Here is a 144179-nt window from a genome sequence, read left to right on the forward strand (position 1 = left end):
CCAAAGCAGGAGTCTCAGTGTGGAACCTCACTGTGAAAGCACTGGAGCTGAAGAGTAGAATGAGGAGGTAGACTCAGTTCTACACCATTCGATAACACAGCGCACCTGTGGGCACAGCGCACAGACACAGCACCCCAGGTTAAGTACAGAGACAGGAACTGGGAACTGGTTTCTGCTCCTATATCCTCGTTTTATGACTGTACACTGCAAACCCACATTCATGGAAAAGAGTTGGGGTTCCTGTTGTCCCAGGGTTTGCAAATTCTTTCTTCTTTCTTTTGTAAAAGAAAAAAAATGATGGAAATTTTTAAACTGTTCACGAGTGGGATTCATAAAGGGCAAAGTGGTGTGGCACACTCTGGTGGCCCCCAGCCGCCTCCCAAGAAGCTGCAGAGCAGAGCCGGGTTCCTAGACTCTGCTCTGCTGATTCAAAACTCCCACAGGGTCATCCTGGTGCTGTGCCCTGGCCTCACCAATGCAAAGCATTGTGTTTCCCCTCTGAGATCTCCTGTTTCATTGTTATGGAGGGAGCTTCCCAACATGGTAGGGGAACTGCTTCACCTGCTCAGCCCAATCCAGAACCCTCTACAAACAGCCTCTCCAGGGTCTTGGGGTGCCAGGTCCCAGGCAGAGTGAAGCCCACATTTTATTCGACCTCTCATGAGGGAGCATGTCCAGGGCAGAGGGAGGGTGAGGGCCCCATGGAGCGGGGCCCATCCTGTTGGCAGTGGGCAGGGGGTTGGCCTCGCTCCAGCCCAGCCGCTGCCCAGTGCCGCTGCTTATATCTGGGTGTTTTCCCTGTCACTTGCTAAGCCACCACAGAAGATGAAAAACTAGTACTGGTGGTGCATAAGTGATTGGTCAGAGGCCAAGCCTGCGGCCAGCGGGCTGCCATGCAAAACCCACCACAGATTCTGCCTTTATTTGGTACCAGAAGAAGGAACAGGAGCAGGGAGGAAGAATGGAAGCAAGGACATTCTTCTCCATGAAAAACCCAAGTTTCCCTTTGGACTTGAGGACCCAGGGACTTGTCCTAAAGATCTGGTGCAGGGGAAAGAGAGTGCCGTGAGCTCCGGGCTTCCTGGCCCTTGCACAGGCTCAACAGATGTCTCGCATTACGAGCAGAGTGCCGTAGCATGAGGTTTGTCTAATCGGCATTCATTAAACATGGACATATAAGGGAGCCAGATCCTCGGCAGCCCGTCCCTTCTATCGCCACAGACACTAGTGGTGATTTACACTTGGGGTGTGTCAAGCAAGCAGGAGTCCTGACTCTGCGGTGTGGCTGCTCGCTCGCCTTATACAGGTGGGCAGAAGCCAGGGCTTGGTAATTCCTGCTTCTTGAAACAGCCTCTGCCTCTTGGTTGACTCTAGATCCTACAGACTTCTGGCTGTTGCTCTGCTCTGAAGACAAAATTAAAATCAGGTTTCTCAATCTTTTTTCATCTTTTTATCACGATTACGAACATGACTTGAATTTGAGTCTGTGCATTAGCAAGCTTGAAGGCTGGCCTCTATGAAACAAAGCAGCAAGTCGTGAGGCAGGGAGACTTGAACACTACAGGGCAACACCCTAAAAACATCGCTTCACAAAAAGAGGAAGACTTTTTGTCAATGACAGACAAGTCATTGAGGAGCTGAGGAGGGTTTAGGGCAACCTCTCTGGCGCAGCAACCTCTTCACAGCGGTTCTCACTTAAGACCAAAATGCAGTGGAGACATCCAGAGGTTGCTGAGATGCTGGGTGGGGCCAGGGAGGATCATCAGGCAGCAGAGACAGCAGGGACCACAGGAGCTTGGGGCAGTACCCAGAGCATAATGGAAGCAGTCACAGCGCTCCCCCTTCCCGCCTGTGTCCTTATGTCCTCACACAGACCTTGGGTGGCCCAGCCTAAGCTGCCACAGAACCCCGCCACGGGCTAGCGGGAAAGGGCTCTGGCTTTGTTCTATTGCAGTGAGTGCACTCACGAGACTCCACCCTGGACTCTGGTGGGGGTCGCAGCTCTGACCACATGGCATAAGCTCAGGCGAGCAGAGAATCATGGTTGCCACACTTCCAAGTGTGCACGGAACATGTGGGAGCCTGAGAGAGCCTGGATTTCACATTGAGAGCAGGGGCCACAGCACGGATTGTTGCCCGGGGCAGAGGCCAGCCCATGCCCAGTGTGACTGGTACAGAGCCCCAGCTGAGGATCCCTGGTCTCCAGCTCCACTCCCACCCTGGGTTCGTGTCCCAGTGCATTCTCAACTGACGACTCGGCTGAGCACATGTATGTCCTTATTCAGGGATTTAAACCAAGCTTTCTTCCCTGGTTCCAGCCATGCTGACCTTGAAAGGTGGTTTAGGAGCAGCCACAATTTCCTCATCCATCCATGTTTCCTATGATGCTTTCAGACCCAGGTGGGGCAGAAGGAAGTGACCCACCCAGCAACCCCCTATTGCTGTCCTGTAATACCTCATTACTGGTGAGTAAAAAATTGCATTTGAACTCTATTGGATAACATTACAGGAAAACACCCAGGTACCGAGGCTAAGCCTTGTTCAGTATTGGTGTGAGCAATGCTGTCTGGTCCTTCCTACAGATATAAGAGTCATTTGGAACTTGCTAGTGGCCCCATCAAAAACCTTGCTCCTGGGAACAGCAGGTGTTTTCATCTGACTGGTCTTCAGAATGACCATTGCACATTGTCCAGCAGTTTTACTGTGGGTCAGAGCTGCACCCCAAATTGAGCAGTCCTGGTCTTTTCCCCCGGACCTGTCTGCAGTCTGCACTCTGGCTGGACAGTGAGGCACTGATCCACTGACTCTGGAACCCCTGTTGATGCCCACTAGGTGTGATCATTCAACTATTGGAGAGGTCTGCTAAGGGCAGCACAGGTCTGCCCCTGTCTCATGATGCTTACGATCTGGAAGGAAGCTGGCGGCCTTGATGGTCGAGCTTATCACAGGCAGCTCAGCGTGCACCCAGGCCTGCTGCACCCTGCCAACCCAGCAGCACAACCTTGTGGAGCATCATGGGGGTGTGTTGGATCACACTCTGCATGGACCCACACCCCAGGTGCCCATCCAGGTGCTGAGCAGCAGCAGCACTGCCCAGTAGCCTCTGCCATGCAGGTCACCCCTGCATGAACTTCCTGTTGCAGTGAATCATAAGATTCACTGTAGAAAGCACTAGATGTCCTCAATTTTATGTGCAAAAACTAATAACATATCATTATTCCTTGATTCTCCTCTCCTCACTTCAGACACATTCTGTTCATAAAACCCAAGGGGCAAATCAAGTGAGTGTTAAGTGAATGAACTTAGCAACAAGTGAGGAACTAAGCAACACCTCTGCAGGACACAGGGAGCAATTTGGAGGGAGCAGTCCCTGCACCAGCAAAACATCCCCTCTCAAGGAGATTCTGCCAGGATGGTAGGAGAGGCAGAGGAGACCAGCCACAGCAGTGTGCGGCCTGCCCGGTGAATCCTGGGCTGCAAAAGCCTCAATCAATGTATTTTCAATTTGGGAACAGAACCTCCTGAAGGTAGTAAATAGAGATGGCCTCCCCCTTGCCAGCAGGAGGCTGAGCCTCTGGACACCCCTCCCAGGAGAAGCTGTTGTTGCCAGAGATTTCAGGGGAGAAACAGGTTCAATCCTGCCCTGAAGACCAGAGGAATAGCAGCTCCCACGGCAGGGGAAGCCAGATCCCTTCCCTCAACTCCATCACCTTGGTCTTGCTGGCCTTTGTGATGTTTGTGTTTTCTTTAGATTCACTTGGGACAGGACAGCTATGCATCTCTGAACTGCACCAAGTGCTGCCTTTCCGCAGCTACGCTCCCTGGCTGACATTTCCAGCACTGAACACAGCCCTCAGTGTGCACTGCCCTCCTGCAGCCTCTTCTTTCCATCCCAATTGAGCTCGACATTCACAAGCACGAGATCTGAGTTGTGTTCTTGTGGGAGTGCAGTGTGGCTGGCAGTGTGGAAGTCCACACAGGAGCTGGGTCACCTGCTCAGTCAGGTAGCCGGGAGCAGGACCATCCACGAGACTCTGGTGAGCCCTGGGCTGGCTTCCTTCCGAAGCCAGCTGCAAGTGCTGGGACACCTGTCTTGCCACGCCATTGCCTGTGAGTCTTCCCCCACAATGCATCACAAGTCTTTTTTGTGCCTATTCCTGGATGTTGAGTTCTTGGACTGGCAGGATTCGAATCCAGACCAGCCACTGCTCCCTGTGCACATGGGGCTGCAGAAGGCTGCTTGCCCTGGTGTGCAGGGACCTCAAAGGGCCCTGAGAGGAGCTGCCCAGCTGTGCATCCCCGTGTTTCTCCCAGCCCACACATGTCAAGGTATGCACACCTACACAGAGTCCAACACACTCACGTGGTCCCAAGAGTCCTATGGACTCATCAAAGCGACTTGCTTAGGTGGGACTCTGAACTTGGCTCTGATGTCTCTCCTGCTTGAGCTGACCTTGGTGTTGCTTTGCACTGAGAGGGTCATCCTGAAGACTAGCATTGGCTCTTTCTAATTCACTTTAGGGAAAACTCCCATTCTCTCCTTACCTTTGTGGGGGCTCATGTGTTGCTGAGAGCAGAATGCCTTCAGTCCTGGAACAGGGGTCCTGTCCTAGCCCCTGAGCAGTGACATGCCTCTAAGGGTTTGATCCTGCATCAAGCCCACAGACTACAGCAAGGCAGTCTTAGAGTAGTTGATTCACTTCCATTTACTATTTCAAAAGAGAGGGTCAGCCTCTGGAGGAGGAAGCCTTCACTCACCACAGTGGTGTGCAACTCGGCTAAGTGGCCGGCCTCAGGCTGCATCAGGCTCCCAGCAAAACCTCCAAGAGGAAGCACCAATCTCAGATGAGCAAAGAATGTTCAGCAGAAATCCTCAGGCAAAATAGGTGAGTTTGTCTCTGTCAGCAAAGTATGAGGTGGAGGCTGGGGAGGGAGAGGGGCAGAAAGACTGGAGCTGTCTGCACCTGTCTATACCAAGTGGGAAAGGGGAGAAACGAGCTTCCAGGGATGCACTCCCGACCCCACAGAATGGGCGCCCGACCTCTCCTGCGGAAAGCCAGTGGTGTGAACTCTAGCTGCAGTGTCGTCTCCGTTTCCTGGTGTCAATCCACAGAATACAGAAAGAAGCACTGTATTGCACTGTGTTCCCTCAGATGCTTCTTGGTTAAGTTAGCCATTGACATGGCGCAACCAATAACTGTATAGACTGCAAAGTGAGGGGGAAAGGACCAGAAGAGGAATATGAAGCAGAAGAGCTGGCTACAGAATGCCCAGATCCAAGTCTTGTGGTCAGTCGAACAACCAGATTCTAACTGGAATGAAAGTGTCCTTTAACAGAAGCATGAGTGAGTGGGGTGGCTGTTGCAGCAAGGCCAGCAGGTGAGAGCCTTGCAGAGTGTCAGTTCCTGAGTCTGTGACACACTCTCACCTACAGCCTGTTATCCTCTCTCAGAAAGTCTTAGTCTTATTGGAAGCATTTGCACAAATTGTATTAAGAAATAAACTGACAGAGAACATGCAACACACGGATGTGTTGCCATGCTCTGCAAACTCACCATGACAGGTCCTCAGGTGCACCAGCTCTGCTCCTGCCCCGACCCCTGACCTGTCCCAAGGGAGGTCACCCTGTAGACATCCGCCTTTGCCCTCCTGACAGTAGGCACCCTTGACCTTGTGTGCATGAGGAACTAGTCAGGAGGCAAGAGCACAGAGCCCTCCAGAGCTGGCCTTGGCCTCGGCTCTGATAACTGTGATTTCAGGGTTTGGATTCTCCAAGGGCTGAGAACAGGTAAATAATTTTAACATGTTTCTGGGCAATAAAATGCATATCATTTTCCCCAAGTGTGACAATAGGCAGGCCCTGCTGATGGGAGACAGTTTCCTAAATCAGGCGAGGTCAGGGTCTCATGCCAGGCCGTTCAGACTCCTGCTGAGGCTTGGTTTACTACCTCAGTCCCAGGGTGGCTCTCTTGATCATGCCAACTAACAAGACAGCAAGAGAAACCAATGCAGACTTCACGCAGAGACTGTCAAGCATGAAAACACCCCACTGCCTGTAAGACAGAGCAGCTCTGCTGCCTGGAGGACTAGAGGAAAGGGTCCAGCTGCACAGCAGTGGCCTAGCCACACCTGCAGGCAGCCTGGGTCACAGCCGATGGGCAGCAGGCAGTTCACTGACAGGGAAAGTAGTGCACTGGGGTCAAGTTGATAATAGGTACCAAGAAACCCCCTTGCTGTGACTTGACCAACCAGACAACTAACTTTCTCAGGAGGCGAGATCTGCATGGCTAGCAACCAGCCCTGAAGCAGGGGCCACGTACCCTTGGAGTCCCACACTTGCTGATTCATGGTTTAGTTTTTGTCTTCATGGTTTTGAGGGGGCTTTTGCTTGGACGTTGTGTGAGGCTGGCCAAGGCTCCCACCTACTCTTGACTGGGTTTCCATCAGTGAGAAGAGGAAAGAGCCCGTGACGGGCAGCAAGCCCAGCTACCTTCACCTTGATTGGCAGGCGGCCACCCTTTCTGCTCCCTGCATCCAGTCTCCTAAGAGCTCCTGAGTGACAAGGGAGAGAAGCATGCTGCTCTGTCCCTATCCCCTGCCTGGAGAGCCGGAGATGCATGTCCTTCCACCAGAGGTCATCTCTTCTGCACTGCCCTTCCCTGGGAGTGGGGGACACTTCCAGGGCAGTTGCAGTTGTCCTGGGGCTTCCTGGGTCCATTCCCAGCCATCAGCAGTCTCTCCTGATCATTCCAATGACCAAGCAGAGCATCACTATCCCTAGCTGACCAGGCAACACCCATACATGTTTCTTCTCTACCCTCACACAGCCCCGCCCACATGCTCCTCCCATCCAGAACCCAGGGCTCAGGCCATGGGAAGTGGTCCCATGAGAACTCTGTGTGGTTCCTCCAGGCCAAGCCTAAATGCTGCCCGTCAGCAGGACCGATATGCCTGGCAGAGAAGGCACAGGGGTGGGTTAGGGCAGCAGCAAGTCTGCAGTCAGGAAGAGTAGGGGCCCTCGGTGGACCCCGAGGCAGCTGCTGCTAGAGAACCGTGAAGGTGGGAGGGACAGACCCTTAGCCTGTGGCCCAGATGTGTCTCCCAGGATGACAGGCAGCTCCAGCACCTCCACCGCCTGTCCACAGTGTGCTCTTTACATGTAATTGTAAGCCATTTCTGAGTCACTGCTCAGTCATTCATTTTCAGCATTTGCATTGATTGTCCTGAGCTGGAGGCTTATTTGCGGTTTGGATATGACATATGCATTGTCGACCCTCAGAACAAAAACATAATCCTAGAAGCAGAGAGTGAGAGAGGAGAGGGGCACGGAGAGCAGAAGGACAGGTGGCGTCATCTAACATGCATGAGGATTTGCCAGACGTGAGTGGGGAGAGGAGAGAGTGGGTATGAGGAGCTGCCTCTCCTCACACACAGGAGTTGGCAGTTTTCAAACAGACTGGCCTACTCACAATGACCTGCGTTTGTGCTTCTCACCTTCAGTGTGGACACTGGGCACCTGGGGACTTACTGAGAGGCAGACCGGGTTCCCTGAGCCAGGTTGAGTGGGTACACTTGGACCCCTGAGCACATCCCAGCAGCACTGCCAGTGCTGGCCTCCAGGTACTCACTGAAGGCCAAGGAAGGTTGAAGACGGAGGTGCAGGGTGAGATCTGGGCAAGCTCCTGCCTGAACTGACCACTGTATGCACATGCCCCGGAAGAGCAGTGCACACCCCCTGAGAGGGCGACTGTGCGTATGGGGTGGTCTCAGAGAAAACAGCAATGGTGGGAGAGGAAGAAGACGCAGCGTTCGGGATAGCAGAAGCGGGTGGTATGTGCTCCCCAGTCACCTTGAGCTCAGCTGGAGCCTGGCACTGCTGAGGCCTGGGGAAGCACTTCCACAGCACCAGCAGCAAGTCTGTTCTCTGCGGCCAGAAAGTCTTACATATTGATATTAAAATAATCATGGTGAATAAGTGGACAGAAATAATCAAAATAATTCTAAAGCATTCACACATTATTTTAAAGATTCATTTCTACATAGTGGCATAAATTTAGACTGACCAAAAAAAACAATAATAATGGACAGTGATTTTCCTTACGAAGTGCTTATTTGCTTCAAAAACAAATTATTCCACAGGTTCTTCAAATACCTAACCTCATTAGCACATTTAAGATTTATTTCAACTTAAGTTTCACCAACATCCTCAGGATATATGTAAGTCAGTAATCAGAAGAACACACTTGGGCCAGCTCAGCAAGGTGGCTTGCAGGGAGCTGTGCCTTCTGCAGAGGGAGTCCTGGAATGCGGGCAGCAGGGCCGTGGGTTCCATGTCTCGCTCTACATCCTTTTGTTCTTGCATGTTGTAAAGTAGACGTTGACATACAGCAGTTTCTCAACACTGAACACATTTTAAAAGATGGAGGAAATTATAATTACCAAACCCCTACATATGGGACTATTCTTTCACAAATCTACTAATCATAAAAGTTCAAATAAAAGTCAAAGCTGTAGAGACTTTCACTTCTTGTACATATCAGAGAAAACCTGGGCCCATTGAAAGTTATGACTTGAAGTTGACATAAATTTGCTTTCAGTGTTTTCTGTCGCTATGATTTCAACCTGCTGACAGTAAAATTGGAATTTATTCATACTGTGGTATGTACATGAAGTCAGTCATTAGGAATACTCATCAAAGTCTGGACAAGCACACAATCATAGGCAGGGAGAACTGTTAACTACATGCAGCCAAAAAAAGCCCCTCTAAACTGCCCACTGCCAACGCTCACCAGCTGGGCCTGCCAGGGGCAGGAGTAGGCAGACCTCTCAGCCCATCTGCACAGGAGGCACATCCATGAGCATCACAGTCACTGGGGTACCAGCCGGGTCTGTCAAACAAGCCAGCCTCCAAGGCTTTGAACCTGGCGGGTGGCACTTACCTTCTGCCCTTACATCCATTGTTGTTTTGAAACATAAATGCAACAAAGGGTCAGTTATTAAAATGTGTAAGGCAATTACACTATATTTGGTCTTATAAAGTTATTACTATGTAAAGATACAGACTTTAAAATAAAACGTCCCTCTTAAAGAGTGGATCCCTTCTCATATTCAAATGTTCCCACATGGGGAAACAATAATTTACCCATTACCATCTGTCAAAACCTCACTTGTGCAAGGTACTGTTCAAACTTTAAACATAGAACTGTTAGAATTGACCATTATTATACCTAGCCTGAGTGTTTTCCTTTTTTAATTTTTTAAATTTTATTTGTTCTAATTAGTTGCACATGACAGTAGAATGCATTTGTAGATTTTCAAAGATCACATAAATGGAGTGTAATCTCTCATTTTTCTGATTATACATATTGCAGGATCATATCAGTCATACAGTCATATACGTATGTGAGGTAATAATGTCTGTTTCACTCTACTATCATTCCTTTCCCCATGTCCCCTTCCCCTCTCTTCACTCCCCTCTACCTAATATAAAGTAACTCTATTCTTCCCTACCCCCACCTTTATTGTGAATTAGCTTCTGCAAATCAGAGAAAACATTTGGCCTTTGTTTTTTTGGGTTTGGCTTATTTCACTTAGCATGATATTTTCTAACCTGATTGTTTTCTAAAGTTCATTTTTTAAAATATGTAGTAATGATTATATTTGAAATAAAAACAACACTGTACATCAAGACTCATAGTTACAAAATTTAGCTTTACAGCACAGCTCAGTAATCAGGGGGGTTACCGAGGGAGCTCTTAGCCAACCCCAGGCCCAGCCTCGTGTGCAGAGAGCAAGCTGACAGGCTTCTGAGAGCTCCTAAAGGCCTGTGCACAGGACCAAGTGCGGACATGGTAACGACCTGTGACTGTGGTCCTCTGTCCACAGACAGGACAACAGGGAGGGTTCCACATGGACCTCTCCTGAACACTGCAGATCCGCTAAGGGGGGCCTCAGTCCAGCCAGTGACAAGGCATGAATCCACGTGCCAGTGAGGACAGCACACAATCGAAAGTCAGGCTTTTGAGTTCATAAGTACATCAGAGACTGGCGTCTCAAGCTGTGATGAAAAACACGGTGCTCTTCAACTTGTGCACGAAGAGAGGAAAATGATCCAAAACACACCTGAGGCACTTGGTTGATTTTTGACCATGCAGCAGTGGAAACCAGGAGCCTAGCAGACCTGGGCCTGGGAAAGGCGGGCCCCACACACTGGACACGGAACACAGCCCCTCCACTCACTGACTTGAGCACAGCACACTGACTTGGGGGAACCTGCAGCACTCAGGATGTCTTGCCTCCACTTTAAGACCGCCATCTAGGAACAGTCCCCAGAATGAAGCACAGAAAGGAAGGCCAGGTGCATTTGTTCAAAGTCATGAACAGCATGCAAAACAATACTGCCTGCTGCAGAGTTTACAAAGAACATTAAACCCTCTTTAAAATACCCTACATTCTACAAAGGAATGGGTGCACCTCCCCTGGACACATAAGGGAATTGAAACAGGAGCTGATGGGCCTGGTCCTGGGCACAGTGACAGTGCAGGGTGGACCCCATTGCCCATCGGCTCCTCTGACTCAAGCTTCTCCCTGTCTTCAGAAGTTAACTTGTTCCTTCTTCAGGAGCTTCACCCTCAATCCAGGCATACAGGAACAAAGAGAAAACCTCAGAGATATGTCTAGGAAAGTCTAAATTAAAGACGAATTAAAGAAAGGATTTTCCATGTAAAGTGTGGCAGGGAGGTGCATGGTCCACAGAGAGACACGCCTGAAGAGTCTAAGGAGCTCTGCTCCAACACTGACAGAAGCCAAGGAAGGCGGCAGACCACATGCAGGATCACCCCAAGGTCAGCACCAAAGAACAAGCAGCATGCTCTCGGCAACGGCACCACAAGACTACTCGAAGGCAAGAACACAGAGCTTGTGGACATGGGGTCTTTCCCATGGCCCAGACCTCTGTATGATGCCCAGAGTTGTCCCGATCCCAGTGCCTGTCCATGTGTGCACAGTTGTGAACACACTGGTCCTCAGCACTGGTCCCCTCTGAGAAGACCAGTGCCATCCACCCGTGCATCCATCCATCGCAGTAAGATACCCTGACTGAAGAGTTGTCATCCTCATTCCTCAGTACCCAGACAAAGCAGAATTAGGTGCTCTGCTCTTATTAGAGTTTACTTTTGTATTGCATTTCTTGTTATAAATTTCCTATTTATTTTTCTAAGTAGGTTTGAGTTCCATATTTAAAAGGCCAAGTAATGGGAACTGTGTTTGTTCACTGCAGTGTGGCTAAACTACCAGGACTGTGCTGCCCGTGGTGGTCCAGGACAGTATCTTCTGACTGAACAAATGGCTACTTTGTGGTGGTTATAAACAGTTCCCACTTCGAATTTGCATTCCTTTTCCCACTATACTATTTTTAAATTTTTCTTGTAGTTGTAGATGATCACAATACCTTTTTTTGTTGTTTATTTTTTATGTGGTGCTGAGGATTGAACTCAGTGCCTCATGTGTTCTAGGCAAGTGCTCTGCCACTGAGCTATAACCCCAGCCCATCCCACTATAGTTTTAAGTGAACTTTGGGAAGTGTACATCTCTGGGAATGCCATTGTTAGGATGAAACAATATATAGAGAGGTGATCTTCCTAGGAAGCCAAGATTTTCTCTGCTCTTCATCCTCATCTCCACACCTGGTTCTGTGCTCCCTCTTATATCTATAGTAACTCATATGGCACTTTATCTGTTGAATGACAGAAGAATCAGATGTGTGAATAGTGAATGGATAGGTAGATGAGTGAATGGTTGGATGATGCAGGATGGATGGATGGGTGAGTGAATGGACAGATGGATGGTTGGATAGATAGATGATTGAATGGATGAATGGGTGGATGGTGGAGGATGGTTGAATGGATGGTGGAAAATGGATGGGGTGGTGGGTGAATGGGTGGATGGATGATGGATGATGGACCAATGGGTGAGTGAATGATGAATGGATGGGTAGATAATGGATAGATGGATAAATGGTGGAGGATGGATGGATGGGTGGAAGGTGACTCACTGACCTAACTGCCATAACTCTCCATAAGTCCTTTTGATACTTTCTCCATATCTACCCCAAAGAACAGATCTGATCATGTTAACCCCCTGCTCAAACTTCACCATGTGTAAGGGTCAAAGAACTTAAAATGGCATTTAGAATGACTTCTCCTCACTCATTTCCTCCATCACACTCTGCTCCAGAAAGGAACTCTGTAAGTTGGAGTTTCCAAACAAGCCATGATCTTTTGTACTTCAATACTCTTTACACATAAATTTCCTTCCTCCTTCTCCACAAACCAAGCCTCAAAACACATGCCTCATGTTCTGTCTAGTGTTTTTGAACACACAACTAACTTGAGGGTAGAAATACTCACCAATGAGCACTTGAGGACTCAGCAATGGCAATGGGGTAAAAAGTGATATCCTCAGCATGGATTTGCCCTCCAGTGGAGGTGTAGATCTGCTTCTGTCCAACTTCTGTTTAAAGCCTGAGGTCTACCAGGATGGGAAATCAGACCTAGTGACTGGTGCTGCTAGTCTAAGTCTTGTGTCTCCCCAAATGCACATGTTGAAACCTAATCAACAATGTGAAGATATTAGGAGATGGGGCCTTTGGGGTAGAGTCTCATGATGAGATCAGTGTCATTCTGGATGAGCCACTACTCCGAGCCCTCACCCACTGGCCTGAACCCTGAGTCGCTGGCCTGGACCCTCAGCAACTACTCTGAGTCCTCACTCACTGGCCTGGACCCTGAGTCGCTAGCTTGGCCCCGTGCTCACTGTCCTGAGTCCCCATTGACTGATCTAAGCCCTCAGTCACCATCCTGATTGCTGACTGGTCACATGAAAAAGTACTAATTCAGGATATTTCAGTCCACTTGCTAACTATAGTTTCAATGCAGCTGCAAGCACGTCACAGATTCTGATGCCCCAGACACTCCATAGGATTTGGAAGATGCTGTCTTTCAGGATTCATTGTTAGAAATGACATCGGGGGAGGGAGAAATACACCATGAGACAGTACACACTGAAAGACTTGGCTACTGTTACTGCTGATTAACTGGTTTTTAAACCTTTTGGACACTGCACTAAGAAGTTACCAAATTTCAATGTTCACAAAACCTCTGAGGCAGTAGGTGCTCATGTTGTTTCCCTGCTAGATGTACAGAAAGAGGCTCCAAGAGGGAATGCCACCCAGCCGGGGCCAGGGGCAGAATGTAGCAGCTCTGGGCTTCTTCCCTCATCCACACTGCACTCTGGAGAGCTGCCCAGCACTGCCCCCAAGTTGCGCTGCCCCCAAGCCTGTTGCTGCAGCTGGACTCCTGGGTCCCAGTACCCCTTGGGAGCATGCCTAATCACTTCTCTCTGCCAGCATGCACAGTCCCCAGACCAACATAAGCAATTCCTCATCTAGGGCATTTCAAATGCCCATTTCTACAAGGTCTTCCAAGGTAGCTCCAGAAGGGAGCCTCATGTGATTGACAGTATGGTGGTCAGATCCTTCCTGAATGACCAGATCCTCTAAAGAGATGTCCAAATTCTCCTTATATTTCTATAAACTGGTTTTCATAGCATAGATTTCTGTAATGGTTGATTTTGGCATCAACTTGGCCGAGATGAAGGATGCCTAGAAAGTTGGTACCAAGGAGGAGATTGTTGCTGTAATTGCACCTGTGCTGTGGACAAGCCTTTGGAATTGGTTTATAGGAGGAATCTGGGAAAACTTGGAATGCCATAGCAGAGCCTAACAGGCAAATCTGGTGGAGTCTCTGAAGACCAGTGCCAGTAGGAATGTGAATAGCAAAGGTGATCCTGCTGAGGTTTCCAAGGGAAAGTAAACGGGAGACTGGACTAGGGGCCACCTTGTTAGGCCTTGGCAAAGAATCTGGTTGCATTTTTTTCTGTGACCTGGGACTTTGTGGGAGTTCAGGCTTAAAGGTGATGGACTAATTTGTCTGGAAGAGGATATTTCCAGGCAGTACAGCACTTGGACTGTGGTATGTGTATTACTGGCTACTTTTAACCAAATTTACAATGATAGAAGCAAAGAAGAGCAGAAAAGAAAGATTTGGGGGAAAAAATCACAGAGTAGGGAGAAAAGGAGTTTTAAAGGTATGACCAAAGAGGGTTTGTAATGACTGCCAAGAACAACAAGCCAAGTGCTTTGCACCAGGACAAGAGGAAAGATGCCTTGAGGAGGAGGCCAGACCAGACTCCACAGCTCAGAAATGCAAAAATGCAGAATTATGTCCAGGGCAGAGTCTTTTGAGAAGAGAGCCCGGGGTACCCTGCCCCGCAAAAAAATGTGTGCCTAAGGCTCTGCTTCCCCAGGTGCTGCCATCCAGGCACTGGGGCATGGCTGCAGCGGTCGTCCAGGGGACCCCGGCCCAGTCCACCGGGCAGCTGACCTTGGCATCATGAACTGCATGCTTGTTTTGCAGACGTGCAGAATGCCAGAGATTTGAGGCCACAGAGGCTTCCACAAGGTCTCACAGGGAATCCTGGGAGACCAGTTAGTGGAGCCCCTGCTGGGGGGTGGGGCTGTGAGCATGTCACAGACCTTGGGAAGTTGGAGATGCCGGAGAGTAGAACCAATGAGGCGAGCGTGGCAGTGAGCACAGCCAGTCAGTGGGCTGCAGATGGCACGCCTGCCCCTCTGAAAACCCACTCAGCCCTCTTCACTTCCACTCAGGCCCCCGTCCAGGTCCCAGAAAGGGAGGCGCCTGACCCGAGAGAGCAGGGCCAGAGGGCAGAGGCACACCTGGGCCTCGGCTCCTATCTGACATTTCATCTCCTGCAAAACCATAAGGATGCAGTATTTGGGAGTCTTTCCTGAGTACATGAGGACTCTACTTTGTTCAGATATTCCCATGAACCAGTTTGACTGTTGACAGCTCTTCATACCAAATGGGGGGTCTTCTTTTATTTTAACTATTGAGGATGGGTGTGCATGTTCAAATTTATTCTCACTGCAGCTGTCAAAACATGCCAGGGGCAGGTGTGGGGGCTCACACTTATAATCCCAGTGACTTGGGAGGATGAGGAAGGAGGATAGCAAGTTAGAGGCCAGCCTCAGCAAATTAGAGAGAACCTGTCTTAAATTAAAAAAAAAAATTCAAACAGAGAAACAACATGTATCCCATTTGTTTACAATAAAAAAAAATACTTCACTTCTAAAAAAAAAAAAATTAAAAAGGGCTGGAGATGTAGCTCAGTGGTCAAGCACCCCTGGGTTCAATCCATGGTAAAAACAAACAAACAAAAAAACGTGCTATATTGGAGCTTCCAAAAGTCCAAAGCACCAAGGTGTTTCAAGACTTCTCTAGCTGGAACTTCTAACAAAACAAAAATCGGCACTCCCCTCAGGCCTTTCCCATGTGAAAGTACTCTTCATCTCCCCTGCAGGAGGAAAAATCTGAATAAAGCCATCATACTGTCAGGTATCCTAACCCTTCATGCAAAATGCATAGCCCATACCTCTTCTGAGCTACATCATGCAGTGTTGCAGATGCAGAAGTTAAACCACAGAATGTGAGAGGCTCAAGGCCAGAGGTCCTTAGGATAGGAGGGAAAGAGGCAGGCAGGAGGCTCCTCCCGGACACAGACGAAGCTGCTGCTTGTGAGGCCATGCTCCTGCGCTTTCTGGAGAGACAGTCCTATGAGCAGACTTGGCTTTCTAAAAGCTTTGGTTGTACCTAGCACACTGATGGTCACTGACAGTAAAGACCGAAGAACTGGTAAAGGCCAAATATTAAGCAAGATTCATCATAGCACATTATGCTATCTTTTATGAAATATGATTGTTTTTCTTTCTAGTAAGAGATATTAGGTTGTTAAATGAGTGACATAATAGTCTTAAAAGCTGTTAATACATATCTATGTCAAGAAGTCTTTGTAGATGCTTAATAGTCATCTGAAATTAAATAAATACCTCTTAAGACAAAGATGACTGCACTGGGATGCTGCAGCTTTCTTCACACTGTTGAAAACTGAACAGTGACATTCATCTCATGCCAAACATCTTGAATAAAGGGTTGGGTGCTCACAAAAATTAAGTCAATTCTAGCAAACAAATTTTTCCAGTAATTTTAGAATATAGTTTGTTGCTAGTTTTCTCTCCTACCCTTCGGCTTTTTGGACCCTTGACAGTAGAGTTGTTCACTTACTAAAGGAGGGAATTATGTTATTTAATATGAGTACATTGCCTCTTTTTGCCTGAAAATAAATGGATAAGCTCATAATGATGACTTCAAGTGAATTCCTTCAGTTTTTGGTTTGTTTGTTGGTTGGTTGGTTGGTTGGTTTGGGTTTTTTTTTTTTTTTTAATTTGAGGGAAACACTGCATTTTTTTCCCCACATAGTTTTGGTAACAATCAGAAAATTACATAGTTTTACACTAGGGACAACATCCAGTCTCCTTGTTTTACACAAAAAGAAGTGGAGAGATCGAGTGCCTTGTGGACTTGACTTCCAGTCTCTAGTGAGCTAGTCCACGCCTGCCTTCCTCTAGCCTCACAGCAGATCAGACTGCACAATACACATACTTCTGGAAACTGGAGAACTCCACAGCAACACTGTGAACTGAAAACTCCAGGGAAGACTAATAACTCAGTATACTCTTCTAATCATGTTTTAAAGTCTGTGAATCTGTTCATCTGAAATGAGGGGCACCTTGAGTGCCTTTAGCACAGAACTTCGCACAAATGAGTTAAAGAACACATGAACTTTCTGATCCCTGTCAGGTTTCATGGATCCAAGTGCCAACCAGGTGCTGGCTCTGTTCCATGCAGGTAGTGAATGGGGCTGGAGCAGTGGCCATACAACAGCCATTCAAGGAATCCACATGTCCCACTAAAAACTGCAAAAGAAGGACAACATTCATTGACACTTCCTTGTTGGTAGAACTCATGGGGAGTGGATCCCACTGGGGATCTTTTCAGAAGTGTAGCTTTTCATCCTGTGTAATACTATTTTAAAATACTATTTAGGTAAGTCTGAAATAGCACATGCTTAGGCTGGAGTCACAGCACCAACAAACAAGCTTCATAAGCTCCCACTATTTTGCTTACCAGCTGTGTGCACACCCTGCAGCCAACAGACAACTACCCTGGACGATCACCCGGCCAGCAGGGGAAAGCACTGGGCGGCAGGCGTCGCTCTTGCCAGAGGAACTTAAGTTAAATTTCTCCCTATTCACGGAAAGGGGAAAGGGAGAAAGGAAAAATATCTCATTTCATCTGCCTAATATATTTGACATGAAACTTTACTTTTTTCCTGAGTGTACTTCAGCAGAAACGTTAACATGTCAGTCATTTTGCTTGCAAACCCAAAACAAAACAACAAAACCCTTCCTGGAAAACCAAATCGTTTGCTTTTAGAGAGCAAATAGACAGACATGCCCAAGGATCCCACTTTAGTGTCTCCCACCTCTACCCCACCCCCACTGTGACACACACTTTCTCTTCTTCGACAGACCTAGCGAAAGCACGCTGGTGACAGAGAGGCAGAGCTGAGCCATTCTCCGCGATCACTGGGGGACAGTGACATCAGCCTCCTGCCGAGGCGCGAGTCTGTACGCACGAGCGCACCTGCACCCTGGCAGCATCTTCGCGCCACGACGCGTGCAGCTGCCAGTTAATGGTGGAGGCTTTTAATCCTCGCCCACTCTCTTCCTTTCTGGGACTGTATTAGAACACCTTTCCCAATCAGATCGCCGACTTGGAAGACGTCCAGCTCTTGCCCAGAAAGCACCAATAAAATGGGAAAGTGCGCGATTGATTGATAATACATTTTACAAGAAAAAAAAATGCAGGGAGTAAACTGTTGAAGCGAACCCTCACAATGTGCCTGGCTAGATCCAAAGAATCAAACTTTCTTAGAGACGAAGCCCTGGAGGAAGTGCCTCTGGGCAAGCTACCGCGGCCCAGGGTCCAGCTTCGGGGCGCAGTCGGCGGGGCCCGGCTCCGTGGCCCGGGAAGGGCGCGGGGTCCTATAGTTCGGAGCGGACCGGGGGGGCACGCGCGTCGCCCGGAGCATCGCCTTCTTCAGCCCGGGGACCCAACGCGGGCGGTGTAGACCTTTAGGGTCCCGAAAGCGGCTCTGGTCACGCCGGCAGATTCCTTCAAAACGGACAGACTAATGGACTATTAAACAGCGAGGCCGTCAGGCAGCTCCTGTTTCAATAGCCAGATCTGCATTTAGACAAAAACAGATCCGAGTTCCTGGTAAAGGCGTTTCTTCCCATCCTGTCACGAGTGACAGGAACGGGGGAAACAGACTGCGGGAGAGGGGACCGGGAGGCGGGAGCCGGGGAGCGCAGAGGAGAGGACGCGCGCGGAGACCGGGGAGGAAGGGGCGGGGAGACGCGGGGGAGGGGCGGGGGCGGGGGCGCGCGGGCCGGGGGCCGGCGGAGATCCGCGCCGGCTGGGAGCGCTCGCGGCCCTAATTAAAGCCGCGCTCGGGCCCTGGGGACCCGCCTGACGTCGGCGGCCGCGGGGATAAGAAGCGCGGCGGCCGAAGGGCTCGGCGCGGGCACCCGGCGGCCGCGGTCCCCTCGGAGCGGCGGTCCGCGTCCCCTGCGCTCGGACTCCTCGGGCCATGGAGTAGCGGCGCGGCCCGGCAACGACGCGGGCAGACGCGGGACAGACGCCCACGACGCGGGCGACCGCGGGCGCAGGGTACCCGGCCGGGCGCAGCAGGCGGCGGGCGGCGCGGGCAGGTGCGGGCCGGGCCTCCGGTGGCTGAGGGCTCTCGGCGCGGTCCCGGGAGCGTGGGACGCCGGGCCACCCGAAGCCGGGCTGCCGCTGTGGGCGGCGGCTTCCTCGCGGAGGTGGCGAGACGCCCGGAGGCTGAAGAAAGTTGTGCGGGCTCCGGGCCCTGTGCGGACACCGCGTGCAGGGAAAGTTGAGGGCGCGCGGCTTCGAGGCGCAGGCACCCGCCGCGGTCGCCCCCTGGGCGGGTCCGGGTGATCTGCGGACTCTCCCTCCCACGCCCGCCCTCGGTCCCGCCGCCGCCACAACCCTGCGACCCGGGACGATGCGCGCGCCCGGGCGGCCCCTGCTCCTGGGGCTGCTGCTGGTGCTGGGCGCGGCGGGGCCCGGCCGGGGGCGCGTGCAGCCCCGGGGGCCCACGGACCGGCAGACGATGCTACGGCTCCTCGTGGAGCTGGTCCAGGAGCTGAAGAAATACCACTCGGGGGAGTCCAAGAGGCTGCAGGTCCTCAGTGAGCCGGACTTCTCCCTGGGACGCAGGGAGGCCGCGGACTACGGGACTGACTCCGAGGAGCAGAGAGTGGGTGAGTGCCCTGGCTTTGTGGACCCCAAGGAGTCGAGAGGGGCGAGGGTCCTGGCTGTGTGGATCTGAGGGACAGAGGTGGGTGAGTGCCCTAGGCAGGCAGTGGGCACAGAGAGGGGCAGTGTGGACTGGAGGCTGCGCCCAACTGTCTAGCTTCCATGTCTGACACACTGGATTCATATTTGCTTGGAAATAGAACCAAGGAGCACATTTTCAAAGATAAATCAAGTTGACTGTTTTTTAAAACGAAGGGGTAGTTTTTTAAAAAAGAAAACAGGAAGTCTGTGCCTGAGGCTTGCAGATAACTGCCCCAAGTTTGCTTATAAGACGTGGAGCTGTTGCCTAGGTCAGGAATGTGCACAGAACTGGCATCTGTTATTCTAAGTATTCTAAGCACAGCATTTCAGCTTAGAAGAAATGGTCCAGAGCTTTTCCCTATGCATTGGCCTTCAGAGCCCTGCCCCACGGGGAATTTCCCAGGAAAGCATGCAAGCTTTTAATGCTTTCATGACACAATTAGGTCAAATATGATAAGTTCAGTTTTATGTGGACTGACTCAGGTGAGGAGTAGATGAAGACTGACACTAGGGAGATGTCTCCCCCTTGCATGGGGAAGGCTCCAGTGCAGCTGTCCCTCTGCAAGGAGCACATCAGTGCTTCTGGTGCAGCATCACATACATTGGAGCAAAGTTTCTACCTGCATCAGGGGATGGACAGTGACCAGGACTGTTAGAAAGCAAAAGCTGGCATCAAAGAATGTCAGGGAAACAGTTCTGGAAGCAGGTGCCAGTGCATAGCAGAGTGTGGAGCTGGCTTGGGAGCCTTCTCCTGGGCATCCTGTGCTCTCTTACAGGCCAGGCTGTCTTCCTGACAGGTGGTCTAGGCATTTAACCTTTTTTTCTAAATATATGTTGAGAAGAAAGTAACATTCTGTCACTCAACTTTTATTTGAAGGATCAGGTTTTCTTTCTAGCACTTTGAAATGTGGGATTTGATTTAAAAAGAAGCAGTTTAAAAGTGATTTATTCCTAGCAGCTAACCATTTAGAAAACAGGAGTTTTCTTCACTCTGCAACTCTGTGGTCCCTGTTTCTATACTGGTTGTAGAGCGTAGACAGATATCACTGGAACTTTATGAGTAGGTAACACTATTCCAAGAAAAATGTGCCTTGAAGTAGTCTTCATTTCATTGTACATGAGGATCCAGGGTGCTCCCATGCATGGAGACGGGGCTGATTCAGGTCCATGTTTTTCTCAACATTAACTGGGGATCACATCAACATGCTCCCTTCAGGCAGTATGACATTTTCTCCTTACACAGAAATCGTCCCTCGAGACCTGAGGATGAAAGACAAGTTCCTGAAGCACCTCACAGGTGAGGTCCCTACTCTGCTGCCCTCCCTGCTCCTCTGTGTTCTGTGTCTTCATGGCCTTCTTCTTCTCTGTTCCAGGTCCTCTTTATTTCAGTCCGAAGTGCAGCAAACACTTCCACAGACTTTACCACAATACCCGAGACTGCACCATCCCTGCGTGTAAGTGATCAGCCTGCCTTCTGAAATGCACAGGGGCTGTCTTCCCTAGCTATGAGGTGGGCCACCATTCCCAGAGATCGGAAGAGATAGCTAACCTCTGCGTCAGGCTGTGCCACACTAAACAGAATTTACGTAGTCTCTGGAATTAATGATAATGCACTGGAATTAGTCCATGCCTGGAGTAGGCTGAATGCTTTGATTCCTTTCTCATTTTGTTTATGAATTCTGGTGTGGCATATGTATTTGTTCTGCTTAAATGTGACCATCAGACAGGTTAAGCACCAGTTGCTGAAATGCCAGCTGCCCATGCAGAGGTCTAGGATTTACATTCAGGTTAGCATGGAACCTTCAGATTACATTTCTTGATGTTGTCCACCACTGTGACCAGAGATTCTTTTTTTACTTTAGTGATAACCTCATCACCCAAGAATCTTTTAGTTGTTTCAGAATTCTGCACTTTGGACTGCCTTCTTCTCCAGCAGAGAAATGTAGTTTGCACTCATCTCTCCAGTTCTCAGTCACAGCTATCCCCTGGGGGTTCTTTCCTTTCTCTTTGGCATGCTTCCGGCTGTTTGGCCATAACAAAACATATTTTATTTCCCCAAAAGTGGCTCCTTGTGTTCTTCATCAAGCTGTGTTTTAACTGGGACCACAACTTTCAGTTCATTCAAGGCTGACAGGAGAAAACCATGCAGACTACTCCCAGACACCACCAGAGACCAGCAGCCTGTCAGACTAGGGCGACTGTCCTGCCTTCCAAACAGCTAGGTCACATGAGGTTGTTTTTCCTTGTGGGGCAGCAGAGTTGCTCTGGTGGTAAAGCTCATTGTTTAAGGAGCTGCCTCCTGCACCAAGAACATCACACCCATGGGGCTCAGCCAGCAAGGTGGCCTCCCTAGCACCTTTCATGGTGCACACAGTTCCTAAGTTCACAGGGTGCATTTCTTGAGTACTGAGTCACAGCTTCATCTCAGCTCATGGCAGGTGGACCGGGCACCTTTATTTCCACTCCAGCCCTGCTTTCTTGTTTCAAAATCACTTACATGCTTCCTGGGGTCACAGAAGTTTTTTATTGTTTAATGTGTATATATTTTAAGTTCGGTATTGTCTTACAAGAGTAGGATCATGAATTCTAAATGTGGAAGTGACCTTGGAGCCACTGTGCTAATCCTTTCATTTACAGATGGAGAAAGTTTTAAATTGCTTATGTGCCGTCAATAGGTATCAGCAAGACTAGGGCTCAGGTATCATTTGTCACTCTCTGCAAAGCCTTTTCCAGGATGCCTTGCTATGCCCATGTTTGCCACCTCCATTTGGTTGCAAGTTACCAAAATTCCTGATCACAGTTCACCCTGAACCCCCAAAGGTGGAAGGCAACAGGTGTGTGCACTGAGATGTGTGGCTGCCTTCACCTCTTCTCAGCCTGTAAAGAGTTAGAGAGCTAAGGTGATCACTTCTAGGCTGCTTTTAGGCTGTATAAAAACCTGTCCCTGAAATCCTGGCATGCTGGAAGTGAAAGGGGTCTCAGAGCCCTCTTACTCAGTGTGGTCCATGAAAGCCTGGTAGAATGCAGAACCAAGTCCCTCCCAGACCTAAGGAATGGAATCAACATTTAACTAGATCCCTAGGTGAGCCCTGTACATTACAGTCTGAGGGACAGGACATGACACATCTGGATTGAGCAGCATAGGCACCAACTGGGATCTCCAGACAAATTACAAATGGAAGTATTAAGTTTGTCAATTAGACCATCCTTGAATCCACCTTAGAATCCACCCTATGGTACCTACTCTGCTTATGGAAAGCAGATTCCAAAAGGTGTGGAAGGAAAATGAGGAAGCAGGGATGCTGCTGACCAGCTGCCTGTGGGTAGCTTCCCCACTTGGAGCATGAAGGGTATGAGCTCTGAATATTTAGAAGGTATATTCTTAGAGGTAGAGTAAGTACCTTGTCTGACATACCATGCAGACCCATTATTATCAGTTTACCCATTCATTCTTTCTTACTTCAGTATAAACATGTCCCTTTTTAAGTTGGACATGGTTGCTTCTGAGAAAGAAATGTTAGCAATTTATAAACTACTGTAGCTTTCCACAGAATTTATCCTGAGGAAATTCTCTTATGGCTGTGGTCACAGAAACTTTCCATGGATTCTCTGAGATATCACCTGGTAGAATAGAGGAATGGGGAACACCAGTCTGCACTCAAGAACTCAGAAATAGTTTAATTCAATCTCCAGCACCCCTCCTCAAAAAAACAAAAAAAGGAAAATTAGCTTATTGGGTTTTTTTTTTTTTTTCCTGTCCAATACAAGTCTGTGTTCTGCTACATTGACCCACTTTCTTCAGGACATTAACATACAAGTCTTTGTAACATGGTCAGCTCAGGTGGGACTCAGTGTGCAAATGACCTAAAAGTTTAGTCACACAAGAGCATACTGAGATTGTTCTCTTTGTAAGCAACACTACAGGCATCTTAATGAGCACTGACTTCTGCTTGGATGCTAACATCCTTGAAGAACCATGAATTATTAAGTCAACAACTTAGCCATGATTGTCGATGACAGTCTGTTGTTTCTAGGGAATTCAAAATATTTAAGAAATGGTTATAGCAGTTTATATATTTCCAAGAGTTGAAAAATCTACTGTTTCTTTTAGTGTTGTTCAGATAACTGACAAGGGTCTGTGGTTTATTTTTGCTGCAGACTATAAAAGATGTGCTAGGCTTCTCACCCGGCTTGCCGTCAGCCCAGTGTGTATGGAGGGATAAGGTAAGCTCCCCACAGCTGCATTGCTGGTCCCTGAGGGTCAGAATCCCATTTGGGACGTGAGGGACTTATAGGCTTAGAAACACTCATCCTTTGGTGGAGTTAGCCCTCCTGAGAGAACTTCACAGAGTAGCTCAGAAGGCTACCATGGGGAGCAGGTGCCCCCTGCTGGCCATCCAAGCAGCCAGCACCGATCCTTCCTGAACTTGAAACAGCAAGGAGCAGGCTGGTGGCTGACTTAGAGTAGCTAAGACTTGAACTAGGGCACTCACTTAGAACCATGCCTATTTCCTTTCAGGCTTCAACTCATTCACTGGCACAGAAAAATGAGTACCAGTGCTACTCAACTTACAACAGGTTACATCCCAACAAATTCATCATCAGTCAAACATGCATTTAGTACATGCAACCTAGACAGTGTGCTGGAAGCTGTGGCTAGAGGCTCCTGCTGCCTCACAAAGAAATTGTGTGGCACATTGACCCAGGCAGAGATCAGAAATCAAAACCTGAAGTATGATCTGTACCTCACTGTTGTACCAGGGTAAAGTTAAGACATTGTGAGTCAGACCATCCCAAGCAGAGGCACGTCCATATGTGATCAGGTGTACATGTGAATTTTATGTTGCATCTGGTAAAGGTTGGGAGTCTTTTTGTACCAAGAGGCTTCAGTAGAATAGCTATCCTCTTTAAATGTTCTCATAATGTTTTTCATAAGCTGTAGTAGCAGACATGTAAATGCATTCTCAGAATTTAATGTTACATTGTCCTCTCGAGGGATGCTGTGTAACAAGTAGCACCAGCTGTTGGCCAGGAAGCCATCAGTGGCTGGGAGGTACGGCTTTACTTTCCTGAAACAGATGCCACAGGACCATCACTAATCTTGTACCAGCATAGGTGGCTGTAGCAGTAGTAGTAGCGCGGTGCACCAGCTGGTCTCAGCAGTGTGTAAGTGCAGTGCTTTCACACATGCTCAGTGTACTAAGGCAGCACAGCAGACTCTGGGCTCTGCCAAGTATGGTGAGCCATCTTCACATCCTCTTGTCCCCGTCAGGACCAAGTACCCCTGGAAAGAAGAGCAGTACTGGGGACAGGGTGCAGAGGGTTGCAGAGGCTTGCTATTTGGAGGAGGTAGAGGTGTTTTGAAGCCAGTCAAAGCCAGGAAGTGCAGCTCCACGCTTCCCTCTGCATCCTAAGCCCACCAGCTGCCTTTGTGGCAGGCAGAATACTTACTTTCAACCCGTGAACAGATGCATAGCCTACAGTCTCCCATGGGAACGTGTGGGGAAGACAGGGCCTTTAGCCTGCCATCACTGTTGAAGTTAGCCAGCCAAACTTGGAAGCTGCCATTCACTTACAAGCAGAGAGGGCAAAGGTGCCTTTGCACATCCACAGAGCTCCAGCTACACGCTGCTGCCTCCTCAGCTGACTGCAGGTGGACATTTCCCAACCCCATCAGCGCCACTAGGCTTGTGTGGCTCAGCTGTGGACTACAGTGGGGTCAGATCATAGGAAAGCAGCTAGGGGAAATCATCCTGCATGCTGAGTGACATGGCCCTGGCATGGCCTGCTGTCCCTGGGTCACTTCCCCACCTGTACCACCAGTTGCAGGACGAAGGCACGTGCTCACACGCTTCCAGACCTAAGGCCACCTGCACGCTGCACAGTCAGAGTTGTCACAAATGGCCGGGAAATGGGCAGTTTAAAACAATGGTATTCCTGTTGACTGTGATGATGTCATGACTTTGTTTTAAAGATTAAATTCTACTTCCAAAAGTTTTAAATTGCAACAGCCGACTCCTAACTGGCTGGGTCACTGGTGTAGACACAGGCTGGTCTCTCCATAGCTTGGGTTGGGACGTCAGTGAGACCCTCAGGGCACAGCACTTGTCCCGTGACACCCCTCGTGGAGATGACATGCTGGGAACCCTAATCACGTCTGCCAAGTGGCCATGCCATGTCCCTCCGCTGTGCCCAGTGGCCTCACCTCCACCCACACAGACTACAGGGTAAGATACCACTCCCAGCTTCAGCCCAGAGTCCAGGCGGGCAGGTCTCTATAGCAGCCAGGGGCAAACACTGGGCGCCTTCTCTGGAGCTCAGACCAAGAGAAACTACATTCCCCACATCAAACACTCCTCGTTATTGGACTTACTGGTAGTTAAATGCAATGTCAGAGCTCATGGCTATCTTCAAAAAAGTGTGGTTCTGAGCAGTGTGTAGATACCTGCTTTAGCCTGCAGACTACAGCCTCCTAACCTTGCAGGTGTCCCCCCTTTTAAAATTAAGGGTAATCAGTATCCTAACGTGGAGTAGCAGAAACAGCAGCATTTTAATAGTTACCTGAATAAGTTACCTTTGCTAACCTGTGAACACAGGTATAAAGCTGGCCAACCATCTCCCAGAGCTGCCACCAGTCACAGACCCCATGGAAAGAGCACGAGACTGTGACCATACACACAGGGCCAGGCAGCTCAGCACTCCTGTGCTAAAGCCCAAGTGCTCCCATGTGCACACCACAGATGGTTTTCATCCTTTGGTGCAGTGAGCACATGGTAACTGCAGAACTGAGTTATTTTCCAGAATAAATGAGACTGCTGTTTGGAACACAGAGATACACACACACCCAGAAACTCCATGATTGTAAGTATGCTGTTACACAGCTGAAGTGTGAGGTTCACACTGAATGAGGTTCTCCTGCATTGATAATGAAACGTGTGCAAGCCATGTGACACCAGATGCATTTGCTTTCAGCGGGAAGAAGCCATGCAGCAGGACCCTGAGCAGTGCCTTGGAGACCAGCCCGACAGCTCTCCACATCCACTCCCTGTGGACAGAGGTTTATTTTTGCAGACAGACTCTTCCAAAATTCCTTTGCATTTTGTAAGCTGTTGACACTGTTTACAGATACGTATTCAGTAAATCAGTGTACCTGACAGATCCTTGCCACTATATCTTAAAAAACAAGAGAACACCTCATATTTGATGTATAGTGCTATGAGAATATTTCATTTTCCAGATTAGATGAAATCACAAAAAAATTACTTTAGAAACATAAGTAGAATCTTAAACTATATTTTCATATAGCATATGGTATGATTTGATATTTTATATTACTTTTACAATTAAACTCCCTGAATATTATTTGGACCTGCATGAAAAATCTTTAAAAAAAAAAGTAAATAAAAAACTTCATTCATGTTTTGAAGACAGTGGAGTATAAATTTGTGAATATATCCAGTCCAATTCCATTTGTCCTTATATAATAAATGTAAAACAGCACACTTACTATTGTGCAATATGTAAATAAACAAATAATAAATGAACTGTTGTTATAATGAACAGTTTTCAGAGTGGCCCTTGACCTCTCTTGGGTTCATCACTGGGAATTTGTGGCTTACACACCTGTCAAGAGATCCATACACTGCCAGGCCACAGAACTTAAAAGGCAGAAGTGAATGGCACTGAACAGCTAAGGATCCCTGTAAGGGGCAATGAAATTAGCATTTTCTAACAGCAGAGGTTACTATGCATCAATGATGTGATCTCTGGAGATAGCTTGGTCTCTTTGCTAGTTAAGTATTCCAAATAAATATCCACTGTTTCTCAGGTAAAGGAACCTTAAGACTTGTGAGCAGTTGGGTTTGGATATATTTTGAACAGAACTGGATCTAATGAAAAAGTTAGGTTGAATTCACAAAGCAACAAGATTCCTTAGTCACACTGCAAGCAGATGTCGTCTGGGGCAGCTGTAAGGACACAGCATCATTCTACAGTTGGAAAGTCTCTAAGATGCATGTGTGAGCATCAGAAAAAAAACTTGTAGTTTTTTTTAATTTACAGGGATGGAAAGGAGTAAGAAATACTCCTGACAATGGGATTACAAAGAAATTAATGACAACAGGGAACAACTGAGTGCTTGCTTAATCCTATTTCCCAAATGTGGGTAACCACTTAACCTTTTCTTCCCAGTTCTTTAGCTTGGGGACACCATGATCATATCCCTAACCTAACCTCTGGAGTTTTCTATATGTCCCAGTAGTTCTACCAGGAGCCTCCTCAGGTGTCTCTCCCCCAACTCTCCCTGTGCTCAGGTTGGTGTTCTGCTCAGCCTTTCAATGAGGACAGATTTTTTGACTGAAAGTCCTCCACAGGTTAGAGGCCACCAGCTGCAAATGCAGGATCAGGACAGGATAACTGCCACTCATCTGCTGAGCCCCACCCCAGGCACCTCCCCCACAAGAACAGCCTGAGGTGAGGATGCTTCCACCACAGGACCCTGGAAGTCTTCCATACCTAAATGCCAGTGTACGTGGAGCACTGAACGTGTGTTCTTATCATTTTACTTCCTGGTACTGAGGGTAAATGTGCACATGCATACCATAGACCATCTGAAAGAGACAAGACAGGCAGTTTCTCAAACTTTCCTCATTGGTCAATAAAAAAGCAGGCAAGACACCAAACTTATCTGTTGCATTTTTATAACTCCCCAATTTATTTTGAAAACAATCTTTTCTGACATATAGCCATGTGAATTTGAGATTGTACTGAAATTACCTGTATTTACCTGTAGCTTTATTAAACACTCATGAAACACTTAACATATCAATACTTAAGGACACAACATAACTGCGTATTTTTTTCACACCTAAGCCAATTTACATTTGACATCTGGGTTACCTGTGCATATAAAACAAACACACCCCTCAACCATCTGTCCTTTCCGGATATAATTAAATTTTTGGATACGAAGTGGCTCAAATGGGAGCAAATAAGCTGACCTCATGAAATAAACCAGACAAAAACCAACAAGTACTAAAGGTGCTAAAGATTAATCCTCCCAGTCTGTCTCCTATTGTGTGCGCTGTGCGTGTGGGAGCTAAAGACTCACTGCAGCCATGGAGAGCTGCTATGGACGGAGGGAGTCACTGTGACTCTATGCACAGGTGTCCTGCCTGCACTGGCCAGCCACACACAAGCACTGCAGGAAGAACAGGCCATCCAACCTCCCTGGGCTCAGATGCTGACCTGGGCTTTCAGGTTGTGTGTACTTTGCAGTGGGTGCTGTTGCTCTCTACCTGCTTGCTCCACTACCCTGTAATCAGGGCAAAGTGGAGGCTCTGCTAGTCTAAGAACTCTCACTACACCCCACAAACTGTCAAGTCCAACATTTTTATTGATTCTTCTGCAGACACAGCTGGTTTCCAGCTATAGTGATCTGTCAAGTCAGAGACAACAGGTCAGCTGAAGGGGCAGGTGGGTCCTCGGGCAGAGGAGTGGCAGTGCACCAGAGCACAGGATGAGGATGCAGAACATGGATAAGGAGAGTCCCCAGCTGGTGGCAGTCACTGTGGTCCTAGTAGGCCTTCTCCAGAAAGGCTTTGCAGCACCTGAGACACTGCTGGTACACCACTTCAAAGTCAGCATCGTTCCCCTGGAAGATGGGAAGAAGGAGAGCTAGCAACACTGGTACCTGAAGTGTCCTCGAGGGACCTCATCCTATCACTTAAGCACCACAGGCCTGGACTTGCGGATCTTTACATTGGCCCACCGTGTGCACCGTACTTACATAATAGGGATCTTCAATAATGAGTTGTTTCTGTGGATCATAGCTTCCAAGTAGTTCAATTTTAGCTTTGCAGTTTTTAACTTGATTACTTTTTCTATTCAAATCTCTGCAAAATGGAAATATGAACTTAGTTTTCTGATCTATGGTTTCAAGTTAAACAGGGACATCTGCTAGGGGTTTATGAAACACCCATATCAAAATCCAGCAAAAGTGACCTGATTTACAGTGAAACCAAATCCTGCACCAAGGCGCACACCCTCGGTGCAGCCGTGTGCCACAGCTCTGTCTCCTGGGCAGGGAGCGAGCAGCACCAGCACATTCCCACTGCTTCCTGCATGCAGAGGTGCACCTTGCCGCAGATGGCAGCTCCACGGTCTCTGTGAAAAGCACTATCAATCAGGTGATATTTCAGAGACAGGGTGACACCAGGGAACGCCAGAGCCAGTTTCTTCCTGTGGGGGCCTGAACGCACGTGCCATGCTCTCACCTACTATGATGCCCACACCACTCTCCTGGTATCTTCACTTCTAGCTTCCACACTGTTACATTTTTATCAATCTTCCACGTATCTGACAAAATCCTGCTGAGCCCCTGTGATGAGTCTGGGAGCAGGACAGACAAGAGCATCCCTGTCTGAAGTCTCAGTGCTGAATTTGGCATAGGCCCTGGACCTGCAGGGCCTCACAGTCAATGGACAATCTGGCCCAGGCTGCAGGGCAACAGAACATCCACAAAGAAGTGAAATTAGGCTGGGACACAAAGGCCAGAGCCAGGGGAGCTTCACCCAGAAGGGACCCGACTGGCCAGCCCACAGGGAACATGATATACTCAGGAACAGTCTCCTGACAGGATAACTTTTATAATACCTATAAGCTGTGGTTAAAAAAAAAAAAAAAAAAAAAAGACAAATTAACTGAACTAAAAATGAAAAAAAAAAAAACCCTGAATCTTAATCAAGGGCCCAATTAATACAAAAACGTAAGCAAAATTGTTACAACCATTATTGGTTCATTCCTACAAGTAATTAAAAGCACAGATAATTTCTCTTCATCAAAAACAAATATTTTTAAATGAATAGTGATGCAAGTTAATAAATGCTTGTGGTTACACTGAACTAAGTTCCTGACAGCAGCAAGAATAAATACCAAGGTTGGGTGTGGACAGGGTACAGGCATGATGGTGTGTGAGGAGGCTGCGGCGGTGGAGACTGCATCCTTGGCCTACCACATCTACTGCCTCCACTGCACACCTGAGGTAGTAACTTAAGTTCTGCCATTCCTCAGTTTCCTCCCTGACATTAACAGAAAATTCCTGCAGAAAGGGCCGGGGCCTGCAAGCATGTGAGCTGAGGTTTTACAGAGTCAGTGCTATATAATACCTCAGCCCATTAGTTCTAACTCAACCTTAAATCCAGTAAAAAGGTCTTTTGCCTTGCCAGTCTCACTTTGGGTGTGAGCAGTGTTAATGGAGGAACAAGACAAGAAATAACAAACACTCCCGGCTCGTGAATTGTTGCAATGATAGAAATCAACACATCTACAATCATAGGCCCCAGCCCTACTGTTCAGCTCAATCATGCCAAATGGACTTTCCCTTCTGCAAGATGTTTCTCTTTGTAAAGAGACCCAGGAGACAATTCTAGATTATTCTCTGAAAGTCCTGTTATTTAAAATAAATGATTATGCACATTGTAATAACACTGTGTATCTGAAACTGTAACAAAATAAGTCACTTGGACAGTAAACTGCTTGGCCTATTACCACACTAAAAATGGGACAGATTACTCTTTAAAAATGGATTACCTCAGATTGCTTTCATCCATACACAATATATAGTCGAATGTGGCCAAATCTTCTTTGGTCACCTATAATTGAGCAAGAAGTCAAAATACAGTGTTTATACTTATATCATTCACAAATAGAAGAAGAAGAAAAAGTAGAACAGACACTATGTTTCTGAACTTGCTAATTAACAGTGTAATTAAACAATTCAGGACACTTTTAAGTTAAAATACAGTTAACCTACTTCCCAAGTTACACTGCAAGACATTTTTGTATCATAAGACTCCTTGAGGTGATCACTAGAGAGTACACCCATCAGTTCCTCCCCTAGAAACCAGAGACAATCTCTGCACACTCAGTCCCTCAATCACTGTTTTTCATTCCACAGGTACTGAGTGTCCCAGGCCCTGTGACAGACACCAGCTGAAGCCATAGGCCTTGTCTTCGTGGAGCTACCCAATCAGGCAGGAGGCACAGATGCCTCAGAAAACACCAAGGATGGGGTTCTGGGCTAGGGAGGATAAATTTCCAGCAGGGTGGTGAGAGGAGGTTCACCAGAAGTAATTGAATCGTGGACTTGACTCTGACCAAATGTCCACTAATAAACATGACCCAGAGGGACTGTCACTCAGGACCTCCTGATTCTAACCCTACACCATCAATTACAAATGTGAACCACGTAGGATGCGAGTTTAAATTTATTTTATTTATTGTGACTATTATAAATAATAAGAGAATAAAAAAATAAAGGAAGCCGGGCACAATGGTTCACGCCTATAATCCCACCAGCTGCTCAGGAGGCTGAGACAGAAGGATCTTGAGTTCAAAGTCAGCCTCAGCACAAGTGAGGCACTAACCAACTCACTGTAGATCCTGCTTCTCAGTAAAATGCAATATTAGGGCTGGGGGTGTAGCTCAGTGGTCAAATGTCCCTGAGTTCAATCCCTGGTACCCCAATCCCCAAAATAAATAAATAAAAACAAAGGATCATCAACATGCTGCAGAATCAAAGTGGAAATAAGTCCTAGAATGTAATTCGATAATTATCTTCCTTGTTGAAAAAAATCCTCTAAAATGTCATTTAATGAAACTATATAGGAGACAATGAAAACCTGGTTAAAGGAACAGTGATAATCTAACAGATAATTAATATAGCAAAAGAACAATAAATATGCTCATTGTTCACTATTATGTTAAAAATAACTTCACATGCACTCCATCAATTTTTAGAGTAGCATATTATAATTACAAAGAACTGGACTATATTAATGCTCCAAGACACTAACTTATTTCAAAATATTAGAATAAAAATAATATTAAACATTACATTATTTTTCCAAATTGGTTATGTGAGAAATGTCCAAAGATTTAATGTTTAAACATTGTTAATTTGGGATGAAAAATTCTGATTGTAATTAATTTGCCCTAAAAAAAGAAATGCTTAGCAACTTGCTAAGTGAAACCACACATGATTTTTAGATGTTAAAATAACTGAAAGAACAGCAACAGCTGTAACTTAATGCCTCATAGGAGAGCCTAGAAGAGGATTTCTGTTTGCAGATAGACATGGAATGGCTTGGGACAAATTAACTCTACTATCAAAAGCAACTAGAAGACCCTCACTCACCCAAACGCCTCTCAAAGTCTTGAGTGTCCCTGGAACCACTCGGTTTGGTGGCCCCAAGTTCTCTTGAGTGTGCTCAGCTCTGCAGCTGTGGCAGCAATTCCACCAGATGGCATTAAACAAGCTAGCTGGTCTCAGGCTGCCCACATAAGACAGCAGAGTCTCATCTGCTGACCCACCAGCACTGACCAGAGCTCATGGTCAGTAGAAGAGCCTGGGAACGCTCAGAAACTATTCAGCCCTGCCTCTAAGCAATTTATTTACAGGGGTTACATCTATCAACATTTGTCATGGTTATTAAAACAGAAAAATGTTTACATAGATAATTATGTTATGATTTAAAACTTTTTCATTTTTAATGAAAAACAATTATACTCTCCAAACCAGCACTTGGTCAGGGGAGTCCCACTGGTTAGGATGGATTTTCCTATCTCTATCTGCATTGCATTCTGTTGCAGTATGTTGTTCAAGTGGCAGTACATGAAGTAAATTCAGCCCCACCCAAAATTGCAGTTTAAAGGAGTATTTCGGCAACCCTGCAGATCACTACACAAAACTGAAATGTGACAGCTTCTCAGAGGTCAGCTACAATGCAGAACTGGAGGCCCTGTCAACATCATTTCAAACCCTGTCTATTCAGGCCCACCGTTCAGTCTCAACCTCTGAACACATCTTCAGCTTAAACATACTTGGACCCTGTAGGATCAAGGATCACTGGACCACACTTAAAGAACTGTATTTTAGCCATGGGATAGGGGTTCTCTTTGGAGGGGACAGTAAGCAATGCCAGATATTCTCACTGTCATGACATGGGGCCCTGGCACCAGGCAGGGTGCTGCCAGATGTCATTCAAGGCACATGACAGCTCTCCACGAAGAGCCAGATTGGCAGAGTCTGCTTGAGAGGTGAGAGACCAAGGCAGAGGACCAAGTGGGAACGCAGGGTACTGTTGATCTGTCAGCAGTTCAGGGGCCAAGGAGGAAACTGAAATTAGGGGTGGCGGGACAGCCCTGGAGGAATATTGGTCTTTGAAGGAGGAGGCCTGGCACCTGTTTTTTTCTGAGCATTTGCATTCCACCTACCCAGGGCAAGCAGATCAAGAGGGCACCTGGAGGCTGCACACTAAGAGATAAGTGCAGAAGCTGCCATGTGGGAGGTATCCTGCCTACCCTGTGCCTGAGGCTCCCAGAGGAAGGACTGGAAAGCTCAGAGGCAGATTAAGCCTCTGGGAGGTTGTTGCCAGCCTCGAGTCAGCTCCACTCCAATCATACTGAGGTAACCACTGACCTGCTTCCTTGTAACAGCCAACCAGATGGGGGCAAAACACAACTACCCACAGATTCCACAATGCCCCACATACCACATTCAGTATTTAACATGAAGGCAGTAAGCACACCCAGCAAAAACAGAAGAAACAAAGAAAGCAGAGTCACAAATGACATAGGCTTGAATTTAGACTGTTTAAAATAACTCAAATGGGCTGGGAGATGTAGCTCAGTGGCAAAGCATTTGCCTCACACATGCAAAGCCCCAGGTTCAATCTCCAATACCTCAAAACCAAAAAACAAACAAAATATAATGAATGCATATTTGGAAAAGAAGGATTTCACCAGAAATTCCATCTATTAAAAAAAAACAACAACAACAACTAAACTTAATGCAGTCAATAAAACAAAAGTCACTAAGAACTCAGAATGAACAATTCCACAGACTTTAAGTATAGAAGGGTTAGTATATCAGAAAACAGGTCAGCAGGAAATCTCAGACTGAAAAAGAGTAAAAAGGATGGAAAATGGAGAGAAGATCGTAAGAAATTTATGTTCAATATAAACTGACTCTCAGAAGAAAAGAGAAATAGGATTAAGTAAAATATGAAATGATTAACAGCCTGGAATTTTCCAAAATTGATGGAAAATATCATGCCATAGTTTAGGAAGCACACTTTCCCCTCCCACAGCAAAGCTGCTGAATCTAAATACCAAAGGAAAACTTAGAAAATCACAGAAGTTTTAAAGGACAACAAAAGAACACCAGATCAGATAAATCTTCCAAACAATTAAAGCAGAAATACCATCGATCTTTTTCAAAGAACAGAATTGGGAACATCCCAGTGTGCTCTGAGTCTGAACACCTGAACATGTGGCATACAAGGCTGGGCTGAGCTGTGTGCTCACCACCCTCCACCACCTGTGCAGCCCAAGTCAGCAACAGCCCACATCCAATAGGGCACAGGGGCAGATGAGCTCTGAGACACGCAGCAAACATCAAGGACTAGGAGCCTTGGGACCAGCAGCAGCACAGGAGAATAGAAACAGCTAGAGCAAGAGTACACAGGCCTAAGACCATACTTCTACAAGGCTGAAAGGCAGGATATATTTTGGGGGGTGACCTTTGCAGGAATGGGCACTGGCTGCCAAGGAGCCTCAGGGATACACTCACTCTGAGCATGAGCCAATGACAAGTTTACTGAAAAGAGGAAAGCTTGTATAATAAAAAGAAATCTCCACCCAACTAACTGGACTAAGAGCACATGTCTCCAGAGACTGAGTTGGAAAGAAATGAGAACCCTAAAAATCTACCATTTATTACACCTAGAGGTTGAAAGTACTGGGAAAACTCAGAAGTGTACTAGAACAGTTATTACACAAACTGTGACAACTGGCAAAGAACATGTAACACAAAAAAGACCTGGTGTGATACTGCTTACAGGAGTGCATCACCACATCCAGAAAAAAAAAAAAAAAAAAAAAATTTCTTGAAAACAACAGGAAAAACAAAGCAGAACTAGACTCCAGAAATGCTAGTTCTAAAACTGGTAATCAAAACTGCTCCTGAAGTTTCCAGCTTTGCTCTTTAGGGTATGTGTATTTGTAATAACCTATCCACACCCACTTCTGTTGCATACCTAGTGCTTGAAAAGGCAACTGACCTGAAAACAGTCTGCTCATAATGCTGAAAGACTATCAAAATACATCTATACCTTTAAAAAATGCACATAGAAACTGGCAAGATATGCAAAAGCCTGAAAAGATCAGAATGAATAAATGATATAAAATGCTTCATCTTCTGACCAGTGAAAATTACAAGTTTAAATAAAGAACTCTCAGAAACAGAACTGTATTTTCTGATTTATAATATAAATACAAAGCTACCTTCATTTGAAGTTTGTTAAACCTCAGTAGACTTCAAACTTAAGTCTGGCATGACACTGTGTAATTAGGTACCCAAAATAATATCGGTATTACCCTATATTTATGTAAGGCACTTATAGCAGAAAAATGCTTTTGTATATACTATGTGACTGTGTTCTGGCAACAAACTTGGTAATATAAGCGAACAGTCATAAAGATCTAAATGTCTAACTAAAACTTAGGAGGTGGTAAGAGAACAGAGACCACAGCTCTAGCTGGCGTCATCTGGCAGACACTGCTCTCAGTACTTAAGTAATTTTATGTGCATTTTAATAAGTAAGGTCATGCAAATCTTTCAGAACTGCACGTGTAGCAAGTTAGTTCACCCCAAATACACACAGCTGTGAACACACAGGTCTGTCTGTCTCTGTGCAGCAGAAATTAAACAAGATCTCTTCTACCTGTCTTGCCTTATGGGCTGTGCTAATGCCATGATTTCCTAGGCAGTTCACGGCTCTTGGGTCCGGGGCCCGGCCCACGTTCCAGTCGGAAACAGCACCGCTGTCAATGGTCCACTGTAACACAGAACACAATCAAGTTCTAGTACAGTACCTGCCGGGCAACGTGGTTCATGGGGATGCCATGCTTCCTCATGCAACTCTGCCCGCGGTAGTCAGGGGGGTTCCCCACTTCATAGGTGGACGTGGCTGCACTGTCTATCCTCCACTGCATGAGAAGAAAGAGAATGTTTTTGGCACTTTCCTGCCCAGAGGTGCTCAGGTTGGCCTCTTTAAGGTACTGAATGGTACTTACGTTATCTAAATCATTTTGATCAGTTACAAGTTTTCTGAAGACTGCTTCTGCAATGGGTGACCGGCAAATGTTACCTTAAAAAGAAGGAACAGGGCATAAAAAGAGTATTAGCTGTGATGCAAAGGCTCACATACCTGGTGCAAAGTGTCTGCATCTTCCCTGCAGAAGAGCAAAAGCCAAAACTGCAGTGCAGGGGAACCCTGCAGAGAGTGCTGCTCACAGGCTCAGTGATCTGACACCAACTGCCCGGGTACACAGATAGCAGAAAGCAATTCTAACCAAAACCAGTTTTACAGGTTGCAACTAATGACCCAGAAACAGTCAAGAAATCAGTGAAGTAGGTTGTAGTCAGCTTAATTTAAAATGAAATACAACAGAACTGAAAGTATGTATTTTCAAATATAGAAAACATAAAAAAGATACCATTTCATAAAATATGCAAATAAACAACTGTATTAGGCATAAACAGAGAACACAATCTTTTACTGAACGACTGCTGCAAAGCTCTGTGCCGAGAGGACTGTGCCATCAGGAATTAGCTACCTTGAAGTTCAGGGTGCAGCATAACCAGCCACCTGACTGACATCAGCAGCCAGGTCAAAGGCTCCAGGGTCACCCTCACTCCAGGCCAGCTGGCTACCAGTCTGGGGCCCTCTCAGGTGTGCTAATTCTCTAGGAAGACTTATAAAACTCAGGAAGTGCTACCCTTATGAGCGTTTCATTGTAAGAGAATACAGACGGGAACCAGTCAGAGGAGGAAATACATAGGACTATTCTGGGATGGTTCTAAACAGGAAGCTTCCATCTCTTCAGGGACACTTTACCCTCCTTCCCCTGATGAGTGACAATAAGGCAAGCTTGCCTGAGCACCAGTGCTTAAAGTTGCTACTAGGGTCTAATTATGTAGGGATGACGGACTGAACCTGCAGGACCTCCCCTGACATATGTGATTCACAGAGCACATGGCTCTGACTTCAGTGTCTCCTCAGCATGAACTGTGGGGTCACCATGAGGAGTAACAGACATGTTACCATTCACAGAAAATCCCAAGGTGATTACAGGTGACCACCCAGGAGCCAGGACAAGGACCAAATTCCTTTACTGCACAAGGAAAATCAAAAGGTAGCAGCTCTCCTCTCCAAACAGATCATGTACAAAGCCAGATACTTAGAGGAGACACAGTATAATAAAAATATGAAAGAAATGCCAATAAACAAGCACAATACTGCAAGAGCACAGAAAATAAAAAATGCTACAAAACAGAGGCAGGACATAAGAAAAACAGACAGAAAGGAGACCAAGCTGATTTTTATGGGAAGAGGGTCCAATGGGCAGGGAAGTAGAGGCATTTAAGTCAGAGGTGCAGGACTAAAAGGTGTGGGTATAGTACTTTAGGTACAGACAGTAGTGGCTGCCTGCCAAGCACTGAGCCAGGGCCTGCAGACAGAGCCATTTAAGACAACAGACCATTCCTACAAGTTAGGAAAACATCTGGCAGGGTTAAGAAAATGGACAACCACGGACTGAGGGCAGAGAGACCATGTATGAGGTGAATATGAGAAAGCAAAGACAGTGCAGTAGTAAAGTGTGATCCCTTTCTTCACCTGTCCTAAAGGCTGAGGCCTGCACTGCTCTAACAAGATAGGTCAACAAGAGAAAAGTATGGCGATTGATATAAAGTTTTAGGTGACAATGGAGTCTTTAGAATTGAGACCCAAAGACTCAGGGAAAACTGTCCAGTTTTATGCTTAGGTTAGACGAAGAGTGGACAGCTATACAAAGGGTGACTGCACAAAGGGCTACTATCTGATGGTAAGAGACAGGGAATCTAGTCATGCCATCTGTTCAGCCTCTTTGTGGCCTCTGATGTAACATCCCTTCCTCCCAGGTCTGGGGCAGGACCTACTGGAAGGAATGTCTTCAAGAGAGAAGGGAAAGGGACTCTTTCTAAGTCTGGTGGCTTCTTTGGAGAAAATAATTCTAGTTTCAATAACCTGTCTTATAGGAATTCTGGTTTCCATGATTTGCTTCACTTCAGGAAGTAAGAGACAGGAAAGCAAGAGAGGATCAGAGAGACTTTTTTAAAAACTACTCAAGACAAAGCCCATATTGTGGGGTAACGTGTAAATAACTGATTTAAGGAGATGCTAGTAGTAAATGAAGGTAGCAGAGAGAAACCATCAGAAGAGATGAAGCCAGAGGACAGGCTTCACCCTGGCTTCTGTAAAACATGTTGAATTGGAATCTTCCAAAGTGTGATGAAACACACAGATGCCCTGGTCCACTATCACCCTGAGCATTACACCCTTAGCCTCTCTGTTATAAGACCCAAGCTTTTCCACACACATGTGGTTGTGCACAGTAGTCACAAAACTTTTCTGTAAGGCAGGAAAGGAAGGACAGGAATTCACCATGGATGGCCTCCATCTGCTAGTCTATGCTGTGAAGTTTTTCCCTTCCACCCTCCAAATTTTGGGTTGATTTTTAAGACAAGTATTGCCACCAGCATTATCTAATATCTGAAAAGCTTCCTCAGGTGTGTGATCACTTTCCTTGTTACCACAGACCTAGCAATACTTGGAACAGTAAACCCTCTCACCACACTAGGACAACTGTTGTTATTTTGAAACTCCATAAATGATAACAGATGCCCAGTATCTCAGCATCTAAAGATACAATAAAAAGACTAGGACCACCCCTTTACTCATAATTTTCATCAACTGTAAAATAACAGTTTAGTTTATCACAATACAAAAATGTAGACTGTTTAATGACTTAGAACACATCCATCCACACTTATGTTTCCCCCTGATAGCTCTATTTAAAGGAGATATGTAAAGATTATAATTAATAAAAACTAAGATATCAGAAGTAAAGTCATCCTGCCCACAAATATATCAACAGAAAAGAGATTCAAATGCTAGTAATTTGTCCTCTAGATTTCAAAAGTTGACATCACTATACTAATGTTATTAAAAAAATGTAGGGATTGGGGGTTTTGCTCAGTGGTAGAGTACTTGTGTAAGTAGCATTGTGAGGCTCTGGTTCAAGCCCCAGCACCACCAAAACACAAATAAATAAAAATAAACCAGAAAATGCAGCACACTGGTTATCAGTAAAGCACAGAACCCCAGGTGTTCTGGAAACTTTAATCCTAGTACAGTCTCTGGCCAACCATAACAGCTAGGCACCAACAAGGATGTCCTCCTCCCAGTTCAGTCCCTCCTCCAGGTTATCTCAGCACTACAGTTGGAACTAGTCTTATCCCTCCCACCTCTGCTAGAAAGTTCTCACTGCTTGTCTCATTCAGAGTCCACCTCCTCACATAACCTCCCAAGAGCCGCACTTCAACACAGGGACTGAGAACAAAGGCTCACAGGCTAAGAATGATTTTTACAGATTTGAACAGATGAAAAAAAATGCAAAACCAGAAAATATTGTGATTTGTGAAAATTTTTATGTAGTGTTCCAACACTGTTATCTACAGACAGTTCTACTGGAATACAGCCAAGCGTAACCTATGTGCTATCAGGGACTATACCACTCACAGGGACCATGAAGTCAAGTATTCACTGTGGCACCTTACAGAGTTTACAGATTCCTGCTCTAAAGCATCTGCAGCATGTAAGGAATGAACTTCCCATGCATACAGAATGGCACTACTTAGGTATCCATGGAACCAAGTAAACAGTCACTCTAGTGAGGTTCTGTGTCTTGCACAAAAGAGGACTCCTGGCTGAGAAGACCACCAGGTCTCCAGGACCAGCCACTGTGGCTTCCCTGTTCTGGAACACCGCTAGCACTCTCACCTGGAAACCACACCAACTGACCTATGGTGTAGTGGCCTGTGGGACCAGGATGGGAATGCCTCCTGACTCCTTCAAGTCTCTGCTCAGAGCTCACCTTCAGGTGAAAGCTTCCTGATCACACACCTGAATGTTCCTGTTTTATTTTTCTTAACATTTCGTACCAAAGAATGAGCCCATCCATGCTGCTTAGCTGATGTTGACAGAGCGTGGGGTCCAAAACAGATGGGGCTTGTCTGTGTGGGTCACAGCTCTATGCATCCCCAGTGCCTGAGACATAGGAGGCACTAAAAGAATTGCCCAACTGTAAGAAAGACAAATGCATGCAAGCATATACTTTCCCATTTTCAATCACCATTGTGCATCATGACTTCATAAGCAACAATATTAAGCAAAGAAAAGTATGGCAAGGGGACACCATTAGGTACCCAAGTTGAAATGAATTACTGTTTAATTTGTTGACTTCTATAAAAAATCAAATAACGTCCACTCTCAATGTGTAATGAAGGGAATCTTCAGTTATTGCCCACAAGGACATTAGATCTAGCTGGGATCTCAAAAGCTGTCAAATAATTATTTGTGGAATAAGATATCTCTATAAGAAATAAAAGGAAGCAACTAACAGTCGAGAAAGCAAAGATGGCAGTATTTGAGTATGACATTACAAAAATATAAGGGGTTCCATACAAAATACAAAATAGTGTCCAGTAAAAGAGTCATACAGTCCAGGCACAGTAGTGTCTCCAATGTGGGTAGCAAGGGTGCTGAAAAGACATGCCCACTCACATGTGATGGGAAGATGTAAGAGAAGTCAGGGAGGTGGGCCTGGCAGAGTTCCATCCTAAAGAGGAGCAGAAGCACAGCAAAGCAAACATTAACAGAAAACACCAAGTAACTGGGCTCCTGCTAATTTAGGGCTTTCCCCCTTAGTGTGGAAGCACTAAGGAAAAACACTGCAAAGTAACAAGAAAGTGAATTAAATAGTAAGGGAGACTAAGTGCTGACATTCTAGGAATGAGAACAATCCTGATCTGGAAAGTACTTGGAGTAAAAAATTTTAAAACTTCACTTTCATGTGAAACTGGGACACTGGCAGAGTCTGGAGACCAACGTTGGAGAGAGACCTGAACCTGGAGAACCCAGACCTGGAATAGAGGGCTCCACCTCCCACTAGCTGAGATCCATTGAGTGCAAGCCAAGGGCACCCAAGCGAACCCGTGTAGTGACTGGTGCAGAGCCCCACAGAGAACACTGCAGCTTGGGGTCCACCTGGGCACAACGGAGGGCAACTAGTGATTCCAGCAGGTACAATGAGAAGAACCCAGCTTGGAAAGCTTGCTGGGGGACAGATGCAAGTGAGGGGACGCAGGATCGAGACGCGCGGGCCGGGAAGGGGACCCAGGATCGGGGATCCAGGCGAGGGTACGGGCCCGGCCTCCCGCCCAGGTCCCTGCGGCCCACCGTTCCTGGCTAGCGGCGCAGCAGCCCAGAGAGCACACGGCACACCGCGAGGCTCCAGGAAGGAAAACGCTTACCCAGACACACGAACAGCACTGACTTGGGGCCATTCACCGCCATCTTCACACGCAGACACTCGCGCCCGACCGCCGAGTCGGCGTGCGTCCTGACGCAGCGCATGCGCATCGGGAGCCCCGGACCGCGCGCCTGCGCAGTCCGCCGCCCGGCGCGCACGCGGGGCCGCCGGCGGGGCGGTCAATAGCTCGGGCGGGGATGGGGCCTAGAGGTACAGGGTCGCGAGTCCCTTCCAGGCTTGCGCAGGACCGGAAGGAGGGGTTGGGGTCCGGGCTCCCCACCTCGGGCGGGTCAGGGCTGGGGGGTGGGTGGGACGAGTCTGGTGAGACCTGTCTCGCTCCACCCCTATCGGGGTGGGGCGGGGTGGGCGGGGCCTGATGGAACCGGCTCCCGCCTCGCCCCGGCGGCACTTCCGCGGTGTGGTGGGCGGCGGCCCCGCTCGCCTGCGCGCTCAGTAAGGGCGCAGCCCTGGCGCTGAGATACCAGGCGGCGGGCGGCTGGCCGACAGGATAAGCAAGGCCCTCCCGGAGAGTGAGGCCCCGGCATCTTCCGGGACCCTTCTGGGTCCAGGTGGAGGAGCCTCGCTGGACCTGGGAACCGGCCGCCCCTGTCGGCCAGGCCGCTGTCTGGGCTGTCCGGAGCGGCGCTGCCTGCTGCTGTGGCGTCAGTTGGGTTTCCCCGATTTAAAATAATGGAATGTTTTCGAAACCCCGTGGAGTGAGGAGGTCGACGCAGCTGTATTGTTGTGTCCCGCGAAAATGTTGAGGCGCTTGGCACCTGGCAAAGGCGGGGCTGCATATATTTGCTCCATTACCTGTATCAGGTGTGCCCCTCGCTGGGGCCGGTCCCCGCCCTGGGAGGCGGAACCGAGAGGCGGCCGCCCTTCCTCTTCCTGGGCAGGTGTGCGGACCTCGAGGGGCGCGGAGCCGAGGAGCTCGCGGGCACAAGTGAGTAAGGTGTCGGGGCAGGTAAGCCGCACCTGGAGCTGGGACGGGACACATTCTTTATCGTGGCCACGCTTCCACTTTTAAGAAGGCGTTGCCGGCGGCGGTTATCGTTGGTGAAAGGACCACGGAAAGATCATGTCGCTCTTCACATTGGATCCTTTCGGAAATCGTCCAAGTTTAGGATTAATAGTTACCAGAACACAGGTTTTGATTCAAGTTTAGCTACGTTCGCTCCAATTCGTAGGAAAACTCTTATTACGTTTTTAATTTGGATGACTGAAATTCATTGTTTTACTTAAAAATAATCTTTTTGCTATCTTCTCGTTCCAACTTGTCTTTATGAATGGCGCGTCCGGTGCGCTTGAGACAGGCAGGAGTCAGCGCCTTTGCTGCGAAACCCTGAACGTTCAGGTTGGGGTACTGCGGGAAGCAGGGGTGGGTGCTAGGCCTCACCTGGCCCTGAGACCAGAAACAGGTGCGCCACCCCTAAGGTGCCAGGCCGCTGAGCATGGCCCCCGTGTGGGATCTCCCTATAGTGATGGTTTTGCTTTCTTAAAGTTTGGAATTACTTACTCTGAGATGGTTGATAACAGTGAGGAAATAGGATTTCACTGCTGGCTGAAAATCATTTTCACTTCAGCAATTTTTCCTGTTACCACTGCCTTGCTGCAGCCAAACTGGAAAGAATGACACAAAGGCCAAAGGTTTCCACCCTAGCAGAGAAGGTTTGGCTTGACTCTTTTCACAGGGCGTGCCTGTCCTGCATTCTTGTTCACCTCAGGGTGTTATTGAGATGTGAGGAAGTGTTTTGATGAAACATGATTTAGCCAGAAATTTTGCACACACGGTTCAGGGAATAATAGGTCTCTGGTTTAAGGTGCTGTTTAGCCTGCTGTGCTGGTCTATTATTGAAATACCTGAGCAGTTCGATTGCTTGCAAATTGCTATGTTGGAAGTTAAAATAATAAGAGATAATCTCCATCCTTTTCATCATATTTAAATTAAGAATTGGTTATTGGTTTACTAATGTTCAATTTAAGTGAAATTTCTGTAAAATGAGTCAATACTACTCCTTGTTTTTAAGGTTAAAAACTATTTTTAAGTGCTTTGGTACCTTTATTCTGTTTAGGAAATCTTTACTCTCAGGAGATATCTCAATATTCAGAAATAAGAATTTGATTTTTAAACAGTTGATAGGGGTTAAAGAGAACTATTGTGTGTTGTGACCACTGAGGGCTAGTCCTGAGTACTTGTGCTCATCAGCTTATTTGCAGATCGTATCCTGACAAGACATACTTCCCTGCCATTTAAGACCTAAACATGCTGAATATTTTTATTTTCTCTGAGAAGAGTCCATTTTTTATACCAGACAATCAGATCAGAATGGCCTGTATAGTCTGAGCTGGGGAGAAGTGGAGCCAGTTCAAGCCTTTTCCCACCCACCACTCCTGGCTCTTGTCCTGCATGCACAGCCTGCAGTCAGAGGAATGGGAAAGAGGCACGGGGCACAGAGAATAGTTGACATTCACATGGTGGGTTTGGCTGAAAGTTTGAATTAAAGAGGTTGGTGATCTGACCAGGGACCCAGGTTCCGATTTCCAGAAACAACAAGCTTTGTCTCCTTTAAGACAAAGAAAGTAGTTCCACCAAGGGCCCAGAAAGATAGGCATGGGTCTAAGACACAAAGGCAGTAATGGTCAGGCAGCAGTGTTCAGAGTTGTACTTACTGAGAGAGGCAACATTTTAAAGCCTCTTGGGAAATTACACAAAGTTCATTTTGGCTGAGATTTAATCAGTTTGTTCTAAATTCTGTATATCCTTAGACAAATTCTAGTTTCTTTGATCTTGTATTTGCAATTTTATAAGTTTAGCGAGTTAACTTCCATTTCATGTAAATTATAAGATTTAATAATTTGATTACTTTATAGTTAATGGAAATTTGGAAAACCAGTCATAAACTCACTTTTCCTATAGGTTTCCCCTCCATAATTTAGGGTCTGTTGAATAAAATAGATGCTGTTGATGGAATGAAAGTCTGGCATCCCTGACTCTGGTTGACAGTAGGGGAAGAGTTCTTTGGTTGCTGGCTGCTGTTCCTGATCCTGGGATGGGTCCAGGTTGAAGACAGTGGCCAGCTTTCTCAGCCTGTAGCAGTTTATTACAACTAGGATTCTGATGTCCCTATTGGCCCCCAGGGGCCCTAGTCCTGAGTTATTGACCTCTGGTCAATATGTAAAAATTATTTCCAGAACTTAAGCTCATTTAGGCTGTTGAGGTTTTCACAGTAAGTTTCTTCCCAGAACCTCATAAACTCTTCTTAAATAAAGAAATCTTTGTACAGGAATTTTCAAATATTTCAGTTGCTTTCTCATAGAGCACTGCACATCCAACAGTTTCTTAACCTGAAGTCTGGTGGAGACCCTTAGAAGACAATTTGCTTGACTTTGGAGTTTGAGAAACTTTAGACTTTGTGACTATTCAGATGCAGCCCAACTCCAGCAGTGTGATGATATCAACATCCTGGTCAGATGTACTCTTCCTCGAAACAGAGGAAGGGAAAGTAGGTTAAGAGCTGAGAACAGGAGGTGAGGTTTATATCTAAATTTTTCATTTTTGTATTTTGATTATGACAGAGAAATTCACTGTGCATAACTGGGATCAGGCAAAATGATTTTATTGGAAGTTCAATAGAACACATGGTATTTTCTGAAGTTCAGCAGACATGCCAAGGAGTCCTCACTATGGCTGAGCTTGTCAGCAGCCTGTCCATCCATAGCTGTGCAGCCTGTGGTGAAGCACTCCATGGACTGCAGCTTCTGGGCCCATCTGATCACAGCAGCTCTCCTGCCCAGGTCCACAGTACTGGCCCTGACCTTCCCCCAGGGAAGGACATTGCACAGCAACTATTGACTGTAAAATTTTCTTGTGTAACTGGTCTAATACAACTCAGTTGAGAGCATCCAGAGTAGAATGTCCTTGTGGATACAATTCATGTATCATTTACTCTGCTTTAGTTACACTCATCAGAAAATCTCATTTAAATGGGCCTTAACAGAACAGGATTTTCCTTGTCCATGGACTTAAAGAATGGGACTCCTCTGGATTCAACTTGGTTGTACAGTGCCCAGCTTCTCCCTCCACCTCTGCCTAATGCTCTTGTGCATGGTTATGCTTCCAGATCCCCAGTGGAGAACATCCCTCTCAAGTGCACACCCAAGTGCCCTGAAGGGCAGGCAGCAGAGTAGGATCCTAGGGAGGAAGTGCAGGATAAAATCCTACCATAAAAAGTTTTTTTAAGGTGTGCATGCTAATTGAAGAACTTGCTAATAGAAGATGGAAGGTAAAATTCAATCCATTTAGCATTTAATGAAAAGGAAAACCATGGTTGTACTTTTTTTCAGAAGGACTTCCAAATAATGTATTGTGAGTACTGGGTAATTGGAGATAAAAACATTAACATATAGGTTAATTGTTATGAGTTTTATCCACTTTTCCATCTCTTAATTGACTAGAATGCAGATAAAGATCAGTTGAATCTAGTCCCAACATAGAAAATTGAAGTTCAAAATAATTTTTCAGTAATCCCATGGGGAGATCAGGAATATTCTTCAGTGGATATAGGGTATGGTTAGCTGCATAATAAATAAGCCTCTGGTTGCCACTGCTCAGTGCAGCAGGAGTCCCCTCTCCCTCAGGTGGGGTGTTGTGGATGGGCAGGTCCTGCTGTTGTGGCTGGGGTCTCAACTTTTCCCTCCTCATCCAGCAAGCGATGACACAGATTTCTCGACCTTCCTGGTGTGGAAGGCACACATCACTGTCTCTGGGAATGGCCCACACTGTGGCAGGAAACACGTGAGTGGACACAGAGCTGCACGGCCCTACAACCAGCGCACAGACCCTCTGGTGGAACTCTCATTCTATGAAAAGCAGGCTGTTTGTCCTTGCCTTCTGTACCAGCAAAGTCAGGAACAGGTGCATTGCAGACAGGTTCATGTTGCAGCCAGTGCATGCACCTCTGTACAGACATGGCAGCCTCAGGCAGTTTTCTGCTCACATGCTTGCTTGTCTTGCTGATTCACACCAGCTCGATACCTTCCCTCCTGCAATCAAAATAGAAGGAAGCCAGTGTGTATTTGCCAGAGAGTTCAAAGTCTGTGAACTGCATAAGTACAGGTGGAAACTATAAACCTGAAAACAGGAAATGCCCTTTACTGTTTTTTTTTTCTTGGGCATTTGTGGAATACCAAATAGTTTTCCATCTTTAGTAAGTTACCTTCAATCATGACTGAAATTCACCTCTATCAGATTAGCTCTCAAGGCCCAAGTGTTCACCTGGAATTTTCTTCCTTCTCAGTTCTTAAGATTTTCTGAATCCAGACTGCATAATGGGAGCATTAATGACAAAAATGTTAGCGGACACCAGCAAGTAGACGTGGTTTTTGAGTGGCTGCCTTAAGACTCCTCCTTTGCTGGGTGAGCTCTGGGAGAGGGAGAGAGAGGCCCTTCCCAGATGGAAGCCCAGGTCTACCAGCATTTCCAGCCAAGCCTGCCTCTAGTTAGATGAGCAAGCCCTCTGGCATGCGCTCGTACCAGATCAACATGAACAAAACAGTTGATTCAAATTTTCAGCATTCAGACCTCACAATGTGACCATGCCTGGCTTATGGCTGGACTCCTTAGCCAGAGAGAAACGTTCTGAACCCAGGCATCAGGTGATTGACCTGGGACTTGACTCACAGAAACTCTCCTGGGAGTCTGCACTTTCCTTCCCAGGATAATCCTGTGTGTAGTCAGAGTTCTGCCTAGCCCTCCCTGTCCTCCGATCTCTGGAGGTGAGGGCACCTGCACCCTGTCCTTGGATGTGTACACCTCTGCTCTCCTTGAATATTAGCTTGTGACTTGTTTTTATCAGATCCTGGAATCTTTTCAGGGGTCTAAGTCAAGAACCCACATGGGCCAAGTCGAGGTCACACTGCCCACTTGGAGGGAACTCCTTGCCCCTATCCAGTGACACTTGGGTGCTTCTGAGCATATTCCTGTGTGTGTCCACCATCTTTTTCACCATTGCAGGTGAAAGCAGTGGTATCAAGTATGTCAGCCTTTCCTTATCTCCAGGTCACCGCCTAAACGGGGCAGGTCTGCCGGGCCTTGCAGAAAACTGCAGGTAGCACCCTTCCTGCTGCTTCCTGCGGCTGGTAGCTCTTGGAGCACCCTGCCAGCAGCCCTCCCCAGTTCTCCCTGCACCCTCTGTCTCCTGTGATCCTGCTTGAGTGGAAAAGAGTGATTCCTTTCTACAGGTGGACCTGTGTCTGGGGCCACCCTTCCCCATGCACGCTCCCTCAGATACACCCAGGAAGAGGCTCAGTTCTCCTGTGCTGAAATCTGGTACTCCCACTATGGCCAACTGCCCCTGCACTCACTTCCTGCAGACCTGTAGTTTTTCACTCTGACAGATGAGAAATGGAGGCTCACCTACCTTGTTTGGCTTTTCCCTGCTTCCTGGTCCATCTGGTCAGCTTTCATTCACTTAGTGACCACAGAGTCTCCCTCTCCTGCAAATCAGATGCCTGGGTGCCTTGCCCAGCTTCCGTGTATTTGTCTTATTGATTCTCAGAAATCTCTCTGTGTTCCAGATACTAGATCTGTAGCATGTGTGTGTAATAATGTCTTCCAGTCTGTGGCTTACATTTTCATCTCAAGTGTCTGTGGGCAAATCTTTTTAACTTTTCCTCTGTAGTTCCCTTTAGTATTGTGCCTTGTTTGTAGAGTTCCTTCATAAAGATTCTCATTGTTTTCACATTTTTTGCATAAGCTCCGACATTGTGAACTGGCTTTACTTCATCTTAATAAGGACTGGTTGCCTCAGAACACCTTGCTGTGCAGTGCACCTTGGTCTTCAGACAGTTTGGAATAAAATTGCCCTGATGCATCTCTATCTTCCCAACATGCCTCCTCCAAGCAGTAGACACTTGGGTGGCAGTGCCTGGCAGCTCTAAGTGTGCTTGTTTGGAAAGAAGTCGATGACATGAAGATTTTCAGGACTGGGCATGTGGCTTGGTGGTAGAGCACCTCGAGATTGTTGGACGTTTTCCTTAGCAGCTCTAATTTGAGAGTCTGTGCCAAGATGATCACTACCCAACACTGGTGTCTGACGGCTAAGGCAGTGATGGCCTGCATGTGCTGCACAGCACCAGGGAAGGGGGACTGAGCCCTGGTGGGATTAGCAGCAGGGGGCCTCTTTCCTCACTTATGATTTTGGACCTTAACTTCAGATTTCCTAAAAACCTTTGTCTGTGACATCGACCTGAGGCTCTTGTCTTTGTCATACACATCTTGCATGTATCTGGGTCACTTCTGGGTTTTCTGCTTGGTGAAGCTGGTTCTGCCTAGGCTTGTGTCCACTGCAGGGTGCTGAGTTGGGGCCTCTTCACATGCTCCAGCCTCTGGTGGAGCTAGCCCTTACTATTCATACAGTTTTCCCTGACCCCTCTTGCTTCTTTAAATTTCCATGTGAATCTGAGAATTAGTATTTTTAGTTAAAAGAAATTTGTGGTACTTAAAAGGATAGATTTGACTTAATTAAAGAAAAAAGTAGAAAAGACCATGACAAAAGACAGATGAGAAACAGACTCCAGACTCCAGAAAAAGATGAGTGCTCTTAGTGTAGGAGTCAGTAAGAAACAGGGCTGCATCCCCTGTGGATGGGTGTGAAGTATGAAAACATTCAACAGAAATGGAAAGGTGGCCTTGACTGCTCACTGTAGAGGACACAGGAAGTGCACAGCGCTCTCACCAGGACAGCTGGCGCCTGGCACACAGGCAGGCCTTTGTCTCCACACATGGGACGTGTCTGAGATCCAGGAGAGGAGGGGAAGAAGCAAGGAGAACCCCATGCTGACTACTTTGCCTCCTGTAGTTTTCCAAATCACAGGGTGGAGGAGGTACCCAGAGTGGGGTCCTGCTGGGAAAGGGAGGGACTGGGTGGGAGGGACTGGGCTGCTGGAGTTTGCAGTGCATGTTATGAAAGCAGCAGCTCTTCAGAGATCGGCAAAGGGATCACCTGCATCTTCAAGTGAGGAATAAGCATTTTTTGTGCAGGTGAAATTTTCAAGGCAGGGTGAAGAACTGGTGTGAAGCTTCCAAGTAAGCAAGTCTCAGAGCTCACCAGCTAGGGACCCATTCCAACTGGGCAGCATGGAAAGAGCACACCACCCCAGGGCACTCTGGAGGGTCTCACCTGAGCTGTGGGCCAAGACAGTCCTGAGGTTGCTCTTAACAGAGCAAAGAGTGAAACCAGGTCTGGGAACTCGCATTGCCTCCTGCCCATGCATCCACACATTTGAAAGGAGAAAACAAAATCTGGACACTCACCTTGGCCATAGCCCAGTACTTAGCAACCATCAAGCTTCACTAGCAATGGCACAAACGGGAAGGCAGAAGCCATCACTAGAAAAGAGTCCCTCAAGGCAGACCCGGAAAGCACAGAGGTGACACAATGGCCAGACCACTCCACAGTGAAAAGTGCTCCTAGACCTGATGACAGCAGATGTCACACAGACAGGAAGCACGGGGAAACAAAGGGACTCGGGCTACAAGCATGGTATGGAGACTAAAAGGTCTTTGGTGGCCAAATAGCAGACTTAGAACCAAAGCAGTGAACTTGAAGACACAGCAATGGAAAATATCCAAAGAGAAAATGGGAAGAACAGGCTGGGAAAGATGAACAGACCTCAGTGACAGGCTTAGGAAAAATCAAGTGATCTGCAGATACGTCACTCAAGCACCAAGTTGGGGAGAAAGCTGTGAATGTGTTTTAGAAAATTACACCCCCCATAGAATAAAGTAAATGATGGGGTAAACCATAAACCATGAAAAACATTAAAGATATATATCTGAAGAGGTACAAAATCCATGGTATGCAAAGATCTTTTACAACTAAATAGAATAGAAAACAATCCACTTTTAAAATGAGCAAAGATTTTAGCACTTTCTACAAGATACTAAAATAAACCTAAGGAAGTGTTCAACTCTATCAGTAATGCAGGAAATGAAAACAGTTCAGTGAAATTCATGGAAATAACTTATTTATAAGACCGGCCATGCCAAGGGTTGGTTGGAATGCAGAGTGCTAGAAAGCTCCCAAAGTTCTGGTAGACATATAAGATGGTCCCAGATAGCACCTTGGCAGCTATTAGATAGATAGACATGTGCTTGCCATGTGAACAGGGATCTTTTGTCTGAGAAACACAACATCTGTGCACAGAAGACTTTAATGGGAATATTTACCAGTTTTCATTTGGAATAACCCTAAACTGGGAAAGCCCTGTTGTCCATCAAAAGGAGAAGGGAGGGCAGGAGGAGGTGTTCCTACAGATCAGGTGCCCTCTGACCAGGAAGAGGGTTAGGGTTAGACTTATGATCACATGAGGACAACACAGGTCTTAGCAGTCCTACGGTAACTGAGATCAACTAGCAGAAAAGGACACACATTCTAACCCATCTGTGTGACGCTCCACACAGACGAAACTGCCACATGTGACAGATTGGAGTGGCACTTACCCATGACTGGGGGAGGCTCTCTGACTGCAAAGCTCAGGGGGAATGTGGCTGCAGGAGGGGACTATGGTACATGCTCCTTGTGCTACACTTAAAACAGGTGAATTCCATTCTGAAGTGAGGCTGGGAAAAATAAAAGGTGCCACAACACACAGCTGAATGCTGAAGCAGGAGGGACACAACCCAACGTGTGCATTTTATTCTGCTTGCACAAATTCTATGAAAGCATTCCTCTACCCAAACTAATCTCACTGACAGTTCACAGACCTGATGCCCCACTGCTTGAGTCTGGACGGTGCTCCTGTGTTGACCCAGAAAAACAAAACTGACTTCTTAACAGAACGAAACTCCAATATGACCCCAACTCAGTTTCCACCTTTAAAATGTGTTGCATACAGCAAGCATTCCACGTGCCCAAATGTATCATGTTACTTCATTAGAAATACAGGTGTTTCACCGGGTAAGAGGACTCCTTCCCTGGGCCTTTGGATCATCCTGTCTGAGCTTTCTGTGGCATGCAGGTCATACCAGAGAAATGATGGGCAGGGGTGCTTTCACCTTCCCAGGTGTGCACCTTGCAGACAGCTACGTGAGGGATCGCAGATGGCACACTCACATGGTACATGTCAGGGCCACTGGACTTCCCGGGCTCCTCTGACCTGTGATCCAGTGACAAGCGAGGAGCCACCTCCCACATACTGCAGAGCCCCATGGCCATGAGTGCTATTAGAGACACACGCCCAGGGGCAGATGTGTCCCCACAGCTTTGGGAAACTTGGTGAGCACAGTGGAGCCAGTTCCCAGGGCCCCAGAATTTCAGCTGTAGGAAAGTCTACAGGCAGCCTGTTCAAGTGTTTTGATTAGAGTGGCCAAACAGGTTAACTTTACATTAGGACACCAAATTGCAAAAAGCACCTCTTTCTGATTTTTAAATTCTGAATCTTTTTGATAGTAGTAAGGTGCCTTAATTATAGGGAAGAGACACAAAGTGGGAAGGTGGGCCAGATTCTAACATTCTTAGAATCCCACGATGTTACGATTTCTCAGATTTTGAGAGCTTAGTGTTTTCTAACCAGAGCAGGTTTAACGCCTCAGGGAAGAGACAAAGTAGTCAATAATTGAGGACTGCCAAACCATTTCCTTGGGAGGATATGATTTGTTAGTACTTAATGTAGACTTCTTTCATTAAAATATCTTTTAAAAAAATTATTTCAGTGAACAACCCTATACCTTCCAATCTGAAATCAGAAGCAAAGAAGGCTGCTAGAATCCTAAGAGAATTCACGGAAATAACTTCTGGAAATGGACCTGATAAGATTATTCCTGGTAGGTGAACCTCTGAATGTGTTTTTTTATGTTGCTCTTCTGCATTCCTCAGCATCTCTCCAGGTTGCTATCCCACAGAGACCACCACTTTTCTCACGGCTGATCCAGGCGGTGTCCTGGGTCTCCTGGGCATGGCAGCAACAGTCCTGAGCCAGGGGCAGGGTCTTCCCTCCAGCCCTGAAGAAGGTGCTGGGCCAGAGATTTTGATGGTTCAAAATCTTTTTGGTTCTCCTGTCCCTTCCCCACTCAAGTGCTGCATAAGAAAATATTGCAAACTCACTAGCTAACAAGTAAGTTAACAGCCTCAAAAGCAAGGTTTAATTTTGTGCTTTTTAATTCCACCTGAGATATTCAGATTTTAAAGTGGTTAAAGAGACATTTATCAATATTTCCCAGCATAGCTATTCCTTGTTTATTAAAACTCAAGCCCTGAATCCTGTTCTGACTCACGGGACCAGACTCTGAGCACCGGGGCCAAGGATGTGTATTTAATACACTTTCATGGGACTGTTGTGTGCTCAGGTGAGCTTTGGGACTCCTACCTGTGGGTCACCAGTTCCTTCCAAGGTGTTTCATGGAGTATTCCTCTCCTACAGAGAAGATCCACAGGTGGTTGGCAGACTAATTATTAATCCCAGTCATTATTGTGTCATACGTTGAACCCCTAATTTTTCCTCAGACTTTCTGAAGTTATTTAACAGCTTTCAATGAACTTTAAAATGTTTGTTGGTATGATAACATTAATAGTAATGTCAATTTTTATTACTTCAGCCTGGCTAGTTCTCCCACCCTGAGAGAGTGGAGCTGCTGGAGCTTTGCTGCTCTACTGGGTGCCAATGGCCCAACTGCTGGGCCTCCCAGGCACATGTGAGGGGTCTGCCAGGCCTCAGGGACCTGTGTTCCCAGAAGGTCCTCAGGGAGCTGCATACACAGGCATGCATGAGAGGCACTGATTTCAGGCTTATAGGAAATTCAAGCAGAAACCAATGTGCGTAGCAGTGTGGTATAGCAGGGAACGGGAAGCCTCTTTGGCCCATGGGGTCCACAGATGTGAACTTGGGTGGACAATGTTCCCCTGCCCAAGATGCCCATGTGGCCCATGTCCCCTGGATGTCGTACAGCTCAACTCCATCTTGCTGTACACTCCAAGCTGTAAGTGAAAAGCTAAATGACTAACTATTCAGAGATTCCCTGTGCAGGCATTTGGTGTCCCTGGATTTGGTGGACAATCTGGAAAGACATAGTTGGCATATGAACCCTGTTCATTAAGAAGTATTCTGCTGTATTTGCTGCTTCTAAGCAGAGGTGACAGATAACGACTGCAGGAGCAGTGGAGCTACTTCGTGGGTATCTGTGGGCCTCTTTGTTGACTTGGAAGCTGTGCCATCATGTAGATTCTCAGAACACTGAGGCTCTGTGTTCAGTGGATTCCCACATTGGTCACCCTCATTGTACACAGAATTCTCTGAAATGTGAATAAACCAGTATTTTAGAAATTGAGTTATAGTGTCAGCATACTAGTAAAGTGGTAGTATTGAATACTGTAGCAGATCATTTTACAATGTTAAACAACTTTTTAAAGAAGCAAAATCTCTTGACTGGTGTTCTTGAATCAGTTTCACATTAACGAAAGGGGAACATCTCTATGTGGCATTGGGTTAAGTTCTGCCTACTTTACCTTTGCTCATGCTTTGGTTTTCTTCTCGTAGCCCATGTGATTGCCAAGGCCAAAGGTCTTGCCATTCTCTCCGTGATCAAAGCTGGGTTCCTGGTGACTGCCAGAGGGGGCAGTGGGATCGTCCTGGCCCGCCTTCCAGATGGAAGTAAGTGGACCTCTGTACAACATCACAATTCCTTTTTGTCCTCTTTCCATAAGGATGCTTCCATGGAGGGGATGGCAGGAGCTGGACATGGTAGCCTGCCTGTCAGGAAGGAGGCCAGGGAGTTGTTGGGTGACTTGAGGGCCAGCCTGCTTCACACACATTCTGTAGGTCTTCCACACAGCCCATCAAGATGGCAGCATCTGCTGTCTGTTGTTGGCTGTGAACACTATTCCCCACTTTTGTGGATGTTGTTCTTTTGTGTTTTCTGAAGTTGATTTGGAATTGAGGACCATCCGCAAGCACCTGTGGTTCTGTGGGAGTTGGTGACACCTGCAGCATATGAATTACCGCCACACAGAACCTATCCAGGCAGTGTAACTGGCTGGAACTTTTTGGGGTGAAATCTACATTACTTATCAGAGATGAAATCCAAGTATATTTGCCACGAATTCCAAGAACCAATGTTTGCAGCAGTGTTTAACATGTGTGCAGGTGTCATGACCACTCAAATGCCTCTACTACAATTCGACATGTACTGCTCCATCATACAGGGAACATGTTGCTCTGCTAAGAGCTGATTTCATAACACAGTAATTTATACTTACAATAAATACAGATGTTCATGGAACACACATCCTTTATGTTTCAGACAGTTGGTCTCACTGTTTCCTCCACAGTGCACCCTGGGAAACTGAGGCTGTGCCTGAAGTGTGTCTGTGATTTGGGGCTGCAGTGCAAGATCTAGACTGCAAGCCCCTGTGTGGTGTCATTCCAGCACCTTCCCTCTGCAGACCCTTCTTGTGAAAGTTCGAAGAAACATGTGAATGAAAACAGTTCAGTTAATTAAAAAGTTTATTGTCACAAATTTTAAAATAATCTTAAAAGCCTAATCTTCAAAAATTGAAAAAAGAAAGCTTTTCTCAAGCATTTCCCAGTGTCCATGGGAAGACTTAACCAACAGTAAAGCTGAGCAATGTGGGCTTTGCTGAGGGTCTCCTGCCAGGTGGGACTGGCATCTGCAGGAAGCTCCTGGAAATGGAAGGCCCTTAACTGGGCAGAGCCGGTAGAGGACCCTCCCATACCCAACCCTGGGTCTTCACAGCTCCACCATACCAATCTACTGTTCCAGACCCTCAGTTCCTCTCCATCCTGAGCAGTGACTGCATATCAGGCAGAGGGAGATTTAAAAACTGCAGCAAGTTCCCTCCCAGGGGCCTGTGAGCCAGGGCAGCGCCTGACGGCAGTGAAAAGTATCTTTGGCACCATCACACTGACTGCCTTAGTCAGCTACTGAGGCAGAGGGCCAGCCTGAGAATGCCTTTCTCATGCTTTCCCTCCCCCTCAATATTTTATATTGAGGAAAATACACAAAAATTCTAAAATGTACCATACCTGGGCACATGGAATTATTGTACTTGATTTCAAAATGTAAAGAAACTTTCCTTGTTCGGATTCTAATGATCTTGAACTTGTTTTCTATTTCTTGTGCTTCTACTAGGCACAAGAGTTTCTGCCCTGAGAAACTGACAATGGAAAGAATTCAACATCAGTGCACCCCAGGAGTGAAAAGAACTCTTGAATCCTTCCAATGCCTTTGTCTGTGACTAATTAGAACAAATTTAAATTTTTTTTTTTTTAATTTAACCTGAAGACTAGAGCTGAGGTTAAATGATACAAATGTTGGCAACTTAAGTTAGCAGACAGCACGATAGTTTGGGGTTACACAAGTTGGCGGGAGCTTAAGGATTTGAGCCTGTGAATCTCAGACCCACAGTGAGCATCTAACACTTTTGAGGTTTCTTCAGCTTTTAGAAGACCGCATGTGCTTTTTAAAGAACATTTTAAAATGCATGGAGAAAATGCCTAGTTCTCATTATTTAAAAAACATTTACATTTTATTATATTTCAACAGTTGTTCATATGTAAGGGGTGTTTACGATATGCTTTTGTTTTTGTTTTATCAGCGTGGTCTGCACCTTCAGCCATTGGGATAGCTGGGCTTGGCGGGGGATTTGAAATAGGAATCGAGGTGAGTGGGTAGCCTGTGTGTGCAGAACCACATGCCCCTGAGGCCTCTGAGTCTCACACATGAAGGCCAGAGATTTCCCAGGGCTTCTGTTCGCCTCCAATGACTCAGCAGTGGTTCCCTCCTATTCATTCCCTCCCCACTCCTTCTCTTTCTTTTTCCTGTGCTAGGGGTCTAACCTGAGGCCTTGTACATACCTGTGCGTGCATACCTAACCACACCCCTCCTTCTCCTGACTCCCCCATGACACTTTCCTTTCCTTTCATTGGGAGGTAAGTCTGACAAATGGTTGTTGGCATTGGCAGTGGTGAGTTGCTGACTGCAAAACTGCTTACACCCTAGGTGGGCTGCTGACTCCTGGGTGAGCAAGAGCCACACAGGGAGTCACCATCTGTGGTCAAACGTGTTCTCTTCAAATTCTGGAAATGATGCTATCTTCATGTTGTTTCTGTGTGTGACTTTGTTTCTAATAGTTACAGTGGCTATCAAGTGACTAGAATCATACCCTGGGTGTCCCTGTTTATGAGGTCCACTACACGAAGATTGTCTCGTCCACACTGTCAGGCTGTCATCTGTGCTTCATTGCTGAGTTATTGGTAAAGCAGATCTCCTGATGTGCTGAAATCATTTCTTTTCACATTTCAGTCAGTTCTTCCTGAGCCATCTTTCAAGATTTGACTCTTGTACAGTTTCAGATTTCTCAGCCTCAGTACTCTTCTTTCTCCTTTTGACCTTTTGTACTCACTGCTGCATAAATGTACAGTGTAAAAACAACCTGTTTTAGTTCTGCTCAACAGGACTGCAATTTTGCATTCCACACAGTCGACACAAAGCACTCAGACGTCTCCCTCTTGTGGGAGGCCTCTACTTCATAGATCACACACATAGACCTCTGCTCTGCATCCTGACTCCCACCTTCCACCACCTCTGCCTCCATGTGGGGCAGTGGGGGCGCTTTGAGCATCTTGTCAAATAGCATTTACTTAAAAAATGATGAGACACTAAGTAATAGTGATTTACAGTAAGCTTCAACAGATGAGGACAAAAATGAGAATTTCTATGATAGTTCTTTGGAAATTGTAGATTTTTAACTGTAATAACCTAGAAAGCCACATATGAGTAGAAAATAGTCCAATCATCCAGCAAATGAAGAAGAAAGAGTTTAATAACATTTTGTAAGGCAGTACACTTTGCTATGAAAAGGCAATGTGGTTTGGTGGCTGAGATATAGGAGCAAATACTGAGGAGAGAGTCCATGGCTCAAATTCAGGTCTAGCACACTCCAGCTCTTTGATGCTGGGAGGCCAACCTTCTGTGCACCTTAGTTTCTCCATCTGTAGAACAGGTGAAAGTAGCCTTCATCTGGCTTTAAACCAGTGATTAAATATATGGGTTTATACATGAAAAGTACTTGGCATGGCATAAACTGTCATCTCTTTTGTTGCTTGGCTTGCCATATGTAGAACTTTTGATTGCAAAGCTTATCCTTATGAAAGAATGGGAATTAACTCTGAAATTTCACTTAAACAACAGGCATGAAAGATAAATAATAGCTTTTTAAGTTGTCTTTTTCAATAGAGATAAGAAGCATTTCCCAATGTTTGGAAACCAACTTTATGCTTCCCAAGTGTGGCCAGACTGCTCCTGTGAGCCTAGCCCTTGGAGATAGCAAGGTGCCTTGATGCTAGAGCTGTCCGTCACTCTCCAGCAGCAGCAGGAAGCATGGGTGGCTCTCAGGGCAGACATGAGAGAGGTTCACCTTCTGGTCACAGCCCAGCTCCAGTACAGTGCTCCTGCCTGCTTGGGTCGGAATGAACGAGAAGACTGGGAAAGAGTACAGACTCCTGCTTCCCTGGGGCCCTTGTGCTGTCTGCTTGGAGCTTTGGATCTGCAGTGTGTATAGCAGCATTTGGTTGGATTTTTTTTTTTTTTTTTTTCATCCACTCTGACAGTCTCTGCCTTTCAATTGGGTTGTTTAATCCTTTCACATGTAATGGTATTATCAGCATCATTGGATATGTGTCTGACATTATACTTTTTCTGTATAAAGTTGTATTTTCCCCTCTGTTTTTATTACAGTTTCTTTTAAATAAGTGAATATTTTATAAGATAGAATTTTAATTCCTTTAATGATTTTTTATTATTTTTGAGTCATATTTTTAGTGGTTGCTGTAGTTTACAACATATCAGAAACTACTTCAAATTTATATTATCATGATTCTGTAAGATGCAAAATTGTTGTTATATTTAGTTATATTCCCTTTTTCTCCCTTTTTTTGCTATGACTGTGCTGTTACATCTATACTTACAAGGCCAATAACATATTTTACAGTTGGTGGTTATATAATTGCATGTTTTTAAAGAAATTCAGTGAAGAACTAAGAGCAAGTGCTTTTTTTCTGAGCCCACCATGGGCCTTCTTACTTGCCACCTGTGGTTCTGCATGCCTGCTCCTGTGGATTCCAGTGGCCAAATGGTGTAGGGTTCATTCTGCAGCTCGGCCCTGTCCCTGCCCTCGCCCCCTCCTTTGACCTGCAGCGGGCAGGTGCGTGGCATTTCTCTGCAGGCCTAGGAACACTGTGCACAGGAGGCATTTAGAACTGCGTGCTATAACCCAGGTCAGGAATAAGAGGAGAGAGGCACTTGTGCTCCTGTTCCCGTTTCTGTGCTTATCTTGGCTAGTGCCATGCTTTATGTGGTTTTGGTTGCCACCTAGACCACTGGCTTCAACCTGAAGAGCTGTCACTGGCAGCACTTGTAAAATAGGTCTACTGGCAACAGAATCCCTCTGGTTTTTCCTTTTAGTTTGGGAATGTCTTTGTTTCACCTCTACTTCCAGAGGTAATTTTGCTGGGATTGGATTCTGGACCTACAGTCTTCCCTTCAACACACTGATTTGCCATCTTAGTGCTTTCCAGTCTCCACTGTCCCTGATGGGAGACATGCATGCATCTAGCTGAGGTTCCATGCTCATGGTGAGTCCTCTTTCTCTTGCTGCCTCTGAGATTTTCTGCGTGTTTCAGCATTTTGCCGTTGTGCGTGTGGCCAGATCTCCACACATCCAGCCTGCTCAGGGCTCACTGAGCTGCCTGGGCGTGGGTTAGCTCCTGTCATTGGCTGGGGATGTTTCTAGTACTGCCTCTTGGAGAGTGTCCTCTGCTGTTGGCAACTTGAGGTGACCCAGAGTTTTCAGCATCTGCTCATCCTTCTCCTCTTAGTCTTAAGGTTCTGTATGAATTTGTCCTCACATTCACTGACGCTGTTTTGCCTGCTCAGCTCTGCTGTTGACTCCTCTAGGGGGTTCTTCATGTTTGTCACCTGCTTTCACTTCCAGGACTTCTACTTGCTCTTTCTGTGGCCTCCGTCTGCACCCATTGAGTGGGAAACGCTCAGTCTTTGAGGCAACGTCCTCCTTGCCCATAGTCTACCTCTTGATCATGTTCTCTAGTTCTTTGGACATAGTTTGAATGATCTCTGTCTGCTAAATGGGAAAGGCATTTGCTCTTGCTTGCTTTCCTTTTTCCAGGGTTGGGTCACATACTTCTACTTCTTTGCTTGTCTCATGATCTTTCGCTGAGAACCCACATTTTGGGTAACACATCCTCATCACTTGATGACACTTTGGTCAAGGAGCCACATGTGGGATAGCCCATGTGGTTGTCTTATGTGGTACTCGCCTTGCCTGTAGCTATGGTAGTCCTGTGAGGACACTCTGTGATGAGGCTCCAGATGCCTGATACCTGTCAGTTATTTTATAGTAAGGGGGGGCACAGCTAATACTGTGGGCTTGTGCAGTTGGTGGTTCAGCTGGGCTGTCTCGGTGCATTCAGTCCCACTCTCCTGGAAAAGTGTGGGCTTGGGTGCACGGTCAACAGGGCTCCTCCTCGGTCTCTGCGGAGTGTCTGGCTGACTGTTGGCGTCACTCAGGTGTTAGCCTGCTGATGGCTTCATCTTCAACAAATTGCTCCATTGTTCTCATGGAGCTCCAGCTGCTCCTTGCTGTGTCTCCAGAGTCCTCATCTTGCCACAGCACAACACCCTGAACTGTGCTCACTCTGCTCCAATGCAGCTTGCCTCCCAAGAGCTGTGTTCTTGAAGTCTGCATCTATGCCTGGCCAGAATCTTCATGCCGTTGCTCCAGAGCTGGAGACTGGGATAGTGGCGTGCTTCGCCAGGTTGACACTTATGCAACTCTGGGCAGTCACAGCTTTTTGTCTTCTGGGTAGAACTTCTGACAGCAGATAAGCCAGGCCATGTGGGATGGATCCTGTTGCTCCTGAGTAAGCTTCTGCTGCACAGGTGGTGTTGTAGTCAACTTTTTCACCGCTGTGTAAGTGACCTGACCAGAACAACTGTAGAGGAGGAAGAGTTTATTTGGGGGCTCACAGTTTCAGAGGTCTTAGTCCATAGAAGGCCTGCACCATTCCTTGGGGCTCAAGATGAGGCAGGACATCACAGTAGAAGAGTGTGGCAGAGGTCAGCAGATCACAAGTTGATCAGGAAGCAGAGAGAGTCCACTGGCAGATATAAATGTGTAACCCAAAGCCATGCCCCCCAATTCCTACCCTCCAGCCACACCCTATCTCTTCAGTTACACTCAGTTAATCCCTATCAGGGGATTAATTCACTGATTGGGTTAAGACTCTTACAACCCAATTCTTTCTCTTCCAAACCTTCTTGCATTGTGTCATGTGAGCTTTTGGGGGATACCCCACATCCAAACCATGACAGGTAGAGGGGCTGCAGACGCTGACCTGGAATGGAGCTCCTGCAACAGCAAGCTGGAGGCCAGGGTCTGTGTCCTTGTGCCACCCTCCTCCAGAGTGGCCCACCAGCCCAGCCAGACCTTGCTATGTATGTGGCCCCAATGTCACTAGCTGCTGTTGCCTCGGCCAAGTCTGGACAGAGTTCTTGAGTATGCATTCAGAGCTCAGGTTCTGCAGGGTGAGAGTTGAGTCCCGACTCCCTGTTCCTTTGGACATTGAGCGTACTGAGTAACCCTCTGAATGAATGACTGCCCACATCTGGAATAAGGACCAATTGGGGAGGGGAAATTTATTTTGTTAGGCAAGGATTGGTAAAGAGGCATGGTTCTGAGAAGTGAAGGAAATAGTGCCAAGAAGGCCCAACACAGCCTGTCATGGGACCTGTCCCACTGTCTTTTGTACCAAAAGTCAGAGTTCACACTGCATCAGCAATTGTGAGCAATCTTGCTTTCACTGGAGTTTGAAAGAACCACTCAGCTTCTCCTAGGGAGAACTCGAATTCATTCTTCCACCTTCCTGGGGAGGAAGGCCTCTGGGCTACAGCTGAGAGTGGATGCTGTTAGAGGCCAGTGTGTGAAGGACCTGTCACACAAGGAGTAGAAGGTGTTGGGAGAGGCCTCAGGTTTGTCCTGCAGTGAAACTGGACACATGCTGGGAGCAAGGCAAGCTTGGGGCCCACATGGGGCTCTTGGGGAGACTGGCACGGGCTCCTGCCTGTCCAAGAGCAGCTGAGAGAGTGGGGAAAGTAGGGCAGCCCAGCTGTGTTGGTGGGCGGGAGGCTTCCCACAGGGCTGTGCAGGGGCCTGACCTCACGTACCCAAGTCTTCAGCCCAGTGCCTCACAGAGGAAGGCAGACTGGGCTGAAAGACTGCAGCAGGGGCAGAGGGAGGTGGTGCTGGTCTCTAGCAGGCTTCAGAGAACATCCCTCCAGGTTTTCCTGCTGGTGTTGGTTATTTTTAAATCCTTACACTTAAGAATTTATTTAATTGAAAAACTGGCATCTTATTAATTAATGCCTGAGAAACACCTATCGAATTCTCCCATGGCTTCTCACCCTGAGGCAGTGTTGCCCCTGCCCAGTATCCTTGCAGAAACCTGTTCTACTCATTCTGCACTGCAGAAGTAAGCCTGGGGGTGCTGGCACTCACGTGCTGCTAGAGCCATCTGTGGAGCTGTGACCTGGTTCTCTGCCTCGTTAGTGGTATCACCAAAGAACATGGGATCATCTTACTCCCATTTCAAAGGAACCAAACAGAGACAGATAGAAGATTAGAGGTGGATGTTTTTCCTAAGTTGCCTCTCAGAGCTTTGCTGTGCTTAACTGTTCTGATGTGTCCTGAGCAGGACAGGGCAACTGGAGCAGCTGCAAGGTCCTGGGCAGGTGCACACGTTCTGGGTGCAGATGCTGCGTGCGGTGCAAGACCCAAGCCACCTTGTCTGCAAGTGCCTGTGAGGCAGAAGCTGTGATCACTGCTAAAGGGCTTAGCTTTAAGAAAAATGCAGTTCACTCCAAGTCATTCAACAGGCCAATCCGCAGAGATCATCTGTATGTGAAGTAAAAGTAGTGGCCAGCAGGAGCCACAGGAAAGCCTTTTGCATGGGTCAGCAACCTGCTTGTACCAGGAACCCCATCAGGTCCTTTCAAGTACGATCTTTGGTTATAACAGGTCAATTAAAGCATTGATTTGAAAACATTCAGAGAAGAAGATTAAAGAATGGGCAAGTCAACTCCTCTGTCAAGGTTGGCATGACTTCTGTGCTTTTTGAGATATGAGGACCACTCCATGATTCCCACTCATCCTCAAATGGCCTTACAAATGCAGCTACTATGATCATGCCCATGTTACAGAGAGTAGTCCCCCCAAGATCACACTGCCTCCAGCAGCCCAGTACACGTAGCACATGCCTCTGTCCAGAGGCTGTTGCTGAGGCAGGCCTTGCAAGGAAGTCAAGAGTGGGGAGCTGGAGGTTGAAGTCTGAGGCACCCATGTGCTGGGCTGCTGAGGACCTGGAGGGTCCTGGTTCCTTTGATGGGGCATTAACTTTTCTAACCTTGGGCTTTTGCTCAGCAGGACCTGCAGCAAGCAGTGAGCTGGCTTTCATTCTAGCAATGCCCAGTAGTGGGCATTGCTAATGGAAATCTACTTACCCCTGCACCATGAACTTCTGTGGCCAAGCACCCAGCTGAGCATCCCTGGGGGTGGGCATGCAGCCTCCCCAGCAGCACCAAGTGGGAGCTGCCTGGACCTGCCACCACAGCCTTTCTAGGTTCCTGGGTTTGTGTTTTAGTCAGCTTTTTCACTGCTCTGACAAAAAGACCTGACAAGAACAATTAAAGGAGGAAAAGTTTATTTGGGCTCACAGCTTCAGAGATCTCCATCCATAAACACCAACTCCACAGCTCTGGACCCAGAGTGAGGCAGGATATCATTGGGGAAGGATATGGTAGAGGAAAGCATCTCAGGACATGACCACCAGGAAGCAGAGAGGGAGAGCTCCACTCACCAGGGACAAATAAAACCCCAAAGACATACCCAGTGACCTACCTCCTCCAGCCACACCCAGCCTGTCTGGAGTTACCACCCAGTTAACCCACCCAAGGATCAGTGCACTGATTAGGGGAGATCTAATCACCTCGCCTCTGAGCACTCTTAGACTGGCTCAAACATGAACTCTTGAGAGACGCCTCATATGCAAACCATTCCAATTCTCATGAAGAGAGCAGCAGAGGAGATCAGAAGGCACATTGGTCCCTCCCTCCTGCCCCAATTGGCCTGTCCTGGCCTCAGGAGCAGCAGCCTGCAGCCTCCCATGCATGAGTGATGGCATAAACAAGGAATAGAGTGGGGTCCAGTGCTCAGGGCCCTCAGGGCTTGGGTCACCACCTGTGCACTCTGGGCATCTCAGCTCAGAACACTGGCTTCTTCCATACCTGTTCTGTTTGCATGAAATTTTACTACATTACATAGGGTGTTTGAGTTTTAATTAACCTTATTTTAAATGATATTTAGCTTAACTTTTAAAATAAATTGGTTTCACATTTTAGGTATCGGATCTGGTGATAATTCTGAACTATGACAGAGCTGTTGAAGCTTTTGCAAAAGGCGGGAATCTGACACTTGGAGGGAACTGTACTGTGGCTGTTGGGCCATTGGGAAGGTGAGGTTTGTCAAGTGTTTTTAGAATAGATGTCAAAAGGTAAAGACTTAAAAATCACTTTTTTTTTTTTTTTTTGGATTGAGAGGAAATTTGAGTTAAAATGGACAAACTTATGATTTCTGCATCTGCCAGAAATGGTCATCAAGGTCATTGCAAAAACAAAACAAAACAAACAAACAAAAACACCCACAAAGAGCCAGCACAGAACACTCAACTTGAGCTCTGAGGAAGGTAGGGCTGGTGGCAAAGGAGGGAGGACCAGAAGAGAGCCACCTCTTTCTGAGTCCTGAGCACTGGAGGTGGGTGTATTCACAACATTGAAGTTACATATTTATTTTCCTTCTCTGTTGATGAAGCACTATTCTTGGGTTAATTGAGCAATGTAAAAAATTGCATACTTAAGAAATTCACACAGAAAAATCATCTGAAAGGCATGTAGTTTAATGAAAATGATCTAGTGCTAGTTGAATCCAAGCGCTTCAGTTTTTTGGTTTTCTTTTTTTTTTTTTTTTTTTTTTTTTTTTCCACTTAGAATTGCACTCAGGGTACTTTACCACCAAGTTACATTCCCAGCCTTTTTAATTTTTTTTTTTTTTTTTTAATTTTGAAGCAGTGTCTCACTTAAGTTGGTTATGACCTCACTAAGTTGCTGAGGCTGACCTTGAAATTGCTCTTCTCCTTTCTCAACCTCCGAAACCACTGGGGTTACAGGTGTGTGCCACTGCACCAGCTCGTCAGCTCTCGGGAACTGTTTCCATGTGTGGAAGACGTCAGTTGTCTACACACCCTCTGCAGAGCAGGGCTCCTGTCAGGCACCCCCTGGTAGATCTGTCTGTTCTGGTGGCCCTTCTTTCCCTCTAGGCCACCTCAAAGCTGTCTTGGAGCCAACAGGAAGTGACCCTGCGAGAGCCCCTGGAGTGAGGGTCCCAAGGGAGCTCCTCTCCTGCATGCACAGTGCTGTCTGTCATCACAGGCCCATGCTTTTCAGGAACCTGGAAGGAAATGTGGCCCTGAGGAGCTCTGCAGCTGTCTTCACATACTGCAAGTCCAGGGGACTCTTCGCAGGCATCTCTCTAGAAGGGAGCTGTCTGATTGAAAGGAAAGAAACAAACCGCAAGTAAGTTCATGCTGCAGATTGTAACTGATTTAAAGGGTGATAAGAAGGTGATACTTCAAAACTGACACAGCTCTTTATTTTACAGAATACCTGTATATGTTTTCTTAAACATAATGAGATGTGGCTCTAAGCATATATTTTATATTCAAACATTCAAGAGAAAAGTAACATATAGAAAATCTTAAAAAGAAACAGAAGATGAAAACTGTGCATTGCTCCAGTACTAGCATGGCTTACCTTTGCCTTTCTGCCTCCAACATTGTCCTACGCATACTTGTCCTTTGTCCTGTCAAGGAAGGTTGCAACATGATATCTTTTCACCAGCACCCTAAGGATTGTGAGCATCTGCTGATGGCCACACAGCACCCTGTTGGCTGGAGACCCCACCTGGAGTATGTTTGCAAACATCCATGGAGGGTTTAGCATTAACCTTGCAGGTCAAATGAAATGTGCCTCACTGTGAGAGATTTCCTGCTATTACACTCTGCCTTCGCCCTCCCTTCTTATCAAATGGAGATCATTAGCAATTAGAAATACAATTTGGTTTTTAAAAAGGATTATGGGTGAAGGCCGCTTCTCTCACTGGCCGCTGGATAATTTTCCCAACTGCTCCTAGAAATCCAGGTAGGTCCACTTAGGAAACTGAGACTGAAAGCAGACTACTTCCAGAACCCCAGGAAGGCCCAGACCACCAACCTGTGACCCAGGTGGGGCTGGTTGACAGAGCTTCTCCAGGGCCAGGGACAAACCTGCCACTGCAGGGGATGAGAGCATAGCATCCAGCTGCCGTGAGCACAGTAGCACATGGCACATTAGAGTGGCTCAGAGAAGCCGGAAAGTAGTGGTGGTGGGGAGAGTGAAGTTTGTTACTCTGTCCATGTAGATGTGTGTGGTGGATTCTTAAGTAAGTGTGTGCTTTCTGTACCCATGAATGGAGGATGCGGGTCAGAATATCCATGACAGTTGCCTCTGGAGGTGAGTCTGGGGAGAACTACAGAGCTGGAGAGGACGAGGCTGGGGTTGCTGCCTGAAAGGCAACCCACAGCAGCAACAGGCGCACTGCCCCAGAAGAGGTCAGGCCTGCTAAAGTGATGTTCTTAATGGTGCACTCTTCTCAGATTCTATTGCCAGGACGTTCGAGCCTGTGACATCTTATTTGGAGACGTGCCACGGCCTGCACAAGCAGAAGATCTTTATGAGATTCTCGATTCCTTCACTGAAAAGTACCAGAGTGAGGCACAGCGCATCAACGCCAGGAGGGCAGCAAGGGAGCTGCGCAAGGTCCTGGGTCTTCGCTCACGGTTCCTCCTGGGTCTCAGGAATCCCCTCTGCAGAGCCTTCTGTCCCTGGTGTGGGGCCCCATGACCCCCTGACTCCCTGTGTGACTTCACTTGCATGACAGTGAGTGGGAAGGTGTCACATGCCCCTGACATGCCACCGAAGGACCAGACTTCCTGAGGTGGAGAACTGCCAAGCTAGCTGCTGGCACCAAACACCTGCCAGCCAGGCCCATGTCCCCAGGCTCTGTGGGTGTTTCACCATGTCCCGTGACAGCCTTTCAAATGCAGCCTGGCCCCTGTCTCACAGTGCGTGAGGTCACTGCCCTCCCCACAGGAGGCGGGGGCAGGCCGCTGTCCCACCCCTGTCCCACCCCAGGCTTGCTCAGGTGGTCCCTGTACCCAGGAGTGCCTGCCAGCTCCTAGCACACCTCCTCAATAAGTGTATGGGATGAACGTTACTGCTTAGACTTGTTAGACACAAAAGCATTCTGTGCTGCTAAGTGTGAACCAAGTGGTAGAATTATATCTCTATTCTCATTCTTTGTAGGCTAAAGAATTGCCTCCAAAACCGTCCTCAAGACCACAGGGGTCATCTGCAGCAGCCCCGCTAAGCTCCAACTCTCAAAGTAAATACTTTTGTTGCAATTTAAGTACATTATGATTAAGTAATTAATAAGTAGTTTGTTAAGACTTCCAGCAACATTGTTACACTTTACAATCAAATACAAGAAATAATGGTGTTTAAAGAAAAGAGGAAATGTTAGTCTCTTTTGTATCATAAGTTCTCAGCCACTGTGATTTTGAAAACTTCTGTTCTCACTCATAAGATGCTTTCTTAAAGCTACAAAGAGATGTATCATTCGAGTTTTACTATTTATTTTGTCATTTCTTCTGAAATGACTATGCTGCTGATTGGAGCACAGGAGCTCACTGTACTTCCTCACAGTGAGGCTTACTGGTCTGAACACGTAAACTTATCCTGGTGTATATTCTCAAACTTACGTTTTGAATATTACTTTTACCACCCATTCCTGGGATCTCAGGGCCTCCTGAGGTGGTTTTTAAACTAGATGAAGTTTATAAAACATCCAATTTGAGTCTTTACCTCTCTATCAGTCATTTTTATGATAGGCACTCTGGGACTTCTATTTTTCATATACACAAATTATCTGTAAATAGAAATATATTAAAGTTGGTGATCTTTCATGTAATGGGCAATGATTATGTAAGAGACCTGTGCTGCTGTGTTTGGGAGCACAACTCTAAGTTAGATTCTGCCTTTAATGAATTTGATGATGGAAGGAGAGAGACTTGATGTAAAAACGTAACTCCTGCTAATGGGAAGAGGAATAGAAAATGCATTGAAGCTCTGCGGAGGGCAGGAATCTCATTCCCACACTCTTCGGTCATGTGTTACCTCTGTTTTTTCCAGTTTCAGCCCAGCTCCCCGACCTGGGTTCTTGGTATTTCCCACCACAAACACACATCATATACATTCTGCGTCATATGCATTCCCCGTCAGACACACAGTCCACCTGCCACACCTCCACCTTGAGCCTTCCACCTCGCATGTTCCCGGGATATTCCTCTCCTCCCCGCCCCCTGCCACACATATTCTGCCCTCAGGCTTTTCCCCCACCCGCTCTCCCCTGTGTGCTCTCCCAACCTGCGCTCTCCCCCACGTACACACCCACCACGACATTCCCACCACAACATGGTCTTCATAACATTCCTTGCACATCCCTTCCTACTGCTCTTGACTCTGGAGCATTCCCAAGTCTTTGCAAGTCAAGACTGGAAGTTTTCATCCCCATCTTGGTGAAGTCAAACGTCTGTTCATATCACTGCCAGTGTTGGGGAATTAATCATGTATGAGTAGTCTTTTCATCTCCTTGGTCCATTTCTTTCTTTTTATAATTTTTTTTATTCTAATTAGTTATACATGAAACAGAATGCATTTTGGATTCATTGTACATGAATGGAACATAGCTGTCCATTTCTCTGGTTGTACATGATGTAGAGTCATACCATTGGTGCCACATACAAGTACCTATGGTAATGATGTCAATCTCATTCCACCATCTTTCCCATACCCCTCCCCCCTTTCCTCCCCTCACTCCCCTCTGCCCAAGCCAAAGTTACTCCATTCATCCCTGCCTCCCCCATTATGAATCAGTATCCACATATCAGAGAAAACATTTGGCCTTTGGTTTTTTGGGTTTGGCTTATTTTGCTTAGCATGATATTCTCCAAGTCCATCCATTTACCAGCAGATGCCATAATTTCATTCTCCTTTAAGGTGAGTAATATGCCATTATGTATATATACCACATTTTCTTGATCTATTCATCTATTGAAGGGCATCTAGGTTGGTTCCATAGTTAGCTATTATGAATTGAGCTGCTATAAGCAGTGATGTGACTGCCTCACTGCAGTATGCAGATTTTAAATATTTTGGGTATAGACTGAGGACTGGGTTATTTGGGGTTTTTTGTTTGTTTTTGGTGTTAAGTTTTTTGAGTTTATATCATGGAGATTAATGCTCTTGGAATATTTGTTGCCTTCTCAATATTTGAAAATGATTTATATATCAGTGGCTTTATCATTGGGTTGTAGTAGTTTTTTTACATTTATTATGTGTCCTTTGATTTTGTTTTTCATATATCTTACTAATTGAGAGCTTTAATTTTTGTATAAAAATTTGCCTACCATCTAGTTTTTATGAATTTATGTGTTTTAGTTATGGTTATGAAGGTAACCATGTATCTGTATCTGATACACAATTGCGTTCTCCAAGAATTCTTGTGATATTTTTATTTCTAATTCCTGGATACTTATTCTTCCTGTAAATAATTTACCAAGCATTCCCTCCTCTGCCATTTTGCAGTTCTATTTGAAATTATACCATGAATTCATGTTCATGCCACAGTTTTGTAAGCTAATCATAAGTTAATCACCTGGAGACCTGTGTCACCATTTGCCTTGCTGTGCTCTCCCTGGCTGGAACATGGTGCTGTGTGTCCCTGTGGGCCTTCAGGGATCTGTGCCCTTCCGAGGACCGCAGTACACTTTTCCATTTCCAGATCAGTGTGGAGGAAATCACAGTTAGCACACGTTTTGCTGGCCTGACATCTGATCATCCACCCCAAATTGCTTCTAGTCAACTTCTTAAAGCCAGCCCCTTGGCCTGTCTGTCCTGCTCCTGCCCACCAGTGTTACACAGAGGTCAGAGCCAGGATGTGTGGGCTCTCAGGCAACTCAGGGTAGTGTCCAGACCCTAGCTTCCAGAGTTCTGCCCCCAAGCCAGCTACTGAGGCATGGCATACAGGCTCCCTCTGCATCTTCTGCCTTGTCTTCTGTACTTGAAGACGAGAAGCAAACCCCCAAACATTCTGATTCTCACTAAGTGACATTGCCTGCAGCCCTGAGAAGAGAAGGCCAGTCTGAAATACGAACGTATGTCAGTGTCCTGAGCCAGTGGTTCTGGTAGGCAGCAGATCTTCCTTGGAGTGATTTCTGCTGCTTTATGCACAGCAAAATTGAGGAAGGATTTATAATGAAAATAGTAATTCATATTCTCATTATTTAGTAATTATTTTTAAAAATCACATAGCTAGATGTTGCTCCAGGACTCAGGATTCAAGAAGGGGAGGTATTGAGAGACTCAGGACCAGCTTAGAGCCGCCAGGTGAGTCTCTCCCACTGGGTGAGGCTACCTGGACAGGGCATTAGTCCTGGAACGCAGGGAACTTTGTGGAGTAGAGTTGTGCAGTGAGACTCCCCCACTGGAGCCATGAACCCGGACAACCAGGAGCATTATAGAGGAGGGGCCACTCAGCAAGAGGCTTCAGTACAGAGCGAGGGTCCCAGGATGGGTGGCAAGACCAGACCGCAGGCAGCTTCTCGGAGGAGGGGCTGCCAGTGAGACGCTTCGGTGCAGAGCGAGGGTCCCAGGACCAGGCGGTAGTTCCAGACCCCAGGGAACGTCGCAGAGTAGGGCTGCCCAGCGAGAGACTCACTCGCAGGGCAAGGCTCCCTGGCCCAGGAGGTAGGTCCAGACCCCTGGGAACATTGCAGAGGAGGGCTGCCCAGCTCAGGCAGTAGTTCTGGACCAAAAGAAACTTCTCAGAGGAGAGCTGTCCAGCGAGACTTCCCCACCGGGTGAGTCTTCCCTGCCAGGTGAGGCTTTCCCTCCAGGGCGGTAGAACCAGAGACCCAGGCCCAGACCAGCCATGACCCAGCCCGCAGTCTAGTCCCCCTTTTGACCATCAGTCAACAAGTGGAGGTGCATCTGCCCACTAGCAGGGAATATACCCCACCTGAAGGCCACAACCCCTAGAGGGGCAGCTTCCTTGTGGAGCACTGCATTATCAAGTTCCTCCAAGACTTCAGGCTACTGAAGGCGAGGAGGTGAGTTATTAGAAATCTATAGGGACCTATAAGTCAATAGAGGAAATCTGCAATATCTCAGAGTTTCACTACCCAAGGGGTAGATACCTGACCAATATGAGAAAACAAGGGAAGAAAATGTCCCAAACAAACCTAAATGCTACATCAATAAAATCCAATGACAGCATGGCAGAAGAAATGTCAGAAAGGGAGTTCAGAATGTACATAATTAAAATGATCAGAGAAGCAAACAATGAGATGAAAGAGTAAATGCAGGCTTTGAATGATCACACCACTCAACAGTTAAAAGAGCAAATGCAGGAAGCAAAGGATCATTTCAATAAAGGGTTAGAGATACTGAAAAAAAAAAAAAACAAATTCTTGAAATGAAGGAAACAATAAACCAAATTAAAAACTCCATAGAAAGCATAACCAATAAGATAGAACACCTGGAAGACAGAACCTCAGACATTGAAGACAAAATATCTAATCTTGAAAATAAAGTTGACCAAACAGAGAAGATGGTAAGAAATCATGAACAGAATCTACAAGAATTATGGGGTATCATGAAAAGGCCAAATTTAAGAATTATTGGTATTGAGGAAGGCTCAGAGAAACAAACCAAAGGAATGAACAATCTATTCAATGAAATAATATCAGAAAATTTCCTAAATCTGAAAAATGAAATGAAAAATCAATTACAAAAGGCTTATAGGACTCCAAATATACAAAATTACAACAGACCCACACAAAGGCACATTATAATGAAAATGCCTAACATACAAAATAAAGACAGAATTTTAAAGGCCACAAGAGAAAAGAATCAAGTTACGTTCAGTGGGAAACCAATACAGATATCAGCAGATTTTTCAACCCAGACCCTAAAAGCTAGAAGGGCCTGGAACAACATTTTTCAAGCTCTGAAAGAAAACAGATGCCAATCAAGAATCTTGTACCCAGCAAAACTTACCTTCAGATTTGATGATGAAATAAAATCCTTCTGTGATAAACAAAAACTAAAAGAATTTACAAAAAGAAAGCTGGCAATGCAGAACATTCTCAGCAAAATATTCCATGAGGAAGAGATGAAAAACAACGATGTAAATCAGCAAAGGGAGGAGCTACCCTAAAGGAATAGCCAAATAAAGGAGAGACCAAGTCGTGTCAAAAAACAAAAATGAGCCAAATGACCAGGGAATACAAATCATATCTCAATAATAACCCTGAATGTTAATGGCCTGAACTCATCAATCAAAAGACATAGACTAGCAAATTGAATTGAAAAGAAATATCCAACAATATGCTGCCTGCAAGAGACTTATCTCATAGAAGGAGATACCCACAGACTAAAGGTGAAAGGATGGGAAAAAACCTTCCATGCACATGGACTCAGCAAAATAACCAGAGTATCCATTCTCATATCAGATAATATGGACTTCAAGCTAAAGTTAGTCAGAAGGGATAAAGAAGGACATTTCATACTGCTTAAGGGAAGCATAAATCAGCAAGACATAACAATCATAAATATGCCCCAAACAGTGGCTCATCCATGTACGTCAAACAAATCCTTCTCAATTCCAGAAATCAAATGGACCATAACACAATATACTCGGTGATTTTAACACACCTCTCTCCCCATTGGGCAGATCTTCCAAACAAAAATTGAACAAAGAAACCATAAATCTTAATAACACAATCAATAATTTAGACTTAATGGACATTTATAGAATATACCATTCAACAAAGAGCGAATACACTTTCTTCTCAGCAGCACATGGATCCTTCTCTAAAATAGACCATATATTATGCCACAAAGCTACTGTTAGCAAATACAAGAAGACAGAGATACTACCTTTTATTCTATCACATCATAATGGATTGAAATTGAAAATAAATGACAGAATAAAAAAACAAACTACTCCAACACCTGGAGATTAAATAATACGCTATCGAATGATGAATGGATAACAGAAGATATCAGGGGGGAAATAAAAAAATTCTTAGAGGTAAACAAGAACAAGGATACATCATATCAAAATCTCTGGGACACTATGAAAGCAGTTCTTAGAGGAAAATTTATTTCATGGAGCGCATTCAATAAAAGAAGAAAAAATCAACAAATAAACAACCTAACTCTACAGCTCAAAGCCCTAGAAAAAGAACAGAGGAACACCAAAAGTAGTAGAAGACAGGAAATAGTTAAAATCAGAGCTGAAATCAATGAAATTGAAACAATCAAAAAAATTGACAAAATAAAAAGTTGGTTCTTTGAAAAAATAAACAAAATTGATAAACCCTTAGCCACAGTAACAAAGAGAAGGAGAGAGAAAACTCAAATTTCTAAAATTCAGAATGAACAAGGAAATACCACCACAGACATGATTGAAATACAAAACATAATTAGAAGCTATTTTGAAAATCTATACTCCAACAAAATAGAAAATCTCAAAGACATCAACAGGTTTCTAGAGACATATGAATTACCTAAACTGAACCAGGAGGACATACACAATTTAAATAGATCAATTTCAAGTAATGAAATAGAAGAAGTCATCAAAAGCCTACCAACAAAGAAAAGTCCAGGACCACATGGGTTCTCAGCCGAATTCTACAAAACCTTCAATGAAGAGCTCATACCAATACTTCTCAAAGTATTCCATGAAATAGAAGAGGAGGGAACCCTCCAAACTCATTCTATGAAGTCAATATCACCCTGATACCTAAACCAGGAAAGAAAATTTCAGACTACTATCCTTAATGAACATTGAAACAAAAATTCTCAACAAAATTTTAGCAAATCTCATACAAAAATATATTAAAAAGATAGCGCACCACGATCAAGTGGGTTTTATCCCAGGGATGCAAGGTTGGTTCAACATCCGGAAATCAATAAATGTAATTCACCATATCAACAAGACTTAAAGTCAAAAATCACATGATCATTTCAATAGATGCCGAAAAAGCATTTGATAAAATACAGCACCCCTTCATGCTCAAAACACTAGGAAAAATAGGGATAGTGGGAACATTCCTCAACATTGTAAAGGCTGTCTATGCTAAGCCCATGGCCAATATCATTCTAAATGGTGAAAAACTGAAAGCATTCGCCCTAAAAACTGGAACAATGTTTTCACCACTTCTATTCAAAATTGTCCTTGAAACTCTAGCCAGAGCAATTAGACAGACCAAAGAAATTAAAGAGATACGAATAGGAAAAGAAGAACTCAAACTATCCCTATTTGCTGATGACATGATTATATATTTAGAGGAACCAGGAAATTCCACCAGAAAACTTTTAGAACTCATAAGTGAATTCAGTAAAGTAGCACGATATAAGATCAATGCTCATAAATCTAATGCATTTTTATACATAAGTGATGAATCTTCAAAAGAGAAATTAGGAAAACTACCCCATTCACAATAGCCTGGAAAAAAATAAAATACTTGGGAATCAATCTAACAAAAGAGGTGAAAGACCTCTACAATGAGAACTATAGAACACTAAAGAAAGAAATTAAAGAAAACCTTAGAAGATGGAAAGATCTCCCATGTTCTTGGATAGGCAAAATTAATATTGTCAAAATGGCCATACTAACAAAAGTGCAATACAGATTCAATGCAGTTCCAATTAAAATCCCAATGACGTACCTTACAGAAATAGAGCAAGCAATCATGAAATTCATCTGGAAGAATAAGAAACCCAGAATAGCTAAAGCAATCCTTAGCAGGAAGAGTGAAGCACAGGGTATCACAATGCCAGAACTTTAACTATACTACAAAGCAATAGTAACAAAAATGGCATGGTATTGGTACCAAAACAGACAGGTAGATCAATGGTACAGAATGGAGGACATGGATACAAACCCAAATAAATACAATTTTCTCATACTAGACAAAGGGGCCAAAAATATGCAATGGAGAAAAGATGGCCTCTCCAACAAATGGTGCTGGGAAAACTGGAAATCCATATGCAGCAGAATGAAACTAAACCCCTATCTCTCACCCTGCACAAAATTCAACTCAAAATGGATAAAGCACCTTGAAATCTGACCAGAGACCCTGCACCTAGTAGAAGAAAAAGTAGGTCCAAATCTTCAACATGTTGGCTTAGGACCAGACTTCCTTAACAGGACTCCCATAGCACAAGAAATAAAAGCAAGAATCAATAACTGGGATAGATTCAAACTAAAAATCTTTCTCTCAGCAAAGGAAGCAATCAGCAATTTGAAGAGAGAGCCTACAGAGTGGGAGAAAATCTTTGTCACTCATACTTCAGATAGAGCACTAATCTCCAGAATATATAAAGAATTCAAAAAAACTCTACACCAAGAATACAAATAACCCAACCCACAAATGGGCTAAGGAAATGAGCAGTCAGTTCACAGAAGAAGATCTACAAGCAATCAACAAATATATGAAAAAATGTTCAACATCTTTAGTAATAAGTGAAATGCAAATCAAAACTACTCTAAGATTCCATCTCACCCCAATTAGAATGGCGATTATCAAGAATACAAGCAACAACAGGTGTTGGAGAGGATGTGGGGAAAAAGGTACACTCATACCTTGCTGGTGGGGTTGCAAATTAGTGCAACCACTCTGGAAAGCAGTGTGGAGATTCCTTAGAAAACTTGGAATGGACCCACCATTTGACCCAGCTATCCCACTCCTTGGTCTATACCCAAAGGACTTAAAATCAGCATACTACAGAGATACAGCCACATCAATATTCATAGCTGCTCAATTCACAATAGCCAGAGTGTGGAACCAACCTAGATGTCCTTCAGTTGATGAATGGATAAAGAAACTGTGGTGTGTATATATATATATATATATACACACAATGGAATATTACTCAGCCATAAAGAATAATAAAATTATGGCATTTGGAGGCAAATGGATGAAATGAGAGAATATCATGCTAAGTGAGATAAGCCAATCTCAAAAAACCAAAGGACAAATGATCTCGCTGATAAGTGGATGATGACACATAATGGGGATGGGAGGGGGACAAGAATGGAAGGAGGGACTGTATAGAGGGAAAAGAGGGGTGGGAGGGGTGGGAGGAAGGAAAAAATAACAATGAATCAAACACCATAACCCTATGTAAATGTGTGATTACACAAATGGTACGCCTCTAGTTCATGTACAAACAGAGAAACAAGATGTATCCCATTTGTTTACAATAAAAATAAATTTTAAAAAAATCACATAGCTATTTATTACCTAAACAAAAGTTATAATTACATTTTATTATCTACAAATATGTTGCTTGATGATCAATAAATGTGAGCTTTTTAAATAATTCTTTTGGCTTCTGTGTGAGAAGGACTATAAAATAATTCAGTTACAGCGCTATAAATTCCCTCCTTCTAGTTTTCTCTAGTTTTTATATAAACCACTTTTCCTAATGGGGGTGGTAGCACCTGTGGTCCCAGCACCTGGGGGGCTGCAGCAGGAGGATCATGGATCTCAGGGAGTTTAAGGCCAGCCTGGGCAATATAGTGAGGCCTCATCATCAAAAACAAAAAGAACCACCTCAGCACCTGTATCTGTAGAAAAGCCCTCCAAACCATGAATTGATGAGCCCGTGTCATTCCACCAATAAGAAACTGCAATCCTGTGCACGTGAACTAATTTTAAAGTCTCATTCGTCTGTTCAGATGCTTTTCAAATACAACTTTACTTTTATGTTTAGTAAGCTAACAAACTTCAGAATATGCTTAAGATTTTGACCAGTCATCCACAAATAATGATCATAATGATATAACTCAATCTACAAGAAGTTATTTTATAGAAGCCGTCTTGCTTAAAATTTAAAAAGTAAATTTACACACAGATTTTTGTTGTAGGAAATGCTACATGAAAGTACAATACTAACACATTACTATAAAATTTTGAGACAAATAGCATCAAGGTTGAAATGCAATCTGAATTCTGAAGTGAGTGCTATGTGTTCTGATGGAAATGACTTGTTGACCTTCTTGAATAGTAGAATTTGGGTCACTATTGTATACAGATTTCTTACTCAGGGAATCATGAATACTTAAATGATCGATGTGCAAAATATGTTGAAAAGTAACTAAGTTTATTTGACCTTCAGAGGTCAGTTAAAATCGTACAACAGCACAAGTGCACTCTATCTGAAACTGCTCTGGAGGTAAGCCAGCGGGACGGTTGGAAGTCACTGGCATGGGCTGACAGGCCTGTTTCCTAGGTCTTGTCTCTCATGGCTGCTTCCAGAAGTAGGTTTTGTATCACAGGTACCAGATTCTTGGTGTATCTCGTGGGCTTGTTCAGGTGTACCTCTTGATTTGCAGCATGACTGAATAATGGTGTTCCTACCATGTACAGTGTCTTAAGATGACTGAGTGACAAGAGAAGGATTTGGCTTTCTGTGTGCTTTATTATACAGTATGTACGAATTACCTTTCTAAATCGTCCCCCTTTTTTGCAGGTAACAGAAATGAATATAAACTGTATCCTGAGCTTTCCAGCTATCATGAGACAGTTGGTAAGTGACAAAATTATTAAAAGTGACTCATACCCACCTTACAATCAGACTATCTAATCAGTGTGGTAGATTGGGAAATGTCAGAAGCATGTTCCCTCCCCTGTGGTTTTTAGGATGTCCACATTCGTTTCAAAAGTGCTTCATAAGAAGCACTGTGCTTGTGTGCTCCCAGTGGCTTCTAACCTGAGCTCCTGCCTGGGCTCCTGAGGAGTGCCGCCCACTGCCTGTAGTCTCGCCGGCCTACGGAGGACCTTGCTGCCTCCTGAGAAGAGTGCACATTTGGTGATTTTGCATTGCAGCTATCACTATTGCTGTCTCTGTGGGCTTGGGCCCCATGAGTTTCATATTTTTAAGATTTTTTTTTCCTTTCAGATGTTTTGCTATTATTGGGAACTAGTTCATAAGACTTATTAAGATTTTCCGTAGTAAAAATAGCCCTTCAACCCATCTTACTTAAATAATCTTTAGAAGTTTTCCTTGAAAGAATTAAGCAATTATTTATAGAAGTGAGTGGATCACAAATGAATGGTGAGGTCTAGAGAGTCCTGTTATCCTGTACTTCTGTAACTAAGGTCACGAGGTCAACACCCGTGAGGAATTAGCATTTCATGTAAACACAGTGTCGAGGAATGAGGTGCCCAGACTGCCGTCGTGCAGACCCTGTGCGTAGAGTCTCCCCTGGTGAGGCTGGGTGTCGTGCCACCAACTTGATGAGACTAGTGTCGCCCTCAGGACCTCCCTCTCCGCCTCCTCCCTCCCAACCCCTTGCACTGCCGTCCTGCTCCCCCTGCCGTTCTCATGAGGTTCCTCCCCACTCTGCACTCTAGCTTCCACGTGAGAGAAAGCATGTCACACTTGGAGTTTCAGTCAGCTGTTGCGCTGCTGTGACTCAGTGACCCAACCAGCACAGCTGTAGAGGAGGAAAGGTTTACTTGAGGGTCATGGTTTCAGACGTCTTAGTCCACAGAAGGCCAGCTCCACTCCTCAGGGCTCAAGGTGAGGCTGACCATCATGGAGGAAGAGTGTGGCAGAGGGAATTTGGGGGGAACATTCAGGCCATGGCAACGACCATTCCTTTAAAATGGGCAAAGTATGAATAATGTTATTTTATGCGTCATTCAAAATCCAAACAATCATAGCCGTACACGTTTCCTGAACATACACTTGACAATGTATGTGATAGTGTGTAGTGTGACTTATGTGGATTTGGGAAACGTTACTGCCACACACTTGCTCTTTTCAAAGGAGAAAAACTCAAGTTTCGTGGTGTGCATGTTCCATGGACTGCATGCCCGGCAGCAGACCCTAAACCTCGAGTGATTAGCTTCTGTCCTACCTGCATACACTGCTACTTTCCCCTCAAAAGCAAGAATTATCTGAATGCCTTTTCTTGTTTCAGATGGTTCAAATCGGCCTGTAGAAGTGACAGCACTGTATTCTTTTGAAGGGCAGCAGCCGGGAGACTTGAATTTTCAAGCTGGAGACAAAATTACAGTTATATCAAAAACCGATTCACATTTTGATTGGTGGGAAGGAAAGCTTCATGGCCAAACTGGCATTTTTCCAGCCAACTATGTAACCATGAATTAAAGTGTTGTTATTTTCTCCTTTGACAATTACAATTACCAACACACACACGTATATTATTTCTGTCTAGCAGGGTTTACTCTTCATCTAAGCTTTGTTCAATATAGGTTTTAAAATACTTCTTTCCTGAAAAATTTTAATCCAGTGTGCAAGTGATTTCTCTCTATAAATAAAGAGCTGACCCGCGAGTCCTTGCACTGACTTGTGTGCACCACTGAGCATTCAACAGCCATAGTCTGTGTGGTCATGTTCTTTTGTGTCCACTGTCCAACATCAGCAGACATCTTGTCTGACTGGCCCGTGTCACCAGAACTGCCTCAGGGTAGCTGGCGACTGCCTGAAGCATTTAGGACGGTGCTGAGACGGCAGCCGTGCTCGAGTCGGGGGACTGGAGCAACCCCTGAACTTCTGAGCCTTGGCGAAGTTGGGTCCTGTCGGTCGACCACAGTTTGAGGGTCAAACGAGCTGGTGAACATGAAGAGCAGCAGCCCACCCCACCCCCACGGGGCTGTGGAGCCCAGGCGGGGGCACTCGCTCTTTCCTGTGGACACCTGGACCACGTGCTCACCCACCTTTGCCGCAGACTCTGTGCGGGCCCCAAGGGAGGGAGGCTGCCTGCTTGGAAAAGCTGCTCCTCACAAGACCGGGAAGATGGAGAGGTCTGGTCTGCCAGGCTCAGAGTTACCAACTGTAAATTCCCCTGAAATTGTCTTGCAGAAAACTGGTTGCTACCCTGGAGTGGGGGATAACTGTGGTCATTCCTAGGAATGATGGGGCTCACCCGCATGAAGGCCTCAGAAGCACTCTGCCGTCTCCCGCCCTCTCCTGCTGCTCACACTCTCCAAGGTTGGCATAGAAACTAAATTCTTCCCTGGGGCAGGTCATAGAAACTAGAACCATTTTTCTCCAAATCCAGCCATTAAGTCTCAAAGTGTTATTCTAATCTTTCCTCCTTCTCTGACTTTCTGTCTTGGAGCTGGCCATAAAGAAATTATTTTTTATCAGAAATTGTCTGATACGTTATGAGACCTCATGCTAGTGGGTCCAGCCCTGGGTCTGGGAGGAAGGGAAGCTGCACCAGAGGCCAAACAGAGCCTGAGCAGATGGCCTGACTGGGTTCCCTCATCTCTTGCCCTCAGATGGCAGCCTTCTGTGTGGTCACCTGCACAGCTGTCCACTCTCCATTGAACCTAAGCATGAAACTTGAGTTTTCTCTGGGTCTTCATTCCGAGGGCTCCAGTGTAAAACAACGATTAAGTCAGTTTGTTATGCTTCTCTTGTTAAGTTTTCTTTTGGGAAAGCGGTGTTGAGAAAGGGGACCCCTCTGTCCTCTGCTTCTGGGCAGGATCCAGGCGTCGTGAGGATGCAGTCAGTACCTGCCCCCTGCAGAGCATGCCTGGGGCAGTCACCATGGTAAACCCCGTCTGGTGCAGAACGTGCAGCCCCGAGCTGCCTCCACAACCGTGACCTAACAGCTTACCCTAGCTGCTCTGTGCCTCAGTTTCCCACCTTTGGTGACTGCCTAAAGCACTTAGAACAGTACTAAGCATATGGAGGTCAATAAAGTAGCAACTACTGCCTTTCTTTGCATCAGAAAGAGCCCTAACTGATACAATGGCTTAGGCAGTTTTTCCCAACAAGCTTGTGTGGGCTCCTGGGACAAGTCAGGCTGAACTGGGAAGCTCTCCTTTGCTCCACTGGTTGCTGCCTGCGTGTGTAGTGCTGAGCAGCTCGCTGACCACAGAGAGGTCTGCTTCCCTTCAGCTCAGAACACCTCCCTGCAACTAGAGTGCACCAAGGCTGCAGTCCTGCTGGGCTCCAAGTTTCGCTTCCTCGACCTGGGGTGACCAGACCTTCCTCCCTGAAGGAGGGGGCTCCCAGCCCCCTGGCCTAGCACCTGACTGGGAGTCTTGGAGTTCTCACTGGGTCACAGAGGATGGCCCTCCAGGCTGCATGGTGGGTGTCTGCTCTTCAGAGTTTCCTTCTGTCTGGTCAAATGGATACACCCTGAGGGTGACTTCTATCATTGGCCCACAGGTATTTTTGAAGCACCTGTGTTATTCAAGGCAGACTCAGTGAGACTCTCCTGCTGGAAGGGAAGCTCAATAAATTTCTGAAAGACAAAAAACAAGCTATTACAGTGGTTTTAGACACTGACAAATACTATGAAGAAAATAAAATTGCGCAGAGCATGGGACTGGAATGTGGCTCTCCTTGCTGGGCCAGAGTGGCCCCTTCCAGATAGAGACAGACCTGGAAACAGGAGCAGGAAGAAAAAGAGAAGGGAGCACCAAGAGATGCTGTGGGTACCAGCCGTGCATTGCCAAAGGACACCAGCTAGACACAGAGGTTGAGGCAGGTGTAGGTCGTGGGCGACTTCTGTGTTTGCATTCCTTGTGGTAAAGGAATAAATCCTGGGGGTAAATCCTACTAGGAGAATCAATAGGCGAAACCATGCCACTCCAAAATCTTTCGCTGCAATCTCAAGAAAGTTTGTTTGATTTTGTGTTCTGTTCTTGAAGAACTTGTAAGAACTCTGAAAGGTGTAAAACTCTCTAGGAATTGCATGGATTACCCACTTTAGTGCCAAAGATATTCATTACTCATTTGTATGTACCAGTAAATTTCAAAATAACCTGCTTCACTTTGGAAACAACTGACTTTAGGTTGGACAGTTTGAATTTAAACCCTGTTTCTGCTGAGGGTTAGCTGACAACTGCAGCCAACCAGTACTTTTGAGACTCATTTCATCATCTTAGTTCAGAGGTGCAGAGCTGCCAGTGTCCTGGCACAGTCCTCGCACAGGACGGCCACAAGGAAAGCTTATTCACTAAGCTTTATATGGAAATGGAAAGATGTTATATGTTGCTGAATTTAAAAATCAAAGTACAAAATTGTAAGTCATTGCAATTTCATTTTATTTAAAAAATGGGTATATAGCTCAGTTGGTAGAGCACTTGCCTAGCATGCACAAGGCCCTGGGTTCAATCCCCAGCACCACAAAAAATAAATATATAAGACGGGAGGGAAAAAAAGGAAAACAGACTCAAACTGATAGCCAGTTAAAACTGAAGTCTCCACAGTGTGATTGGTGTGCACGTTTATGAATGAGAACAGTTATTTAAAGATAGATAGAAATTGAGCCACCCATGAACCAGGTTTCCCACACTGTGACCCTGTGAGGGAGGAGGCAAGTCTGTGGTCCTGGGAGAGCTGTGGGGACCTCTCAGGCTGCCAGGGTGGAGGAGGGCAGTGGGCAGGCCGCTAGGATCATCTGCCTCACAAAGGCCCAAGGACACACACACTCCCTCCAGCAGGTCTGCAGCCTTCCAGGTCCCTGGACAGCCTCGAAGGCCAGAGACTAGCAATGCCTTGTCCTCTCTTCAGAGGCTTCCTGGCCTCACATGAAAGGGGAAGCTGGAGGAAGCAGAGGCCACAGCCAGAACTCCAGATCGCCTCAGTGCTCAAGAGTCACCCGGGCAACATGGACGACCAGGAGTCCCACGGTGGGCATTTCTCTAAGCCCAGTGCAGCCGTGGGCTGAGCCAGCCCTGCCTCAGGTCCTGTCTAAACAGAGCTTCTTTCCAGCAGAGGATGCAGACACCCACTGGTGGTCCCTGCATATACAGAGTCAGATGGAATGGAGGTGGCTCGGATGAAGCCACTCTGCAGGCCCAGGACTCTGGGGGTGGGGCTTTCAGATTCTAGGGAAACGGTCCAGCTTTCTGACCCCACAGCCCAGCAATCTGCAAAATGCCCTAGGGTTTGCACTTTGGAAGAGACCATGAAAATTTATCTATTCTGCTAAGAAGGAGATCCAGGAAAGAAATGCCTGTTAGAAAATAAGAACAAGATAAAAAGCAAATTGAAGACAAAGAATTACCTTTCATCACTGGGCTCCAATATCAAATGCCACATCTCCTGCCAGAAGATAGCGTATAGGGAAAAACACCACCTTCTGGTTTGGCCCCTGCAGCTGGCACCACACCCAGGGTGTGAAGGCACAGCTCTTATCCCGCCTGCCTCACCCTCTTCACCTTGCGCTGCTGGGTCTTGCTCACTTTCACATGCCTCGCACAACATCCTTCTCCTAAACTGGTGAAAACCCATGTTTAAGCAATTTTGCTACTGCAAATAGCAGCAAGTAGCTGCAGACACACAAACACTGCACTGAACTTATCAGATTTCTTCTTCTTGAATAACAGGAATTAGGGAGACAGGAAATTCAGAGACAAGGAAACCAGTCACTGGTGGCCTAGTACATTTTATAGTCCTGGTACATTTTATAGTCCTATACCACTGACCTACAGCTGGCATGTGGCATTGTCCTCACCCATCCACCCACCCACCCACCATCAGTCTACCCATTCAGCCACCCGCCATCCATCTCTGCACCCATCCATCTACCCTTCCCACCATCCATCCACCAACTATCCACCCAACCTCTATCCACCTACCCACCACCCACCAACCATCCACCATCCACTCACCCATCCATCCATCCACCTACCCATTCAACTACTCACCACCCACCTACCCACCATCCATCCACCTACTCTCCATTCACCCACCTACCCACCCACCCATCATCTACCCACCCACCATCCATCCACCCACCCACCATCAGTCTACCCATTCAGCCACCCGCCATCCATCTCTGCACCCATCCATCTACCCTTCCCACCATCCATCCACCAACTATCCACCCAACCTCTATCCACCTACTCACCACCCACCAACCATCCACCATCCACTCACCCATCCATCCATCCACCTACCCACCATCCATCCACCCACCTACCCACCCACCCATCATCTACCCACCCACCATCCATCCATCCACCCACCATCCACCCACCTACCCACCATCCATCCCCACACCATCCACACACCTACCCACACATCATACATCCACCCACCAACCACCCACTGTCCACCTCTGTCCACCAACCTCCGTCATCCATCTACCCCCCCCCATCCCCATCATTTAGATATTGAGCATGTACTGTGTGTAAAGCACTGTTTTCAGTACAGGGAATGTAAAGGTGAACAAAGGAGACAAATTCATCCATAAAACTCAAGTCTTCTGGGGAAAGACACAGCATAGGCAGCTATAAAACCATGACTGCAGCATATCAGATTCTGACAGACTCCATGGAGAAATGTAGATCAGGGGAAGACAAAGTGTGCTCCAGCAGGGCCTGCAGCTCTGAACAGATCAGTCCCCTACCACCCATCCATCCACCCACCATGCACCTCAGTGACACCCCTCCTGGCTTGGAGTCAACTCACATCCAGAATCAGCCAGAGGCCCATGTGGAGAGCAGGTTAGGGAGGCAGCAGGGACAGGCGGGAGGCCACGGAGAAGCTTGAATTTTGCTTCAGGGAGGTAGCCATGGGGGATTTGAGCAGAGTTGTACCATCATCTAATTTATCTTTTAGGAGGATTTTTCCGGGTTGCAACTTTGAAAATGGACTGTGAGAAGAGAAGGATGGAGATGGTGAGAATCATTTGGGGTCTGAGCCTATTGTGAGTGTAGATGCAATACTGTGCTCATGGGCAGGAGAGGTGGGGGCGGGACAACACAGCTGTGGTCTGAAAGATATTTGCCATTGACTGAGGGGGAGAGTGAGGGAGGCCAGGCTCCAGAACCTGGGCTAATATGGTACAGGCATTTTGATACAGGAGCTGGAGTTTGGAGGCTTAAGATTCAAATTTGGAACTGAGAGTATTCATGTGCTGTTTGAAACCACAAGACTGGATTAGGCATGAATAGCCAGGTGAGGAGAGAAAGAGAGGGCCTGGAGTTCCCTGGGTTCCTTCTGACCTCTGACCTTCAGCCACAGCTCAGGGGACCCTCCCCTCTCCCACACTTCACTGTTCTCTCTTTGGCTTACTGAGTTGTGTTTTGGAGAGTTTTTCGAGATCTCTTCCTGCTTTCTGGTTTACTCCTGAGTGCATAACAGGCATATAGCACTTTCGTCAGAGTTTAAATTCCAGCTGCAGTACTCCTTTCTTCATTTGTACATGTGCTGCTTGTCTCGTTTCAGTTGTTCTTCTTTCTGGTCTCTGTTCTTGCTTGTGCTCTTGGGTTTTCCTTCACCTTTGTAGTGTTTCAAACACCTCAGTCCAGACTGAGTCTCTGTTCTTCCCTTGTGGTATCCTGTTCATGGTGCAGGTTTCTTTGTACCTGATTTTTTATTGAAAATGGATCAATTTTCTAGGTCCTATATTTGTGTCTTGGATTAAAGTTTCAGAAATCCAGGGAATGTTGGTTCCTGCCCACCTCCTGGGGCTCAGCAGCCCAGAAATGCTTCGCCTTGGAACACCTCACAGGTGTCTGGGGCCTAAGCTGAGTGTGTGATTCAGGGCACAGCATCAGGACAGCTCCCTTTATTTCCCATTGCATGGACTTGGTTTCTCACTTATCCCACACTGAGCTGCCACACTAGCTGGGGCTCTTATACTGGTTTGTCCACCGTGGCAGCCATGGCCTTCTCTCTTGCATTTCAAGTCCAGTGCACCTTCCAGGGAGAGTACATCTGCATCTGTTCTAGTCAGCTTGTGTGTTACCGTCACCAAAATACCCAAAAAGAACCACTTAGAGGAGGAAATATTTACTTTGTCTTCATGATTTCAGAGATTTCAGTCCATAAATAGACAACTCCATTGCTCTGTGCCCAAGGTGAAACAGGACATCATGGTGGAAGGTCTCAGGGAGGACAGCTGCACAGGAGAGAGTGGGGTCAGGAAGCAGAGGGGAGGGGGAACAGGATCACAGGGAAAATGCAGCTTTTCAGGGCAGGCCCCCAGTGACCTACATGCTCCTGTCTTGCACACAATTACGACCCAGTCAGTGCATTCACTCGGAGATGGACTGGTCAGGCTACAGGTCCACAAACCAACCACTTCATCTCCGAGCTTCCTGCATTAATATGGGAGCATGGGGGATACCTCATCTCCAACCACAGCGTCTCTGCATTGAGGGGATTGGGGGACACCTCACCTCCAATCATAGTATGCCTGCATTTACAGAGGACCTTTTGGGCCACTTCACGTTCAACTGTAGCAGCATTCAATGGGCTTAGGCACCATCCTTCCTGTTCATTTTTTGTTTGTTTTACCTTTGCATCCCTCATTTGTGTGCTAGGTCAGCCTTACTTTCAAAATACTAACCCTACTCTCTGTCTCCCCTATGGGGAAAGACTACACACTCTGGCGTCAGGGGCTCCAGTTCATGCTGCTCAACCCCATGGAAGAAGTCTCAGCGCACAAGACAAGTGTGCCTAGGGGCACACTTGAGGACAGAACCAGCCACCCACTGCCCTCTGAGCTTTGCACATCTCCGCTAATTACTCTAGAAGGATCATGTTGCCCCTTTCCCACAGAATTTGCACTGATGGAGGTTGCATTCCACCCTCTCCAGACCTTGTTGTTCTGCTCTGCACCAACCTCCATAAAAGCAGCCTTGCTCTGAATTTGTTTTCATAATTACGTGCACGTTATCTAAAAGAAATAAAGAACGTGGGAAAGGATACAACTTAAAATAGACTTTAAACTGTGGGAATGCAGGGGACCAAGCTGGGGAAAAAGTGAGCTTGGAATCCCTGCCTCACTGTGCCAGCCTGGCAGGACCCACACTCAATGAAGAGTTGGTGTCCATGGGTTGAATCTCAGGACTCAGAAGGAAGGTGGATGAGCTCATTCTAAGACATCTAATTCCAGAGCAGTGAAACATGGAGAAAAAACAATGATTGCTGTCATGAGGGCAGGATGTGGACATCTCGTGGAACCTGGGGCTCACTGTTCCCTCCACCTGCCCCAGCTGTGCTTCTGGCCCACTGTCCACCTGCCCACTGCTCACCCACTCCTCACCTGGCTCTTTCTCTCCTGGGGCAGTCCCCACAACACAAGTGCCCTTTCCAGCCTGACCTTGAGAGGTTTGAAGACCTTTTGCATTAACACTCCTCCTCACAGCTAGTCAAACACTGCTTCCTCTGGCCAGGTGCCCATCTGCAGCCTAAGGCAGACCCTTGGCACAGGACGTGAGACCTGTGCACATGCCAGAAGTAGAGCTGGTGCAGCTTAGTGGAGGGAACTCACCTCACTTCCCAGAGGCCCAGGGTTCAGTGCCCAGCACAGGAAGGAGGGAAGGAAGAGGAACAGATGGGGGAGGAGAGGTGGGAGGAAGGAGGGAGGGAAGAGGTAGAGGGGAAGAGAGAGGAAGGAGAGAAGGAGGGAGGAGAGGTGGGATTTTTAAAGGGTTCTTGGTGGGAGAATGAAAATCTGCTGGGGAGAAAACACCCTGGAGATCTGCACCTTCCCAAGGGAGAGGAAGGGAGGCTGGGGAGCTTCCCCTGGTGTAGAGTTTGTCTGAACCAGGGGATATGGCAATGCTCCTTTGGTTATGGGGTATCCCTGACACCTGTGGGAAGCCTCAGGGAAACTCAGAAACAGAGAAGGTCTGCGAGCCCCAAGCAACTGGGGCAGGTGTGTGCACAGGATCTGCAGTACCCAAAGAGAGGAGGTGACTGGATCCTGGGGCCAACTCTGGACCTGCTGAGCAGAAAGGCTGGGGGACACACTGATATTTAATGCAATGGATCCAGGAGAGCAATTGCAGGGAGAGGATCAGTCAGACCCACTAAGGCCATAAGTGGTATAAAGGTGGAGGGAGTTCACCCAGATCTGTGTAGACACCAGGCGGCCTTGACAGAGTTGTTCTACAGGAAAGTATAAGCAAGGACCCTGGGGCAATCAGCCCCTCCAAGGGGGTTCTGGTGTGGAGAGGAGTACTGCGGGAAGGAACCCAGAGCTGGACGGCTTCAGCTCCCAACTGGGGCCACGACTGCATTCAAATGCAACAAGTCGTTGGAGTTGACTCCCGTCTGCATCTCCTGTTCCCAGAGAAGACTGGACCTCTCTGAGACTAGGAGATTCACTAGAGAAGGGAGAGCATACACTGGTCCTCATGGGGACCAAGAGGCAGACTAGGGAGCTCATGCCCTTCTGGACCACGGTGAGAACTGTGGCATGAATCCCAAGTTTAGACCTGTTGTTCGTGCTATTTGGGGCAGATCCAGAGGGACTCAGGCCTGATGGGCAACACCCATAGGTCAGCTGCAGGGAGTGATGCCAGACTCCAGCCCATGGAAGATTCTAGGTGACTAACCATGGCTTTGACAAATGTGTCACTGTTTACTTTTAGGGTTGTCAGATCGATCCAGTGCAAAGCCAATTTTCTGGTTATATCTTGTAACAGGTCTTGCTCACAAGGGAAGCAGAGGCTGAGCTGAAGAGTGAAGTGTGAGACAAGACCACAGGACCTTCCTTCAATAAGGTGTGAGACAAGCACACCTGCACTTGCATCCCCTGGGCAACTGGGGGAAGGGGAGGAATCATCCATGCCCAGACACGTGGAGAGATAGAGGAAAACCAGCACACATCCCATCAGCTCCTATGGTTCAGGCCTGCCAAATACACAATCCCAAAAACTCCACAATTATCTCTGATGTTACTTCTTTTTGTTGACATGTGGGAGTTTACCTGAAGAAATTTCAGAGAAATTTCATTTAGGAAATGAAATTGCAATAGTGTTCAGTGCAACATGAATTACAGTGACAAGTCCAAGCAGCCACTGCAGCTGGGAATTCAGATCCTGCAGGTGCTCTTCAGAACGCTGTGCAGTAACCACAGTAAACTGCTACTTGGGCACAACATACTGCAATGCTTATAATAAAAAGTGAAATAATTACCATACCAGTGTATTTATTTCTAAGTAATGATTAAAATAATGTAAATGTTATTCATACATACAAAGAGTATGTGGAGCAATATAAATAAATGTTTTGTTAGGCCAGAGAGAATGACAGCAAAAAATATAAAAATAACGATCCTGAGGTCCTATACCTCCTTAGGTAATTGTCTTCACACCGGTAGAGGTCTGTGGATATAGCCTGCAGATCTCTGAGTCATGTGCAATACATAGTGGGGTCTGCAGGTACAGGCATCTGTGAGGCAGGTCAGCCATGGGTGCACACTCAGAGTGTCCCCCCCAGCCCCACAGGCTTCTTCCTCCTCACAGATGAGCAGCATGCTGTGCCCTCTCTGACAAGCACCCGTTCTCCAGGATCTTACCTGGCCTACACAGCTACAGCCCTGCAGCCCCCTTGCAGTCCTTGAAGGCACACTGCTGTTCAGCACAGCTGGTGAGCAGCGTCTTGAGCTTGGTGATGCTGCTGTAAACCGACCTTCACCTTGGGCTCAAGGTCCTTTGGTTTTGGGGACACGCACAGACCACAGAAGGCAGAGATCACAGAAACTGAAAGGTTAAAGGGCCATGACTGAGAGGCTGCCCTCAGCTGCTCTGAGCACTGGTGAAGTGGGAGTGGTTGCAGGAGTTCCGAGAGGCCTCAGACTCAGTGCACGCATCCCAGGCCAGCTCTCCACAGACCTCTGCTGGCACGTGTGCTGATGGAGAGTGCCAGGGTGCCAGGGGCTTCTGCAGGGCACTGACAGTGTGGGGGCTGAACACACTGGTACCTGCCATGCTGGGAGGCACAGAAGATGCAGAGTCATCTGTTGCCTAGCTTATGAGGCAGCCAGTGGCCTCTCCTCCTGAGTGCCCAGGAGTGAGCAGGAAATACTAGGTACAGGAGCAAAGTCCTAAGGTACAGGAGCAAAGTCCAGCCCTCTGGATGAGCAGATACCAACAGTGACTGCCCCTGGAAAGACGCATCTCCAGGTCGCTCCCTAGTGTGAGCAAGAGGCCTTTAGTCACTCAGAGGTGTTCAAACTGCTAAAGGCCCCTGGTGTGTGAAGAAGAGCCCCGGGGGATTTGGGCACCCACCTCAGCAGCCAGAGCTCATCAAGCCTCTACCTGGAAGATGCCTGGGTTCTTCCCAGAAATCAGGGAAAGCAAGGGCTGGCGAACGTCTTCTTTCCCAGTTAGTGTCCCCTTTTCCTTCCATCATGGTGGCAGTGACACCTGAGCTCTCCCCATCTTAGTCTCGGACGTTTGTGAAGCCTTGAGTGTGCTGGCTGTTCAGCACAGACCTGCACCCTCAAGCCTGCCCACCTTGCTCCTGGAGAACAGCTGCTGTTGTGATGCAGGTTTGCAGGGTGTCCAGGAGGGGGAAGGGGACTGGGGGGAGGCCGATAAAAACAGGTGCAGACAGAGCAAAAGAGCCGACATGGGTTTAGGTCAGGCATCAGAGGACCCTGGGTTACACTGTGGTTTGTTCAAATTGATATCACAAAGCTTCTCTCAGTCGTGGTACTTGTGTCCTAAGGCTAGGTATGTGCGTGTACTGTGTACACTTCTACTTGATTTTAATCTGATTCTTTATTGTAATTAAACCATGTCACCAGTGCTAAGGATGTTTTCATTGTTGCACACAGAGTTCTAGAACTTGATGCCCATCAGCACTAATTCCCCACTCCCTGCTCCCAACCCATAGCAGTCACTGGCTTCTGCTTCAATTTCTGCAATTTTTACTTCTTTAGACACTTCATATGAGTGAACTCCAGAGTGAGTAGAAAACTCTAGGCCTTCCTACAGCATAGGAGCAAAGTCCAGCCTCTGGATGAGCAGACGCCAACATGAACTGCCCTCGTAAAGAGGCTTTTTCCTTTCGAGGCTGCTTATTTCATTCCACTTGATGCCCCTGAAGCTCACCAACTGTGTGGTGGCAGGTGGCAGGACTCCCTTTTTTTCAAGACTGGGTAATACTCCCATGAACAGCAGTTTCTTTTCCTGTTCATCTTTCCGCGGACACTGATTGCTTCCACTTGGCTGTGGCAAAAATAGACATGCAGACACCACCTTCAGTGCCCCCGCAAATCCTCCCACAGCCTGTTTCCCTGGCCGGGGCACCATGGACCCTCCAGGCTGCCTGCCTGTGCAGGTGCGCTATCCCCGCAGCCTCCTGCTGGGGTTTCCTGTGCTCGTCTACTGCAAGAAGCAGGTCTCCTGACTCCGCCTGCCCTATGTCTATGGTTAGTGAGGTCCAGTGCGTGTGTGCTTGTTGGTCCTCGTGTGCAAGTCGCCTGTTCAAGACCCTGCCCTCTCTGTGATGTGCTTCTTGCCCTGGAGGCATCTGTGCTGTGGATTCATGCAGGTAACTCATGAAAGTCTGGTGATTTTTCCCCTTAAGTGGCACATAGGTGTGCAATCTGGGGTCTGATGGGAGTAGGAGAAGGTGTAAAAAGAAGAAAGGTCATCTTGAGGCCCACCTGGCTCCCATATGCCCAGCTGGAAGGTCCTGTGTGAGGCCCACCTGTGTTCCTCGCCATTGCCCCAGAGGCCACCCTCTGGGGCAGAATCGCCTAGGGCAGAATCCCTGGTTTGCAGTTTTGTGCAGGAACCTGGGACTACTACCCAGGAATCAATTCGGGTACTGTTCATGATGCTGAGTCACCTGGGTTTCTTAAGTCTTTTTCTTTCTCTCCCCAAAGCACTGTGCACTGGAGAGAAGGTGGGTTTGTATGCCTGTGAGTATTTGTGGGAGTCAAGAGAAAGAGAGCTCCTAATTCCTCAAGGTTCCACAGTGGTTAGACTCTTGGGATACAAATGTCTCCAAGGGGAAATGTTGATATTTTAGAGAAATTTAAACTTTATTTCTGCTTTAAAATCTTATAAACATACATGCAGATACAATTTATTTGCAAAACAACTAACTTACTGTTATTTGAATTATATTTGACATGTATACTGTACTCTAAGAATATAAAAATAAAACTTCTCTCTGTAGACCACTTATAAATATTCTTAAAAAAATAAACTCTTCCTGTAATTGCTCTTGAATTTTGGCATGAACACATATTGTTTCAAAATGACCATAAAAACTCTTTTTATTTTCCCCTGGTGCCTACTTTAGCAAACTATAGCCTTAACAGTTTACCAATTATTTTAGCACAACTGACATGTCTTGTTAATTGCTTTAATTATTAAAGGAAGTATCAGCAAGCCATCCTCATTCTCCAGAAAGATAATGGAGTGTCCTACATCACTGCATAATCTTCGTATATGCAGGACATACTTTGCCAGCTGGTTTGGAAATACATGAGTATAAAGAAAAAAATGGCCCTTCTTCAAGTCTTTTATGAAATATAATGTGAGATTATGCTGTGTATTATAATGTTAAATATTATTTTTAAACTATCTTTTCCCCACATTTAAAAATCTTCATAAGTAATATCACATAATATTCCATATTCCTCCTTCTGCTGAACCATTTTTTTTTGTTAGTGTGCAGATGACTTATTTCCAATTCTTGCTGCTACAGGAGACACTGCTATACACATCTTTGTGCTTAGTTTCCTGTAGATCCCACTTGCCCAGAGAAGTTTCTAAGTACTAAGGCAAAGACTGCATCATACAGCTTTGTGCACACACACACACAAACACCGACCAAATTGTTTCTTTAAACAGGTTGCACAGATTTGTTCAACACCAGTAGAAACAAATATGCCCAGTGAGCATTTCATTTCACCGCTTTTCATGCATTTTTGGATGTGTGCATTACTTTTCTTGAGCCATTGGAGAGTCAGAGGGGGACTTTACCCTCAGGACCCTAAGTGAACATTCCTCAAAAGTAAGAATTTAGGCTGGAGGGATGTATTCTACCTAAAGCAACATGACAATCGCCCCAGCTTAGTGCACTGTATACTTGCTGTGCTCTGAGGATCAGAGGTCCTGCTCCACACTGCCATTGAGTTGCATGGGGCCCCTCTGAAGACCTGGCACGGTCTGTCTGAACTCAGCCCCAGGCTCTCAGCTACTCCCTCACCGCTGGCCTATCAGAGGACAAGTCCAACATAAGCCCAGAGAATTGTGACTTCTCCAGGGAACACATTCCAGCTCTCTTGTGACACTCCACTAGAAGTACATTACTGGTGCAGCATGCTCTTTGGGAGGGTCTCCAAGAAGCCTGGACTCCAGGGTTCTGCTGCAGCTGCAACTGAAGTGGCTGGCAGCTCTGAGGCCCAGTCTGCCCACTCCCCATAGGGCTTCCAATGTAAGCCAAATAACATTTTTTTTGGCCACACATATCCTGCAGAATTAGATTTTGTGAACTTTATGTTATGAAAAGCAACAAAAACTAATAATACTTTTAAATACTTGTGAATAAGGCACATTTCTATTCCTGAGTTATTTAACTGGCATGCTGATCTCCTTGCTCAGGCTCAGTCCTGGCAGACCTGGGGTACAAACTTGTTCATTGTGGCTTCCATTCCCTGACAAGGACAGTGAGTCTTTGGAAAGAGTAGAGTGATTTGCACGAAGTTTGTATCATCCCTCTTACTTTCCTGCCAGTATTTGAAAGAAGCGGGATGCAGCTGTGGCTCGGGTTTCTCTGCAGCTTCCCTGACTTGGACAGCATGGCTGGTTTGCAGAGCAGCCTGTGACTGCTGGAGGGTGGGAGGCCCCCGCAACTCCATTCCTGCTCAGGACTCACTGTGTTGAGAGCAAGCTGTGCCAGTAACAGACCACACACATTTGTGTCTGTCCACATGAATACGGAACTTACTGAATAACAACACGTTCACAGGTTACACCACTCTCCAGGGGTGGTTTGCAGTCACCTGGTAGTCATAAACTGGGCAATCACAGGTTCTTTATTCCAATCTTAATTTCCAGTATCTATAATTCTCAAGTCAACATCACGCTTTATACAACGATATATAAATAGATCACAGAAAGACTAAGAAAGGGCTAAAGTGGCCACATGGTTATAGGATGCTAGTCAAGAGCATAGGGAGAGATATGAGCAGAGTCAAAGAGTTGCTGTAGGTCATCAGATAAGGGTTTTAACAATCAGTTCTGCAGACAATCCCACAGTTCACTTTTAGTTTCAGGGTGTCAGCTTGGAGTGCCTATGCATGGTCATCATGGACAGGAGAAACCCCTCTGCTCAAACCTGATGGAACAGGAATCTGGAGATTCTTCACTGTGTCAGTTTTCCTGGCACAGCATGTGATGAGTGACCAGGTGACTGATGGGGTCAGGATGCCACCACATCCAGTCTTGGAGGGCTCCTCCTTTTATGAGTCTTAAGTGAGGGGATTGCATCTGGTGAGGGTGATAAACTGTGGTGTCTGATGTTATTTGGGATGTCCACATGTCCAGATACTTTTTAATTTAATTTGATAAGTTCATGGGTATAAGTTATTTATCAATTTGCGCCTTATGTTGGTGCTGGGCAGATGGTAGTTGTTTAATTGTACAAACAGGTATAGAATCATCCCACCTTGGCACTTGTACTCAAAATTAAGTAGCTTATGGCAAACATCTGTTTAACAAAAATGGAATAACTCAGGTTTAGGCACAGCCTGAGAACTACTGTTCTGCATACGATGGAGACACCCAGGGAAGGCACAGCCTGAGGACTGCTCTTCTACAAAACATGGAGCCACCCAAGGAACAGACTGAGGACTGCTGTTCTACCCAACATGGAGCCACCCAGGGCAGACACAGCCTGAAGACTGCTGTTCTACACACCATGGAGTCAATCAGGACAGGAACAACCTCAGAAATGCTGTTCTACACACCATGGAGTCTGAGGGCAGGCACAGCCTGAGGACTGCTATTCTACACAGTATGGAGTCACTGAGCAGGGCCTTGGCTGCTCTCTATGCCCGTTTGTCCTGCATTATGCTGTGCTTCCTTGTTTGTTTAATGTAGTCTGATTCTGTAAGCTGTTAGTGAATTCATGAGCTGTGATCCTACAGGTGATCAGGCATCCAGGACAGCACTATGCTAGATGATTCGAACAGAGGGCACTGAAGTTTGTTGAGAGGTGCAGCCTCCTGGGCCACAGGACCCATCCTGACCTGCATCCAGAGCTCCTGGTTCCTGTGGTAAACTATCCTCAGCTTCACAGAGCTGTGTGTGACCCTCTAGGGTTAGCCCACTGTGCTTTTGCTGGGCCTGAGCAGACGTGCATTGGATGTTGAGCTTCCTTCTAGGCACAGTGCCACGCGAGAGATGGGGGAATGGATACTATGATTTTTAATTAACTAGAAGGAAATCAACATTCAGAAAGGCCATGCCAAAGGCCTGAGGCCTGGAGCCTGGTGAGGGCTTCCTCAAATCTTTCCTCTGTCCACTTTGCATAGGGAGTTCAGCCACCTTCTGGAGAGATTCTGTTTCTAGGAGCTGAGGGTACAGGGAGAACACAGCTTCTCTATGATCCTCCTCCCTGAGCCAGAGCCCCACAAGAGTCTGTGCCCACCTGCTTGCCTGGGTGCCCAAGGCCTCTGTCAGCTCCAAACATCAAGGAAAAGATGTGTCTGTGTTCTCTATCCCTGTGTGCTGGGAGCTGATGGCCCAGCCAAGGGCATGTCAACCCTCACAAAGTTAAGCAAGAGATGTGCTGGCCCAATAGCTGTGAGTCCAGCTCCACTGTAACTCAACAGGATGCACAGCTGTGAGTCCCGCTCCACTGAGGCTCAATGGGATGCACACCCCAAAGACCCCAGTGTTCTGGAGAAGTTGTTTACATGACACCAAGCTCCAAATGACCTTAAATTCTAAATAAAATTTCTTGGACAATTTGTATAAGAGGCTTGTTTTTAAAGAAAATAAATTACTTGACAGGATTATTATACGTATTACAAGCTAGGCCAGAGAACACTTTACTCAACATTTAAAAATCTTTAATGGAGAGCTTTCAGTTCACAGAGCTTACATAACGAGATCTAGCAAACATCTACAAAAACTAAACACAGTTCTAAGAACAGCAGTGGTGCCTGAGTCCACACTCTGGGCTTCACACCTGCACAGACTGCAGCCTTGCATTGCCTCAGGACAGTTCAGAGAACTTGCAAAGTTGTGCTGTCCTGGAAGTTGGCCAGGGGATCTGCTAAAGCTTGTTGTAAATAAGGCCCCGCTTGTGGATCTGAATCAGCCAACACTGAAGCCTTGTGGCTCCACTCCCCGGCTTTTGCATGGACCTTTTTTGGGTCCAGACCCTGCAGCAAGGGCTCCAGACATTCTTCCTGAATCTCCTACTCTTAGCAAAGGGATAAATAGGCAGCTGATCTGATCTTCAGAGGAGTCAGGAGCTTCCACCTCATTCTTACCCAGTTGGGGCTTGTTAAGTGCATGCATATTCAAAACCATGGACTTTAGTAACCTGACCTGCTCCGGACACCAGAACTCTGCTGAAAACTTGCTAGAGGGGTCACAGAATTTCAGCTTGCTTTATTTTTACATATTTCCAAAACAGATCATCTGCAAGATGGAGAGGCTTGTGTCCTGAAGGGCAATGGTGGGACATCTGGGCGCAGCTCTGGAGGGTGTCCCCAGCAGCATGGGACAAGCTCCGGGCCCAGGGAAAGAATAGCTGGGCTCTGCACACTGGAGGCAGAGCCAGCCTCAGGGCAACTCACCTTCACTGGCCAGGAGACCTTGATGTGTTTGCAGGCAGGAGGCACCAGGCATGGAAAATCCTCTGCAGTCACCAGCTTGAGGCCAGTCAGGCAGCTGCTCAGGGGTACTGTGCAAGGACCCATTGCCCTCCGTCACAAGGTGCTCAGTCTGAGCAGGACTTGGTGGAACTTTGTGCAGCCTCCATGGGACGCATAGATGCTTGCTGTCTCTGGGCTTTTCCAGGTATCTGGCCTTTGCTGCGCTGTTGGCTGCCTGCAGTGAGTTTGCTGAGGGGAGCTAGTCCTCTGTCCTCATGACATTAGCGTTCATGCATGCAGGGACCAGAGTAGGGGAGCTGCTCCCAGGCACCTGCTCCAAGTGTGCAACGCAGGCTTCCTTTCTCTCCTACAGCTGTTCTCTCACTTCCTGGAACTAGAGGCAGAAAGGAAAGGGAGATCATTTGTGCATGGGCCATGGGCATCCTACAGGGCTGAGCTGGGCTTGATTCTAGCACGAGAGTGGCATGCAGCCCTGGGGCAAGGAGGGAAGGCCCCAGGAGAGGCCAGGCATATGCCACCAGAACCAGGCTGCCTGTGCGCCCTTGGCCTGTGTGTGCACACATGCATATGAGTGTGTGCACATTCACTTCAGGGTGTGTGTGAATGTGTGTATAAGTGTGTTCACACAAGAGTGTTCATGAGTGTGTGCATATGTGTGAGTGTGCATGTGTGTATTCATGCGAGAGTGTGAGTGAATATGTATATTAGTTTATGTTCACATGAGAGTTTGCATTAGTGTGTGAGTATCTGCGTGTGAGTGTGCATGTGTGTGTACACATGTGTTCATGTGAGATAGTGTGAATGTGTGTGCAAGTGTATGCATGTTCATACAAGAGTATGCATGAGTGTGTGTGAGTGTGCCTGTGGGTATGACTGTATGCGTGTGTGTCCATGTGAGAGTGTGGAGTGTGTGTGTGTGGTCCACTAACTGGTCTCCAGAGCGTCCCTCAAGACTTTGCTTCACATCCGGAAGATTTCAAGTTCATCTTTCCTGGACTCGGTATCGGGATGTTCCCTGGGCCAGCCGGAGACTGTCCCCCTGGTTTTCTCTAGTTACACGCTCCTGTGCCTTACCCCACATGGACGAGCTCTGTGTTTAGTCACTGCCTCCTTGTCTCTGCCTACACGCCATACTGGCAGTCATTCCCTTCCCGCTGTCTCCACCTTGATTCCCCCCAAGGCTGTGTCTCCTTGGCTCTGCGGTAACTGAGCTGGTGGGTCCAGGTGACCTGAGTCCTGGCCCTTTCTCCACCAGGCATCCAAAGTAGAGTTCATCAAGTAGTTTCATTTATTTGGTCTTAGATTTCTCAACAGTTTTATTTTTCAGATTTATAGAGTTGCTTTAAAATCAAACAAAATAAGGTATCTCAATATGTTTCACAACCCTTAAAACCCAATAAATGTACAGTCTTGCCGTTATAATAAGAGCCCAGTGCTCTGCTACTGTGATCAGAGTGGAACGTCCTGCTACTATCATGTGATCTCAGACTCTCCCGCTACTTGCTTCTTCCTTGATCACTGCCAGATTTTGAATCAATTCTGTTCTTTTGAGTTTTCAAAAACTCTTTTTTTTTCCTTTTTTTTTTTTTAATTGTAACAAATGGGATACATGTTGTTTCTCTGTCTGTACATGGCGTAAAGGCATACCATTTGTGTAATCATAAATTTACATAGGGTAATGTTGTTTGATTCATTCTGCCATTTTTTCCCTTCCCCCCCACCCCTCCCACCCCTCCCCTCCATCTATACAGTCCTTCCTTCCTCCATTCCTGCCCCACTCCCTAAACCCAACTCCAACCCCAACACTAACCCTTCCCACCCCCCATCATGTGTCATCATCCACTTATTAGCGATATCATTCTTCCTTTGGTTTTTTGAGATTGGCTTATCTCACTTAGCATGATATTCTCCAGTTTCATCCATTTGCCTGCAAATGCCATAATTTTATCATTCTTTATGGCTGAGTAATATTCCATTGTATATATATATATACCACATTTTCTTTATCCATTCATCAATTGAAGGACATCTAGGTTGGTTCCACAATCTGGCTATTGTGAACTGAGCAGCTATGAACATTGATGTGGCTGTATCTCTGTGATATGCTGATTTTAAGTCCTTTGGGTATAGGCCAAGGAGTGGGATAGCTGGGTCAAATGGTGGTTCCATTCCAAGTTTTCTAAGGAATCTCCACACTGCTTTCCAGAGTGGCTGCACTAATTTGCAGCCCCACCAGCAAGGTATGAGTGTACCTTTCTCCCCACATCCTTGCCAACACCTGTTGTTGCTTGTATTCTTGATAATCGCCATTCTAATTGGGGTGAGATGGAATCTTAGGGTGGTTTTGATTTGCAATTCTCTTATTACTAGAGATGTTGAACATTTTTCCATATGATTGCTTGTAGATCTTCTTCTGTGAAGTGTCTATTCATTTCTTTAGCCCATTTGTCGATTGGATTATTTACATTCTTGGTGTAGAGTTTTTTGAGTTCTTTATAGATTCTGGAGATTAGCGCTCTATCTGAAGTATGATTGACAAAGATTGAAAGCAGTACTTAGAGGAAGATTTATTTCATGGAGCGCATTTAATAAAAGAAGTAAAACTCAAAAAATAAATGACCTAACACTACAGCTCAAAGCCCTAGAAAAAGAAGAACAGACCAACACCAAAAGTAGTAGAAGACAGGAAATAGTTAAACTGAGAGCTGAAATCAACGAAATTGAAACGAAAGAAACAATACAAAAAATTGACAAAATAAATAGTTGGTTCTTCGAAAAAATAAACAAAATTGATAAACCTTTAGCCACACTAACAAAGAGAAGACGAGAGAAAACCCAAATCACTAAAATTCGGAATGAACAAGGAAATATCACAACAGACACGACTGAAATACAAAACATAATTAGAAGCTATTTTGAAAACCTATACTCCAACAAAATAGAAAATTTCAAAGACATCAACAGGTTTCTAGAGACATATGAATTGCCTAAACTGAAAGAGGAGGACATACACAATTTAAATAGACCAATTTCAAGTAATGAAATAGAAGAAGTCATCAAAAGCCTTCCAACAAAGAAAAGTCCAGGACCAGATGGGTTCTCAGCCGAATTCTACAAAACTTTTAAAGAAGAGCTCATTCCAATACTTCTCAAAAACTCTTAAACATGTGAACCTGCTGATTTTGGATCAGTCGCTGATCTTGGATTCTCGGAATGGTAACAATTAAAACATATCACAGTGGTGCACTTGTGTCCATAGGTGAACTGAGACATAAAGCATGCTTATTTCTGAGGCTGTTAGTTCTACGAGTGGGTCCACCTCAGCCCTTCCTTCAAACATTTGGTGTTGCCTTGTTGGCTGAGTTGGCAGTAGACAGTAATTAAAGGGTAGAGTCTGTGTTGTGGGTTCAAAGCTTCTCTCACAGTCTTGTCTGGGGATTGATTTCCCAGATACAGGTGGGCTGTGTCTTTGTTTTGGACGGCTCGCTCCTGTGGAGCAGGGCTCCCCTCCTCAGGGGAAGGCAGGTGCTTGACTGTAGGTGTGGTTTAGCTAACACTACCTTGACTGTAGAGCACCACCCTGACTCCACTGCAGGCTGGGGGGGCTCGTGGGGATGGGAGAGGTGGGACTGTGAGGTCAGACTGTCTGGGGGCAGTCAGAAATGCCTGCTCAGGTCAGGAGCTCCTGTACTGCCTGCCCTTGAATCCTTGTGCCAGGGAGTTCCCTTACTCTGCAGTATTACTTATAACATCACTTTCCAGCCCACTTACTGATGGCTAGACCATATGAAGTGGTTCTTGGGAGGGAAGGAGAAGCCCTTGGTCTGCCATCTTTGGCTTGGAAAGCTTTCTCCTAAAAATGTCAAAGTTTGGGAGAGGGTTTTAAAATATTCAGTAACCCAATTGTTGGGGTTTATTTATTATTTGGTAATTATTTACTTACTTGCATACTGGGGATGGGCCTCATGCCTGATAGCCAAGTGCTCTACTGCTTAGCTCCCCCCATAGACCCATTTGAATAACTTACATTTCCAGATTTTTGAAAGAGGTGATGGGGGCATAATTAATTATTTCACTTCTGCTTCGTTTTAAACATATTGTGCCAAGTTTGTGTGGTAATACTCACACTCAAAAAGTACAGATCAGATTTTGATGGTTTTTTGAAGAAATAAATTAATTGCTCTTCAATGTCTCAAGTTTGTGACCAAATATTATTTGAGATTAAATGCATTCTGTTTCTCTGTGAAAATTAAGATATTTCACTGCGAGAAATCATTTGTTATTTGGGGGCCCTTATGTCTTTGTTGGTATTCTTAAACTTCTTTTGTAAGAAAAAAAAAGACCTGGCATTTGACCTTCTACTGCTCAGCTCCTCACTGGGACTGGGAGGAATGGGCTCCTTTGTTACAGAAAGGAAAGGAGAAGGTGGAGGTTTCTGCTGGTGCCCTTTTGGAAGAGCAAAGAGGGTCAGAATATTTTTTGTGGGCAGATTTTTAATTCTGTGCATGAACTCCTCTTATACCAAGCATCCCCTCCCCATGGGTTCCTTTTCCAAAGCTGGCTCATCATGACTATCATTGCTCAAGGCTAATCACACACTTTTTGTCTCATCCCTCACTGCCATCTTGTGCATGTGATTCAAGAGGTGCTGTGATCCTGACGAAAGCCCACATAAATACAGTGACCTGATGCTAGACGAGTTGCCACAAACTCGGAGAAAAGATAGGCTTTTCAACAAATAGAGCAGGGAAAACTGGAAATCCACAAGAAGAAGAATGGAAGTTGACCTCTATCTCTCACCTTGCACAAAAGTCAACTCAAAGTGGATCAAAGGCATCGGAATTGAACCAGAAACTCTGCAACTGCTAGAAGAAAACCTAGGCCCAACACTTGTGTATGTTGGCACAGGAACTGACTTTCTTAACAAGACTCCTAAAGTACAAGAAATAAAACTAAAAATCAGTGAGTGGGATGGCATCAAATTAAAAATCTTCCACAAAGAAAAGAAACAATTAAGAGCTTGTAGAGAGAACCTATGGCATAAGAGAAGATCTTTGCTACCTGCTCCTCAGGGCATTAATATCTAAAACACAAAAACCTAAAATCTTGACAACAAAAAAACAAATAACCCAATCAATAATTGGGCAAAAGAACTAAAGAGACACTTCTTAAAAGAAGAAAAACAATTGACCAACAAATATATGGGGAAAATTTTGCTCAGCATCTCTGCAATCAAGGTGCTTGAAACATAAGCTGCTGTTCCTTCCTGGTCACCTGGGCCCCCCAGTGGCGGGCCACCTGCACTTCCTCCGGGCTCCTGGTGCCCTCTGGTGGTATTAATTCTGCACTGCAGCGGCATCCCAGCGTGGTGCCTGTCTGCTCTCTGGCCCCAAACCCCCTTCCAAATAGGCAGACTGTCAGGCAAAGGAAAAGAAAATCGTCCGATTCTACAAACTGTTTAGAGGTTAGATGCCTCTGAGGTTATCTGAGTCAGCAGTTTTCAAATGAGTTGAGGAAATTCCAAAGACCTTGGATCCCACAAAAGTCCTGTTTGAATTCAGTTGGAGTAGCGTAAGGACTGTGGCTTCTTGTTCTTAGGCATATGCTTTAATACGTCTCATAATTGGTAAACTGCACTGGTTGTGATGAACTCTCCTCTGTTCCTCTGGAAAGGATCACTACATTAATAATGAGCTTTCATTCAATGTCTCAGGATCCAGAACAGCCTGGGTACAGCCATTAGCTGTTCCATGGCATTCAGATGCAGGGAGGTTGTGCTTCCTTCTCTTCATAAGGCTTCTTGTCTCTGCAGAGTTCCTCCAGGTCAAGATGGGGGAAATGCCCCTTCACCGAAGGTCCTGTGCAGTCCTGGGGCTTGTGTGGCCAGTCTGCTGTCCCTCCTGCTGTGGTTGCCAAGTGCTGGCCCTTCACTTTGAAGGAATGGGGCTGGGACACTGGAGTTGGGGAAAGGATGCTCCTCAGCACTTACTGGCCCCAGCCACATGCCAAACTCCTGGTCAACTAACCACACCTGGGGAACTGCACTGGACTCAGGTTTGGAGCACCAGGAATGCCCCTCTTCCAGCAAGCTACCCCAAATTTCCATTCTGTCTTTCCATTGGTTAGTCCAGTTTAATCCCATAGATGATTCTAGATCTTCCTGGAAAAGACCTTTTGCAAGTTGTCCAGGCAAATGCTTTCTTTTCCCTGTGACCCTTAAAGACTGTAGTGTGTATGTGTGCACCTGTGTCAGATACCTGATCTATAGAAAGAAGACTGTCTTGGCCTTCCAGAAATAAAGAGCAAATGGGAAAAGTGGTGCTTCATTCTTTCCTGGCATATCCAGAGTGCACATCAAAAAGATGTGAGCTGGTTATTTCTCTAGTAACTCAGTCTGCAACATGCAGACTTAAAAGCAACAACAGTGCATTTAAGCTCATGCCAGGCAAATGTGTCATCAATGAAATGATGACACACCACCCACACCTGTCTCCCTGCATGCCATGAGAGGAGCTCTATGCACATCTTGTTCCTCTGTGTCCCTAAACAGGAGTAGGGGCGACTCCTGCCTGCAGCCCCCTCATGGACTATCACAGGATGTGCCCTGCTGTCAGGTGCACCATGTGTGCAGTCGGAGGTGAACAGGCTTTTTCTCAGGTCTGTGGATCTGGGTATCACCAGCTAGCTGGCCACACAAATGTGCTTCTTTTCTGACTGATGTGTTCTTATTGACAAAGGTCAATAAAAAATGTTAGATCTTGGGAGTCAATTAGTTTTAGAACATAACAAACTTTTCTAGAATTTTCCAAGAGAAATAGCAGGAAATTCTAAAGGACATCTTGAGATACAAGTCAGAATATGCCCTTTGGAACTGCCCATCTGCCCTCCTCAGGGTTTATCAGAAGAAAGGAAAATGGGGAAGAGAACCAGCAGCAGCCAGACAGAACTGCAATCGTCACTCGTTTTGCTTATTTCCTGTAAAATAACTGTATTATATAAATAGGTCACTTACCTTTTATAACGTTTGAGCTTTCTTGTAAACTTTAATTTACTAAAGAAGAGCATGTTTTGCTGTTAAACCAGCTTTAGAGGTAGACATAGCCTAAGGTCTTCTATGGCAGTGGGCAGCACCCCAAGGTCCTAAAGACTGTGAACATACCCAGTTGCACATGAGTGCAGCCAAATGTTCACTCATAGTCCAGAATGCCTCTGGACAATGCTTGCTGAATTAAGTCCACTTTTAAAATAGGCACAAGCTAGTCCCAGAGTATCTCAGTCCACAGAAGGTGGGAAGCAAGGTCTTGCTAGTGAGGACTTGGCCCTCTGAGATGGATTCTGACTCTCTCCTTTTTGGGTCCATTAGAAGCAGAGTGGCCACTTGTACCTCCCTGCTGCAGGACTTCAGCAGGAGCCCCATGCCACTACAGCAAGCATCTGAGCCAGTTCAGAGCAGAGTGTGAAGACCACTTATGTCACAAAACCTTTGCTTTTCAAGGGAAAACAGATTGAGTCTAGAATCAGTTATACTGCTAGAATTTCAAGTGGCTCTGGAGAATGCCCAACCTTGAGAGGTCCATGGGGTTTGAGTGGGCCCTGCAGTCTTGTGCTTTGCTGGCTGAACTCAGCCCCAGCAAAGCACCAGGCCATGCAGGGATGTGGACGGGGGACTGTGTAACAGCTTACACCACTGCCTGATTCTAAGGGATGACGGATTGTTATTTAAGCAACATTATGAAATGATACTGAGAGAGCTAACCAATCCTGCATGTCTAGAGCATTCTTCCACCCCCATTCAGGAAGCAGGTGGTAAAGAGTGGTAAATGGAAGATGTTTTTCTCTTATTTACTGAATTCCAGTAGCGCTAGCTTGCATACTCCATGGCCTTGAGTCTGCATGACATCATGGTTCCACTACCACGCTGTAATCTCATAAAGCAGTGTTATGGCAAAAAAAAAAAAGCCCCAGTCTCCAGCCACCCTCTCTCCCTGCCTCCAACCCTGCAACCATTGGTCACTATACTGTCACTTTCAGAACACTGTAAAGTTGGAACCACACCCACGCAGCCTCTTCAGACTGGCTTCTTTCACTGAACACATGCGTTTGGTCTCCTCATGTCTGGATGGCTCACTTCTGAATTGCTGAATAATATTTCACTGTCCGGATGTACCAGAGTGTCTATTCCCCCACTGAAGCACATCTTGGTTGCCTCCAGTTTGGGGCAATTACGATCAATCATTCATTAAAGGAGATCTGCTGTGTGTTCAAGTGGAGGACTGTCCATGTTGCCAACAAGTTGTGGTCCCCACAGGATTGGTATGATGGATCTTCATGAGCCTGAACACTCATCAGACTGACTCTGACCCTTGCTGGGTAGGACATGAAGAATTTAATGAGATCATAATAAGGATTAAAAATATCTCATTCTCATTTCAACTAAGAGCATATACTGTGATCTTTCAGTCAGTCACTCCTTCAACTAAAAGGGTATTTATCAAGCACTGCTCTGTTTGTAATGTTAAGAGGAGACACTACTTCTGCATCAAAAGAAACACCTTCCCATGCCCAAGAGGGTTTCTGATTTGGAATCCACATTAATGCTTTTGATGCCTAAAGAGAGCCCATCTGGAATAAAGGAAATAGCTGCATTGAATTCAGTTTAAGAATCATCCTGGGAACTGGGCGGCATGCCAACATAAAATAATGAAGGGCCCACTGGGCTTAGCCAACTTTAGGAGGACATAGCTTTTAGATGGCACACTGGCATGCCACCCCACACAGCTCCAGACACCTGCAACCTGCCACATTCAGGTCCAAGTAATGACTTTTCTTAAAGTTGGGAAATATTCCAATGTTAGATCTCTGAACTGTGAACTGAGCTTTTGTTCTGCAGTTGGATGGCTTCCATCTAGATACAGAGGTTTTCCTGGTACTAAGACCTGCATGAAGCTTCATGTAGGATTCCATACAGCAAAGCCCATAAAGACAGCATCAGCAGAGGGTGTGCACAAGTGCCACATGGCTTTTTAATTCCACAAAATACATGCGAAGAATGTGAAGATCAGGAACTGGAGCAGGCGCTTCCTTAGAACTTGCTTGAGGTCACCAAGTAATGCATCTCACCTGCACTTTCAGAGGAGGACAGCACAGCCTCGAGTTCCCGATGAGTGTTCCTCTCATGAGTTGAACTGGTCTCCCTCCAGCACGAGCCTGCTGATTAGACTTTTACCCTTGGGAGCCACAGATGATGAGTGCATGTGACTTGTCCATGTGACTTTCCCACATGGCTACAATTTGCCTCGGATGGCTGCATGCCCCCAGCCCATGAAGAAGGATCATTGTTCTATGGCTCTAAAAAGTCATCCATTCAGTGGTGTTGCCAGACATCCATTTCAGTGAGGAAACAGTAAAACCAGATTTCAGCCATGGAAGTAGAAGCTTGATTTGTTGATGTGTAGATTTTTTCAAATTTACTGTAATATTCAACATCATCAGTCATAAAAATGAAAAATCATTGTTCTAAAATGCATGGAAATATGGAATAGGAAACTTCATCACCTCTGAATATTCCAGCAGGGTGAGGATTCCCAAGGCAGCAGAATCCGCAGGAAGCACAGTGGCTTCCACATTTTCTTTGCATTTATCATGAGGAAAAAAAGAAAACCTAGTTTAATGTCCTTTCCCAAATCAAATTCTGATTTGCTTCCTTAACTACCCAAAGACCGTAACTAACAAAATCCATAACAGCATCTGATCCCCCAGGTTCGATTTGTTAAATATTTTGGAAAGCCAAGCACTAAGTAAAGTAGCAGATTTATGGCCAGAGGAATTTCAGTTTCAGAATTCATATCCCACCCTGCAAGGCAATAAATCATGTAGAGTTACTACTTTAGCTTTAAAGCAAGGGTTTGTTTGTTGCTCTCAGTCGTTCTGAGGATTCAAGCGGGGATTTCAGGGTCGTTGGAGCTGGGCACAAGCAGTCAGAGGACGAGAGGGGGGCATGGCCAGGAGGACGGAATGGAAGCAAAGCTCACTGAGCAGGAGGCACCACCAGCAGCACAGATCCCGAGTGTGGCGAGGACGAACAGCAGCTGACCGGTCAGAGACTGGTGGAGTAGCTCCTCACCTCAAGGACTCCTAAGCCCAGGGCTGAGAGCACCTGGATCCCCAGGGTCCAGATGGAAGAGGCGGCACAGCTCGTGGGAACTGGGGACAGGTGTGCTGGCAGAGGATCAGAGCCTGGGGGACCTGGTGGGCCCATGCCCAGCTCACACTCACACCCAGGCGGAGGGCCGGCGGATCCGAAGAGCGCGTGCAGCAGGAGCACAGAGGTGGGCTGGGGCTCCAGGCCGCCTGTGTTTCCGGGGTCTGCTTAGTCCTCCCTAGCCCACAGCAGACGTCAAAGTCTAGAAGGCTTTGCCCCAGGTCCCCCAGCGGGCACATCGGTGGGCGGGGTCAGGAGGCCGAAGGGCAGCCAGGCACGCCCTCCTGGGGAAGGGGGCCCCATGCGGCCTCTGGGCACAGGAGAGCCAACCCTGAAGGCCTGTGGAAAGAGCCAGTGTGCAGGCAGAGGCCTGACGCATTTCACTCTGGGGAAATGCTTATGGCAAAGTAAAACAGATTGCTTCCACTTTGATGTGTCTGCCTAATTCAGCACGTGTTTGATATATTCAGGTTCGTTTAGTCAATTCAATTAATTATACATGTGCCAGAGTCAAAAACAAGATTAACAGCTGGGCTTGGTGGCACAGGCCTGTAATTCCAGCTTCTTGGGAGGCTGAGGCAAGAGGATCACAAGTTTGAGGCCAGCCTCGGCAATTTAGCAAGACCCTAAGCAACTTAGTGAGACTCTGCCTTAAAATAAAAAATATAAAGGGCTGGGGATGTGGTTCAGTGATTAAATACCCCTGGGTTCAATCCCTAGAATCCAAAAAAAAAAGAGAGAGAGAGAGAGAAAGAGAGAGGCAGACAGGGATTCCACTCAGGAGAAGGGGGAGGAGATGCCACAGGAGGGGAATCTGGAGAGCACAGGTTCAGAATCACCACTGGGAATGCACAGCACTCCAGATGCAAATATATCTGAAGCAAATAGCATCCTTTCACCTGGATCAATATTTTGAAATAGAATTAATAAACCAAAGAGTGCAAGCTTATTAATATTCTTTATCGGTCAGGGTTATATTGCTGCTCTTCTCAGATTGTGCCAGGGTGAGGCTTGGGATCAACTTATTGGCAGCATTGCTACACATCATTTGGGAGATAGTTTCTTTCTAAAAGTTTTTTTGCTAGATTGGCTCTATAATTTAAAAACATACTTGTGCAGCTTATGGTATGTTAAGATTATTCTTAGTCATGAACACTGGGCTCTCTGGAGTGTCGAACCTCATGCCCTTCATGGAAGTCCTGGCCCACACAGAGGTGCCCAACACAGGGCGAGTTGTATGCAGCCTGCTTCTCCTCCGGGCCATGCTAGCAAGTTACCAGCAACACTAGTCAGGACTTGGAAGCAGAGAGACCTTTTCAGTCCCTGCAAGGCTGATAGTCCTCCTGTTCAATGTTGGGGAACTTTTCTGCATCTTGCTTGTCACATGATGGCAGAACAAGCCCAAGGAGACCAGCAAGCCAGTCCATCAGTGTGTCTCATCTTGTGCCCTCTGGGGGCTGCAGACACAACTCCAGAGGAGAAAGGGTATGCTCACTAAGAGCCAATCTAACTTTTATTAGAAACAACAGTAACACCTTGGGAATTCCTTGGGATCTGGTTGTCCTTTCATCTGTCTGAGTCTGGGGTGTTGAGGCAGGTTCTAGGTGTTGGATTTTCCAGAGCCTCTAAGTTACCATAGCAACAAAACAGCATCATTTCTTGGATCTAGAGGCTCAGGCCACCCAGATGTTACACTAGTTCCCTGTTACACTAGTTTCTAGCCTGATGGTGAGACCTCTGCAAAGCCCTTTTCCTCCAGGTCTCAAGTGACGTTGGCACTGAGGTTTCTTTGACCTGATTAGATGCTCCCTGCAAACAGCTTTCTGACCAGCAGCACATGTTTATGCCATTTCCCCATCAAAACTGCAGAAAGATCACATGTGATTCATAGTCAGATTCTCTGAGCGTTTTGTGTGAATGGTTTGTTGGTGGCATGAAGAAGTCACCCAACAAGGCCCTGCTGCAGCTCTGCACACTCCGCTGTCCAGGGCAAAGGGAGTCCAGCCACACAGACAAGTGAGCAGAAGCCTGCAGCCAGGCCTTGCTCTGGGTACTCACCACCAGTAGTCCCTTCTCCAACAACAGGGAGGGGACACTGGCCATCAGGGGCTGGAGTGGCCTCCTCCTCTTTCATTCTGGCGTCCCATGCTGCAGCATCTCAGCAAGATGTTTGCTCCCCCAGGATAGCGAGGACCTGTTTCCAGTAGCACCCAGCAACCTGCAGAGCTTTTCCCGTGTGTGGGAGGCTGCTGCAGATGTAAAATGGGCTGAGCTCAGGAGAAAATTATTTCCCATCTGCAAGTCAAGAACAAATGTCCCAAATACCCAACTTCATTTTTTTTTTTTTTACATTTACATAGGGTAATGATGTTTATTTTTTTCCCTTCCCCCCCACCCCTCCCACCCCTCCCACCCCTCTTTTCCCTCTATACAGTCCTTCTTTCCTTCATTCTTACCGCTCTCCTTAGCCTAACTCTAAACCTAACCCTAAACCTAATGCTAACCCCTCCCACCCCCCATTATATGTCCTCATCCGCTTATCAGCGAGATCATTTGTCCTTTAGTTTTTTGAGATTGGCTTATCTCACTTAGCATGATATTCTCCAATTTCGACCATTTGCCTACAAATGCCATAATTTTATCATTCTTCATTGCGGAGTAATATTCCATTGTATAAATATGCCACAGTTTCTTTATCCATTCATCAACTGAAGGGCATCTAGGTTGGTTCCATAATCTGGCTATGGTGAATTGAGAAGCAATGAACATTGATGTGGCTGTATCTCTGTAGTATGCTGATTTTAAGTCCTTTGGGTATAGGCCAAGGAGTGGGATAGCTGGGTCAAATGGTGTTTCCATTCCAAGCTTTCTGAGGAATCTCCACACTGCTTTCCAGAGTGGCTGCACTAATTTGCAACCCCACCAGCAATGTATGAGTGTTCCTTTTTCACCACATCCTCGCCAACACCTATTGTTGCTTGTATTCTTGATAATCGCCATTCTAATTGGGGTGAGATGAAATCTTAGGGTAGTTTTGATTTGCATTTCCCTTATTACTAGGGATGTTGAACATTTTTTCATATATCTGTTGATTACTTGTACATCTTCTTCTGTGAAGTGTCTGTTCATTTCCTTAGCCCATTTGTTGATTGGATTATTTGTATTCTTTGTGTAGAGTTTTTTGAGTTCTTTATAGATTCTGGAAATTAGCGCTCTATCTGAGGTATGGTTGGCAAAAATATTCTCCCACTCTGTAGGCCCTCTCTTCACATTTCTGATAGTTTCCTTTGCTGAGAGAAAGCTTTTAAGTTTGAATCTATCCCAGTTGTTGATTCTTGCTTTTATTTCTTGTGCTATGGGAGTCCTGTTAAGGAAGTCTGATCCTAAGCCAACAAGTTGAAGATTTGGACCTACTTTTTCTTCTATAAGATGCAGGGTCTCTGGTCTGATTCCGAGGTCCTTGATCCATTTTGAGTTGAGTTTTGTGTAGGGTGAGAGATAGGGGTTTAATTTCATTCTATTGCATATGGTTTTCCAGTTTTCCCAGCACCATTTGTTGAAGAGGCTATCTTTTCTCCATTGCATATTTTTGGCACCTTTGTCTAGTATGAGAAAATTGTATTTATTTGGGTTTGTGTCCATGTCCTCTATTCTGTACCATTGATCTACCTGTCTATTTTGGTACCAATACCATGCCGTTTTTGTTACTATTGCTTTGTAGTAGAGTTGAAGATCTGGTATTGCAATACCCCCTGCTTTGCTCTTGCTACTGAGGATTGCTTTAGCTATTCTAGGTTTTTTATTCTTCCAGATGAATTTCATAATTGCTTGCTCTATTTCTGCAAGGTACATCATTGGGATTTTAATTGGAATTGCATTGAATCTGTATAGCACTTTAGGTAGTATAGCCATTTTGACGATATTAATTCTGCCTATCCAGGAACATGGGAGATCTTTCCATCTTCTAAGGTTTTCTTTAATTTCTTTCTTTAGTGTTCTGTAGTTCTCATTGTAGAGGTCTTTCACCTCTTTTGTGAGATTGATTCCCAAGTATTTTATTTTTTTCGATGCTATTGTGAATGGGGTAGTTTTCCTAATTTCTCTTTCTGAAGATTCATCACTTATGTATAAAAATGCATTGGATTTATGAGCATTGATCTTGTAACCTGCTACTTTACTGAATTCACTTATGAGTTCTAAAAGTTTTCTGGTGGAATTTCCAGGTTCCTCTAAATATATAATCATGTCATCAGCGAACAGGGATAGTTTGAGTTCTTCTTTTCCTATTCGTATCCCTTTAATTTCTTTGGTTTGTCTGATTGCTCTGGCTAGAGTCTCAAGGACGATGTTGAATAGAAGTGGTGAAAGAGGGCATCCCTGCCTTGTTCTAGTTTTTAGGGGGAATGCTTTCAGTTTTTCACCATTTAGAATGATATTAGCCATGGGCTTAGCGTAGATTGCCTTTATAATGTTTAGGAATGTTCCCACTACCCCAATTTTTTCTAGTGTTTTGAGCATGAAGGGATGCTGTATTTATCGAATGCTTTTTCTGCATCTATTGAAATAATCATGTGATTCTTAACTTTAAGTCTGTTGATATGGTGAATGACATTTATTGATTTCCGAATGTTGAACCAACCTTGCATCCCTGGGATAAAACCCACTTGATCGTGGTGCACTATCTTTTTAATATATATTTGTATGCGATTTGCTAAAATTTTGTTGAGAATTTTTGCGTCGATGTTCATTAAGGATATTGGTCTGAAATTTTCTTTCCTCGATGTTTCTCTGTCTGGTTTAGGTATCAGGGTGATATTGGCTTCATAGAACGAGTTTGGGAGGGTTCCCTCCTCTTCTATTTCATGGAATAGTTTGAGGAGTATTGGAATGAGCTCTTCTTTAAAGGTTTTGTAGAACTCGGCTGAGAACCCATCTGGTCCTGGACTTTTCTTTGTTGGTAGGCTTTTGATGACCTCTTCTATTTCATTGCTTGAAATTGGTTTATTTAAGTTGTGTATGTCCTCCTCGTTCAGTTTAGGTAGTTCATATGTCTCTAGAAATTTGTTGATGTCTTCGAAGTTTTCTGTTTTGTTGGAGTATAGATTTTCGAAATAGCTTCTAATTATGTTTTGTATTTCACTCGTGTCTGTTGTGATGTTTCCTTGTTCATTCCGAATTTTAGTAATTTGAGTTTTCTCCCTCTTTCTCTTTGTTAGTGTGGCTAAGGGTTTATCAATTTTATTTATTTTTTCAAAGAACCAACTATTTATTTTGTTAATTTTTCCAATTGTTTCTTTTGTTTCGATTTCGTTGATTTCGGCTCTGATTTTAACTATTTCCTGTCTTCTACTACTTTTGGTATTGGTCTGCTCTTCTTTTTCTAGCGCTTTGAGCTGTAGTGTTAAGTCGTTTATTTGTTGATTTCTACTTCTTTTTTTGAATGCACCCCATGAAATAAATCTTCCTCTAAGTACTGCTTTCATAGTGTCCCAGAGATTTTGATATGATGTGTCTTTGTTCTCGTTTACTTCTAAGAGTTTTTTTATTTCCCTCCTGATGTCTTCTGTTATCCATTCATCATATAATAGTGTATTATTTAGTCTCCAGGTATTGGAGAAGTTTCTGTTTTTCATTCTGTCATTTATTTCTAATTTCAATCCATTATGATCTGATAGAGTACAAGGTAGTATCTCTATCTTCTTGTATTTGCTAACAGTAGCTTTGTGGTATAAAATATGGTCTATTTTAGAGAAGGATCCTTGTGCTGCTGAGAAGAAAGTGTATTCGTTCTTTGTTGGATGGTATATTCTATATATGTCTGTTAAGTCTAAATTGCTGATTGTGTTGTTGAGATCTATAGTTTCTTTATTCAATTTTTGTTTGGACGATCTATCCAGTGGTGAGAGAGGTGTGTTAAAATCGCCTAGTATTATTGTGTTGTGGTCTATTTGATTTCTGGAATTGAGAAGGATTTGTTTGACGTACGTGGATGAGCCAATGTTCAGGGCATAGATATTTATGATTGTTATGTCTTGCTGATTTATGCTTCCCTTAAGCAGCATGTAATGTCCTTCTTTATCCCTTCTGACTAGTTTTGGTTTGAAGTCCACATTATCTGAGATGAGGATGGATACTCCAGCTTTTTTGCTGTGTTCGTGTGCATGGTATGTTTTTCCCCATCCTTTCACCTTTAGTCTATGGGTGTCTCTTTCTATGAGATGAGTCTCTTGCAGGCAGCATATTGTTAGATTTTTCTTTTTAATCCAATCTGCCAGTCTGTGTCTTTTGATTGATGAATTCAGGCCATTAACATTCAGGGTTATTATTGTGATATGATTTGTATTCCCAGTCAATTGACTCATATTTGTTTTTGACATGATTTGGTTTCTCCTTTATTTGGCTATTCCTTTAGGCTAGCACCTCCTGTTGCTGATTTGCATCGTTGTTTTTCATCTCTTCCTCATGGAATATTTTGCTGAGAATGTTCTATAATGCTGGCTTTCTTTTTGTAAATTCCTTTAGCTTTTGTTTATCATGGAAGGATCTTATTTCATTGTCAAATTTGAAGGTAAGTTTTGCTGGGTATAAGATTCTTGGTTGGCATCCGTTTTCTTTCAGGGCTTGGTATATGTTGTTCCAGGCCCTTCTAGCTTTCAGGGTCTGGATTGAAAAATCTGCTGATATTCTTATTGGTTTCCCTCTGAATATAATTTGATTCTTTTCTCTCGCGGCCTTTAAAATTCTGTCTTTATTTTGTATGTTAGGTATTTTCATAATAATGTGCCTTGGTGTGGGTCTGTTGTAATTTTGTATGTTTGGAGTTCTATAAGCCTCTTGTACTTGGTTTTCCATTTCATTCTTCAGATTTGGGAAATTTTCTGTTATTATTTCATTGAATAGATTATTCATTCCTTTGGTTTGTTTCTCTAAGCCTTCCTCAATCCCAATAATTCTTAAATTTGGCCTTTTCATGATATCCCATAATTCTTGTAGATTCTGTTCATGATTTCTTACCATCTTTTCTGTTTGGCCAACTTTGCTTTCAAGATTAAATAATTTGTCTTCAATGTCTGAGGTTCTGTCTTCCAGGTGTTCTATCCTATTGGTTATGCTTTCTATGGAGTTTTTAACTTGGTTTATTGTTTCCTTCATTTCAAGTATTTCAGTTTGTTTTTTTTTTCAGTATCTCTAACTCTTTATTGAAATGATCTCTTGCTTCCCGCATTTGGTCTTTTAACTGTTGATTGGTGCGATCATTTAATGCCTGCATTTGCTCTTTCATCTCCTCCTTCAATGCCTGCATTTGCTCTTTCATCTCCTCATTAGCTTCCCTGATCGTTTTAATTACGTACATTCTGAACTCCCTTTCTGACATTTCTTCTGCTGTGCTGTCATTGGGTTTTATTGATGTAGTATCTAGGTTTGTTTGGGACATTTTCTTCCCTTGTCTTCTCATATTGGTCAGTTGTCAGTGGGACCCTGAGATATTGCAGTTTTCCGCTATTGGCTTATAGTGTCCCGGTAGATTTCCAGTGTATCACCTCCCAGCCTTCAGTAGCCTGATGTCTTGGAGGAATCTGATAAAGCAGCGCATCCGAAGAAAACTGCCCCCTAGCCCCCTACTGGTTCCACAGTTTGGAACTGGCTCTGTGCGGAAATGCTCTCACTGTGGGCCTGCACCGTGCAGCTGGCCGTGTGGGAGGAGCCCACTGCTGGAGTGTGGAAGGCTACCTCGGGAAGACTCTAGCTGCCCTGCCCGGCTCCAATAAGCCACCTCTATCTGGGCCTGCCCCCCGGGCCGAGCTTTACCCAGTGGGCAGACTCACCCGTGGCTCTATTTCAGTCCAAGTCTCTCAATGCCTCCCCTTCTTAACTCCTGGGTTCTGGAGTGACTGGGGGTGCAGTCTCCCTCTAGGCCGCCATCTTGGATCGCCCCCCCCAACTTCACTTTGATCATATTGCAATTTACTTGGAGAGCCATTTTCAGTGAAACCAAGATATCTGTACTGTCACCCAGGTGTTGAGACAATATGAATCCTCACAGTGTGGAACACACTTTGAATTCTACAAATGCCTGGAAGATATAGTAGGACCCAGAAATATTGAAATATTGAAAGACTGAGGAAAGAAAAACCTTGAACCTCAGTGAAAAGTACAGCCAGGAAAACTGACCTAAACCAGCATGGTCTGGGAAGCCCCTTCCTTGTTTGCTGACCCAGAATGAAACAGCCTGTAGCCCAGCACCAAAGTCTGCCACTGAAAAGCAGCAGCAGGGTTTCCCCACTTACCCACTTCATTCCATTTGGGGTGGGCCCCCAGCACTGGTATTGTTAAAAGCCTCCTGAGGTAAACTACTGATTTAGAGGAAATCCAACATGAGGGTTACAGTCAAATTAGACTTCAGATCAGAGTTTTCAGTGTTTGGATGAATCTCTGAGCAACTCTCAACAGGGCTCTGCTCAAGCCATGCTGTATCGAAGAGGAAGTGGCATTTGCTAAACATCCAGGTGGCTCCATATCATCCTTGCAGATAACAGTGCCAGAGTTCAGACTTATTCATTCTACCAATGTATTTTACTAAATGATAAAAACTATGTAGACCAGGCAAAACTCCCCCATCTTCTGGGATAGTGCCTCCCTGTGATTCCCGATTTTCCTTTGAAGGTAAGAGGTCCTGTGATTTTGGAATGATTTCTCCATCTACCAAAAATAGTTCTGTAATCTAAACTTTAAACTGCAGGCTCATATCTTCCAAGAAGATAAAACTGTCCTATCCATATGCATGTTCTATTTCCTTCAGTGAAGCTCTCCAACATTACATTAATATATTAGTAAACTTTACCATGAGAAAGCGACACAGTACCCGGAGCTTGTCCCCTCACATCCTCTCACCTCCCACTCCAGTCCTTTGCTTCTGTCAGTGCCACATCAATGTTATTTAAGTCATCCTCATTGCTGCCCTTGGGTCCCAGGTCAGTCAGGGCTGCCTGTCCCTTGCCAGGCTCCTCTGAGTTTACCTGCCTATGGCATCGATCCCTAGCTCTAAGCCTGAATCTGTCCTGGAGCTGCTCCTGCTGCCAGGCCTTCCTTACCTGTCACCATCTGAGCATCTTTCATCTTCTTCTTCTTCTTCTTCTTTTTTCTTTTTTTTTCTTTTCTTTTTTTTTTTTTTTTTTTTTGGTACTAGGGATTGAGCCCAGGGACACTTAACCTCTGAGTCACATTCTCAGCCCTTTAACCACTGAACCACATCCCCAGCCCTTTTTTATATTTTATTTAGAATCAGAGTCTCACTAAATTTCTGATACTGGCTTTGAACTCACAATCCTCCTGCCTCAGCCTCCAAGCAGCTGGGATTTTAGGCATGTGCCATTTCATCTTCTTATCTATAGAAACATCCATCATTAAAAGCCCAGTGGACACAAGGCCACCTGCAAGACCATTCTCCCACTTACTTAAATGCCTAGGGGACCTCATGGTCTTGGTACACTATTATTGGTTGTTGTCAATGGCAACTTATAGTGTTGTGTCAACGTTGTGTTACAAGTTAAATGTTCTCAAGATTAAAGCAGGTAAGATACTGTGTAGTTTGTCCTAGTGTGTAGACAGGTAAGGTAACCCGCAGGTGTTCCAAGTACACTGAGATTATATGTAGGCTGTCTGTGTATTTGGACAGTTAATGGGTGGTTGTCCAGGTGTACAGACAGGTAAGGTAATATGTAAGGTGTCCAGGTATACAAGAGAAAAGTAACTGTGTGTCTGGCAGCTTCTCAGACTCCACCTTCCCTTCAGAATATGTGGCTTTTCCCTAACCCAAGTGGCAGGTTGCTGGGCTCCCACGGACCTCACAGTTGTAGAAGCCAGTGGCAGGATGCTTTAGTCAGCTGTTTCGCTGCTGTGACTAAATGACCTGACCAGCATGATTGTAGAGGAGGAAAGGTTTATTTGAGGGCTCCCAGTTTTAGAGGTCTTAGTCCATAGAAAGCAGGCTCCATTCCTTGGGGCTCGAAGTGAGACTGAACATCGTGACGGAAGAGCGTGGCAGAGGAAGCAGCTCACATGATCAGAAAGCAGAGAGAGAGAGACTCCACTCTGCAGATACAAAATATATACCCCAAAACCACGCCTCAATTCCAATCTCGTCCAGCCACACCCTACCACTTCGATTAACCCCATCAGGGATTAATTCACAGATTGGGTGAAGACTTACAACCTAATCATTTCTCCTCTGAAACTTCCTGCATCGCCTCCCACTTGAGCTTTGTGGGGACACCTCACATCTGAGCCGTAACACAGGGCACCGCTCTCTTCACAGCCTCTTTACGCAGTCAGAGAGAGCCTTGTTGGTCAGTCCTTAGAACTTCATTTCTAAGATGGGCGAGATGACAAACTTTCCTGTTATGCTTGGACGTCTGAGGAAGCTGAGTGCTGAGTGGGGCACGCCTTCCGCATACTTGCTGCAGTCCTCACTTCTCCCCACTCCTCTGTCCTTCCCCTGTGGCCTCGCAGTACCTCTCACCCAGGAGTGGGGTGAGATGCCCACAGGATCCTGAGTGGCACTGGGGCCCACAGAAGGCTGGCAGACCTGGAGCAAGCAGGGTTGAAGAAGCCCTGTGCTCCTGCTGCCCCTCACTTCTCTCAGGCTGCCTTGATCAAGGATGGGAGAGACATGTGGGTGTAAGCACCTGACAGAGGCCATGTCCACAGACTGCTGACCTCATTCCAGTGGGCAGCTAGCAGGGCTGCAAGCTCCCACCATCCTGAGACTTGCCACCAACCCTGAGGTCTTCCAGGGCAGCTGAACCAGAGAACGGAGTGTAGTTCTAGGTCACAGCTCTTGGTTTCAAGGCTGTGCATCTCATCTCATGGCATGGTTGGGACAATATCAGACCAGAAGGAACCTAATCAGGCTAGAGGACAGTTATTCCCAAGTGCCTTAGCACAGGAAGACTGCACACCATCAACTGGGCCCAGCACATCTTCCTGCAGGTGGCTCCCTTATGGGGAGCACACCTAGCTGTAGGGCAGTGTGGACGCCCTTAGGAGGCCCTGCTGTCGGAGCACTGCCAGCCCACCCTCCCACAGCGCCCCCCTCTGACAGAGTCCTTGCGTGCTGAGGTCAGGGCTCATCTCACAAAAGTGCAGCTGCAAACATCTGTCATATGTCCATAACCATATGTCAAAGGACAAAACCCCTGTGTCCCAGATGCCTGTGTCCCAGGCCCTGGAATTGTAAAGGTGTGGCCTCCCATGGCAAAAGGACTCCCAGAGGCCATCAAGTCAAGGCGCTGCAGGACTGGAGGGCCAAGTGTCAAGTCTTGAGTGGGTCCTCAAGAGGAAGAGGTGCAGGGGTGGGAGCCAGGGAAGACAAGGTAGAGAAGAGACCAGGCTGCTGCTCTGGAGAGGGAGGGCTGCAAGCCAGGGCCTCTGGGAAAGCTGAGGACGCAAGGGAGACTGCTCTTCAGGCTCTGGCCTCCAGGACTGTATGATGTTGTGTGCTCCTGCTCCTGCTCTAGGGCCGCAATGGAAAGTGGGACCACATGCCTCTGAGATTCCAGCATCCGGGTGTGCACCTCATGCAGTGCAGGGGACTTGCTGAGCTGCTTGGGCACTGCGGGTCTGTGATAGCCCTAGAAGTCAAGGAGGTGCACACCAAGAGTCCTTGTCCCAGCCCATGCTGAACAGTGCTCTGGGTAACTTTATGTTGCCCCTTCTCTAACTTTCCATTCCCATGGGGCCCTTTTTAGTCATCTCTGTTGTTTGTTTAGAAACTTCAGTCTTCTCTGAGCAGGAGTTGAGCTCTGCCTTTGAGGGTCTCTCCTCCTCAAAGTTGTCTGAATAAATTCCTCCTGCCACCTTTAACAAGTGTCTGACATTGTCTTCTTTTGACAGTGGAAGATTTTGGTAAACTATATTCCTGTTATTTCACCCATATGATCACAGAATATCTGCAAATAAATGCCTAAATTTTGAAAAAAAAATCCCAGAAAATATGTCTATTTTTGTAGAGGGACCACTGAGGTATCCTGAGGCAGAAGCAGGGTAAGCAAACTAAGCTCTATTACATTCTGAATGTTCATGCCTGGGAGCAACAAGATGGGTGTCCCTCAGATACACAGGGAAAAACTCTTTGCTTGGGACCAAGGGACCCCACAAGAAATGTCAGAGCCAACTTAGTGTCCTGACATTTGCCTGTCATTGATGGCCAACAAAGAGCTAGCCAGACAAAAGGAATCACCTTCTTGGGAGGCATATCCAGTGGAACAGAAACTGAGGCTTTTGCACAACATTGGCCAAACTTCAATTCTGTTCCTGGTCATTTTATGGTGCACAGACTTGTTAAAATAACTAAGCCCTTTGAGCTTCAATTTTGTCTGCAATAAATTTGGAATAATGATGATTTTAGAAAAAAGGGCCAAAAAACATAGATACCTTGCACAGGAAGGCAGACGATCGCCACGGGTTCCCAGGGAAGGCAGGAAGACATTCATAAACATCTCTGTCTTCATGTTGTGACTGTCCCTTCCCTGCTTTGACCTTGGGTCAGGTTTACACCACTGTGTACTTGGGTGCAATCATGGAGAAATGCTCTGTGCAAGACCATATGTGGGCTTGACTTGACCCAGATTTGCCTAGTCTCTGCCCTCCACTTTGAAGCTAAAGACACCCACCAGCTGCCAAAAATGGAAATCCAGACCATGAAAGGAGTGAGCAGAGGTGGTTCCCGAGGTCCTGGATGTTCTCCACCCATTACCAGAAGGGCTGTGAACATCCCTGCCCTCACTGCTGTTATTCTCTCTCTCTCTCATTATTCCTATGCTGTGTCTGCAGTGTCTTGACCCCTGGAGTGGAGCCAACCTCTCCTTTCTCATGTTCAGCACTGAATACAACCTTTCTTCTTCCCCACTCCTCACTCCGGACACTGCTATCTCCCTGGGATGAGAGTCAAGTTCTGGGTTTTTAACCTCAGAAGGCAGAGCTGCTGTGGGATGTGCTGGTCCCATAGCTGAACAGCAGCAGAACAAGAGCCAGTTTACTTCTGTTCACTGGTCTTGAATTTGAAAATTTGGTGGATGGATTTGGAGGGTGAGGGGCACTAGCGTTGTTTCACGCCCAAGCATTGCAGAGCAGGGGGCTGCTGGAGCCTTGGAATAGAAAGGATGAACTGACTCTGAGCACCAAGGGGAGCCTGGAGCAGGGCAGAGGGCTGCCTCCAACAGGAGAGACCAGTACCTGGGTCCTTGCAGGAGACCTGAGAGAGGCTGAGCTGTGACAACCAACATCAGAGTCAAGAGGGCGACCTTCCCACCTGGAGGGCAGCTGGAAAGGCAAGCAAAGGGAGGAGGTGCAGCCCTGGGCTGGGGGTAAGGAACCCCAGTGTCCACTCTGTCCCTGTGTGCTAGGGCAGTGTGGTAGGTTGCCACGAGGACTGGAGACAGGGTATGAGATACAGGGATATCGAGAAGTGCTTACGGGAGGTCCAGGTGCAGCTCCGCTGCTCACTGTGCCTGCCGCACCTCACCAGAGAGTGAGGTCTCTTGGCCCTCCTGGAGCTTCCACCCTTGGTGGCAGGCTGGGGGAGGCCTACCCTCCGTGCTGCTCTGCTGCACACCCCATACCACAAGGAGGGGCTGGCAGGTTAGGTGGCAGCAGCAGCTCAGCTTGCTCTGTACCATCATGTGCCCAGCACCCCAAGGAACTTGGCATGCCAGCAAGAAAGCAACTCTCTGGATAGCACTAATCTGCCCTTATTCCAGCATAATGAGAGAAACCTGAGTTACGGAGTGTCCTTGGAGGCAATATGTATCTGGGCATTCTGGCACAAACTTGCCCCTGGACCTGGTGAGGTATTTGGAAACAGAAAGGCATTGAGGGACATGGTGCTATGCTAGCCCCCTTTCCTGGGAGGATGACACAGGTCCACACTGGAAGTCACAGACAGTCATGCATGTGTTTGTGTATACATACTCTCTCTCTCCTACTATCTGCCGGTGAATAGCATCATTATCACAGAGAAGTAATTGAAGGACTCCACACTGCCCTAAGGTCTCCTGCAGGAAGGGATTTAGAGAAGCCAGAGGCAGCAGGAGCACAGGGCTTCCTCGACCCTGCTTACTCCAGGTCTGCCAGCCTTTTGTGGGCCATAGTGCCACTCAGGACCCTGCGGGCATCTCACCCCACTGCTGCAAGGCCACAGAGGAATGGACAGAGGAGTGGAGCCTGCAGCATGCTTGTGCAGGACCTGCCCTGCACAGCCCTCAGGGTTCCTCAGAAGTCAAAGTGGTAACTGGGAGGTCTGCCATCTCACCCATGTCTTACAAAGTGGAATGTTCTAATTGGTCAGCACAGCCTCACATCCGTAACGAAGTCTCCCTGGAGACCCAGGTACCCGAGCATAAAACAGTGGGCACTGAGAGCAAAGGCAGGGTCCACTGTACAGCTGGGAGAGCAAGCCCTCAGACCACTTCCACCACTGCCTGTGAGTTCCACACTCTTGCTAGACGAGCTCCCTCCAGCATCTGGAGGCTGTGGGGACACAGTGCCCACCCTCGGTGGCTTCTAAACACACTCACTGGCTGGGGACCCATGGTTTTGGAACTGAGGGAAAGACAAGATCTGTGAGTGAGGGGAAAGATCATGCATTAGAGAAGGCAAAGCAGCTGCCCACTCCATTAAAGACCCCCACACATGCCCTTCCCATTCCCTGTGAAGTGTACGTGTGACGGGGACTGTCGCCGGATACTGTGCTGGGGAGAAGTCCTTCCTTCAGTCTGCTCACATGACTAGTAAGTGGCAGAGCCAGGATTAGGCCCCAGAACTTCTGGCTTCAAAACCAATGTTCTTTCCCAAGCCCTCTGAATCAGAGCTGTCTTCTCCAAGGCTTCCCAACAACTAGGCCTTTAAAATCAATAAACTTTCTCCTTAAAAGAGCAAAATAAATCATCCGATTTTGCAATTATCTCTGCAAATGTACCTTGGCATAGGTGATTTATTAATTAGTCTCTGTTTAATTAACAACCTGTTCTTGGTGACTGGCTTAGGAATCATCTAGGCTGTGATTCAGACAGGGATACCTGTTGCTCAAGGATGACCTGTGCACACAGCTATCCTGTCAGTGGCCACCAGCACATGTATGCCACACCACTGCCCATGTCTCAGTGCCCTGTCCTTGCCTGACTCAGCCCCAGGCAAAACCGTGAGGCTCCTGAGGTGGGCTATTGTGTTCCAGCAACCTCACCTGCCTGGCCAGTCAAGTCCAGGCAGCACGTCAATTGCCAATTTCTCCTGCAAAGTCATGGGTATTGAGATTGACAGGACAACACTCCAAGCTCTGGGGAGAATCGTGAGCACCTGACTATAATTTGACACCCATGTTTTCTTTTGCTCAGGTTAAAATGTCACCACTTGAAACACTGAACCTAAGCCTCAGCAAAAGGAGTGGTTGTTAAGGAAGAACAATCTGCCACTTTGTCATTCTGTCTAGATTGCCACAACCCCCTGAGGAGCTATGGGCTGAGGTTCTGTCTTGAGCACCCACTGGGCAGTTGGAATACCTCGCAGGTTGTGGCCAGCCAGGAAGGGCCTAAGTGACTCAGAAACCTCTAGTGCCCAAGAATCCTATTTCCCCATTGTTCCTTGCTTTCTGATGAACTTCAGAGTTGCCCTAGAGTAATTATAAGAAGGAGAAGAGAAAACAGGGAGAGTTCAAAGAAAGATAACTGAAGAGATCCAGAGTGGTGAATAAATAGTGAGAGGAAATGTTAAGGAAGTAATTGAGAGCACTCTTCTTGCTGGTCGATGGCTTTGTGAAAGGAATGTTCATCATTTGTGAAGTAGTGAGAGGAACTATGCATATTCAGATAGATAAACAGCAGACCAGAGAAAAGGATATGGACTTCCATGACCTGTTTGAGCTGCACCATGTCTCCTTCAGCTGCACAGCCCTGACCCAGTGAGAGTTCAATAAGTATTGAATCCCCATACTGTTGTTTTGAATATCCAAAGGCATTCAACAGAATGGTCTTGCCCTCCCCCAGCAGGCCTATGGTCAGACCTGAAGGAACTGTCTGACTACTGGGCACAAGTAAGCAGCATGCACTTCCTCTCCAGGGAGCTGGAGAAGTGATGTATCAAGAAAACTTAAGTGGAGCTTGTTAGCGTAGATGTTCTCAGTTCTTCAAAATTCTCATATGCAACCTCAATCACGAACCAACCGAACAGCTGAAGAGGAGAATTGCCAGGCTCGTCTCAAGCAGGGCCTGCCCCCTGGCATCCCCAGGAGCATCTCCTGCAGCGCAGTTCTGCAGCTGCTAGGGGAGCAGCACTCCTCCCGAGGCTCAGCAAGAGCCCCTTAAGAGCTTTAAATAAGGCTGCTCTAGGACCCACAGCAATCCCTAGCTCTGTATGGCTCCCCCATGAGATGCCTTGGGAGCCCTGGGTCCTGTGCCACCCAGCCTCATCCCCATACTGTTGTTTTGAATATCCAAAGGCATTCAACAGAATGGTCTCGCCCTCCCCTAGCAGGCCTATGGTCAGACCTGAAGGAACTGTCTGACTACTGGGCACAAGTAAGCAGCATGCACTTCCTCTCCAGGGAGGCCACCCCATGCCAGCTGTGCAGAGTGTGCTATCCATGTTTCCCACACCCCTGCCCCCTTCTACTGTCAGATTCAATACACAAGAAACGCCATCTTCCACAACTGGTAGAAAGGTGACCAGTATGTTGTAGGGCAACTCAGCAGTAGAACACTTGCCTAGGATGTCCTGGCCTCAGTCCTCAGCACTGCACAAAACCAAAATGACAAGAGATAAACGAACAAATAAACGAAAAGATTTTGTATGTAGTGCCTGCATCATGAGAAAATGCTTAGCGAAACCCAAGGACTCTCTGCAATTAGCCATTAAAGACTCTGGGACAAGAAGCGAGTGCTCTGGTAGATGCTGCAAAAGGCAAGGCCATGACACTCATGGGAGGGAAGAGCATCACAGCTGAGCTATGCCCTCACTCTCCTGTGAACCACAGCCACAGAACACAGGTGGAAAGACAGGCTGCTGCCTAATGCCGTGTCTGCCTCCGCAGTCTCCGCATGTGCCACACCATTCTGAGTGCAGGGCACTCTCAGGTACGCTCGACAAAGCCTTTTTCCTCCTCATGAAGTCTGCATTTTAGACTCGTCTTGCTAGAGTGCACAGAATAAGAGCAGTGAGTCTCTTGTTGGCAAGACATCTTCCCTGGCGTTTGGAGTCTGGCTGTGTCTCAGGTTCCATCACTGTCATGACAGAGTCACATAACAGGCTAAAAGAACAGAAATTTGTGCTCTTGCTATGCTGAGAAAGCTGTAACACCAGCTGGTGTTTCAGAATGTTGAAAATAGTGAATAGACCCCTCGTGCCCGTTTTGAGGGCCAATGCTAGAAACCTGGGCTGGAAGTCGTGTTCTGAATACACACAGCCAGCCTCCTTCCATGGAGTCTCCACCTGCCCTTGGCTACTGAAGGGATCTTCAGCTACCCACTTAACAATTCGGCTGACAATTCTGATTTGTTTCTTCCTGCTCTTCCTCCACTGTCTACCTCTTTCCTCAGCTTAAAGTCACTAAAGAGGTAAAGTCTATCTATCTTAAAGACCTACACAGGATGAAATTTATTGTTGAGAAAGCCTTGATGTTCTGGCAAGCGTACACAGGAGAGATGAGACACACAGAGCTCAGGAGCATCAGCATGTAGTCTAAGCAGACAGCGGCACTTGGGTTTGGTTTGATTCTAAGGAAGTCTTTCTGCAAACTTCTTTACACCTGGAGCACCCAGAAGTGTTACCCTTCAAACCTGCCGGTGCCCTTCCAAGTCATCACACAGAGCCAGGCAGACCTGGGGCACTGCACAGGTCAAGTGCCTCCTTTATCAATGAGGAATGGAGTTCATGAGTTAATTAGCCTGCACAAAGTCACATGGTTGGTTAGCATGGGCAGTATGACTAGGGTGGCCACACGTCCAAACCGAGAAGCTTTGAGAGCAGAGGGCAGTATGAGCATTTACCTCAGAGCAACAGCACAGCTGGGGTTTTCCCAGGAAGACAAGGATAAATGATCTCCAAATGACAATTGAACTTCTACATCTGACCATCAGCCTGTCCTAGTTCAGGGAAGACAGTGACTAATACTTGTGTGCAATACTTCTGTTGAAAGTGAAAGTGGTGAGGCCCAGACCAGTGGGACTCCCGTGCTGGGGAGGCAAGGCCCAGAGGCAGACACCAGGCCCAGCCCAGTACCCCCGTGCGAGACTTCCACACCTGGGGTCCTGGCCCAGAGAAGCAGGCCCAGTCCAGCCCGGCCCCAGCCCACACCCATGCTGCAGTTGACCATCTGTCAACACGTGGAGGTGCCTCTGCCCACTAGCAGGAATTATATACCACCTGGAGGCCACCATCCCTAGAGGAGGAGCAACCTTCACGGGCCACTGCATTATCAAGTTCCTCCCAGGTATCAGGCTATTAAGACTCGGAGGTTTGAACAATACTGTATAATTTTATTATAGATTTTTTATTAGTAGTAATATTATGATTATTCCTATTATACTTACTATTATTCCTACTTTTCTTTTATTAATATTTTTCTCATCCTCTCTATTTTCTTCTTTTCTATCTTTCTCCTTGGAGACACTTTCTCCCTTTTCACATGCTAACAACCAATTTCTTTTAATTCCACTTTCACTACTCCTATGGTATAGTACCTCTATAGACACACTTCTTATCTCATTAATGTTATATCCTACACCCCTCCCCATCCTCTTTGTCCACCATTAGAAATTGTGGTCCTTATTGCAAACCTATTGGCTAAGCTGTAGATAATAATCGAACTCATAATCTCTGTTTATTAAGACAATTTGGTTAATATCTTCATAGGGACTATTTGAGTTAAGGATATGTATTGTTTGTATGGTGTGCTGCTAATATTGATCTCTCACTTCAAGGTGAAGTATTGGAAACCTGCAGGGACACTATCAGTCTATAGGGGGAAAACTGCAATACCTCAGATTTGCACTCCTAGAGGGGCAGATACATGAACAGTATGAGAAAACAAGGGAAGAAAGTGTCCCAAACAAACCTAGATGCTACATCAATAAAATCCAGTGACAGCATGGTAGAAGAAATGTCAGAAAGAATATCCATGATTAAAATGATCAGAGAAGCAAATGAGATAAGAGAGCAAATGCAGGCATTGAATGATCACACCAATCAAGTTAAAAGAGCAAATGCAAGAAGCAAAAGACCATTTCAAAAAGAAATAGAGATTCAAAAAAAAAAAATCCTTGAAATGAAGGAAACAATAAGCCAAATTAAAAACTCAATAGAAATCATAACCAATAGGTTAGATCACTTGGAAGACAGAACCTCAGACATTGAAGAAAAAATATTTAATCTTGAAAACAAAGTTGACCAGAGAAAATGGTAATAAATCATGAACAAAACCTTCAAGAATTATGGGATATCATGAAAAGATCAAACTTAAATATTATTGGGATCAAGGAAAGCACAGAGATACAAACCAAAGGAATGAACAATCTATTCAATGAAATAATATCAGAAAATTTCCTAAATCTGAAGAATGAAATGGAAAATCAAATACAAGAGGCTTACAGAACACCACATGTACAAAATTACAAGATCCACACCAAGGCACATTATAATGACTATACCTAACATACAAAATAAAGATAGAATTTTAAAGACTGCAAGAGAAAAAAAATCATATTATATTCAGGGGGAAACCAATATGGATATCAGCAGATTTCTCAACCTAGATCCTAAAAGCTAGAAGGGCCTGGAACAACATATTTCAAGCTCTGAAGGAAAATGGATGCCAACCAAGAATCTTATACCCAAAAACTTACCTTCAGATTTGATGATGATATAAAATCCTTCCATGATAAACAAAACCTAAAAGAATTTACAAATAAAAAGCTGGCACTACAGAACATTCTCAGTAAAATATTCCATGAGGAAGAAATGAAAAACAATGATGTAAGTCAGCATAGGGAGGAACTACCGTAAAGGAATAGCCAAATAAAGGAGAAACCAAGTCAAGTTAAAAACCAAAATTAAGCCCAAATGACTGGGAATACAAATCATATCTCAATAATAACCCTGAATATTAATGGCCTGAATTCATCAATCAAAAGGCATAGACTGACTGTTGCCTGGAAGTTCACTGTATCTGCAGGTTTGATTACACGTGGCTGCTGCCATTTTGAGACAACAGCCAGGCCCTGTAGGACCCCTGGCCGGACTGACTGAGACCCACCTCCAGGATCCTTCAGCCCGACCAATCACTCCCTGCCTCTGGAGCCCTCACATCGACTGACTGCTCCCTGCTGCCAGGACCCCCAGACCAACTGACTGCGCCCTATCACCAGGACCCCAGACTGACTGATTGCAACTGGCCTCCAGGATCCCACAACCACACCAAACACACCCTACCTCCAGGACCCCTGCCTGACCAACCGCATCCCGCCTCCAGGACCTCCTGCTGACCACAGCCACACCCTGAGCTGCAGTTCCCCATTTGCCAACACATTTCAAAGCCAGAGCGGCCATCTTGATAATCCTGGAAGCCGTAGCTCCAGTCATTATGTGGGGCAAAACCCATCCTGAGGCACCTGCTGGAGGCTTGAAGTTCATTGTCAGGTACCTCTCATGCATCAGGCTACTGAACTCTGGGAGATTTCATTACTATATGATTGTTATACTGTAGATTTTCTTTTTTCTCCTTATTGAAAAAAATTTAAGTTTTTATTTCTTTACTTTTCTTGCTCTCTTTTCCTTTTGTTCCCTCAGAGTCTCTTTCTCCCTTTTTTGCATGCTAACATCCAATTTCTTTTGATTACACTCTCACCCTTTCTATTATCTAGAAATTCTGTATATTCTTTTCTTATCCCATTAACAGCCACATTTTACATCCCTCTGCATCCTCTTTGTCCTCCATTAGAATCTGCAGACCTTATTGCAAATCTGTTTGTTTTACTGAAGATAATATTTGAACTCATTCTGCTTATTATGACAATTTTGTTATTGTCCTCATAGGGGCTATTTGGTCTAGGATTGCATAGTGTCTGAATTGGGCACTGCTAATATTGATCTCCCCTTAAAGAAAGGGTTTTGGAAACCTATAGGGCCACTATAAACCTATAGGGGGAAATCTGCAATACCCCAGATCTGCACTGCTAGAGGGGAAGATACATGAACAACATGAAAAAACAAGGGAAGAAAATGATCCAAACAAATCTAGATTTTGTATTAATGGAATCCAATGACAGTATGTTAGAAGAAATGTCAGAAAAGGACTTCAGATTATACATGATTAAGATGATTCGCAAAGCAAAGGATCAGATAAGAGAGCAAATGCAGGCAATGAATGATAATACCAATAAGCTGAAAGAGCAACTGCAGGAAGCAAAAGATCATTTCAACAAAGAGATAGAGATTCTCAAAAAAAAAAAAAAAAAAAAAAGGAAATCCTTGAAATGAAGGAAACAATAAACCAAATAAAAAACTCAATGGAAAGCATCACCAAAAGACTAGGCCACTTGGAAGACAGAACCTCAGAAAATGAAGACAAAATATTTAATCTTGAAAATAAAGTTGTCCAAACAGAGAAGATGGTAAGAAATCATGAACAGAATCTACACGAACTATGAGACATCATGAAAAGACCAAATTTAAGAATTATTGGGATTGAGTAAGGCACAGAGATACAAACCAAAGGAATGAACAACCTATTCAATGAAATAATAGCAGAAAATTTCCCAAACCTGAAGAATGAAATGGAAAATCAAATACAAGAGGCTTACAGAACACCAAATGCACAAAATCACAACAGATCCACAACAAGGCACATTATAATGAAAATGCCTAACATTCAAAATAAAGATAGGATTTTGAAGGCTGCGAGAGAAAAGCATCAGATTACATATAGGGGGAGACCAATATGGATAGCAGCCGACTTCTCAACCCAGACTCTAAAAGCTAGAAGGGCCTGGAACAACATATTTCAAGCTCTGAAAGAACATGGTTGCCAACAAGAATCCTATACCCAGCAAAACTAACCTTCAGATTTGAAGATGAAATAAAGTTCTTCCATGATAAACAAAAGTTAAAAGAATTTACAAATAGAAAGCCTGCGCTACAGAATGTTCTCAACAAAATATTCCATGAGGAGGAAATGAAAAACAACAATGTAGGTCAGCAAAGGCAGGAAGTACCTTAGAGAAAAACCACTCAAAGGAGAAACCAAGTCAACTTAAAAACCAAAAATAAGCCAAATGACTGGGAATACAAATCATATCTCAATAATAACCCTGAACATTAATGACCTAAACTCATCAATCAAAAGACATAGACAGGCAGAATGGATTAAAAAGAAAGACCCAACAATATGTGCCTGCAAGAGACTCATCTCATAGAAAAAGACATCCACAGACTAAAGGTGAAAGGATGGGAAAAAACCTACCATGCACATGGGCTCAGTAAAAAAGCGGGAGGTTCCATCCTTATATCAGACAAAGTGGACTTCAAGCCAAAGTTAGTCAGAAGGGAAAAAGAAGGACATTTCATACTGCTTAAGGGAGCCATAAATCAGGAAGACATAACGATAGTAAATATTTATGCCCCAAACTATGGTGCATCCCTGTACATCAAACAAATCCTTCTCAATTTCAGGAATCACATAGACCACAACACACTAATTCTGGGTGACTTTAACACATCGCTGTCATCACTAGATAGATCTTCCAAACAAAAACCAAAGAAACCATAGAACTCAATAACACAATCAATAACCTAGACTTAATAGACATATATAGAATATTCCATCCATCAACGAGCAAATTCACTTTCTTCTCAGCAGTACATGGAACCTTCTCGAAAATAGACCATATGTTATGCCACAAAGCAGCCCTTAGGAAATGCAAAAAAATAGAGATACTGCCATGTGTTCTATCAGATCATAATGGCATGAAATTAGAAATCAATGACAAAATAAAAAACAGAAATTACTCCAACACCTGGAGACTAATATGCTATTGAATGAAACATGGATAACAAAAAATATCAGGGAAGAGATAAAAAAATTCTTAGAGGTCAATGAGAATGACGATACAACATATCAAAATCTCTGGGACACTATGAAAAAGGTACTAAGAGGAAAATTCATTGCATGAAGCACATTACGGAAAAGAATGAAAGTCAACAACTAAATGACCTAACATTACAGCTCAAAGCCCCAGAAAAAGAAGAACAGAATAACAGCAAAAGTAGTAGAAGACAGGAAATAATTAAAATCAGAGCTGAAATCAATGAAATTGAAACAAAAGAAACAATTCAAAAAATTGACAATACAAAAAGTTGGTTCTTTGAGAAAGTAAACAAAATAGACAAACCCTTAGCCACTCTAACAAAGAGAAGGAGAGAGAAAACTTAAATTACTAAAATTCGGAATGAAAAAGGAAATATCACAACAGACACCACTGAGATACAGAACATAATGAGAAGCTACTTTGAAAATCTGTATTCCAACAAAATAGAAACTACCGAAGACATTGACAAATTTCTAGAGACATATGCTCCCCCCAAACTGAACCAGGACATACACAATTTAAACAGATCAATATCAAGCAATGAAATAGAAGAAGTCATTAAAAATCTACCATCCAAGAAAAGCCCAGGACCAGACGAATTCTCAGCCAAGTTCTACAAGACCTTCAAAGTAGAACTTATTCCAATACTTCTTAAAGTATTCCAGGAAACAGAAAAGGAGGGTACCCTATCAAACTCATTCTATGAAACTAATATCACCCTCATACCCAAACCAGGAAAAGACACATCAAGAAAAGAAAACTTTAGGCCAATATCCTTGATGAATATAGATGCAAAGATCCTTAACAAAATATTGGCAAACCGTATCCAAAAACATATTAAGAAAATCATGCACCACGATCAAGTGGGGTTCATCCCTGGAATGCAAGGATGGTTTAACATCCGTAAATCAATAAACGTAATCCATCATGTCAAGAGACTTAAGGATAAGAATCCTATGGTTATTTCAATTGATGCAGAAAAAGTGTTCGACAAAATACAACACCCCTTCATGATCAAAACACTAGAAAAAATAGGGATAGTAGGAACATACCTGAACATTGTAAAGGCTATTTATGCTAAGCCCATGGCCAACATCATTCTTAATGGAGAAAAACTGAAGCCATTCCCTTTAAAAATGGGAACAAGACAGGGATGTCCTCTTTCACCACTTCTATTCAACGTTGTCCTCGAAACTCTAGCCAGAGCAATTAGACAGACCAAAGAAATTAAAGGGATATGAATAGGAAAAGAGGAACTTAAGCTGTCACTATTTGCTGATGACATGATTCTATATTTAGAGGATACAAAAACCTCCTCCAGAAAACTTCTAGACCTCATCAATGAATTCAGCAAAATACCAGGCTATAAAATCAACACGCATAAATCTAATGCACTTTTTTACACACGCGACGAAACAGCTGAAAGGGAAATGAGGAAAACAACTCCATTTGCAATAGCCTCAAAAAAAAAAAAAATACTTGGAAATCAATCTAACCAAAGAGGTAAAAGATCTCTACAATGAAAACTACAAAACAATGAAGAAAGAAATTGAGGAAGACCTTAGAAGATGGAAAGATGTCCCATGTTCTTGTATAGGCATAATTAATATTGTCAAAATGGCCATACTAACAAAAGTGCTATACAGATTCAATGCAATTCCAATTAAAATTCCAATTACCTTACAGAAATAGAACAAGCAATCATGAAATTCATCTGGAAGAATAAGAAACCCAGAATAGCTAAAGCAATCCTTAGCAGGAAGAATGAAACAGGGGGTATCCCAATACCAGAACTTCAATTATGCTACAAAGCAATAGTAACAAAAACGACATGGTATTGGCACCAAAATAGATAGGTAGATCAATGGTACAGAATGGAGGACATGGACACAAACCCAAATAAATACAATTTTCTCATACTAGACAAAGGGGCCAAAAATATGCAATGGAGAAAAGATGACCTCTTCAACAAATGGTGCTGGGAAAACTGGAAATCCATATGCGGGCAGACTGAAACTAAACCCCTATCTCTCACCCTGCACAAAATTCAACTCACAATGGATCAAGGACCTTGAAATCAGACCAGAGACCCTGCATCTTATAGAAGAAAAAGTAGGTCCTAATCTTCAACATGTTGGCTTAGGATCAGACTTCTTTAATAGGACTCCCATAGCACAAGAAATAAAAGCAAGAATCAATAACTGGGATAGATTCAAACTAAAAATCTGTCTCTCAGCAAAGGAAACAATCAGTAATGTGAAGAGAGAGCCTACAGAGTGGGAGAAAATCTTTGTCACTCATACTTCAGATAGAGCACTAATCTTCAGAATATATAAAGAACTCAAAAAACTCTACACCAAGAATACAAAATAACCCAATCAACAAATGGGCTAAGGATATGAACAGACACTTCACAGAAGAAGATCTACAAGCAATCAACAAACATATGAAAAAATGTTCAACATCTTTAGTAATAAGAGAAATGCAAATCAAAACTACACTAAGATTCCATTGAACCCCAATTAGAATGGCGATTATCAAGAATACAAGTAACAGTAGGTGTTGGCGAGGATGTGGGGAAAAAGGCACACTCATACATTGCTGGTGGGATTGCAAATTAGTGTAGCCACTCTGGAAAGCAGTGTGGAGATTCCTTAGAAAACTTGGAATGGACCCACCATTTGACCCAGCTATCCCACTCCTTGGTCTATACCCAAAGGACTTAAAATCAGCATACTACAGAGACACAGCCACATCAATGTTCATAGCTGCTCAATTCACAATAGCCAGAGTGTGGAACCAACCTGAATGTCCTTCAACTGATGAATGGATAAAGAAACTGTCGTATATAAACAATAGAATATTACTCAGCTATAAAGAATAATAAAATTATGGCATTTGGAGGCAAATGGATGAAATTGGAGAATATCATGCTAAGTGAGATAAGCCAATCTCAAAAATCCAAAGGACGAATGATCTCACTGATAAGCGGATGATGACACATAATGGGGGGTGGGAGGGGGGCAAGAATGGAGGAAGGAGGGACTGTATAGAGGGAAAAGAGGGGTGGGAGGGGTGGGGGGGAGGAAAAAATAACAGAATGAATCAAACATCATTACCCTATGTAAATGTATGATTACACAAATGGTATGCTGTTACTACATGTACAAACAGAAACAACATGTATCCCATTTGTTTACAATAAAAATACATTTTAAAAAATCATATCATAAGCAAACAGAAAAAAAAGACATAGACTGGCAGATTGGATTAAAAAGAAAGACCCAACAATATTCTGCCTTCAAGAGACTCATCTAATAGAAAAACATACCCACAGACTAAAGGTGAAAGGATGGGAAAAAACATACTATACACATGAACTCAGTAAAAAAGCAGGGGTATCCATCCTCATATCAGATAAAGCAGACTTCAAGTCAAAATTAGTTAGAAATGATAAAGAAGGACAGTTCATACTGCTTAAGGGAAGAATAAATGAGCAAGACATAACAATCATAAATAGTTATGCCCCAAACAATGGCTCATCCATATACATCAAACAAATCCTTCCCAACTCTACAATCCAAATAGACCACAACACAGTAATACTAGTTCACTTTAACATGCCTCTCTCACCACTGGACAGATCTTCCAAACAAAAACTGAACAAAGAAACCATAGATCTCAATAACACAATTGATAATTTAGACTTAACACACATATATAGAATATTGAATTCATCAATGAGCAAATACACTTTCTTCTCAGCAGCACATGGATCCTTCTCTAAAGTAGACCATATGTTATGCCACAAAGCTACTTTTTTTTCCTTTTTTTTTATTGTAAAGACCTCCAGTTTCTCTTTTTTTTTTTTAAGAATTTTAACCTTTATTTTATTTATTTGTTTGACTTTAATGTGGTGCTGGGAATCAAACCCAGTGCCTCAGCTGTGTGCGGCAGACACTCCACAACTGAGCCACAGTCCCAGCCCACAAAGCTCCTCTTAGCAAATACAAAAAGATAGAGATACTACCTTGTATTCTATCAGATCATAATGGAATGAAATTAGAAATCAATGATAAAATAAAAAACAGAAATTACTCCAACACCTGGAGACTAAATAATATGCTATTGAATGATGCATGGATAACAGAAGACATTGGGGAGAGATTTAAAAAATTCTTAAAGGTCAATAAGAACGACAATACAACATATCAAAATCTCTGGGACACTATGAAAGCAGTACTAAGAGGAAAATTCATTGCATGGAGCGCATTCAATAAAAGAAGGAAAAGTCAACAAATAAATGACCTAACATTACAGCTCAAAGCCCTAGAAAAAGAACAGATCAACACCAAAAGTAGTAGAAGACAGGAAATAATTAAAATCAGAGCTGAAATCAATGAAACTGAAACAAAAGAAACAATCAAAAAATTGACAAAATAAAAAGTTGGTAATTGAAAAAATGAACAAAATTGATAAACCCTTAGCCACACTAATGAAGAGAAAGAGAGAGAAAACTCAAACTACTAAAATTTGGAATGAAAAAGGAAATATCACGACAGACACCACTTAGATACATAACATAATTAGAAGTCATTTTGAAAATCTATACTCCAAGAAAATAGAAAATCTCAAAGACATCAACAGGTTTCTAGAGATTTATGATCCACTCAAACTGAATCAGGAGGACATATGCAATTTAAATAGATCAATTTCAAGCAATGAAATAGAAGAAGTCATCAAAAGTCTACCAACAAAGAAAAGCCCAGGACCAGACAAATTCTCAGTCGAGTTCTACAAGACCTTCAAGGAACTCATTTCAATACTTCTCAAAGTATTCCATGAAATAGGAGAGGAGGGGACCCTTTCAAATTCATTCTATGAAGCCAATATCACCCTGATACCAAAACCAGACAAAGACACATCAAGGAAAGAAAATTTCAGACCAATATCCCTAATGAACATGGATGCAAAAATTCTTAACAAAATTTTAGCAAATTGCATACAAAAACATATTACAAAGATAGGGCACCACGATAAGTGGAGTTCATCCCAGGGATGGAAGTTGGTTCAACATCCAGAAATCAATAAATGTAATTTGCCACATCAATAGACTTAAGGATAAGAATCACATGATTATTTCAATAGATGCAGAAAAAGCATTTGATAAAATACAGTACCTCTTCATGCTCAAAACACTAGAAAAAATAGGGATAATAGGAACATTCCTCAACATTGTAAAGCCTATCTATGCTAAACCCACGGCCAACATCATTCTAAATGGAGAAAAACCGAAAACATTCCCCTTAAAAACTGGAACAAGGCAGGGATGCCCTCTTTCACCACTTCTATTCAACAGTGTCCTTGAAATACTAGCCAGAGCAATTAGACAGACCAAAGAAATTAAAGGGATATGAATAGGAAATGAGGAACTCAAACTATCCCTATTTGCTGATGACATGATTCCATATTTAGAGGAACCAAAAACCTCCTCCAGAAAACTTCTAGACCTCATCAATGAATTCAGCAAAATAGCAGGCTATAAAATCAACACGCATAAATCTAATGCACTTTTTTACACACGCGACGAAACAGCTGAAAGGGAAATGAGGAAAACAACTCCATTTGCAATAGCCTCAAAAAAAAAAAAAAATACCTGGGAATCAATCTAACCAAAGAGGTAAAAGATCTCTACAATGAAAACTACAAAACAATGAAGAAAGAAATTGAGGAAGACCTTAGAAGATGGAAAGATGTCCCATGTTCTTGTATAGGCATAATTAATATTGTCAAAATGGCCATACTAACAAAAGTGCTATACAGATTTACTGCAATTCCAATTAAAGTCCAATGACATACCTCAGAGAAATAGAGCAATCATGAAATTCATTTGGAAGAATAAGAGACCCAGAATAACTAAAGCAATCCTTAGCAGGTAGAGTGAAGCAGGGGGTATCGCAATACCAAACCTTCAACTATACTACAGAGCAATAGTAACAAAAATGGCATAGTATTGGCATCAAAATAGACAGGTAGATCAATGGTACAGAAAAGAGGACACAGAGACAAATCCACATAAATATAGTTTTCTCATACTAGACAAAGGTGCCAAAAACATACAATGGAGAAAAGATAGCCTCCTCAACAAATGGTGCTGGGAAAACTGGAAATCCATATGCAGCAGAATGAAACTAAACCCCTCTCACCCTGCACAAAAATCAAAATGGATCAAGGACCTTGGAATTAGACCAAAGTCCCTACACCTAGTAGAAGAAAAAGTAGGTCCTAATCTTCATCACGTCGGCTTAGGACCAGACTTCCTCAACAGGACTCGCATAGCACAAGAAATAAAAGCAAGAATCAATAATTGGGATAGATTCAAACTAAAAAGCTTTTTCTCAGCAAAGGAAACAATCAACAATGTGAAGAGAGAACCTACAGAGAGAGAGAGAAAATCTTTGCCACTCATAATTCAGATAGAGCACTAATCTCCAGAATCTATAAAGAACTCAAAAAACTTTACACCGAGAATACAAATAACCCAATCAATAAACGGTCTAAGGAAATGAGCAGACACTTCACAGAAGAAGATCTACAAGCAATCAACAGATATATGAAAAAAATGTTCAACATCTCTAGTAATAAGAGAAATGCAAATCAAAACTACCCTAAGATTCCATTGAACCCCAATTAGAATGGCGATTATCAAGAATACAAGCAACAATAGATGTTGGCGAGGATGTGGGGAAAAAAAGTACACTCATACCTTGCTGGTGGGGTTGCAAATTAGTGCAGCCACTCTGGAAAGCAATGTGGAGATTCCTTAGAAAACTTGGAATGGAACCACCATTTGACCCAGCTATCCCACTCCTTGGTCTATACCCAAAGGACTTAGAATCAGCATACTACAGTAAAGCAGTTACATCAATGTTCATAGCTGCTCAATTCACAATAGCTAGATTGTGGAACCAACCTAATTGATGCCCTTCAATTGATGAATGGATAAAGAAACTGTGGTATATGTACACAATGGAATATTACTCAACTATAAAGAAGAATAAAATTATGGCATTTGCAGGTAAATGGATGCAGTTGGAAAATATCATGCTAAGTGAGATAAGCCAAACCCAAAAAACCAAAGGCCAAATGATCTCTCTGAAGCAGATGATGATACGTAACAGATGGTGGGAGGGAGGCAAGAATGGAGGAAGGATGGATTGTATAGAGGAAAAAGAGGGGTGGGGAGGGTTGGGGGGAAGGAAAAATAACAGAATGAGACAAACAGTATTACCCTATGTACGTGTATGATTACATAAATGGTTCAACTCTACTTTGTTTACAACTAGAAAAACAACAGTTGCACCCCATTTGTGTAAAATGAATCAAAATAAATGAATTTAAAAAACACAAGAAAAAAAGAAAATGAAAGTGGCTTTTGATAGAGAAAATAATTTATATTTGAGTTCACACAGTTTGAGAAAATTAATGTTCATGCAATTTACTATAATAAATACTGACTTCATTCTTCAACTACCAAACTAATATCACAGTTTTGCATTGACACAGGTACAACACAACAAAGCCATCAAGTAGCAAGGTCATGCTCCAAATCCCTCAATGTGCAAGGAAGAGCTCATTCTTTGAGGACTGGAATTCAGTCATTTTAGAAGTTAAACTTTTAGTTTTTACATTGGAATAGGAATTTGTCATTATCTATATGTGGAAACAGATGTCAAATGTGTGAACATAAATATGAATGCTGTTATTCACTTTTGATTGTGGAGTGAAACTAGAGCAAGAAAGTACATTTATCATCAGAATTGTGATGATATGTTTTAATAATTTGGTGTTAAAGAGGTAGCTGAAAAGCAGACATGCCAATAATGGATCAATAAAATTGGAATACAAACCAACTGATGAACTTCTGTTTGTTACCCATCACATGCCAGATACTCTGCTGCTCAGTAGAGATTCAAGTGTGGAAAAATGAAGCTTCTGGAATTGAGGAACCTACGTAATGTGGTACAAAAATATCGCACGAAGTTTAAAAACATGACAGTATAGGGCAAACCATCACTTTCCTGTGAATAGGATCTAGGTAGCTTCAGGTGGAGAGAAAGTGCAAGTGTGGAGGAAAGGACAGAGGTGAGGGGCAGGGTCAGGAGAGTGGCAGTCACCAGAACAATGGATTGACTTGACGGGGTCACGACTGCACCAGCACAGCCTGGGGTTCAGCCTGGAAGGGTGGAAGGACTTAGGGCAACATGGCTTATATTAGGGAGGACCCAACATCTATGCCTAGGTGATGTGGCCCATACGGGGCAGACCTATGTACGTCCTACTCTTAGGGTTTAGATATGAGGTGTCCCCTAAAAGCTCACGCGTAAAGCAATGCAAACATGTTCAGAGGTGAAATGATCAGATCATGAGAGTCATGACCCAATCGCTGCATTAATCCACTGGTACAGATAACTGGGCAGTAACTGTAGGTAGGCAGGGTGTGACTGGAGGAGGTGGATCACTGAGGTATGAATTTGAGATTTATATTTTGTTCCTAGTGAGCAGAGTTCTCTCTCTCTCTCTCTCTCTCTCTCTCTCTCTCTCTCTCTCTCTCTCTCTCTCTCTCCTTCCTGGTTACCATGTTTGGAACTAATTCCCACCACCAGGCACTTCCAACATGATGTTGCCTTACCTACAGCACAGCTATGGAGTCAGTAGACTATGGACGGAACCCCTAAAACCATGAGCCAATTAAACTTTTCCTCCTCTGAGACCCCCTTTCAATTTTTTTTTTCACGATAATGAAAAATCTGACTAAAAAGGAATTGGTACTAAGAAGTGGTGTCATTGCTGTGACTAACCTGACAACCATGTGGTTCAGAAGCTTTTGGAGTGTTTTTGTTTGTTTCTTTGTTTGTTTTGAGTTTTGTGGGAGGAATTTTGGAAAGTTTAGAGACGCAAGCTGGAAAAGATTAAGAATGTTAGCAATTGAGTTTAATGAGTGATTCTGGTGGGAATTCAGAAGAACAGAAGGCAGATAGGATTGTGGAAAGTAAAGACTGAGGTTTAAGAGGAGAAGGACTCTATATTGGAAATTGAACTACAGGTCATTTGTATTAGGTTCTGACTAAGAAGTTGACTACATTTTGCCCATGTCCTGAGACATTCTGTGAGGCTGAATTTGAAGATAATAGACTAATTAATATCTGGCAAAGGAAATTTCAAGGCAGCACAGCATTCAGGTCATGGCACAGGTATTGATGGTGACTTTTAGCCAAGTTTACTGGGATAATCATGAGCAAAAAGCAGGGCAGAAAGATTTGAAAAACTTTCTCTTCGACCAAAAAAAAAAAAAAAAAGAGTAAAACTAGGCCTAAGGGAGGAGTAGTTGTTAAGACATTACAGTCACTAAAGAGATGCTAAGTACTTTACTTGGAACCAATTGGAAAGATGACTTGAGGACAGCTCAGGAATAGACCAGACTCATTTCAGGCTCAAGGGCATAAAAGTAAAAATTCCATTAGAAGAGAGCATGGAGACATCCTGCTTGCAGGGGTACCTAGGAAGTTGTTTCACTGTGTCATGCCACATACTCAGAGGTCACTGTTACCACAGTCCCAGGAACCCTTACTATTGCTTGAGATGATGTCAGACCTTGGTGTCACCCATGTGGTGCTGGTTCTACAGGATTGCATGCTGCTGGAGTTAGGGGGTCTTGGAGGTTTCCACTGAGATTTCAAAGGAAGGCCAGCCAAAGTGTAGCAGGGTCAGAATCTCCTGAAAGAGCAATGAAGGAAGATGTAAGAAAGAAACTGAAGCAACAGTGGAGACACCCTGAGATTAAGAGATGACAGTTCCATGGAATGTCTTCTGAGAAAAGTTGCAGGAATTGAACAGATGCAAGCCAAGAGAGAGACCATGTGGGCTTCAACCAGCAACGCCACAGAGTCAGAGCTACACCTGCCTTTTGGAGAGAACATCATGATTCCATGTACCCCAGATGCTGAATATACAGCTGCAAACTTTTTTGCCTAGCTGGATTTTGGTCTTGTTTTGGTTTTATCCCTTCTTTCTATGCCTCTACCTCTTCCTTTGGGAATGGAAATGTTCACTCCATACCCTTATGTATTGGATATATGTAACTTGCTTTTGATCTTTGAAGGGAGAAACACCTATGAGTTCCCCAAGTCTCAGATGAAATTTTGGACTTAGACTGTTGTCAGATGTGGGTTGGCCTCTCGGGAAGGGAGTGGGTGCGACAGTGCCCCTCAACTCAGACACCGGGAGCAGGTTCTGTGACGCAGACTCGATTTATTCAGGAAGTGCAGTAGTTATATATGGAGTGAGAACCAATTGTATTAATGAGACAGCCAGGTCACTGCTCAGGTCACATGTTCACCATACCGTACCACAGGGAAGAGCAGACTTCTACTGGGGACTAGGGAGGCCCAAGAGGCATTGGGTCATCACAGAGTGTACTCATATGACATAAAGAGAGCCCAGTTTTCTGTGCTCAAGCCAGTCCATACCTTGGATCCATGCCTGGTACACCCCAGGATTCTCCTCATTGGACTTTTGAGCAATGCTGGAACTGTTAAGATCATGGGGACTCTTGAAAACGAACTAAATATATTTTGCGTTATGAGATAGGCATGAGCTTTTGAGGGCCAGGGACAGAATGTTATGGTTTATAAATAAAGTGTCCCTCAAAAGTTCATGAGTGAGGCAATGCAATAATTTCCAAGTATGAAATGATTATGAGAGTTTTAACCTCATCAGTGTATTACTCCACCAATATGGATTAATTGCACAGTAACTGTAGGCAAATAGTGCATGACTGGAGGAAGCAGGTCATTGAAGGTGTGGCTTTGGGGTATATGTTTTCTCCCTGGTGAGTGCAGAGCTCTCTCTGTGCTTCCTGGTTGTCATATTCTGAGCTGTTTCCCTTTGCCATGCCCTTCTGCCATCATGTTCTGCCTCACCTCAGACCTAGAGCTATGGAGTGGGCTGACAAACCATGAGCCAAACAAACTTTTTCTCCTTTAAGTTGTTCTTTTCATGTGTTTTAACCACAGTGACAAAAAGCCTGCTACCCTATACTTTTATGCATACAAGGTACCATGGTCAGTGTGTGTGTGTGTGTGTGTATGTGCATGAATACATATTAATATACATACACACATATAAATATGACATTTTTGCTATATTTTATGAAAAGACTAAGCTGTACACATAGTAATGAAATATGCCTGTGACTGCTAGTCTGTACACTGGGCAGATATCAAGCCATTCACCCCAACAGGCATCATGTTTTCCATCATAGCCTTTGTGACACATTCATACAAACCCCATATGGAAGCTTCTGCAGGGTGGCCCACTGCTGGCATTTACAGCTATTTGACTGTGGGAGGGCATTTTGTTCAACTTTTACTGACATTTCTGTCCATTGGAATGGAAGACAATCATTTCATGTTAACATGGCTTTTGCACATTTAGCTGAGAATTCTGATTTCAAGCTTGGTCCAGGTAGAGAGCAGAAGCACCTGTGTCAAATGTCACCAGTGACTCAGCTTCTACACTTTCTTCATCTCTGCTCCTCGAGAGCGTTCAGCACAACACTTCTGTGTGTCCCTCAGTGGAGGATGTGACCTTCCTCATCTGTGGGAAGCTTTATCCTAGCAGCTTACATCATCTTTGATATGAACTGTCCAGGTACCACTGACATCAACTCTAACTGAAGGCGAAAGCTCAGTAAACAGTGCACAGGCATCTTACACTTACTTCATTCTTCTGAAATAACAGAGAAAGAAAGAATGAGAAAGACTAAAATGCCTCTGGAAACTTGACAGGTTTCCCCTTTGACAGAACGTCCTGTGGGCCTGGGCAGGTTAACCACCTAACCGTCAGCTGGACTTCATCTGAGGACTTGCTGTGAGGTAGCAAGTGAAGGGCCAATAGTTGGATTCGTCCAAGGCTTGAAGGTTTTGTTTTGTTTCTTGTCTAATTATTACATTTAGGAACCAGTTCACCCTTAGCCTCCAAAATGCAGTTACATCTGGACTGCAGTCAAATGTGTTTGTCTCAAGAGTCAGGTATTTCTCATCTTCACCAGACTTGGTGTCTTTTTTCTTATAAAATCCCTACTTGGAGTTTCTTCCCATGGCAGCTGTGACTACTACCCCAAACAGCGCATGGCAATGGGGGAAGAGGTTGTTTGTGTTTGGCTTTCTTTTGTTCGAGACAAAAAGCTCCTCACTGCACTCTCTTTCCTCCATATGGGTGGTCCTCTTTCAGTGCCTGGGTCTCATCCTTTCCATTCCAGAAGTGCATGTGGATCCACAAGGGTCCTTGCCTTGTGCTGGTAACACATGCACCTCTCAGCAACCAAGGTAGCTCCTCTTTGGGCCACCTGTTCAGTTTACTGTCCTGCTTTCCACCATCAAGTCTTGGACAATGTCTCTGCCTTTGTCACCTTCCAGCTTTTCACCTTCGACTCTCTCATCCACTCAGCATAGCTGGCTCTACACCTGCCACTCGGCACCACCCCACAGGGCATTCTCTGCAACAGAGCTTCCAGAGGCTGCTTGGCAGACTGATCTCTTCTCCCCTTCCCAGGTGCCACATTGGCTGAACTCCATGACCTTCCATGGCCTAGCCTGCTCTTCTGTCCCACCCCCAGCACACACACCTGACTGCACTGGTCTTGTTGCTCTTGGCCTGCCTTCCATTCCTAGATGCTAATTCTCCTCTGTGGCTCTGCCCAGACATCTCTACTTCACTCAGACCCACAACCTGGTTAAATCCTTATTAATTAGAACATAATACAAAAGCCTAAAACAAAGATGTCCCAAACGAGTTGATTCCCTCCTCTTAAATACCACCCCTTCATATTGACTTAGTTTGGGACCATTCCAGTCCCCAGGTCACATCCGCAAAACCTGACAAGCTTTTTGCTCTACTCTGCCCTTCACTTCCAGTGGTCGCCAGTCTCTGCATACCTAGCCATCTCTTCCTTCCAGTCTTCTGTTTCTAACCTGCTGTGTTGGTCAGGGTTCTCCAAACAAAAGAACCAATAAGATATGAGTATCACACATAGAAATACACCAGTCTTAAGGAACTGGCCATGAGTTAAGACTGGTGAGTCCAAAGTCCACAGGGTGGCCAGCAGGCCAGAAACCCAGGAAAGCCAGTGTGTGTCCTGAGCATCTTACCGACTAGGGGTCTGTTGGCGAGTTAACTCATTTTATTATGCAGCTCACAAGGTATCACACATCAGTTCAAACCTATTCTAATCCTAACCTGTTTCTCCTAGTGCTGAACCCAGAGCATGCTCACCACAACGTGTCTTAGTCCAGGAGCTGAGGTTCAGTTCCTCCTCAGCCATGGCAGCGATCTCAGGAGAGCCCGGCCTGAGGCCTTCTCTCTGACACCGTGTAGTTCTGCTCCGGTTCTGCTGCTCCAAAGGCTTTGGGGTTCAGTGCAGTTTATAAGTTCTAGTTGTGGGTGTGCACCCATGGTTACACCCCTCTGGTGTGTTGGATGAGCTGGGCCTAGCCTCGGCTTGCCCCTTCAACCTCACCAAGGTGTCCATGGTGTCCAGCACAGGAGCAGATAGATAAGCACCAGGCTGGACTAACATTTACACTTCTAACATGCTCACTATAGTGTGGCAATTCCAGTCTGAAAGACTGCTGGAGAATTCCTCTGCTCAAGAGGAGGCCGGCCTTTGTTCTATGACTGGCTGAGACCCATCCATATTAGGGAGGGCAATCTGCTTCATTCAATGACGCTACCAGAATGAAAGATGACCACAGCTCTGAGCATCACCACTCAGGTAAGTTGACACACAAAGGAACCATTGTACCACTAACAGTGCTGCTGCTTCCACACACATGAACACAGCACCCTCCCCCACTCTCCTTCAGTTCCTCCTGATTTATAAATGGTGCCACTCATCACCCAGCCTCTCTCCTGCTGCTGCTGGCAGATCGACTGCAGACCCCTCTGCGGTCGGGTACCCTCCTGCTGCACACACATGTACCGTGAG

General features: G+C 45.3%; 3 protein-coding genes across 11 annotated transcripts; 2 read left to right on the forward strand and 1 right to left on the reverse strand.

Moving 5' to 3' along the window:
• The first annotated feature begins 18453 nt into the window (after positions 1-18453).
• On the forward strand, positions 18454-32224 carry Alkal2 (ALK and LTK ligand 2). 7 transcript variants are annotated; one of them, XR_007104589.1, is made up of 5 exons: positions 18454-19327; positions 20647-20700; positions 20777-20913; positions 23562-23627; positions 26376-26410. XR_007104589.1 is itself a non-coding variant. In XM_047521956.1 (5 exons), exons 1-4 carry the CDS (start codon positions 19069-19071, stop codon positions 23624-23626), a joined length of 459 nt encoding a protein of 152 aa, XP_047377912.1. In that variant the 5' UTR covers positions 18454-19068; the 3' UTR covers position 23627; positions 31360-31417. The 7 variants fall into 7 exon arrangements, 6 of the variants coding, with proteins under 6 accessions (XP_047377912.1, XP_047377911.1, XP_047377913.1 ...); XM_047521956.1 differs by lacking the exon at positions 26376-26410 and adding an exon at positions 31360-31417 and having other exon boundaries at positions 20777-20857; XM_047521955.1 differs by having other exon boundaries at positions 20777-20857; positions 26376-26947.
• On the reverse strand, positions 28072-42097 carry Acp1 (acid phosphatase 1). Of its 2 annotated transcripts, none has more exons than XM_047521953.1 (6): positions 41881-42097; positions 36540-36613; positions 36188-36301; positions 30993-31054; positions 29191-29296; positions 28072-29055 (listed from the first exon to the last, which is right to left on the reverse strand). In XM_047521953.1, exons 1-6 carry the CDS (start codon positions 41987-41989, stop codon positions 28978-28980), a joined length of 543 nt encoding a protein of 180 aa, XP_047377909.1. In that variant the 5' UTR covers positions 41990-42097; the 3' UTR covers positions 28072-28977. The 2 variants fall into 2 exon arrangements, with proteins under 2 accessions (XP_047377909.1, XP_047377908.1); XM_047521952.1 differs by lacking the exon at positions 36188-36301 and adding an exon at positions 36339-36452 and having other exon boundaries at positions 28073-29055; positions 41881-42015.
• Positions 42098-42250: 153 nt separating this feature from the next.
• Sh3yl1 (SH3 and SYLF domain containing 1) lies at positions 42251-79598 on the forward strand. Of its 2 annotated transcripts, XM_047521950.1 has the most exons (10): positions 42251-42825; positions 52597-52707; positions 54417-54530; positions 56495-56559; positions 64369-64481; positions 65470-65598; positions 66717-66879; positions 67426-67504; positions 77725-77781; positions 79181-79598. In XM_047521950.1, coding segments are annotated over exons 1-10 (1023 nt in total). In that variant the 5' UTR covers positions 42251-42824; the 3' UTR covers positions 79372-79598. The 2 variants fall into 2 exon arrangements, with proteins under 2 accessions (XP_047377906.1, XP_047377907.1); XM_047521951.1 differs by lacking the exons at positions 42251-42825; positions 52597-52707; positions 56495-56559.
• Positions 79599-144179: the final 64581 nt, after the last annotated feature.

The sequence above is a fragment of the Sciurus carolinensis genome, chromosome 13 (assembly GCF_902686445.1).
Source record: "Sciurus carolinensis chromosome 13, mSciCar1.2, whole genome shotgun sequence".
Taxonomy (NCBI): domain Eukaryota; kingdom Metazoa; phylum Chordata; class Mammalia; order Rodentia; family Sciuridae; genus Sciurus; species Sciurus carolinensis.

Excerpts from the sequence above, each read along its gene's own strand:
- Alkal2 (XM_047521956.1), top strand. The coding sequence starts at position 19,069 with ATGCGCGCGCCCGGGCGGCCCCTGCTCCTGGGGCTGCTGCTGGTGCTG. Across the intron at positions 20,701-20,776 it reads GTTCCTGAAGCACCTCACAG|GTCCTCTTTATTTCAGTCCG; the intron begins GTGAGGTCCCTA and ends TCTCTGTTCCAG. Across the intron at positions 20,858-23,561 it reads AGACTGCACCATCCCTGCGT|ACTATAAAAGATGTGCTAGG; the intron begins GTAAGTGATCAG and ends TTTTTGCTGCAG.
- Acp1 (XM_047521953.1), bottom strand. The coding sequence starts at position 41,989 with ATGCGCATGCGCTGCGTCAGGACGCACGCCGACTCGGCGGTCGGGCGC. Across the intron at positions 36,302-36,539 it reads ATCAAAATGATTTAGATAAC|TGGACCATTGACAGCGGTGC; the intron begins GTAAGTACCATT and ends TCTGTGTTACAG. Across the intron at positions 29,297-30,992 it reads ATGGATGAAAGCAATCTGAG|AGATTTGAATAGAAAAAGTA; the intron begins GTAATCCATTTT and ends TCCATTTTGCAG.
- Sh3yl1 (XM_047521950.1), top strand. Across the intron at positions 66,880-67,425 it reads CAGCAAGGGAGCTGCGCAAG|GCTAAAGAATTGCCTCCAAA; the intron begins GTCCTGGGTCTT and ends CATTCTTTGTAG. Across the intron at positions 67,505-77,724 it reads GCTAAGCTCCAACTCTCAAA|GTAACAGAAATGAATATAAA; the intron begins GTAAATACTTTT and ends CCTTTTTTGCAG.